The sequence below is a fragment of the Triplophysa dalaica genome, chromosome 13 (assembly GCF_015846415.1).
Source record: "Triplophysa dalaica isolate WHDGS20190420 chromosome 13, ASM1584641v1, whole genome shotgun sequence".
In the NCBI taxonomy this organism is placed as follows: domain Eukaryota; kingdom Metazoa; phylum Chordata; class Actinopteri; order Cypriniformes; family Nemacheilidae; genus Triplophysa; species Triplophysa dalaica.
The window spans coordinates 8,419,210-8,563,388 of NC_079554.1; the positions used below are offsets into that span (position 1 = coordinate 8,419,210).

At 40.1% G+C, this 144,179-nt stretch overlaps 5 protein-coding genes, 3 long non-coding RNA genes and 2 pseudogenes across 12 annotated transcripts in view; 8 read left to right on the top strand and 2 right to left on the bottom strand.

The window, feature by feature from the left end:
• The first annotated feature begins 7,445 nt into the window (after positions 1-7,445).
• LOC130434179 (uncharacterized) lies at positions 7,446-8,565 on the top strand. Its single transcript, XR_008908660.1, has 2 exons — positions 7,446-7,597; positions 7,762-8,565. It is a non-coding gene; the product is annotated as an uncharacterized LOC130434179 (long non-coding RNA).
• A 2,607-nt stretch (positions 8,566-11,172) lies between these two features.
• LOC130434583 (meprin A subunit beta-like) lies at positions 11,173-79,188 on the bottom strand. The gene is given in 13 exon segments (XM_056764808.1): positions 11,173-11,351; positions 11,552-11,797; positions 11,892-12,107; positions 75,893-75,985; positions 75,988-76,035; positions 76,173-76,412; positions 76,527-76,705; positions 77,383-77,500; positions 77,611-77,689; positions 77,839-77,882; positions 77,973-78,032; positions 78,151-78,169; positions 78,958-79,188. Coding segments are annotated over 13 exon segments (1,752 nt in total).
• LOC130434172 (regucalcin-like) lies at positions 31,137-33,371 on the top strand. The gene is made up of 4 exons (XM_056764161.1): positions 31,137-31,707; positions 31,849-32,230; positions 32,399-32,529; positions 32,609-33,371. Exons 2-4 carry the CDS (start codon positions 32,155-32,157, stop codon positions 32,645-32,647), a joined length of 246 nt encoding a protein of 81 aa, XP_056620139.1. The 5' UTR covers positions 31,137-31,707; positions 31,849-32,154; the 3' UTR covers positions 32,648-33,371.
• LOC130434173 (uncharacterized) lies at positions 40,681-43,746 on the top strand. 3 transcript variants are annotated; one of them, XR_008908650.1, is made up of 5 exons: positions 40,681-41,234; positions 41,697-42,043; positions 42,185-42,587; positions 42,756-42,911; positions 42,991-43,746. It is a non-coding gene; the product is annotated as an uncharacterized LOC130434173 (long non-coding RNA). The 3 variants fall into 3 exon arrangements; XR_008908651.1 differs by having other exon boundaries at positions 41,697-41,782; positions 41,864-42,587; XR_008908649.1 differs by having other exon boundaries at positions 41,697-42,587.
• LOC130434170 (regucalcin-like) lies at positions 52,391-54,400 on the top strand (annotated as a pseudogene).
• Positions 62,380-66,510, top strand: LOC130434168 (regucalcin-like; annotated as a pseudogene).
• Positions 70,917-73,840, top strand: LOC130434175 (uncharacterized). Of its 2 annotated transcripts, XR_008908656.1 has the most exons (5): positions 70,917-71,483; positions 71,948-72,292; positions 72,433-72,811; positions 72,974-73,129; positions 73,209-73,840. It is a non-coding gene; the product is annotated as an uncharacterized LOC130434175 (long non-coding RNA). The 2 variants fall into 2 exon arrangements; XR_008908655.1 differs by having other exon boundaries at positions 70,917-72,292.
• A 4,901-nt stretch (positions 79,189-84,089) lies between the features above and the next one.
• On the bottom strand, positions 84,090-87,805 carry LOC130434423 (uncharacterized). The gene is made up of 8 exons (XM_056764581.1): positions 87,652-87,805; positions 86,619-86,700; positions 86,441-86,538; positions 86,063-86,323; positions 85,923-85,979; positions 85,679-85,787; positions 85,364-85,471; positions 84,090-85,259 (listed from the first exon to the last, which is right to left on the bottom strand). The coding sequence occupies exons 1-8, from the start codon at positions 87,732-87,734 to the stop codon at positions 85,185-85,187; spliced, it is 873 nt and encodes a 290-aa protein (XP_056620559.1). The 5' UTR covers positions 87,735-87,805; the 3' UTR covers positions 84,090-85,184.
• Positions 87,806-89,157: 1,352 nt separating this feature from the next.
• Positions 89,158-135,854, top strand: trappc8 (trafficking protein particle complex subunit 8). Of its 2 annotated transcripts, XM_056764247.1 has the most exons (30): positions 89,158-89,459; positions 91,007-91,201; positions 92,817-92,900; positions 95,444-95,533; positions 96,514-96,688; positions 98,718-98,871; positions 98,989-99,073; positions 99,193-99,446; positions 100,455-100,570; positions 100,652-100,802; positions 100,929-101,029; positions 102,001-102,106; positions 103,015-103,146; positions 104,274-104,498; positions 106,879-106,987; positions 111,958-112,152; positions 113,302-113,468; positions 113,563-113,637; positions 113,853-113,946; positions 115,128-115,285; positions 116,186-116,619; positions 117,547-117,715; positions 119,404-119,500; positions 123,879-123,947; positions 124,248-124,297; positions 124,400-124,603; positions 125,915-126,016; positions 133,271-133,413; positions 134,495-134,584; positions 134,664-135,854. In XM_056764247.1, exons 1-30 carry the CDS (start codon positions 89,303-89,305, stop codon positions 134,896-134,898), a joined length of 4,416 nt encoding a protein of 1,471 aa, XP_056620225.1. In that variant the 5' UTR covers positions 89,158-89,302; the 3' UTR covers positions 134,899-135,854. The 2 variants fall into 2 exon arrangements, with proteins under 2 accessions (XP_056620225.1, XP_056620226.1); XM_056764248.1 differs by lacking the exon at positions 92,817-92,900.
• A 3,652-nt stretch (positions 135,855-139,506) lies between these two features.
• The window catches only part of opn7a (opsin 7, group member a), an 18,813-nt gene continuing 14,140 nt past the window's right edge, over positions 139,507-144,179 (top strand). Inside the window, exon 1 of the mRNA XM_056764981.1 lies at positions 139,507-139,728. Within this exon, the coding sequence (XP_056620959.1) occupies positions 139,726-139,728 (3 nt within the window). The 5' untranslated portion in view covers positions 139,507-139,725. The remainder of the gene's footprint in view (positions 139,729-144,179) is intronic.

The following is a 144,179-nucleotide window of genomic DNA, read 5'->3' on the forward strand; positions in this document are numbered from 1 at the left end:
GTCAATCATTCTAATAATTATGGAATGGTGACATTTTTACAGTCTCTTTGTGTGACGCCTTACAACATTCAAACATTTGTTTGCGCAGCACTTTTAACAAAGTGTTATTAATCAACGCAGTAAGTCGGTTAAATCTCTTTTTACACTGCATTTTATTTCCACGTAAACTGACCGATAATCTGATACTATGGGTGCTTCTCAATTCTTATTTGTGCGTCCTCGTTTCCTTTCCTCGCTTCCTTTCCTCGTGTCTTAGCTCCACCTCTTCAGGATGCGGGAGAAGGAAGCAAGGAAAAGACGCTAGGACGCAGGAATCGAAGCAAGTGAAATGATATATCCTCGCTCTTTAGCGTCACTTCAAAGCGTCGTCAACTAATGATGACTCTACACCGCTGGATTTAGCTTGAACATCGGGATTCTTGAACATAAGATATAATTATTTATATTGTATGCTTCTGCAAACATACATGGATAAGTTGTTTACAACGCTACTTGTTAGCCTAGTGATTCTTGTTGATTCCATTACATCATCATTGGACTTTAATAAGAGTCAGGTGTGTATTCTGTATATAAATCAATTTGGGTTAAACATTTCCATCTACAATTACGATGAAAACTATAGTAGGTATATCCTGTGCCCTATCATTACACCACATTCTTCACCAAATTGGACAACATGGACAGCGTCGTTCGAGCAGATGCAAAGCACGATTCCGTCATTGTGTCCTACTCCTAGCTAAGGTATTGTTAAAAATACTTTGAGCTCATACTGTATGTTTTGGTTTTATTTTTTTAATTCAGATTCACAGCACTCTACGTTGTTCTTAATTACAGGTTAAAATAACAGCTACTCCGAGTTATACTGAAATAAATGCCACCGTCCCACTGCTAAAATTATACTTGGTGGTAGGCAGAACCTCAAGGTGGACTTTCGACTCAACCGGGACTCTTGCTGCCACAAGATGAAGCACATGGATGGGGACATCTCATAACCACACTGATAACTGTGTACTGGCCAGCACATGGTCTGTCATACAGTGTGGTGTCCCGGGCCTTTCAGGTGACTGTATCGTCTGTTTGTAGGCTGGTTCACACAGGAACCATAAAGATTGCAGCCTTGCGCCAGCAGGTCATTCAGTTCCCAGATGCACAAGACCTTGATGAGGTTCTCCTTGGTTTTGAAAATTTGCCTAACAGCCCTATCTTCTCCAAGTGTGTGGGTGCTATAGATGGACGTCATGTCCGCATAAAAACCCCCGCTGGACCCACTGGCCAGGACTACATCAATAGAAAACTCTTCCCATCCATTCAGATGCAGGCAGTTTGTGATGGGAAGGGCCGGTTCCTTAATGTTTTTATGGGATATCCTGGTTCTGTCCACGACACTAGAGTCCTGAGAAACAGCAAGATGTAAAAGATGCATTGTATCCTCCACAAGGACACTTCCTTTTGGGGGATGGAGGCTACCCCTGCATCATTCATCCTGTGGCCATTATTACTCCATACTGGGAGCCAGTGCAAGGGAGAGTGCAGGCCCGCTTCAATCACTACCATGCCAAGACTCGCTCCATAATTGAGCGGGTGTTTGGAATGATGAAAACACGCTGGAGGTCCCTGCTTTTCAAGTCTCTTGAGGTGGACAACACCTTAACCCCAACAGTTATCATGGCGTGTGCAGTTCTGCATAACATTTGTCTGACAACAGGAGACATGATTGAAGCCCCTGAAGTGGTGGATGATGTTGGTTTACCTCCACCCTGTCCAGTGAGAGGGGTCTGTAGTGGGAATGTGTGGCGTGATAATCTGGCAGCAAAACTCTCAGCTCCTCAGGTGCATCTGGTAGAGTTAAATGAACATCATTATTTGTAGACACATAAAGACAAATTTTGCTCCACACGAGGTTAAGGTTCAGATTGTGTATGGAGGAAAAAAAATCCCTGTGTCTCTAGCCTCATGCATTACATTTTTTGCAATACCCACATCACCAATAGATACAATAGTTTAATGTAAATAAACATGTTTACCAATTACACCAGTAATTTTGTTTTTTTTACTCATGTGGCAACTGTGTTAACCATAAATTGTCTATTAAGGCACATAATGGAACACAAATGATCAAAGCAAAAACAAACAAACAAACAAACAAACAAACAAACAGAGATTGTGTTCAACTTTTTTTAATCAATTGTTCAAAAAGGTCAAGGAACCTATTTGAAGTAGATTGCATTAATTCGTGCGTGGCTTGAAAACGTTCCTCCTCTTTTTCTGTCTCCGTTTCTAGAAAATCTAGCACTCTGTTGGTTCTTTTCTTTTTAGGTGGCGGAGGACCCGAAGAAGTACAGGGTCTTTCCTTGTTAAAGTTGCCTGTGCCAGACACACGGAGGTTGTGGAGTCCTCCTCTCTTTCCTCCACAGATGCAGATGGTGACAAGCCAGGCTCATTGGACACAGCAGAACTGCCAGTGACTTCTGCGTCGCATGAGTCTATCAGAATGGGAGGCTCAATAGACGGCCTCCTCCCAATAGCCTCATGCATCGCAGAAAACCACGGCCATGTGGCTGCTGTGGCCTCCCCACTATCTGTTTCCGTTCCCGTAGGAGGACAGCGGAGCTCCTAAAATAAAATAAATATATTTTCTATTAAACTAGCAGGTAGAAAATTCACACAAAATGAAATAAATACATGCATTCAGTTTGTACCTTATATTTTCTTTTTAAATTGTCCCATTTTTTGGAAATTTGGTTTGGTGTTATAATTCCAAACCAATCCTCTGAAGAACTTTACTTACACAATAAAATTCAACAAATTCTTTACTCAAACAAAGACAAAGATAGTGTAATAATATTATGATAAATGTTATCTAAAACCTCACTGCGTTAATCAAACAAAGTGAAAACAAAATGATTTTCCATGCAGTCTGGTGGAACAGAACTCACATCCAGGCTTTTTTGGCACTGTTCCTCTTCCCAGTGAAGTCGGAATCCAGCTCCATCCTCAATTTAATTAACTGTTCAGTCTCCTCATCAGTCCCTGTAAGAAAGAATTTTACACCACAGTGAAGCAGTTCGAAATAATAATGTGTTGCATATTAACCGGCATAAACAAATATACAGTGTTATCAACACATTAAAACAAATTAACTACAGGCCTAAATCAAGATCATTCTCTATTCCCTATTTATCACATTTAATAGCAATAAGCCAGTAAAATCAAGAAACATAATAAAAATCATTAAAACTGTGCTGAAAAGTACACTTTATACATCGAAATTAAAAGCACCGTCAAAAAAAGAACGTACATTTACAATAACTTTATGCTTAATACTCACATTTATGTGTGTTTGAATGTTCTGCCATGGTAAGCACTTGGAGCAGATGTGAAGTGGGAGGAGAATTTATACGTGCGACACGTTTAGGCAATAAACAACTTCCGCATAGGATACACCCTTGTATCCTCGCTCATGACTCCTCAGGAAGCCTCCTCCCTCCTCGATCCTCGACTCCTCCGGGTGCAATTAGAAAATTGAGATGTCCTTCAATATGGCTGAGCTCGATCGGTTTCCGGGTCATAGGATGGAGGATAGAGGAGCGAGGAGACAAGGATGGATATTGAGAAGCACCCAATCTCGCTTCATTTCATTTTCCCTTTACCACCCTTCACCACTAGATGGCGCTGTTTCATACTTGTGTTTTTAGCTGGTAAATGAAGCTTATCTTTAGGTTCAAGCACACTGGCTGATCTCAGACCACATTTGCTTGGGGAGTGCCTTAAAAAACAGGTTTATTTTGCATTTGGCTTTGTCACTTAACTCTTGAAGTAGCTTCCATTAACTAATATGTGAATATGGCCTAATTTTTTAACAGAATATACATATGAAGAGACTGGTTCCAACACGAGATTACACCTCACGTTCATTTTTTATATTCCATTCCAATTCACATGCGTTAATGTGCTAAACTGAATTTCTTAGGGAGTGCCTTGAAGAAAGCTTATTTTTCACACACAGTTTTTCACTTAACTCTTGCAGTAACCTTCTTGAACTGATATATACCGTATGTAACGGAGGCCAGCTAGTGAAGGGAGGCGCAGTTGGTGTGGCGAAATCGATCATCAAATGTTGTGAGGAATCACGAAGACCAAGAAGCCAAGTTTCAAGGGTTTAAATCTTGAATTTGTTCGAACAAGTCAAAGTGAGATATACAGAGTTCATCTGAAGATGTCTGACCAGTGCATATCTGACTCCATCTTTTATACATTGTTCTCACGTTGTTCTCACCGTTTAGACCAGGTTTAAATCAGGTTTCACATGGCATCACCTATTTTTGTTAGTCCATCCTTTTCTGACCTTCCACAGTTACATGTCAAGCTCCAAATATCAGTATTTAACTGTGGCAAAACCTTTTAAAAGCTTAAAAAAGAAATGCACATACATCCATCTTAAAACGAAAGGCACATTGTTGCACGTTGTCATTTACTATACCTGGCATAGTGTTTAGTGTATTTAAGGGGTAAACATGTGCTTAAATCAATACAATAGCGTATACTGTGTTCGTCTGTGAATGGTACCAACTAGTGTCTTCAAAAGCATGTGTGTGTGTTTGATGCTAAGCAGATGTTAGGTCCATATCTGCTTGATGCCCGTCCTATGAGGCCTATAGCCTTTGTTAAAATCAGAGAGGTACATGAACCTCTATAACTATAATATATATCTTAAATGTATGCTTTTATATAAGAACAAAATGGAATATATTTAGAAACTTTAAATGTAGTACAATAAAATGCACCCAAAACATCATGACAAACACGATTTTGGATATCTTTTAAAGAACCGAGTCTCATTTTGGAACCAAACTCTTTGTTTGTATACTGCATTAAGGCACTGATTGATGTAAATAAACGGAAATTAAGCAAGGCACGGGAAGAAAGGCAATAAAGGAGCAATAAGAATGACAAATATTCTCAGGAAATAGATAAAATGAAATGCACGAGAAGGACATTTTATGAGTAGGGCTCTCCTCCTCAATGCTCATTCAGTAAACCAGATTCTCTTATTTCTTACAGTCATATGGCTTAAATCAAAACAAACCAACTGCAGTTTGATTGATATTAATCTGAACGCACAAGAAGAAAAACTTGATGTGATAACTCATTTTGATACCAATCTCTTCATATGTTCCTACGTTTTGTTCCAAAACACAAGCCGCATACGTAACCTGTTCTGCGCGGGCCTCGAACCGACAGACATCCGGACGGGAGACGGGCGGAAACTCTAACGAGGAGGCGAAAGACCGCAGCCTCAAGAGCGTCTCGGTTGGTGGGTCAGAGAGAGAGGTTTACATACTGCGTGGCGTTTTTTCTAAGTTTATTGCCTTGTTCCTTTAAATTGCTGAGTTTTCTTATATAAATGACTACAGCAGGGGACTCGACTTACTTCCGGTGGGACGGCTTCACTTCTTGCCGTTGAATAGGTTAAATAAAGTATAGGTTAAACAATAACCTGTGACTTTTATACACTTGCAAGAAGCAAAACCTGATGCCCATCGGCGTACCGACGGCACCAGGGGCTGGGTCAGAGGTGCAATAGCGCGCCACTCAGCTAGCGACTCTAGTAGCATGTTGGCTTGGCCGAGGCGACGCTCTCTGGCCCAGCCGATATAGCAGTTCGCGCGCCTGCTATTTATACCTCCCATCGGCACTGCTACTTTCGACGACGGTAGGGGGCGAACTTCAATGAACGTCCAACGTTGTGAACACGATGCCGACAGAGCCCTTATCATACACCCTATTGTTCAAAACGCAACTCGAAACACAATGATATTTATAGACGAAAATCGTTAAAGAACAACTGTGACAGACCTCCCTCATTAATTATTCAAACCAACAGCCAATGGCAACGCTCCAACTGCAGACCAAGCAGTGCTTTAACAAAGTATAGATTGATCGTGGTAAATACACCGTGTTGTGTTTGTCTTATGACCAGTTGACGTCGTTGGAAGCCCTCACACACACATGGATTCACACGTAAGGCTTTAAAGCCAACTCTGATACAACGGCAACGAGCCGAAGCACGTCACGTCACGTCACCTAACGTACTGGACGGACGTAAGGTCAAAGATCAGACATAACACAATGGAAGCAATCATTTGTTTTTATTTGTACAGGTCGTAGTGTCAAATGTTCATAGACTAACGTTATCAACACTTGACATATTTCAGTGCTGTACATATTTGTTTCTCTACATAATAGACGGGATACAGCCACCTCCACTGGGCACGCGCACTTCAAAACCGTATAATTTGCGTCACTCTAAAAACAGTTGATTTATAATTTGTATTATTGTAAGGTTAGGTTTAGGGTTTGGGTAGGCGTAGGGGTTAGCTAATGTAATTTATTGGAATTCTATGGCGAGATGTTGCACCACTTCCTGGCCGTAGCTGCATCCCTTCTAGCTACAACCTATCTGCGAAGAAGAAGAAGAAGAAGAAGAAGAAGAAGACAGAGCGCAATGCACGACGTAGAAATGGCTAAACAACATTACAGTTCGAACGGCGGGCACTTTTGAGCGAAAGGATCCACCGATGCAAACCACAAAACACCGCTGTAGATGAAAAATCTGTCATTTCTCGTGTAACGGAGGCCAGCTGTTAGAGGGAGAGCTGTGTGTGCACGCAGAGGCTGCGAGCTCGTCTCTCCCTCGCCGGACCGATGGCGGTTTCGAGGCTAGGAGGGGTTGTAAGTAAGACCCGTCATCAAACGTGAGATTCTGTTCGCAATAACGTCAGCAGTGTGCCGACGAGACAATAACGGAGCCGTTTTTGGGCTTGTATTATTAAGGATAAGATTAGTCACAAATGTGTGCTTATTGTTAATGGTGACCGAGTCAATTCACTTGTCTAAGAAAAATGATGAAATAAATCATTCACGGTAAACTGTGGCTTTCAACGTCTGTGTATACGTGGTGGTAGATCAATGAAAATAAAACACAATACACCATACACAAACACTTTATTTGTCAATGTCTTTATTCCTTTAACTTCCTCTTTTTGACAAGATCTCCCGAGCGTTTACAACCTTTAAAAGTCCATGTCTGGTATGTGCTCAAAATGGAAAGAGACAGTTAACCTAATATAAATCTGTTGTGTAACTGTTTGACAAACACACTTCTAATGCACACTCTTTTTTTTTAAGTCATTCCCGCATCCCTGAGAACACCCCCCAGGAAAGAATGAATTCGGCGAGAGTCCCGTCTGGTCGTGAGGAGAGTATCACTACAGGTGAGGCATCAGAAAGTTTGTCAGTATTTTTTGAGATCCAAGCGCCTGTGAGAAGGGCGTTGTGTGTTATTACTGTCCCGGAAAAACCTGTAGGCTCTTTGGTGCGAAAAGCAGTCGGTTACGTACTGTATTTATTTTTCAGGGTGTGGGTGTGTGTGTGTGTGTGTTTGTGTGTGTGTGTGTTTAATTAAGCTGACCACAGAGGGGTTTCCTGGACAGAGCCCGATGAAGACATACCAGACGGTATGTGTATGGACCCAGAGGGTGTCAGTGGGTCGCCTGCTACCATGGCGGAAGAGATTTGTGCATTGACCCACAAACAGGTGTGTGAGTTTCTCAATCTATTTGCCATTTGTGTTTGTGTTGCCGGAGGAAAATGAACCCCACTAAAATTGCATTTTGAGACCATTTGATGGACCATTTTAAAGCGGCCGTCTTTATCGAAATGACTTTTGGCCAATACGTAAAGTTAACGGACTTCTTTCAGGCACCCGACTGCAGACTGTGAAACTGGTAGGAGAAGACCACCTCGTGTTGTGCTGGTGGAAAGGATCACGCTGATCTGTACATCACCATCATGCCGTTTAAAGACATGGATGGAAATTCACTGGCCATACAGCCTTCGACACATAACATCCTTTATTCTCACCGCAGGTCACGGGTGTGGGAGTGACAGCCATTCCATTGTTCTCGTGTACTGGATAAAAACCAAGAAGACAGCGATGATGCTTGTTGATACGTTACCATTTTTTCTGATGAATCAGTATTGATTATTTGATTATACCGTTGTAACCGTGCAACCGTCGCTTTAATGCAGGATAACGTGGGACGGATGAAAATCTTTGTTTCGTGGTATTACACACAGGAAAATATTTGCCTTAAACTGATTTGATAGACCCGATCAGTGCATATAAAATAAAATTATTCACAAATCCACTTTTTAGACGTGACCTCACAAAAGTAAAACAATTGTAAACGTTTTCTAATCCTGCTTACATTAACCCAACTCTGTGAACAAAAGTATTCATGAATGATTTCCAGGGATGGATTTGATAGCGATCCTGATTCCACATTTGCCATGTTTATTATTGATCATCTCAACGTGGGGCAAAAGGTGGACTTCATGTTTGTGTGAATCTTAAACATTCCCCTAGAAAGTGAAGAAAACGCTGGATTGACATTTTTGGTAATCTGCTGTATTTAAATGAGTTTGAATCCCAGTGATGTTTTAAAAGGCTGTAGCGCTTTAATCACGAAAGCGCACGCCTCCATATAAAGATATTTTCTTGTATACGGGTGTGTTGGTATTCTTTTCACCACCTAACCGATGAAATCAACAGCACCTGGATGTACACGTACTGAAAAAGCAAACTCTCTGTTCATTGTGAACATGGCCTGCGACTTCTAGCGAAGCTAGAACATTGATTACAAATCCCGTTTAGAAGCTACAGTATGCCTGTTTCACTCTTTCACAGATGCAACACGTGTTGGGGGTCATCCGAAAAGGTTTACTGAATCCTCACTGTCTTCAATTGCCTCAAGATAACTGCATTTTGACTTTTCTTCGAACAAACGGGTGGCTTTTACCACCAGGTGACCTCTACCACTGGAGTTCATCATCGCGTCAATCATTATATTAAGTGACGTTTGAGCCTTGGCCCTCTGCTCACGCGCAACCCGAACCCCCCTTCGAACCCATACACTTGACCTTATTTTACTGTGCTTCCCTATAGAAGTGCGTATACAAATTTTTACCATCACACTTACCACATGATACATTTGCAATACTAATTTAGACTTGAAACGCAACAAGCCAAACAGCACAGGAAGACCGTTATCGCCAAAATAACACGCAATACAAATCATTTTTACAAATGTGCATTATGATCGGTGTGCCGCGTGTATGTGCTCTTCAACAGAATAATGGACAGAGTTGCACACACCCATGACCGACACTGCCTCCCATTCTGATCATAAAACCAACACAAACAATAGTACAGAACACCAGTTTAAAAAGCGACAGTGCTCTCAGCAAAGAAAAACCTACACTAGCGGAGAGTAAACAGATATTCACCAGCGATTTAACTATGATTAAAATAAATCTTAATATTAAACTGGTAACGTTACAGTGAACTAAACGTTTGGAAAATAATGCAGTAAATTTAGCATTTATCTGATAAGATGTTACTGTTATACACAATATGTAAAATTTAAGACTTACAAATCAAAATCACCCGTCTCGAATTAAGCTCACATCGGCAGCCAGAATGAATTGAAGCTCGGCGGCCTATTAAATCATAAATAACTAACAATTTGATTACCAAATTACTTGATAACCAATGGTCCTGGGGACCATGAGGGTTCGCTACTGTTAAAAATACATATATCATAAATTCTGCCCATTCCTGCCTAGGGAGATGCAGTTCGCTTTTTTTAAAATGGTAACCTGTGAAATCTTCCAGAACCGATCCTGCATAGCCGATACTACAATACACGTTTGGCTCTGTTATGTATCTGAATTAAGCATAATTTGATGTTGTAGATTCTGGAGAAAGAGAAAAAAATGTATGTTTTCCAAAGCCAAGACAGAAAAACAGAAAGTCAAAGAAATCTAAGCTCTGTGAAATGTTGTAACGAGGACTCGGACACATAAGCTTGAGGATCCATACGCAGTTTTAATGGAAGCAAAGGGTTAAACAATATAAAGGTCAGGGCAGGCAGATAACGTTCAGGAGTATATGAACAGGTGGGGGTTAGGGAGGTAGCCAAAGTTCTAAGTCCAAGTCACGATCCAAACAAAGTAATCCAAAAGCGCTCATGAATTTCAACCGGGGCAAAACAAGACTGCACACAAATGTGACTCAACCACAGGGAATATAATGCAAAGTCTGGATTATTAGCAATAGGTGCAGGTGTAATCAGTGGTGCTAGAGTTACTGGAAAAAGGAGTCTAGTTAGAACTCTGGGGACAACGCCCTCTGCTGGAGAATTGGAGACTCTGAGGTAACCATATTCGTAGCAAATGTAGTGGTGTATCATAATTTGATAATATATGACCACCTTTACCATTTCTACCTTGGCAGCTCAGTCTAATCAGAAGAGCAAGCCAGCATCTCAGAGGAATGAAGGTGACATCAGCTCAGACAGGTATATCAGTATCCCCTTCACTTTCCCTGTCATATACTGTAACCTCGGCCAATATTGTCCTCAAACAGTTCTGAAATAATAGTTTTTTATGACTTTACAGAATGAAAGTGTTTAAGACTGCTCTGCTGAAAGCCTTTAAAGTGACCAGGTCTCTGTCTGTGGCCGAGCCTGAGCTTCTGACTCGCATTAATAAAGGCCAGGAAGAGGAGATTGACCAGGAGAAGGTTAATCTACTGCTTGAATGCATGCAGGATGACAACTGGGTCATGGTATCAGATAATGTGGTTTTCCTCATCTGAGGGAAGACGAGGTGCATTGGGAAATGGTATTTTTCATTTATTTGAAGAATAACTTGTGATATTACAACCCCTCGTTGTTACACACTCAGACAAATAAACCGTGAGCATCAAAGATTGTTATTTATTTTTGAAAGTTATTTATTTTTGTCAAAATGAAAATTTCTTTCAATTGTTGATGTTTCCGATAATCTGCTGCCCTCTGACAGGTTCCAGGGCAATTTATTCACATTTCTTTTCGTTATTGTATTTAACAATTTTTGTCTTTTGCAATGAGATCGCGTAGTTTAATGTTTAGTACACATCCTTGTGTATTTTGGGCTATGTTTAGGATTCTGTTAAAAAAACAGAATCAATTGGAGTAAGTATACCATTAATTAAAATATAAGATGTATATCCAAAGTATAATGTTACACTTGTCATAATATTGGGAGAGAATCAAACCGGATCATTTGCTATACATGTGGACACTCACAGCCATCGGTCTTCTCTGGTTCACCCTCTCCATCTCTTTCCATCTGTCTTTTCCGAACTCTCTGCACATAGTACAGTGCGCCAAGGGCGACAGCCATAAACATGGCAGCTGCCACAAAGACGCTTATCGCCAACGTTGCTGTTGAACTGCCGTTGGAAGCTGTAACAGAATCGTCATTTGCTTGTTTCAGATCTCTGATATCTGGATCCCAAAGTCTGCAAGCTGCTGCCTCAAAAGTCCAGTTGCATCTATTGAAAACTATCAAATGTTAACCACGGTTCACCTACCTGTGTGGTATGTACTTTGCGTGTTGTGGGAAAACATTTTTTGGTTTTCTAATAAAACATCTTAAAGCAAACCTTCAAGAGACAGGACAAAGATCACGTCATTTCCTTTAATAAAGCTCTTGAAGTGTTCGAGAAGGCTGGAAAAGTCACTAATTCGCCAAGTGTGGTGAGGACACTGTGTCTCATAGAGGTTGATGTCATCCAGAGACAGACCCCCTTTTGATGCATGACGTCCTTTTACCCCCTCGAACACCACCCTGAATTTTTGAGAGACCTGTAGGCTCACATGGTACAGCTCCCAGGAGTTTATAGGACCCCCTAAATAGTAAAATACAGATCATTGCTCATAATTCAAAGATATATTCATTATATCAAAACTTAACAGTTTTATTGGATATTTAAGATTTATTACCACTTATCGCCTCAACCAATCTCAGGTCTCCTTTGGATTCGTCGTCGGTGTACACACGCACCCAAATGTTTAGTTGATCATCATCGCCCCCGCTGTTGTAATGATAGAATTGCAGGCACTGAAAGCCTCTGGTGGGGTAAAAGAGACGACTCTCCAGGTACGCCTTGTCTCCGTGATTTCCTGTCAATGTGCTGAAATGCATGAAGTACCCGAAACCTGGCAAGTGAAAACTTTTATCCGACAATGCAAAGCCAAACTTCAGTTTTGCCAGATCTCCATCTCATTATGAAAGTTATGAAAGTCATATTATGCTGCTTTGAAAAAAAGAAGCTACCACAGGGCAAAAATGAATAATAGTTTCTTTATGGCGCTCTATGGTATCAATAAACTTATTATCATGAAGACCAAAGTGCCCCCATAACAACATTATAAAACAAATCACTGTTAAGTAAATACAGCAACTTACAAGCCAAGCAGTTTGTGATGCCAAAAGTAATGATAGAAGTGCATTAAGAGTTATGGATCATGAATAAAGCGCTTTTTAATGTTAATGTACAGAGTAAAACTTGAGCCACAGAAAAAAATGAAGATAACTCTTCAAAATTATTTTCTGTTTTTCTGATTTACTTTCTATAGGTAAGTGTTGAGGCAAAATGGTGATTTTAGTTTCATAATGTAATTCAGTGACACTATTTCTCCCAAGTTTAAATGCAAATATATGCATTTATTTTCAGAAACAACCAAACTGTTCAAAATATGTAAAAGATGCAATATTGGCAGATGTTTAGGAAACAAGTTTATCTCATCACTGTCCTTTTGAAACCTCACATGTCCAAATTCGCTGTTTTTCATAATATGGAAGAAACACTGTAGTTTGAAAACACTTTTTATTGCTGTATATTGGTTTAGATATTTGCAAAACCCAGTGACAAACATAAAGGGTGGCTGATAATAATCAATTATGGCACAACAATTAAAATCACAGAATATGGAGATTGGAGATAGAAGAACAGAATAGGTGTTGTACACTAACAGTGTTGCCAGTATTTTACTGTAACTGAGACTTTACGGTGACTAACTGGCAACAGTTTTGTTAGTATTTTACTGTAAATCAAGAATAATAGCTAATAACTGGCAAGAGTAGTGATAGTTATTTACTGTAATCCAATGCAATCACAGTAGAATACTACATATACATTCTGTGTCTTAATGTTATTAGCCATTCTGCTCCATCAAAAATGCTGCAAACGTCATTTATTACTTTATTACTTTATTACAAAACATGCACACAAAACAGAAGAAAATTCATAGTTACATGCGACAATTAAACAAATTACATAATTCAACAAAACTGAATGTTATTCTGAAATAAAACATCCACTGCTAGTGTACAGCAATGTATAAATAAGTATAAATAAAATTAAAGGAAAATATAGAAAATAATAACACTGTATTGTAGATATGGTGTGTATATAGACATGTATGGCAAAGACCAGTCAAAATGTTAACCAAATACATTCTATTTTCTTTTACAATATAAAAATATATAAATAAACAACATTTCTTTTTCACATATTAATTCATTAAACATATTTTCAACACAACTTTGCACATTAAATAGTAGTCACAAAAATACATGTTACCAAAAAACTAAAATATTCACTTACTTTTTTACACAAGAAACTCAAATACATAGAAAATAGGAAAATCTTAAATATAATAAAAAGTATTAAAAAAACATAAATAATCAAAACAAAAACAATACCAATCATTTGTAGATTTGGTTTAGCATGTTGTTCCAAACTGGTTGTAACTCAGCACAAATTAAATGACCTCTTTATGCGTTCCAATAATTGTATTAATAAATATTGCTTGCACTAACTTAATTACATGTTTTCCACTCAAATACGGTGAGCCGCTGCAAAAATGTATGAACATGCGGGTTTGAACATTTCTTCTTACAGATGAGCCAGTTTTGCGGCTGGTTCAAGTTTTTGCAACACATTTTGTCCCCTCAGGATTAATCTCACAAAGAATCTGAAAATTAAATGATTTTTATCAGTTAGTAACAAATCAAACACAGAATCATAAAAAAAACACTAACAACAACAAATACAGCCATGATAGAATATAATAAAAATCATTACTGTGCAAGTAATGTCTCTTTTAACACTTACCTTTGAATGAGCTCTAGTGTGGCACTGGCTGACTCTTGGAACTCAATATTAAAAACATAAAAGCAAGCAAAAAGAACAGAGAGTGCTGCAGCAAAATCTAGCTCCTCATCAATGCAATGTGTCACTTTCCCCTCAATGCTGATCATCCACTTTGATGAAGTAAGAAGTGTATCTCCTGAAATATGAGGCTCACCATCAAAACCATCCAATAAAGTGACCAATTCGTCAGGTATGTTGACCCATACTCAAAATGTGACCTCTGCATTTAACCCATCCAGTGATTAGTGAGCACAAACACAGCAAGTGGTGAACACACGTACACCCGGAGCAGTGGGCAGCTATCACTGCAGCGCCCGGGGAACATGTAGGGGTTAGGTGCCTTGCTCAAGGGTACCGCAATCGTTACCCGCCGGCCCTGAGGATCGAGCCGGCAACGAGTCCGACTCTCTAACCATTAGGGCACGATTGCCCCATAACATCTTAACACGCTATAGCTCATTTTCCACTGACATCTTTTTGGAAGTTTTCTTAGACATTTGTAGTGGTGCAATAATAGTAATGGATTACCGAAGTGTTCCTAATTCTTAAAACCTGAGGTTGTTTCTTTAAATTAAATTCATATTCAAGCCTTATTTATAATCCCAGTCTAAAATACGTTTAAAAGCTTAAATGCCCAATAGTTTAACTGATTAAACTCCTGTTAAACTCCTGGTTTAATTTTCATCCATATCTGTGAAACTTACTTACTTGACTTAGATGCTAGTTTGCATCTGTACATTGTGGGTAATGTGACTACACATTAAAAAATAAGCAGGTTAAATAAAGAAACAAGCGGTGGGGTCAGCTGCTGATAAAAAATAATGTTCAACACTATGGGATACAGAAAGTTGTGAGATCCTAAAAGCTAGCTAACAGGTAGCTTTTTGGAACTAAAAGATACAGAGCACATAATACGAAATGATAAACTTTACCTACATTTGCAGTATATTTAAAAAAAACTTTTAAATATTTGAAAATCCAGTTACTAAGATAATTAACACAGCACAAGCAAAAGAACATAAACTCAGAGATCACACACACCTGGTTGCCCTTAAAGGGGCAAGACCTTTGTGTTAAGAATTAAGCAGCCAGTGCACATACGTGTGTGTTAATGCATAAATCTTTGTTTTCTGACTGAAAATCTTACTCTTGGCAAAAAATAGTGCTGCAATTAGTGACAATGTAGTAAAAAAGTCAGTATTTTACAGCTGAATAATACAGCTGTTATCTGTAATCTGTTTATATAGTAATTAACTGTAAAATATTATTTGCGCTACAGAAATGCATCTCATGTTTCAGTAAAATACTGATTCCCAATGTTACTGCTAAACACTGCCTATTTTAAAGCTATTAGCCCTGTAATTTACAGCAAGGTTTAACAGTGTACATAAAAATGGCTTATGGACAAAGCTTACTGCCTTTAACATTTTAAGACCAAATACATTAATATTTTCTGTAACATATGAGACATATTTTAGTTTAATGTTCGAACAATGTAGCTAACAATGTAGACAGAAAAAAAACATTAGTACAAATTGGCTAATTTCAACTCTACCAAGAAAAGCAGTATTTTGCCATTACACTTTGTCTTGAAGCAACCTATTGCGCAATCCATAAACATTTTCAGAACAACTGACACTGCCAATACCCTTGAAAACTTTTTGTATCTCCGCGATTGTGTACTTAAGTCTCTTGGGATTGTATATAAGTCAACACAGTAAAGAAGACCCATTAGGGTAGTCGTCCAGGTTGTGTTAGATGATCTGCTCCTCTAGAAACACTGAAACATTCACAATCTCATTTGACAGCAATGCTTGGCTATTTCCTTCAGTGATAATGAGAATGCAAACGTCAATTTATTTTGTAGCATCAAATGAACAAAGATATAAGTACTTAAATGTACAATTCCAAATTTAATGTGCTATTGTTAAAGAAAGGACAAATGCAACACTGAAGATTTCCAGTGTATTTGAAATTAATCCAAACAACAATTCCAAATTAATTTCAAAACTTCACAATCTATGCATCGTAAAAAATTATGTATCAGTTTCCCAGCGCAGGGTTTTTCTCTCTCTCAGTCACGATGCTGTGAGCGGTAGGGAGAAATGGCACATTAAATTCATTGTGTGGCAGCCAACACATGAATAATAGAGTAAAAATAAAAGAAAGTTTCCAAAACCTGTCAATGTTATGCAATAAATAATTATGAACAAAGTTCATCTGTAAATAGCCGGATAGAGGCTGTGCCCTATGAGAAAGAAAGCTAAATGGTGACCAGCACTTCAAAATATCGCACACAAACACACATCCACGCACGCTCACACACACTTTAATGTGAGTCCCACTAAGTCCCGCTGCAAGATTTGTTGATGCTTTCAGACAAAATATTACTACTACTACCTCTGTGACAGTAAACGTTACAATTCATTTTGTAGCTGAACATTGGCAAAGAGGTTTACTATAGCATGCAGAGACACTTGATCTTTTAGAAACTTGATGTTTGTTGTCCTCCGGGTACTCCGGTTTCCTCCCCTGGTCCAAAGACATGCATGGTAGGTTGATTGGCATCTCTGGAAAAATTGTCCGTAGGGTGTGAGTCCGTGAGTGAATGAGTGAGTGTGTGTGCCCTGCGATGGGTTGGCACTCCATCCAGGGTGTATCCTGCCTTGATGCCCGATGACTCCTGAGATAGGCGCAGGCTCCCCGTGACCCGAGGTAGTTCGGATAAGCGGTAGAAAATGGATGGATGGATGGATGTTTGTTGTTTTATTATTTGTTTTATTGTCATTTACAAATAAATGAAGAATTTGGTTACAACTAGAGATAACTGTTTTTTATTATGTTAACATGTTTTTATTATTTATTATTAACTGCAGTTTGATTGATATTATTGGAATGCACAATAAAAAACATGAGTTATCTCATTTTGGAACCAAACTCTTCAAATTATTATTCCCACTTTCTTTCTATCTAATGGGAGGGTCAAATTTGTTTGTAAGCATATTTTGGCATCTTTGCACAGTTTTACCAACCTTTTTGTTTTGTTTTTATTCCACAATTTTTACTTTGAAAAAAAATCTAAATAAATGCATATCTTAAAAGATTTAACATTAAACAAACAAACAAAAACGTTGTTTTTGAGAGAAGGGCACACCCACGCGTCAACCAGTGTATGCTCCCACTGCACTGCACTCCTCCAGGAGATCGACTGTTTTCAGAAATAACCGGATGCTTTATCTGTCTTGAATAGTTGTGATCAAACTAAATACTCTTTAAAGATATGAAGTAAGCCATACTACTTTGTACTCAAGATTAATATTAGATTGGCAGAAACTGCTTGTGTTTGCTCCACTTTTAATAACTTTCTATACCACCAAGGTGAGTAATGCATCTAACACACAGCAGTTATTCGAAACGTTCAACTCTCCTCTATTCCCTCCACCCACTTCCTCTTTTACAGCTAAGAATCATTCATCAGCAAACTATTTTCAACCTAACTAACCTCCAAACACACAACCCTCACATCCAACATCAAATTCTCCTCTTTCTTTGCTATGACCGACACTGAAGTTTTTAAACTTGTCTCCAGCCACCCCCTACCTGTTCCCTCTCGACCCAGTCCCCTCCAATCTCTTAGCGGCCATATCAAACACACTCATACCAGCACTCACAGATATCATTAGCACCTTCATGCTCACTGGCACTTTTCCATCCACATTTAAGCAGAACCAGGGCATGCCCCCACTCAAAACAATCACAATGAATAATTCTCTCAGACCTGTTTTGCTTCTCCAATTTATTGCAGAAATACTTGATTGGGATTTTCTCATCCATGGTTTTTCTCCCTATCTCCCTACGCATTAAGACTTCAAAAGCAATCGCTCACCCGAGATGGCACTGCTATCCGTCATGGAAGCAATCCAACTCTTCTGTCCTGATTCTGCTAGCATTATCTGCAGCCTTTGATACAGTACAGTGAATCATCAGATCCTGCTAGGAACCTTATCAATGCAAGGGATCCCAGGTACTCCTCTCATCTGTTTCAAATTCTACCTCTGGTGTCATGCCTTCAGGGTGTTATGGAGGGGTGACGAGAGAGGACCAGGCCTGGACTTTACGTTAGGTTTATTATGCTTGTGTGGGCGGCATTCGACAGTGAGGGAGCTGTCAGCTGTTTTTTTTCTTTTGTTTATTTTAATAAGAGTTGTTAAATGTTTGCTGGTTCCCAGCTCCTTCTTACTTGGAATCTTGCTACACTCCTGTTGCTCGTCCTTTTAAGCTTCAGATCTCCTCCGTGAGAGATGCGAGACCGGTGCAACATGCAGCCTCACCGGGGTCGCGTCATTCCCTCACGGCTCTTGTCCCGCCTTGCTCGTTACAAGCACTTATTGTATTATTTCCTCCTTATATCAAATCGCTTTACTGTTTCTCATTTCTTTGTAAGTCGCTTTGGATAAAAGTGTCTGCTAAATTTCAAAATATAAATGCAAGTTAAAAAGGTAGATCTTGTACACATTAAAACATAGCATTCAAACATTTATTACAGAAGTTAAAATACATTACATATACAGTTTTTGAAAAAAAAAACTGGGCAGTTATTTTAATCTTTTCAATCACAGCTTCTATTTATTACAAAATGGCTTTTGTAATTTCACCTTTTAAGCATTGCATGTTTTTGCATATTTTTTGTGCAGTAAAATACATTTCTGTATTTAATATAACAAAGCCTTTATCTTAAAAATAATTTCAACTTCAGATTTGTATCAGAAAATCTTTTTGCCAATTAGGCTTTTATAAGGATATTTGTGCATAGTCAAATATGGCAGTTGTCGTGAATTGTGAGGAAGAACCCAATTGCAGGCAGTGTTGGACAACAGACAAAACAAACACAAAACAAAGGCCCACGAGGGGGTGAAACAATAATGACAAAGGGAATAATCAAGTAGACAACAGGAACACAGACTAACTAGACTAGATGAATACAACACTGGACAAATAACTACACTGACTGGACTTGACTTGACTTACTTGACTCTTGGTAAAGATCACAGGCATAAACAATACTCTCATCAGAGATATGTCACAAAATGAACTGGCACAGGACAATAAACATGAGGACTGTTTAAAGGTGAACTAACACAGGATAATTAACCATAACACGTGTGTGTCATGAAACACTTAACAATGTAACTTGGCTTCCCGTAGTCGCTCGCATCAAATTTAAGTCTCTGCTCCTGGCCTACAAGACCACTACTGGTTCGGCACCACCTTATCTTAAATCGCTAATGCAGACATATGTACCCGCCAGATCCCTACGCTCTGCAAACGAACGACGTCTTGTGGTGCCATCCCATAAAGGTAAAAAATCTCTCTCGCGCACCTTCTCCGGATCTGTTCCACCTATGTGGAATGATCTGCCCACTGCTACAAGATCTGCAGATTCTGTAGCCATCTTTAAGAAACGCCTGAAAACACATCTATTCCGCCAACATCTGACTGATCTGTTCTGACTCTTTTCTTCTCTACTCTTTTCTTCTCTACTCTAAAGAAAAGAAAAAAAAAAGGAATGAATGAATGAATGAATGGATGAATGGTTCCGAATACTGTGTTAGGCTATATGAGACTAGTCTTCTTTTTGATTGCACTTATGCTTTTGTTGTACTTATGCTGTCCTAATTGCTTCCATTATCTACCCCACTTGTAAGTCGCTTTGGATAAAAGCGTCTGCTAAATGACTAAATGTAAATGTAATGACTAAATGTAACTAAGGAGACGAAAGGGCGGTAACAGAGACAAGACCTGGAGAAAGCGTATGGAAGGCCAATAGCGCCAAAAGCCGTTCTCCACATGAAACAAGGGGTCCTGCTATGATTCTGCCCCAGGACCAAGAAAGACAAGACATGATGAGGCAGAATCACGACAGGCAGTATTGGTTTCCAAAACATCTTCCATGACTGTAGGTTGGATAAATCATCAGAATCTATAGATCTAAACTGCATGTGCTAAATAGTGCAAATGCATCATCCAAGGATGATGGAGATGATTAAACTTTAGGTAAAATAAATCAAATGCTAAAGATACATCAGATATTTATAAAGTTTGACAAGACTCAGTAAAAACAATCGGTTACTCAAACAATTAAACGCTTGGTTCTGATTAAGATCTTGTTGATTAACATCCCAATGAAATCAAAACGAAAGGCTTTAAGGATGAATACGTTTATATCTATCTAACCAGTGTGCTCCAAAACATTGAAAAAATATATTTATGACATCATACTGCATCAATTAAAGTAAAAGCTATCTAGAAATCTAGTGCCCACCCTCACTATTGACAATTCAAAATATTTCCCTAATGTCAAATAGTAATCAATACACCAAAACGTCTCGGGTTACGTCTGTAACCCTTGTTCCCTGAGAAGGGAACGAGACACTGCGTCGCCATGGCAACGCTTTGGGGAACGCCTCAGCGTGACCAGCTCTGAGCACGTGTGTCAACATCGTCCAGTAGTGGAACGCTACGTCATAGATGACGTATGGACCAGGAGGTATAAAACGACATCCGAAATAGTGAACTTCAGCTCGAAAAACTTCGAAGCAAAAGGCTTACAGGGATGTAGGGAGTATGGCAAGGTGACGCAGTGTCTCGTTCCCTTCTCAGGGAACAAGGGTTACAGACGTAACCCGAGACGTTCCCTTTCGAGGGAACTCGCACTGCGTCGCCATGGCAACGCTTTGGGGAACGAAATACCCAAACCGCCATACGCCCAAATGCCTGTCTGTGTGTACAAAAATGTCACGTGGAAGACACAAGCACCTGGGCTCCCGGGGTGAGATTCATGTCCAAACTATAGAATCTCACGAATGTGAGCGGAGAGGACCAGCCTGCCGCATCACACACGTCCCGCATAGACGCCCCCGACCTTAAGGCTACGGAGGCCGCCATACCCCTAGTAGAATGAGCTCTGACATCCAAAGGCGATGGTCTGCCAGAGGCCTCATAGGCCAGAGAGATAGTCTCAACTATCCATCTGTTGATGGTTTGCTTGGTTGCCGACAGACCTTTCTTCGGTGAACCAAAACATACGAAGAGCTGCTGCGCTTTCCTCCAAGCCGCAGTTCTGTGTACATACGAGTCCAGTGCTCGCACTGGACACGACAAATTTAACCTTTCCTGGTCCTTGCTCCTGAAAGGTGGAGGACAGAATGCTTGCAAGGTAATGGGTCTCGGTACATCATCCATAACCTTAGGCACGTATCCTGCCCGGGGGAAAAGGAACGCCTTAACCAAACCAGGAGCAAATTCAAGGCACGTAGGGGAAACCGACAGGGCCTGAAGATCTCCCACTCTCTTGAGAGAAGTAATAGCCATCAGGGAGACTGTCTTAAGAGTAAGAAACTTAAGAGCGACTGAATGGATGAAAATTCCCGGACAAGCGTTTAGTCTTTGTGTAATTCCCTGTCTAACTTGTTCAAACATAGCTCTTTTAAAATTTGCTTTTAATTTAGCAGAGCTGTGATTGATATTTCTTTCTCTACCGTTCTCTTCCCAGGTAGGTACCCTAGTGTAGCTCACAGGCCTCAACCTGCGAGCACCATGAAGAAACTGTAGAACCAAGGGGTCTCTACCACAGGTATGCCCCCTAGCCGAACATGAAAGGCAGAAATGGCTGCCATATACACCTATAAAGTAGATGGGGATAAGTCCGCAGCAAAGGGATCTTGTAAGAACTCAAGCACTGTAGAAACTGGGCAGTTACAGGGTCCAAACGGTGAGCTGAACACCAAGTAGTGACGACTCCCCACTTCAAGGCATAAAGCTTCCTTGTAGAAGGAGCTCTGGAATTAAGTATGGTCTCCACAGCCTCAGCTGAGAGACCAGTGTCTAGAAGGCTAGCCCTCTCAGAGGCCAAACCCATAGTTTCCATAACTCCGGGCGTGGGTAATGTATCTGACCCTCCGCTTGAGAAAGGAGGTACCTCCTCAAAGGAATCTCCCATGGAGAGTTCTCCAACAGGTCTAAGATGTCTGAGAACCACACCCAGGCCGGTCAGAACGGGGCTACCAACAGTAGGTGAACTCCGTCTCTGCGCACCCTTTCCAGAACTCCCGGGAGTAGAGCGATCGGGGGAAAGGCGTACAGGTGAAACCTCGGCCACACCTGTGCCATACTTACCTGAGTCGCGAACAGATTTACCTCTGCCCAGCAAAACCTCATCCAAATCTGCTCCACCACCTTAGGTGGAGTCTCCATTCCCCCGGCCTCAGCCCCTGCCTCGACAGGATGTCTGCTCCTCGGTTCAGGTGACAGGGGATATAAACTGCCCTCAAGGAGAGCAGCTCCCCCTGAGACCAAAGGAGGATCTGAGGTGCCAACTTGTATAGTTGCCGTGACCGCAGACCCCCCTGGTGATTTATGTATGAGACCACAGCTGTGTTGTCTGTCCGACAAGCGCATGTTGGTCTCTGAGTTGTGGGAGAAAGTGTGTCAACGCCAGAGACACTGCCATCATCTCTAGGCAATTTATGTGCCAAGATCGAAATTGGCTCTCCCATCGGTTTTGGCCCCATTGGCCTTCCACAACAGCTCCCAAACCTGTGAGTGAAGCATCGGTTGTCAGTGCAACGCGCCGACAACTGCTTCCCAACACTGGTCCTTGGGAAACGAACCAAGGTTCTTTCCACATTCTCAACGTGTGCAGGCATCTGCGTGTCACTTTGATAATGCGCAACTGGTTGCCCCTCGGGGAAAACCCTTTGGTTTTGAGCCAACACTGTAGAGGTCTCATATACAGCAGGCCGACAGGAATGATGTTGGACGCAGCTGCCATGAGTCCCAACAGCCTCTGAAAAAGCTTTACCGTCAGTGATTGGCCTAGCTTTATTCTGCAAACGGCTGACAGGATTGCAACAATACGAGCAGGCGTGAGCCGCGCCTGCATTGTGATGGAATCCCATATTACTCCTAAAAAATGGTTCTCTGTACTGGAGAAAGCACACTTTTCTTGGTATTCAGCCTCAGCCCTAGCTCCTCCATATGTGCGAGAACAACATCTCGATGTTGAACCGACAGATGCGATTTTGCTAGAACTTCTTGTTCCATCACCAGAGTCTACTCAGGGCACACCTCGGTGTACAAAACCCTGTTGAAGCGGGGTGGGCGGATTTGAAATTGGATCCGGTAACCCTGCTCTACCGTGCGCAGGACCCATTGTGACACATTTGGTAGACTTTTCCAGGCTGCCAAATGGTCAATTAAGGGGACTAGCCTCTTGGGGCCAGCCTCTGGTGATATTATTACGGGAACCGCAACGGCTCGGCAAACCTCGATTGGCAGAGCCGGCTGAACCCTCTGGGGACACCGAGGAGGAACGGGCACGTATAATGAGGTGCGAGCGCACGCTCCTCGGGGGGAAATGGCTGTCAGGACTTTTACTTGTTTTCCCCTTTCCTCGCCTGGATGACTGCCCTCAGGTCAGTCCTAGGTTTGTAAGGCTGCGGGTGAAATTTTCTTCCGGAACCCCCATCCTTCTGGGGTGGGGCTCGGGAAGCAACACTCCGCTTCTGACGCTCACGATAGCTAGTGGACGCCTGTGGCTGTTCTCGCCCCGCCGCCTGGGGAGTTTGTCCGCGGCGGGGGAGATAAAGTTTAAATGCCGCAGCCTGTTTCTTAGCCTCCTCGAACCTTTCAACAACGGTATCTACAGCGTTGCCGAAAAGGCCCGTAGGGGACAATGGGGCATCCAGAAGAAATGCTTTGTCAGATGGTTTCATGTCTGAGAGGTTCAACCATAAATGCCTCTCAGTGGCTACCATAGCGCCCATGGAACGGCCTAAAGAACGAGCAGTCTCCCGAGTAGCACGGAGAGAAACATCCAAAGCATGACGGACGGGTTGTAAAACATCCGCCAGTCCCGTGTCGACCAATTCACGTAGCGCATCTGCTTGATACGCCTGAAGTAGTGCCACAGAGTGTAAGCAAGCCCCGGACTGCCCTGCTGCCGCATATGCCTTGCCAATCAAAGTCGATGTCACCCTGCATGGCTTTGATGGCAAGGTAGGGGCTTTTAGGGACGAAGCCGTGGATGGAGACAGATAGCTCGCAAGCGTCTGTTCTATTCTCGGCATCGCCCCGTAACCTCTTTCTTTATAGCCCTGAACATTAGAATAAATGCAAGTCTGTGGCGTGAATACTCGTGCGGTATATGGATGCTGCCACGACTTACACACCTCCTGATGTAGGTCAGAAAAGAAAGGGAGTTTGCGTCGTGAGTGTTGTGTGTTATGCTTGAGACATCGCTCGTCCATCTTATTCTCAGGGCGAGCGTTAGGTTTATCTTGCGGCCAGTCTATTGTTAGTTGGGCTACCGCAGCTGTCATGACTTCCACCAGATCGGCGTGAACCGAAGCAGCAAGAGGGGGAACACAATCTAACTCTCCTGCTTCGATACCAGTTATGTCTACATCCTCAGATGCAGAACTTTGCCGAACCGGACTCCCTCTCTGAGCGGGAGAAACCGCAGTGCGTGCTCCCGACTCAGCAGAGAGAGAGGTGGAAGCTACGGAGGGTAAAGAGAAGCCGGAGCATGTCTCTTCAGCCTCCCTGACGTCCATCTGCGAGCCCCACGAGCGAAGATTCCGCTCTGCCTCGGCAAAAGCGGGACCATCACCACGCGGAGCTCGCACCTGGCCGTGCTTATCAAATAGTGCTGAACGGGAACGGAGCGTACGCTGTGGTAAAAGTCCACAGGCTTCACAGTCAGCTCCCTCGAGCGCTGACTGTGCATGCTCCGCTCCCAGACAGACTACACAGAGATCATGCGTATCATTGCTCGTGATAAAACGCGAACAAGGAGGAGCACAATGTCTGAAACTTTTCTCTGACATGTTAGCAAACTGGCTAACCAAACACACTTCTTTTACAGAACACACTCACGCTTCTTTTAACTATACAAACACACACTACACACAGAGCCGTTGCTGAGAAAAAAAGAGCTGAAGTTCACTATTTCGGATGTCGTTTTATACCTCCTGGTCCATACGTCATCTATGACGTAGCGTTCCACTACTGGACGATGTTGACACACGTGCTCAGAGCTGGTCACGCTGAGGCGTTCCCCAAAGCGTTGCCATGGCGACGCAGTGCGAGTTCCCTCGAAAGGGAACCATGCTTACTTCACTTTTTAAAATGATTCATTAAATGACTCCATGAGGGCACACTGAAAGTTGACTTCATCATTCTGGTGGATGTTATTTCAATCAGAAAAAATAGAGTATTATAGTTAAAAAACTGTCAGGGTCTGAAAAAAACAGTTTTTTAGAAAACGTTGATTTGTATGTTTTATAACTTACAGTTATATCCTCAATGTGTCGCAGATTAAGATGGCCGATAAAATTGCGGCTGTAGTACTGTGGGTCACCATGAGGCAAAACAACACACACAGGACAAACCTAAAGGGTGCCAGAGAGAAAGTGAGTGCTTTGAGTGTATGGAGCCACAAAGATGTCAAACACTTTATGATAATTGAACATTCTATTTTGAGAAATGTTTAAGAAGATAGACATCAGTGGATTAGTGTGCATTAATGAGCTGAAGTGTCAGTCGACACACAAGATATTGGACTGACATTTGATCCTGACTCACCACACGTGTGCTGTCATAGGCAAGTTGGGCATTGCAGTGATCCCGCAGTTCCTTAGCATCCAGCCCACCCATCTGACAGTAAGGGCACACCAATGTTCTCAGAGTAGAGCTGAAAAAATAAAAAAAATCAACAAAGTAAATGAAGAATTATCAGTTTATTCAAAATCCCTTTAGTGCAACGTCTCCTATATGCTGTTTTAGTCATACAAGACCAAGTCCTGGTGACACAATAGTTACAGTACCCCTGTATTTGCTCCTGCTGCCTCATTCCTATTTCATTGATCTCAGTTTGAAGCAGACTGTGAATTAAACAGTACATTGTCAAACCAGTCATTCAAACCAAACCATATTGTACAAAATTATTTCTTTAGATAGGACACACCAGTCATCAAACTCATCATCCAGGGTTTGGTATAGTGGTGCTGGTGAAGCTGGAGGTGCTGGGACAGCAATAACAGTTGCACGTTGTATGGTTGTGATGGTATGTGCAGGTTGAGACATGGCCCTTCGAGCAGGAACAGGGGGAGTAGTGGCAACAGAAGCAGTTGAAAGGGGATGGGCATGACGTTGCGTCTTGACGTCCCCTTAATTAAGTTGCGGGTAAACTTAATTACTTACAAAGCCTTAAGCGGTTTAGCCCCTACTTACTTAACTGAGCTTTTATCACATAACAACCCATCACGCTCTCTAAGATCTCAAAACTCTTTTGATGGACTTTTGATGACATCTAGAATAACTAAATCCACCAAAGGGGGTCGAGCTTTCTCATACGTAGCACCTAAACTCTGGAATAGCCTTCCTAATACTATTCGAGGGTCAGACACACTCTCCCAATTTAAATCTAGATTAAAGACACATCTTTTCAGCCAAGCTTTCACTTAATGCATAGTTAATGAACAGCAGCTACGCTAATTAATCTCCTTCTGCCTCCGCCTCGGGATGCCCACCCCGAGGTAGTGAGAAATTCCGCCAGGTCCAGATGATTGACATATGCCCATCCCCAACTAGAGATTAGGCCAGCTACAGCTGCAGACTGACTGACCATCATCAGCTCCATCTAAGGTAATTCCACCACCACCAAAGAAAAATACAACCATCTGAACATCCCAGCTCAGACCACTCCATCCCCAACCAAGAGCAAAGACAACTTGTCACAATAATGCTGAAGTTACAATACTTGGTATTTAATGCTAAATTTACATCACATGTCAGCAGTTTGAAGTTATAGCTGCATTCAGTGGCCCTGATTGGAGGTTCCTGGGTGGGTGTTTGTGGGGGGGGCTCGTTGGTTGTGGTTGGGGGGATTCATTTGCTGGGGCTGTGTGGGTCCAGTTTGGCCTTGTTTTGTGGTCGATGTCGGACAACAGAGGAACAAAGTTACAACATGCCATTGCTATTTTCCCTGGTTGTTCCTCTGTTTTCTGGTGTCGATCGTGGAGTGGGACCCGGTTGAACCTGTACGGTTTTCGGAGAGTGGGCTCTCCCTCTTCCTCGTGGATATTTGCTCGGTGGCTTTTGGTCGGGGTCACTGAGTGCAGCTATGACTCGTCAGAGGGGATCTGGCCCTCCCTGCTGAGCCTGGTTTCTCCCAAGGTTTTTTCTCCATTAATCAATCATTGGAGTTTGGGTTCCTCGCCACAGCAGGGCAGTGTTTGATCAACGGGAGACTGGATTCATTTATTTATTAATTAGATATTATTTATTAGAATGATCTTGCTCGTTCTATAAATACCATGCACTTTTCTGTATTTTCCTTTTTATGTTTTTCCTGTTTGCCCCTGTAAAGCTGCTTTGGAAAAAAATTGTCAAACAATTACCCTAGGCTACTAACCCCAAAATTTAACAAATTATAGCAATTTTTGCAAAAGACGATGGAAATGGAAGTCTGGAAGTTTCGTACCTTGACCAACTTTCTTCCATATGGATCTGTTGAATGTTTTCAAGTCTGGGCAAACTACTGAGTTGGCACCAATCAGAAGTCGCATTTTTATGTCATCATGTAGAGTTCTTACAATCAACCCTATTAAATGGATAATTATATAATGGTGGCATTTTTACAGTCTGTTTATATGACGGCAAACAACATTCGTTGAGATTTGTTTGAGCAGCACTTTTAACAATGTGTTTTTAAACAATGCAAGAAGTAGTTTAAATCTCTTTTAACAATGGCTTTTACTTTCCCATAAAGTAACCGATAATCTGATACAATTTCGCTTCATTTTAATTTTCCCTTTACCGCCCTTCACCACCAGATGGCACTGTTTCATACTTGTGTTTTTAGCTGGTGAATGAAGCTTATCTTTAGGTTCAAGCACACTGGCTGATCTCAGACCACATTTGCTTGGTGAGTGCCTTAAAAAACAGGTTTATTTTGCATTCTGGCTTTGTCACTTAACTCTTGAAGTATCTTCCATTAACTAATATGTGAATATAGCCTATACTTTTTAACAGAATATACATATGAAGAGACTGGTTCCAACACGAGATAATACGTCACGTTCATTTTTTATATTCAATTCCGATTCACATGCGTTAATGTGCTAAGCTGAATTTCTTAGGGAGTGCCTTGAAGAAAGCTTATTTTTCACAGATATATACCGTATTCAACGGAGGCCAGCTAGTGAAGGGAGGCGCAGTTGTTGTGGAGAAATCGATCATCAAATGTTGAGCGAAATCACGAAGACCAAGAAGCCAAGTTTCAATCTTTAATTTGTTCGAACAAGTTAAAGCGAGACATACAGAGTTCATCTGAAGATGTCTGACCAATACATATCTGACTCCATCTTTTATACATTGTTCTCGCGTTGTTCTCACCGTTTAGAATCAGGTTTAAATCAGGTTTCACATGGCATCACCTATTTTTGTTAGTCCATCCTTTTCTGACCTTCCACAGTTACATGTCAAGCTCCATATATCAGTATTTAACTGTGGCAAAACCTTTTAAAAGCTTAAAAAAGAAATGCACATACATCCATCTTAAAAAGAAAAGCACGTTGTCATTTACTACACCTGGCATAGTGTTTAGTGTATTTAAAGGGTAAACATGTGCTTAAATCAATACTATAGCGTATACTGTGTTCGTCTGTGACTGGTACCAACTAGTGTTTTCAAAAGCATTGTGTGTGTGTAATGCTAAGCAGATGTGAGGTCCATAGCTGCTTGGTGCCCGTCCTATGAGGCCTATAGCCTTTGTTCAAATCAGAGAGGTACATGAACCTCTATAACTATCTTAAATGTATGCTTTTTTATAAGAACAAAATGGAATATATTTAGAAACTTTAAATGTAGTACAATAAAACGCACCCAAAACATCATGACAAACACGATTTTAGAAATCTTTTAAAGAACCGAGTGATCTCATTTTGGAACCAAACTCTTTGTTTGTATACTGCATTAAGGCAGTGATTGATGTAAATAAACGGAAATTAAGCAAGGCACGGGAAGAAAGGCAATAAAGAAGCAATAAGAATGACAAATATTCTGAGGAAATAGAGAAAAAAGAAATGCACGAGAAGGACATTTTATGAGTAGGGCTCTCCTCCTCAATGCTCATTCAGTAAACCAGATTCTCTTATTTCTTAAAGTCATATGGCTTAAATCAAAACAAACCAACTGCAGTTTGATTGATATTAATCAGAACGCACAAGAAGAAAAACTTGACGTGATAACTCATTTTGATACAAATCTCTTCATATGTTCCTACGTTTTGTTCCAAAACAAAAGTTGCATACGTAACCTGTCCTGCGCGGGCCTTGAACCGACGTCGGTCCGGACGGGAGACGGGCGGAAACTCTAACGAGGAGGCGAAAGACCGCAGCCTCAAGTGCGTCTCGGTTGGTGGGTCAGAGAGTGAGGTTTACACACTGCGTGGCGTTTTTTCTAAGATTATTGCCGAGTTCCTTTACATTGCTGAGTTTTCTTATATAAATGACTAGAGCAGGGGACTCGACTTACTTCCGGTGGGACGGCTTCACTTCTTGCCGTTGAAAAGGTTAAATAAAGTATAGGTTAAACAATAACCTGTGACTTTTACTGACTTGGCAAGAAGCAAAACCTGATGCCCATCGGCGTACCGACGGCACCAGGGGCTGGGTCAGAGGTGCAATAGCGCGCCACTCAGCTAGCGACTCTAGTAGCATGTTGGCTTGGCCGAGGCGACGCTCTCTGGCCCAGCCGATATAGCAGCTTCGCGCGCCTGCTATTTATACCTCCCATCGGCACTGCTACTTTCGACGACGGTAGGGGGCGAACTTCAATGAACGTCCAACGTTGTGAACACGATCCCGACAGAGCCCTTATCATACACCCTATTGTTCAAAACGCAACTCGAAACACAATGATATTTATAGACGAAAATCGTTAAAGAACGACTGTGACAGACCTCCCTCATTAATTATTCAAACCAACAGCCAATGGCAACGCTCCAACTGCAGACCAAGCAGTGCTTTAACAAAGTATAGATTGATCGTGGTAAATACACCGTGTTGTGTTTGTCTTATGACCTGTTGACGTCGTTGGAAGCCCTCACACACAAATGGATTCACACGTAAGGCTTTAAAGCCAACTCTGATACAACGGCAACGAGCCGAAGCACGTCACGTCACGTCACCTAACGTACTGGACGGACGTAAGGTCAAAGATCAGACGTAACACAATGGAAGCAATCATTTGTTTTTATTTGTACAGGTCGTAGTGTCAAATGTTCATAGACTAACGTTATCAACACGTTACATATTTCAGTACATAAACAGTTGATTTATATTTTGTATTATTGTAAGTTAGGTTTAGGGTTTGAGTAGGCGTAGAGGTTAGCTAATGTAATTTATTGGAATTCTATGGCGAGATGTTGCACCACTTCCGGCCGTAGCTGCATCCCTTCTAGCTACAACCTATCTGCGAAGAAGAAGAAGAAGAAGAAGACAGAGCGCAATGCACGACGTAGAAATGGCTAAACAACATTACAGTTCGAACGGCGGGCACTTTTGAGCGAAAGGATCCACCGATGCAAACCACAAAACACCGCTGTAGATGAAAAATCTGTCATTTCTCGTGTAACGGAGGCCAGCTGTTAGAGGGAGAGCTGTGTGTGCACGCAGAGGCTGCGAGCTCGTCTCTTCCTCGCCGGACCGATGGCGGTTTCGAGGCTAGGAGGGGTTGTAAGTAAGACCCGTCATCTCACGTGTGATTCTGTTCGCAATAACGTCAGCAGTGTGCCGACGAGACAATAACTGAGCCGTTTTTGGGCTTGTATTATTAAGGATAAGATTAGGCACAAATGTGTGCTTATTGTGAATGGTGACCGATTCAATTCACTTGTCTAAGAAAAATTATGAAATAAATCATTCACGGTAAACTGTGTGGCTTCAACGTCTGTTTATACGTGGTGGTAGATCAATGAAAATAAAACTAAAAAACACAATACACCATACACAAACACTTTATTTGTCAGTGTCTTTATTCCTTTAACTTCCTCTTTTTGACAAGATCTCCCGAGCGTTTACAACCTTTAAAAGTCCATGTCTGGTATGTGCTCAAAATGGAAAGAGACAGTTAACCTAATATAAATCTGTTGTGTAACTGTTTGACAAACACACTTCTAGTGCACACTCTTTTTTTTAAGACATTCCCCCATCCCTGAGAACACCCCCCAGGAAAGAATGAATTCGGCGAGAGTCCCGTCTGGTCGTGAGGAGAGTATCACTACAGGTGAGGCATCAGAAAGTTTGTCAGTATTTTATGAGATCCAAGCGCCTGTGAGAAGGGCGTTGTGTGTTTTTACTGTCCCGGAAAAACCTGTAGGCTCTTTGGTGCGAAAAGCAGGCGGTGACGTCATCTCGGGGGGAATGCGCTTTGCGGTTGTTCAACGGGTCATGCACTCCGTTACAGCAGCTGGACAAGGAAAAACCCAACGCTCGCTTCAGTGATGGAAAGTAGATAAGCAGGGAGGTACTTTGCAGGTATATACACGAAAAAAGTACCATTTATGTGGGAGACTCTACACTAGAAGAGTGCATTAGGTTTTGCTGTATGCTAAGTGTATAGTGATGTAAAAGTGTAATGTATTGCAGTTCATTTTATTATACCCACGTTTCCCCCAGCCTGTCCGTGTACCATGGTAATGGAACTGCCGCCGGCCGTGATGGAGAGGAAACAGGGGTCTCTGTACACACTTTATCCTGACCGTTCTTCATCACTCAGACCAGGTGGACATCTCCAACACTTTGGACGGGTCACTGGATCACCGCTTCTTTCACCACATCCACAGCCAGACTGGATGTCCGTACTGTATTTATTTTTCAGGGTGTGTTTGTGTGTGTGTGTGTGCGCGTGTGTGTGTGCGCCTTAATTAAGTTGACCTCAGGGTTTTCCTGGGCAGAGCCCGATGAAGACGTACCAGACGGTATATGTATGGACCCATAGGGTGTCAGTGGGTCGCCTGCTACCATGGAGGAAGAGATTTGCGCATCGACCCACAAACAGGTGTGTGAGTGTCTCAATCTATTTGCCATTTGTGTTTGTGTTGCCGGAGGAAAATGAACCCCACTAAAATTGTATTTTGAGACCATTTAATGGAGTAATGTCTTACAAGCGGCCGTCTTTATTGAAATGGCTTTTGGCCAATACCTAAAGTTAACGGACTTCTTTCAGGCACCAGACTGCAGACGGTGAAAGTGGCAGGTGGAAAGGATCGCGCTGATCTGTACGTCACCATCACGCCGTTTAAAGACATGGATGGAGATTCACTGGCCATACAGCCATCGGCTGGCTGCCTATTTAAGGTGACATAACACATACTGTAAGGTGACATCACGGGTTGACATTATGACTGACTCATAACATCCTTTATTCTCACCGCAGGTCACGGGTGTGGGAGTGACGGCCATTCCATCGTTCTAGTGTACTGGATAAAAACCAAGAAGACAGCGATGATGCTTGTTGATCCGTTACCATTTTTTCTGATGAAACAGCTGTAGTGACTGGATCATTGAGAGAAAAGCCTCACTCCCTTTTGTCCTGGTTTCTAGATACCATCATCAAAAGACCATAGCAAGCATGGCTCCATGGGTCTGGTTTTGGTCTTTTGAACTCTCACAGTAAGTGTGATGACCATTTGGTTCCTCTGTAGGATATTTAAGACTCCTTAGCTTCAAAGTATTGGTGATAAGTCTCTGTCTCATCTCTTACTTAACATCTGAGGCTAAGCAGAGAACTTCTCTGACAAATAGGAACTTTATTTGATTTATTAAACTATCCTTTTCTGTAAATGTATCTAAATGTCTAGGTTGTGGATTGGCGCACATGCCATTTTAAGTACTCTGTAACTGTTGAATATACAAGTTTTGATTTAGGGTTCATTTGATGTATTCATACATTGGAATGATTCACAGTTCAATGCCTTTCATGTTTCATATGTAACTACAACTCTCCGAATTCCCTATATGATGAGCTATGTTATAAAACCATAGCATACCTCATACTATGTCCATAACTAAGTTAAGGTATTAAATGCAAACTGACCATTTTGTCAGAGCCGAGCTCTGCGCTTCCGAGCGCGGTTGTGTTTCATGTATTTGTTTGTTGTCATTATGTTTACCATGTAGAGTAGAGTTTAATAAAACCATAAAGGCATTTGTGATGTGTTCTCTGTGTTCACGCTCACAAACTGGTCACTTAAACTGTGTTTCCATCTATGCTACCATTGCTCTTAATTCTGTTTGGTAAAGTCACGTTACTTATGGTCATGAGATAATGTTAGTGTATAAATCATCAATGCATTTGCTGGACGAATACATATAGGATTTATATCACTATACTGCTAATTAGAATTGTAAAATATGTATGTGTAATGGCCTTGATGCCCGATGACTCCTGAGATAGGCGCAGGCGCTCCGTGCCCCGAGGAAGTTTGGATAAGCGGTAGAAAATGGAATGGAATGGAATGGTATGTGTAATGACGATTATTATACGTATTTTCCTTTGAGCTAAAATAATTTCTTGACTGAAATTGACGTTTTAAATAACTCATTTCATGTATTTGATCTTGATAGATCTGGTGGAGAATCTTATTTTGGTGAGTTAAACTCATCCTTATTTTAACTTGCAACTAAAATCGCTACACGGCATTGATTATTTAACCAACGTTGGAATTACCACCGTCGCATTAATGCAGGATAACGTAGGACGGATGAAAATCTTTGTTTTCTGGTATTACACACAGGAAAATATTTGCCTTAAACGGATTTGATAGACCTGATCAGTGCATATAAAATGCAACTATTCACAAATCCACTTTTTAGACGTGACCTCACAAAAGTAAAACAATTGTAAACGTTTTCTAATCCTGCTTACATTAACCCAACTCTGTGAACAAAAGTATTGATTCATGAATGATTTCCAGGGATGGATTTGATAGCGATCCTGATTCCACAATTGCCATGTTTATTATTGATCATCTCAACGTGCTGCTGGCAAACAGAGGTGTCGAAGTGAGCCCATCAGTCACTGTTATATGGTTTAATAATGCAATGACAACGATGGCTTACTACAGATGCTGTTTTTCATTGTTGATGTCTTGTTAAAATCAAAATGAGACCTATTTTTAAGTAAAAAAAGATCTTCTTAATGCAGGGAGACTTCCCATTAGCAGTTTTGGAAAAGCAAAAGTGGAAGTCACGTCCCAGGGTTGAGACATAAAGGGTTCATGAATGATATGACGGATGGCTTCGTGAAATCTAAATAAAATAGGTAATCCTATTTTAAACAAACGATCGTTTGAAAGAACGCGAACCGTGCACGATAGTACCAGGAATGCGCATTATAACGGGGATGCGTGTTGATTTGAAAACCTATCTATGATTTTAAAGATGCTCTGTGACACCGGCTTTGGGGGAAAAGGTGGACTTCATGTTTGTGTGAATCTTCAACATTCCCTGAGAAAGTGAAGAAAACGCTGGATTGACATTTTTGGTAATCTGCTGTATTTAATGAGTTTGAATCCCAGTGATGTTTTCATAGGATGTAGCGTTTTAATAACGAAAGCGCACGCCTCCAAATAAAGATATTTTCTTGTATACGGGTGTGTTGGTATTCTTTTCACCACCTTACCGATGAAATCAACAGCACCTGGATGTACACGTACTGAAAAAGCAAACTCTCTGTTCATTGTGAACATGGCCTGCGACTTCTAGCGAAGCTAGAACATGGATTACAAATCACGTTTAGAAGCTACAGCCTGTTTCACTCTTTCACAGATGCAACACGTGTTGGGGGTCATCCGAAAAGGTTTACTGAATCCTCACTGTCTTCAATTGCCTCAAGATAACTTCATTTTGACTTTTTATTGGAACAAACGGGTGACTTTTACCACCAGGTGACCTCTACCACTGGAGTTCATCATCGCGTCAATCATTCTAATAAGTATGGAATGGTGACATTTTTACAGTCTCTTTGTGTGACGCCTAACAACATTCAATGACATTTGTTTGCGCAGCACTTTTAACAAAGTGTTATTAATCAACGCAGTAAATCGTTTAAATCTCTTTTTACACTGCATTTTACTTCCACGTAAACTGACCGATAATCTGATACAATGTCGCTTCATTTCATTTACCCTTTACCGCCCTTCAGCACTAGATGGCGCTGTTTCATACTTGTGTTTTTAGCTGGTGAATGAAGCTTATCTTTAGGTTCAAGCACACTGGCTGATCTCTGACCACATTTGCTTGGTGAGTGCCTTAAAAAACAGGTTTATTTTGCATTCTGGCTTTGTCACTTAACTTCAAGAAGCTCCATTAACTAATATGTGAATATAGCCTATATTTTCATAACAGAATATACATATGAAGAGACTGGTTCCAACACGAGATAACATGTCACGTTTAATTCAATTCAATTCAAGTTTATTTATATAGCGCTTTTCACAATGTGTATTGTTTCAAAGCAGCTTTACAGGGGCAAACAGGAAAAACAGAAAAGTTAAAACACAGCACATGGTATTTATACAACGAGTAAGTTCATTCTAATAAATAACATCTAATTTCTAAATAAATAAATAAATGAATGCAGTCTCCCGGTGAGCAGGCCAACACTGCCCTGCTGTGGCGAGGAACCCAAACTCCAATGATTGATTAATGGAGAAAAAAACCTCGGGAGAAACCAGGCTCAACCGGGAGGGCCAAATCCACTCTGACGTGTCACTCAGACTGCTGACGTGTGGTTTAGGTTTAGCATTTAATATCAAATATTGTAACTTCAGCATTAATAAGACAAATAGTTCGTCTTTGCTCTTGGTTGGGGATGGAGTGGTCTGAGCTGGGATGGTCCGATGGTCATATTTCTCTTGGCAGCTGGTGGAATTGCCTTAGATGGAGCTGGGATGGTCAGTCAGTCTGCAGCTGTATCTGGTGTAATCTCAAATTGGGGATGGGCATCTGTCGGTCGTCTGGACATGGTGGAACTTCTTCCTACCTCGGGATGGGCATCCCGAGGCATCGGCGGAAAGAGAATAAAGAGAATAATTAGCGTAGCTGCTGTTCATTAACTATGCATTAAGTGAAAGCTTGGCTGAAAAGATGTGTCTTTAATCTAGATTTAAATTGGGAGAGTGTGTCTGACCCTCGAATAGTATCAGGAAGGCTATTCCAGAGTTTAGGTGCTACGTATGAGAAAGCTCGTCCACCTTTGGTGGATTTTGTTATTCTAGGTGTTGTAAAAGTCCCAAGTTTTGAGATCTCAGCGAGCGTGATGGGTTGTAACGTGATAAAAGCTTGGTTAAGTAAGTAGGGGCTAAACCGTTCAGGGCTTTGTAAGTAATTAAAATAATTTTAAAATCAATGCGATACTTAATGGGTAGCCAGTGAAGCGATGATAAAACTGGGGTTATGTGATCGTATTTTCTTGACCTAGTAAGAACTCTGGCAGCTGCATTCTGAACTAACTGTAGTTTGTTTATCGATGATACAGGACAACCACTAAGTAGAGCATTACAATAGTCAAGCCGTGAGGTCACAAATGCATGAATAAGCTTTTCTGCGTCAGCAACACATAAACTATTTCTTAATTTGGCAACATTTCTAAGGTGGAAGAAGGCTGTTTTTGTGATATTTGAGATGTAAATTTTTAAATGACAGATTGCCGTCTAATATAACGCCTAGGTCTTTAACTGTATTTGTTGGAGTAACAGTGCAGCTTTTCCAAGTTCATTTGGGTCTAAATTTGTTTTTTTGATAAGAGGCTTAATTACAGCCAGTTTAAAGGGTCCTGGGACATGTCCTAGATTAATAGACGAGTTGATTATTTTACAAATGGGCTCAATTACAGCAGGTAGTAACTCTTTTAATAAAGTAGTCGGAATGGGGTCTAATAAGCATGTCGTCAGTTTGGATGTTGCAATAATTTTAATTAAGTCTTCCTGATTTATAGGAGAAAAACACTCTAGCTTTTCTTTTTGGGTGACGGTTGAAACTAATTCTTCTGACAAACTTGGAGGTTTGGTTTTAGCTATGTTGTCTCGTATTATTTCGATTTTCTCGGTAAAAAAATTCATGAATTCATTGCTACCAAGGTGCGGCGGAATACCCAGGTCAGGTGGAGTCTGTTTGTTTGTTAATTTAGCAATTGTACTAAATAAAAACCTTGGATTGTTTTTGTTATTTTCTATGAGGTTACGGAAGTGCTCGGCTTTTGCTGCTTTTAGTGCCTTTTTGTAACAGCTTGCACTCTCTTTCCATGCAATTTTAAAGACCTCTAATTGGGTTTGTTTCCATTTTCGCTCCAGTTTACGCGTTTCTCTTTTTAGGGCGCGAGTGGTGTTATTATACCATGGTGCTGTGTTCTTTTCATTAATCTTTTTTGACTTCATAGGTGCGACCGCTTCTAATGTATTAGAGAAAATAGTGCCCATGTTGCTGGTCATGTCATCGAGCAATTTTATATTCGTTGGAAAGGTTATTAGAGAAGTCAGATCTGGCAAGTTCTTTACGAAACTATCTTTAGTAGTTGAGGTGATTGTTCTACCCTGTCGATAACGAGATATACAATTGATTTCTGCAGTGCGCAGTGTACATGTTGTAAGATGGTGATCGGAAACATCGTCGCTTTGAGGTATAATATCGATATTGGTTAGATCGGCTCCGTGAGATATAATCAAGTCTAGTGTATGATTAAGGCGATGAGTAGGTCTATTGATGTATTGTGTTACACCACAAGAGTCTAGTAGTTCTTTAAACGCCACAGCTAATGGATCGTTAGCACTGTCTACGTGGATATTAACAACAATCAGTACTTTATCGACGTTAACCAATAGAGCCGATAAGAAGTCTGCGAACTCTATCAGAAAATTAGTGTAAGGCCCAGGGGGTCTATACACAGTAACCAATGTAAGAGAGACCAATGATTTTTTACTTTTGTTTGGAACTGTTATGTTCAACGCAAGCATTTCAAATGATTTAAATGTATCCATTGTTCTCCGAGTAACGGTAAGAAAGTCTCTAAAGATTGTTGCGACAACACCACCTCGACCAACCGGACGTGGCTCATGAATATAACCGTAGCTTGGAGGAGAAGACTCATTTAGACCAAAATAATCATTTGGCTTAAGCCAGGTTTCAGTGAGGCAAAGTATATCAAAACTGTTGTCTGTGATCATTTCATTTACAATAACTGCTTTTTGACTGCTTTCGTTTATTTTTTATATTCCTTTCCGATTCACATGCATTAATATGCTAAGATGAATTTCTTAGGGAGTGCCTTGAAGAAAGCTTATTTTTTACACACAGTTTTTCACTTAACTCTTGCAGTAACTTTCTTGAACTGATATATACCGTATGTAACGGAGGCCAGCTAGTGAAGGGAGGCGCAGTTGTTGTGGCGAAATCGATCATCAAATGTCGAGAGGAATCACGAAGACCAAGAAGCCAAGTTTCAAGGGTTTAAATCTTGAATTTGTTCGAACAAGTCAAAGTGAGATATACTGAGTTCATCTGAAGATGTCTGACCAGTAGATATCTGACTCCATCTTTTATACATTGTTCTCGCGTTGTTCTCACCGTTTAGACCAGGTTTAAATCAGGTTTCACATGGCATCACCTATTTTTGTAAGTCCATCCTTTTCTGACCTTCCACAGTTACATGTCAAGCTCCATATATCAGTATTTAACTGTGGGAAAACCTTTTAAAAGCTTAAATAAGAAATGCACATACATCCATCTTAAAAAGAAAAGCACGTTGTTGCACGTTGTCATTTACTACACCTGGCATAGTGTTTAGTGTATTTAAAGGGTAAACATGTGCTTAAATCAATACAATAGCGTGTACTGTGTTCGTCTGTGACTGGTACCTACTAGTGTCTTCAAAAGCGTGTGTGTGTGATGCTAAGCAGATGTGAGGTCCATATCTGCTTGGTGCCCGTCCTATGAGGCCTATAGCCTTTGTTCAAATCAGAGAGGTACATGAACCTCTATAACTATCTTAAATGTATGCTTTTCTATAAGAACAAAATGTCATATATTTAGAAACTTTAAATGTAGTTCAAGAAAAAACACCCAAAACATCATGACAAACACGATTTTGGAAATCTTTTAAAGAACCGAGTGATCTCATTTTGGAACCAAACTCTGTGTTTGTATACTGCATTAAGGCACTGATTGATGTAAAGAAACGGAAATTAAGCAAGGCACGGGAAGAAAGGCAATAAAGGAGCAATAAGAATGACAAACATTCTGAGGAAATAGAGAAAAAATGTATGCACAAGAAGGACATTTTATGAGTAGGGCTCTCCTCCTCAATGCTCATTCATTAAACCAGATTCTCTTATTTCTTGAAGTCATATGGCTTAAATCAAAACAAACCAACCGCAGTTTGATTGACATTAATCGGAACATACAAAAAAAAAACTTGATGTGATAACTCATTTTGATACCAATCTCTTCATATGTTCCTCCGTCTTTTTTTTCCAAAACACAAGCTGTGTACGTAACCTGTTCTGCGCGGGCCTCGAACCGACGTCGGTCCGGACGGGAGACGGGCCGGAACTCTAACGAGGAGGCAAAAGACCGCAGCCTCAAGAGCGTCTCGGTTGATGGGTCAGAGAGGGAGGTTTACACACTGCGTGGCGTTTTTTCTAAGATTATTGCCGAGTTCCTTTATATTGCTGAGTTTTCTTATATAAATGACTACAGCAGGGGACTCGACTTACTTCCGCTGGGACGGCTTCACTTCTTGCCGTTGAATAGGTTAAATAAAGTATAGGTTAAACAATAACCTATACTTTATACTTTTATACACTTGCAAGAAGCAAAACCTGATGCCCATCGGCGTACCGACGGCACCAGGGGCTGGGTCAGAGGTGCAATAGCGCGCCACTCAGCTAGCGACTCTAGTAGCATGTTGGCTTGGCCGAGGCGACGCTCTCTGGCCCAGCCGATTCATCACTTCGCGCGCCTGCTATTTATACCTCCCATCGGCACTGCTACTTTCGACGACGGTAGGGGGCGAACTTCAATGAACGTTTAACGTTGTGAACACGATCCCGACAGAGCCCTTATCATACACCCTATTGTTCAAAACGCAACTCGAAACACAATGATATTTATAGACGAAAATCGTTAAAGAACGACTGTGACAGACATCCCTCATTAATTATTCAAACCAACAGCCAATGGCAACGCTCCAACTGCAGACCAAGCAGTGCTTTAACAAAGTATAGATTGATCGTGGTAAATACACCGTGTTGTGTTTGTCTTATGACCAGTTGATGTCGTTGGAAGCCCTCACACACAAATGGATTCACACGTAAGGCTTTAAAGCCGACTCTGATACAACGGCAACGAGCCGAAGCACGTCACTTCACGTCACGTCACGTCACCTAACGTACTGGACGGACGTAAGGTCAAAGATCAGACGTAACACAATGGAAGCAATCATTTGTTTTTATTTGTACAGGTCGTAGTGTCAAATGTCCATAGACTAACGTTATCAACACGTTACATATTTGTTTCTCTACATAATAGACGGGATACAGCCACCTCCACTGGGCACGCGCACTTCAAAACCGTATAATTTGCGTCACTCTAAAAACAGTTGATTTATAATTTGTATTATTGTAAGGTTAGGTTTAGGGTTTGGGTAGGCGTAGGGGTTAGCTTATGTAATTTATTGGAATTCTATGGCGAGATGTTGCACCACTTCCGGCCGTAGCTGCATCCCTTCTAGCTACAACCTATCTGCGAAGAAGAAGAAGAAGAAGAAGACAGAGCGCAATGCACGACGTAGAAATGGCTAAACAACATTACAGTTCGAACGGCGGGCACTTTTGAGCGAAAGGATCCACCGATGCAAACCACAAAACACCGCTGTAGATGAAAAATCTGTCATTTCTCGTGTAACGGAGGCCAGCTGTTAGAGGGAGAGCTGTGTGTGCACGCAGAGGCTGCGAGCTCGTCTCTCCCTCGCCGGACCGATGGCGGTTTCGAGGCTAGGAGGGGTTGTAAGTAAGACCCGTCATCACACGTGTGATTCTGTTCGCAATAACGTCAGCAGTGTGCCGACGAGACAATAACAGAGCCGTTTTTGGGCTTGTATTATTAAGGATAAGATTAGGCACAAATGTGTGCTTATTGTGAATGGTGACCGAGTCAATTCACTTGTCTAAGAAAAATGATGAAATAAATCATTCACGGTAAACTGTGTGGCTTTCAACGTCTGTTTATACGTGGTGGTAGATCAATGAAAATAAAACAAAACACAATACATCATACACAAACACTTTATTTGTCAGTGTCTTTATTCCTTTAACTTCCTCTTTTTGACAAGATCTCCCGAGCGTTTACAACCTTTAAAAGTCCATGTCTGGTATGTGCTCAAAATGGAAAGAGACAGTTAACCTAATATAAATCTGTTGTGTAACTGTTTGATAAACACACTTCTAATGCACACTCGTTTTTTCAAGACATTCCCGCATCCCTGAGAACACCCCCCAGGAAAGAATGAATTCGGCGAGAGTCCCGTCTGGTCGTGAGTAGAGTATCACTACAGGTGAGGCATCAGAAAGTTTGTCAGTATTTTATGAGATCCAAGCGCCTGTGAGAAGGGCGTTGTGTGTTTTTACTGTCCCAGAGAAACCTGTAGGCTCTTTGTTGCGAAAAGCAGGCGGTTACGTCATCTCGGGGGGAATGCGCCCTGCGGTTGTTCAACAGGTCATGCACTCCATTACAACAGGTGCCCAGCTGGACAAAAAACCCAACCCAACGCTCGCTTCAGTGATGGAAAGTAGATAAGCAGGGAGGTACTTTGCAGGTATATACTCGAAAAAAGTACCATTTATGTGGGAGACTCTACACTAGAAGAGTGCATTAGGTTTTGCTGTATGCTAAGTGTATAGTGATGTAAAAGTGTAATGTATTGCAGTTCATTTTATTATACCCACGTTACCCCCAGCCTGTCCGTTTACCATGGGAATGGAACTCCCGCCGGCCGTGATGGAGAGGAAACAGGGGTCTCTGTACACACTTTATCCTGACCGTTCTTCATCACTCAGACCAGGTGGACATCTCCAACACTTTGGACGGGTCACTGGATCACCGCTTCTTTCACCACATCCACAGCCAGACTGGATGTCCGTACTGTATTTATTTTTCAGGGTGTGTTTGTGTGTGTGTGTGTGCGTGTATGTGTGTGCGCGTGCGCGCGCACGTGTGTGTGTTTAATTAAGTTGACCACAGGGTTTTCCTGGGCAGAGCCCGATGAAGACGTACCAGACGGTATGTGTATGGACCCATAGGGTGTCAGTGGGTCGCCTGCTACCATGGAGGAAGAGATTTGCGCATCGACCCACAAACAGGTGTGTGAGTGTCTCAATCTATTTGCCATTTGTGTTTGTGTTGCCGGAGGAAAATGAACCCCACTAAAATTTTATTTTGAGACCATTTTATGGAGTAACGTCTTTAAAGCGGCCGTTTTTATTGAAATGGCTTTTGGCCAATACCTAAAGTTAACGGACTTCTTTCAGGCACCAGACTGCAGACGGTGAAACTGGCAGGAGAAGACCACCTTGTGTTGTGCAGGTGGAAAGGATCGCGCTGATCTGTACGTCACCATCACGCCGTTTAAAGACATGGATGGAGATTCACTGGCCATACAGCCTTCGGCTGGCTGCCTATTTAAGGTGACATAACACATACTGTAAGGTGACATCACGGGTTGACATTATGACTGACTCATAACATCCTTTATTCTCACCGCAGGTCACAGGTGTGGGAGTTCCATCGTTCTCGTGTACTGGATAAAAACCAAGAAGACAGCGATGATGCTTGTTGATCCGTTACCATTTTTTCTGATGAAACAGCTGTAGTGACTGGATCATTGAGAGAAAAACCTCACTCCCTTTTGTCCTGGTTTCTAGATACCATCATCAAAAGACCATAGCAAGCATGGCTCCATGGGTCTGGTTTTGGTCTTTTGAACTCTCACAGTGAGTGTGATGACCATTTGGTTCCTCTGTAGGATATTTAAGACTCCTTAGCTTCAAAGCATTGGTGATAAGTCTCTGTCTCATCTCTTACTTAACATCTGAGGCTAAGCAGAAAACTTCTCTGACAAATAGGAACTTTATTTGATTTATTAAACTATCCTTTTCTGTAAATGTATCTAAATGTCTAGGTTGTGTGTTGGCGCACATGCCATTTTAAGTACTCTGTAACTGTTGAATATACAAGTTTTGATTTAGGGTTGATTTGATGTATTCATACATTGGAATGATTCACAGTTCAATGCCTTGCATGTTTCATATGTAACTACAACTCTCTGAATTCCCTATATGATGAGCTATGTTCTAAAACCATAGCATACCTCATACTATGTCCATGACTAAGTTTAGGTATTAAATGCAAACTGACCATTTTGTCAGAGCCGAGCTCTGCGCTTACGAGCGCGGTTGTGTTTCATGTATTTGTTTGTTGTCATTATGTGTAGATTAGAGTTTAATAAAAACCATAAAGGCATTTGTGATGTGTTCTCTGTGTTCACGCTCACAAACTGGTCACTTAAACTGTGTTTCCATCTATGCTACCATTGCTCTTAATTCTGTTTGGTAAAGTCACGTTACTTATGGTCATGAGATAATGTTAGTGTATAAATCATCAATGCATTTGCTGGACGAATACATATAGGATTTATATCACTATACTGCTAATTAGAATTGTAAAATATGTATGTGTAATGGCCTTGATGCCCGATGACTCCTGAGATAGGCGCAGGCTCTCCGTGCCCCGAGGAAGTTTGGATAAGCGGTAGAAAATGGAATGGAATGGAATGGTATGTGTAATGACGATTATTATACGTATTTTCCTTTGAGCTAAAATAATTCCTTGACTGAAATTGACGTTTTAAATAACTCATTTCATGTATTTGATCTTGATAGATCTGGTGGAGAATCTTATTTTGGTGAGTTAAACTCATCCTTATTTTAACTTGCAGCTAAAATCGCTTCACGGCATTGATTATTTAACCAACGTTGGAATTACCACCGTCGCATTAATGCAGGATAACGTAGGACGGATGAAAATCTTTGTTTTCTGGTATTACACACAGGAAAATATTTGCCTTAAACGGATTTGATAGACCTGATCAGTGCATATAAAATGCAACTATTCACAAATCCACTTTTTAGACGTGACCTCACTAAAGTAAAACAATTGTAAACGTTTTCTAATCCTGCTTACATGAACCCAACTCTGTGAACAAAAGTATTGATTGATGAATGATTTTCAGGGATGGATTTGATAGCGATCCTGATTCCACATTTGCCATGTTTATTATTGATGATCTCAACGTGCTGCTGGCAAACAGAGGTGTCGAAGTGAGCCCATCAGTCACTGTTATATGGTTTAATAATGCAATGACAACGATGGCTTACTACAGATGCTGTTTTCCATTGTTGATGTCTTGTTAAAATCAAAATGAGACCTATTTTTAAGTAAAAAAGATCTTCTTAATGCAGGCTGAGACTTCACATTAGCAGTTTTGGAAAAGAAAAAGTAGAAGTCACGTCCCAGGGTTGAGACATAAAGGGTTCATAAATGATATGACGGATGGCTTCGTGAAATCTAAATAAAATAGGTAATCCTATTTTAAACAAACGATCGTTTGAAAGAACGCGAACCGTGCACGATAGTACCAGGAATGCGCATTATAACGGGGATGCGTGTTGATTTGAAAACCTATCTATGATTTTAAAGATGCTCTGTGACACCGGGTTTGGGGGAAAAGGTGGACTTCATGTTTGTGTGAATCTTCAACATTCCCCGAGAAAGTGAAGAAAACGCTGGATTGACATTTTCGGTAATCTGCTGTATTTAATGAGTTTGAATCCCAGTGACGTTTTCATAGGCCGTAGCGCTTTAATAACGAAAGCGCACGCCTCCAAATAAAGATATTTTCTTGTATACAGGTGTGTTGGTATTCTTTTCACCACCTAACCGATGAAATCAATAGCACATGGATGTACACGTACTGAAAAAGAAAACGCTCTGTTCATTGTGAACATGGCCTGCGACTTCTAGCGAAGCTAGAACATGGATTACAAATCACATTTAGAAGCTACAGTATGCCCGTTTTACTCTTTCAAAGATGCAACACGTGTTGGGGGTCATCCGAAAAGGTTTACTGAATCCTCACTTTAGCAGTAAGTCGTTTAAATCTCTTTTTACACTGCCTTTTATTTCCACGTAAACTGACCGATAATCTGATACTATGGGTGCTTCTCAATTCTTATTTGTGCGTCCTCGTTTCCTTTCCTCGCTTCCTTTCCTCGTGTCTTAGCTCCACCTCTTCAGGATGCGAGAGAAGGAAGCAAGGAAAAGACGCTAGGACGCAGGAATCGAAGCAAGTGAAATGATATATCCTCGCTCTTTAGCGTCACTTCAAAGCGTCGTCAACTAATGATGACTCTACACCGCTGGATTTAGCTTGAACATCGGGATTCTTGAACATAAGATATAATTATTTATATTGTATGCTTCTGCAAACATACATGGATAAGTTGTTTACAACGCTACTTGTTAGCCTAGTGATTCTTGTTGATTCCATTACATCATCATTGGACTTTAATAAGAGTCAGGTGTGTATTCTGTATATAAATCAATTTGGGTTAAACATTTCCATCTACAATTACGATGAAAACGATAGTAGGTATATCCTGTGCCCTATCATTACACCACATTCTTCACCAAATTGGACAACATGGACAGCGTCGTTCGAGCAGATGCAAAGCACGATTCCGTCATTGTGTCCTACTCCTAGCTAAGGTATTGTTAAAAATACTTTGAGCTCATACTGTATGTTTTGGTTTTATTTTTTTAATTCAGATTCACAGCACTCTACGTTGTTCTTAATTACAGGTTAAAATAACAGCTACTCCGAGTTATACTGAAATAAATGCCACCGTCCCACTGCTAAAATTATACTTGGTGGTAGGCAGAACCTCAAGGTGGACTTTCGACTCAACCGGGACTCTTGCTGCCACAAGATGAAGCACATGGATGGGGACATCTCATAACCACACTGATAACTGTGTACTGGCCAGCACATGGTCTGTCATACAGTGTGGTGTCCCGGGCCTTTCAGGTGACTGTATCTTCTGTTTGTAGGCTGGTTCACACAGGAACCATAAAGATTGCAGCCTTGCGCCAGCAGGTCATTCAGTTCCCAGATGCACAAGACCTTGATGAGGTTGTCCTTGGTTTTGAAAATTTGCCTAACAGCCCTATCTTCTCCAAGTGTGTGGGTGCTATAGATGGACTTCATGTCCGCATAAAAACCCCCGCTGGACCCACTGGCCAGGACTACATCAATAGAAAACTCTTCCCATCCATTCAGATGCAGGCAGTTTGTGATGGGAAGGGCCGGTTCCTTAATGTTTTTGTGGGATATCCTGGTTCTGTCCACGACACTAGAGTCCTGAGAAACAGCAAGATGTATAAAGATGCATTGTATCCTCCACAAGGACACTTCCTTTTGGGGGATGGAGGCTACCCCTGCATCATTCATCCTGTGGCCATTATTACTCCATACTGGGAGCCAGTGCAAGGGAGAGTGCAGGCCCGCTTCAATCACTACCATGCCAAGACTCGCTCCATAATTGAGCGGGTGTTTGGAATGATGAAAACACGCTGGAGGTCCCTGCTTTTCAAGTCTCTTGAGGTGGACAACACCTTAACCCCAACAGTTATCATGGCGTGTGCAGTTCTGCATAACATTTGTCTGACAACAGGAGACATGATTGAAGCCCCTTAAGTGGTGGATGATGTTGGTTTACCTCCACCCTGTCCAGTGAGAGGGGTCTGTAGTGGGAATGTGTGGCGTGATAATCTGGCAGCAAAACTCTCAGCTCCTCAGGTGCATCCGGTAGAGTTAAATGAACATCATTATTTGTAGACACATAAAGACAAATTTTGCTCCACACGAGGTTAAGGTTCAGATTGTGTATGGAGGAAAAAAAATCCCTGTGTCTCTAGCCTCATGCATTACATTTTTTGCAATACCCACATCACCAATAGATACAATAGTTTAATGTAAATAAACATGTTTACCAATTACACCAGTAATTTTGTTTTTTTTACTCATGTGGCAACTGTGTTTACCATAAATTGTCTATTAAGGCACATAATGGAACACAAATGATCAAAGCAAAAACAAACAAACAAACAAACAAACAAACAGAGATTGTGTTCAACTTTTTTTAATCAATTGTTCAAAAAGGTCAAGGAACCTATTTGAAGTAGATTGCATTAATTCGTGCGTGGCTTGAAAACGTTCCTCCTCTTTTTCTGTCTCCGTTTCTAGAAAATCTAGCACTCTGTTGGTTCTTTTCTTTTAGGGTGGCGGAGGACCCGTAGAAGTACAGGGTCTTTCCTTGTTAAAGTTGCCTGTGCCAGACAGCGCGGAGGTTGTGGAGTCCTCCTCTCTTTCCTCCACAGATGCAGATGGTGACAAGCCAGGCTCATTGGACACAGCAGAACTGCCAGTGACTTCTGCGTCGCATGAGTCTATCAGAATGGGAGGCTCAATAGACGGCCTCCTCCCAATAGCCTCATGCATCGCAGAAAACCACGGCCATGTGGCTGCTGTGGCCTCCCCACTATCTGTTTCCGTTCCCGTAGGAGGACAGCGGAGCTCCTAAAATAAAATAAATATATTTTCTATTAAACTAGCAGGTAGAAAATTCACACAAAATGAAATAAATACATGCATTCAGTTTGTACCTTATATTTTCTTTTTAAATTGTCCCATTTTTTGGAAATTTGGTTTGGTGTTATAATTCCAAACCAATCCTCTGAAGAACTTTACTTACACAATAAAATTCAACAAATTCTTTAGTGTTTAATAGTGTAATAATATTATGATAAATATTATCTAAAACCTCACTGCGTTAATCAAACAAAGTGAAAACAAAATGATTTTCCATGCAGTCTGGTGGAACAGAACTCACATCCAGGCTTTTTTGGCACTGTTCCTCTTCCCAGTGAAGTCGGAATCCAGCTCCATCCTCAATTTAATTAACTGTTCAGTCTCCTCATCAGTCCCTGTAAGAAAGAATTTTACACCACAGTGAAGCAGTTCGAAATAATAATGTGTTGCATATTAACCGGCATAAACAAATATACAGTGTTATCAACACATTAAAACAAATTAACTACAGGCCTAAATCAAGATCATTCTCTATTCCCTATTTATCACATTTAATAGCAATAAGCCAGTAAAATCAAGAAACATAATAAAAATCATTAAAACTGTGCTGAAAAGTACACTTTATACATCGAAATTAAAAGCACCGTCAAAAAAAGAACGTACATTTACAATAACTTTATGCTTAATACTCACATTTATGTGTGTTTGAATGTTCTGCCATGGTAAGCACTTGGAGCAGATGTGAAGTGGGAGGAGAATTTATACGTGCGACACGTTTAGGCAATAAACAACTTCCGCATAGGATACACCCTTGTATCCTCGCTCATGACTCCTCAGGAAGCCTCCTCCCTCCTCGATCCTCGACTCCTCCGGGTGCAATTAGAGAATTGAGATGTCCTTCAATATGGCTGAGCTCGATCGGTTTCCGGGTCATAGGATGGAGGATAGAGGAGCGAGGAGACAAGGATGGATATTGAGAAGCACCCAATCTCGCTTCATTTCATTTTCCCTTTACCACCCTTCACCACTAGATGGCGCTGTTTCATACTTGTGTTTTTAGCTGGTAAATGAAGCTTATCTTTAGGTTCAAGCACACTGGCTGATCTCAGACCACATTTGCTTGGGGAGTGCCTTAAAAAACAGGTTTATTTTGCATTTGGCTTTGTCACTTAACTCTTGAAGTAGCTTCCATTAACTAATATGTGAATATGGCCTAATTTTTTAACAGAATATACATATGAAGAGACTGGTTCCAACACGAGATTACACCTCACGTTCATTTTTTATATTCCATTCCAATTCACATGCGTTAATGTGCTAAACTGAATTTCTTAGGGAGTGCCTTGAAGAAAGCTTATTTTTCACACACAGTTTTTCACTTAACTCTTGCAGTAACCTTCTTGAACTGATATATACCGTATGTAACGGAGGCCAGCTAGTGAAGGGAGGTGCAGTTGTTGTGGCGAAATCGATCATCAAATGTTGTGAGGAATCACAAAGACCAAGAAGCCAAGTTTCAAGGGTTTAAATCTTGAATTTGTTCGAACAAGTCAAAGTGAGATATACAGAGTTCATCTGAAGATGTCTGACCAGTGCATATCTAACTCCATCTTTTATACATTGTTCTCACGTTGTTCTCACCGTTTAGACCAGGTTTAAATCAGGTTTCACATGGCATCACCTATTTTTGTTAGTCCATCCTTTTCTGACCTTCCACAATTACACGTCAAGCTCCAAATATCAGTATTTAACTGTGGCAAAACCTTTTAAAAGCTTAAAAAAGAAATGCACATACAACCATCTTAAAACGAAAGGCACATTGTTGCACGTTGTCATTTACTATACCTGGCATAGTGTTTAGTGTATTTAAGGGGTAAACATGTGCTTAAATCAATACAATAGCGTATACTGTGTTCGTCTGTGAATGGTACCAACTAGTGTTTTCAAAAGTGTGTGTGTGTGTTTAATGCTAAGCAGATGTGAGGTCCATATCTGCTTGGTGCCCGTCCTATGAGGCCTATTGCCTTTGTTCAAATCAGAGAGGTACATGAACCTCTATAACTATCTTAAATGTATGCTTTTTTATAAGAACAAAATGGAATATATTTAGAAACTTTAAATGTAGTTCAATAAAAAACACCCAAAACATCATGACAAACACGATTTTAGAAATCTTTTAAAGAACCGAGTGATCTCATTTTGGAACCAAACTCTTTGTTTGTATACCGCATTAAGGCAGTGATTGATGTAAATAAACGGAAATTAAGCAAGGCACGGGAAGAAAGGCAATAAAGAAGCAATAAGAATGACAAATATTCTGAGGAAATAGAGAAAAAAGAAATGCACGAGAAGGACATTTTATGAGTAGGGCTCTCCTCCTCAATGCTCATTCAGTAAACCAGATTCTCTTATTTCTTAAAGTCATATGGCTTAAATCAAAACAAACCAACTGCAGTTTGATTGATATTAATCAGAACGCACAAGAAGAAAAACTTGATGTGATAACTCATTTTAATACCAATCTCTTCATATGTTTCTACGTTTTGTTCCAAAAACACAAGCTGCATACGTAACCTGTTCTGCGCGGGCCTCGAACCGACGTCGGTCCGGACGGGAGACGGGCGGAAACTCTAACGAGGAGGCGAAAGACCGCAGCCTCAAGAGCGTCTCGGTTGGTGGGTCAGAGAGAGAGGTTTACACACTGCGTGGCGTTTTTTCTAAGATTATTGCCGAGTTCCTTTATATTGCTGAGTTTTCTTATATAAATGACTACAGCAGGGGACTCGACTTACTTCCGGTGGGACGGCTTCACTTCTTGCCGTTGAATAGGTTAAATAAAGTATAGGTTAAACAATAACCTGTGACTTTTATACACTTGCAAGAAGCAAAACCTGATGCCCATCGGCGTACCGACGGCACCAGGGGCTGGGTCAGAGGTGCAATAGCGCGCCACTCAGCTAGCGACTCTAGTAGCATGTTGGCTTGGCCGAGGCGACACTCTCTGGCCCAGCCGATATAGCAGTGCGCGCGCCTGCTATTTATACCTCCCATCGGCACTGCTACTTTCGACGACGGTAGGGGGCGAACTTCAATGAACGTCCAACGTTGTGAACACGATCCCGACAGAGCCCTTATCATACACCCTATTGTTCAAAACGCAACTCGAAACACAATGATATTTATAGACGAAAATCGTTAAAGAACAACTGTGACAGACCTCCCTCATTAATTATTCAAACCAACAGCCAATGGCAACGCTCCAACTGCAGACCAAGCAGTGCTTTAACAAAGTATAGATTGATCGTGGTAAATACACCGTGTTGTGTTTGTCTTATGACCAGTTGACGTCGTTGGAAGCCCTCACACACAAATGGATTCACACGTAAGGCTTTAAAGCCAACTCTGATACAACGGCAACGAGCCGAAGCACGTCACGTCACGTCACCTAACGTACTGGACGGACGTAAGGTCAAAGATCAGACGTAACACAATGGAAGCAATCATTTGTTTTTATTTGTACAGGTCGTAGTGTCAAATGTTCATAGACTAACGTTATCAACACGTTACATATTTCAGTACATAAACAGTTGATTTATATTTTGTATTATTGTAAGGTTAGGTTTAGGGTTTGAGTAGGCGTAGAGGTTAGCTAATGTAATTTATTGGAATTCTATGGCGAGATGTTGCACCACTTCCGGCCGTAGCTGCATCCCTTCTAGCTACAACCTATCTGCGAAGAAGAAGAAGAAGAAGACAGAGCGCAATGCACAACGTAGAAATGGCTAAACAACATTACAGTTCGAACGGCGGGCACTTTTGAGCGAAAGGATCCACCGATGCAAACCACAAAGCACCGCTGTAGATGAAAAATCTGTCATTTCTCGTGTAACGGAGGCCAGCTGTTAGAGGGAGAGCTGTGTGTGCACGCAGAGGCCGCGAGCTCGTCTCTCCCTCGCCGGACCGATGGCGGTTTCGAGGCTAGGAGGGGTTGTAAGTAAGACCCGTCATCACACGTGTGATTCTGTTCGCAATAACGTCAGCAGTGTGCCGACGAGACAATAACGGAGCCGTTTTTGGGCTTGTATTATTAAGGATAAGATTAGGCACAAATGTGTGCTTATTGTGAATGGTGACCGATTCAATTCACTTGTCTAAGAAAAATGATGAAATAAATCATTCACGGTAAACTGTGTGGCTTCAACGTCTGTTTATACGTGGTGGTAGATCAATGAAAATAAAACACAATACACCATACACAAACACTTTATTTGTCAGTGTCTTTATTCCTTTAACTTCCTCTTTTTGACAAGATCTCCCAAGCGTTTACAACCTTTAAAAGTCCATGTCTGGTATGTGCTCAAAATGGAAAGGGACAGTTAACCTAATATAAATCTGTTGTGTAACTGTTTGACAAACACACTTCTAGTGCACACTCTTTTTTTTAAGACATTCCCCCATCCCTGAGAACACCCCCCAGGAAAGAATGAATTTGGCGAGAGTCCCGTCTGGTCTTGAGGAGAGTATCACTACAGGTGAGGCATCAGAAAGTTTGTCAGTATTTTATGAGATCCAAGCGCCTGTGAGAAGGGCGTTGTGTGTTTTTACTGTCCCGGAAAAACCTGTAGGCTCTTTGGTGCGAAAAGCAGTCGGTTACGTCATCTCGGGGGGAATGCGCTTTGCGGTTGTTCAACGGGTCATGCACTCCGTTACAACAGCTGGACAAGGAAAAACCCAACGCTCGCTTCAGTGATGGAAAGTAGATAAGCAGGGAGGTACTTTGCAGGTATATACTCGAAAAGAGTACCGTTTATGTGGGAGACTCTACACTAGAACAGTGCATTAGGTTTTGCTGTATGCTAAGTGTATAGTGATGTAAAAGTGTAATGTATTGCAGTTCATTTTATTATACCCACGTTTCCCCCAGCCTGTCCGTGTACCATGGTAATGGAACTGCCGCCGGCCGTGATGGAGAGGAAACAGGGGTCTCTGTACACACTTTATCCTGACCGTTCTTCATCACTCAGACCAGGTGGACATCTCCAACACTTTGGACGGGTAACTGGATCACCGCTTCTTTCACCACATCCACAGCCAGACTGGATGTCCGTACTGTATTTATTTTTCAGGGTGTGTTTGTGTGTGTGTGTGTGCGCGTGTGTGTGTGCGCGTGCGCGCGCACGTGTGTGTGTTTAATTAAGTTGACCTCAGGGTTTTCCTGGGCAGAGCCCGATGAAGACGTTCCAGACGGTATATGTATGGACCCATAGGGTGTCAGTGGGTCGCCTGCTACCATGGAGGAAGAGATTTGCGCATCGACCCACAAACAGGTGTGTGAGTGTCTCAATCTATTTGCCATTTGTGTTTGTGTTGCCGGAGGAAAATGAACCCCACTAAAATTGTATTTTGAGACCATTTAATGGAGTAATGTCTTACAAGCGGCCGTCTTTATTGAAATGGCTTTTGGCCAATACCTAAAGTTAACGGACTTCTTTCAGGCACCAGACTGCAGACGGTGAAAGTGGCAGGTGGAAAGGATCGCGCTGATCTGTACGTCACCATCACGCCGTTTAAAGACATGGATGGAGATTCACTGGCCATACAGCCATCGGCTGGCTGCCTATTTAAGGTGACATAACACATACTGTAAGGTGACATCACGGGTTGACATTATGACTGACTCATAACATCCTTTATTCTCACCGCAGGTCACGGGTGTGGGAGTGACGGCCATTCCATCGTTCTAGTGTACTGGATAAAAACCAAGAAGACAGCGATGATGCTTGTTGATCCGTTACCATTTTTTCTGATGAAACAGCTGTAGTGACTGGATCATTGAGAGAAAAGCCTCACTCCCTTTTGTCCTGGTTTCTAGATACCATCATCAAAAGACCATAGCAAGCATGGCTCCATGGGTCTGGTTTTGGTCTTTTGAACTCTCACAGTGAGTGTGATGACCATTTGGTTCCTCTGTAGGATATTTAAGACTCCTTAGCTTCAAAGTATTGGTGATAAGTCTCTGTCTCATCTCTTACTTAACATCTGAGGCTAAGCAGAGAACTTCTCTGACAAATAGGAACTTTATTTGATTTATTAAACTATCCTTTTCTGTAAATGTATCTAAATGTCTAGGTTGTGGATTGGCGCACATGCCATTTTAAGTACTCTGTAACTGTTGAATATACAAGTTTTGATTTAGGGTTCATTTGATGTATTCATACATTGGAATGATTCACAGTTCAATGCCTTTCATGTTTCATATGTAACTACAACTCTCCGAATTCCCTATATGATGAGCTATGTTATAAAACCATAGCATACCTCATACTATGTCCATAACTAAGTTAAGGTATTAAATGCAAACTGACCATTTTGTCAGAGCCGAGCTCTGCGCTTCCGAGCGCGGTTGTGTTTCATGTATTTGTTTGTTGTCATTATGTTTACCATGTAGAGTAGAGTTTAATAAAACCATAAAGGCATTTGTGATGTGTTCTCTGTGTTCACGCTCACAAACTGGTCACTTAAACTGTGTTTCCATCTATGCTACCATTGCTCTTAATTCTGTTTGGTAAAGTCACGTTACTTATGGTCATGAGATAATGTTAGTGTATAAATCATCAATGCATTTGCTGGACGAATACATATAGGATTTATATCACTATACTGCTAATTAGAATTGTAAAATATGTATGTGTAATGGCCTTGATGCCCGATGACTCCTGAGATAGGCGCAGGCTCTCCGTGCCCCGAGGAAGTTTGGATAAGCGGTAGAAAATGGAATGGAATGGAATGGTATGTGTAATGACGATTATTATACGTATTTTCCTTTGAGCTAAAATAATTTCTTGACTGAAATTGACGTTTTAAATAACTCATTTCATGTATTTGATCTTGATAGATCTGGTGGAGAATCTTATTTTGGTGAGTTAAACTCATCCTTATTTTAACTTGCAACTAAAATCGCTACACGGCATTGATTATTTAACCAACGTTGGAATTACCACCGTCGCATTAATGCAGGATAACGTAGGACGGATGAAAATCTTTGTTTTCTGGTATTACACACAGGAAAATATTTGCCTTAAACGGATTTGATAGACCTGATCAGTGCATATAAAATGCAACTATTCACAAATCCACTTTTTAGACGTGACCTCACAAAAGTAAAACAATTGTAAACGTTTTCTAATCCTGCTTACATTAACCCAACTCTGTGAACAAAAGTATTGATTCATGAATGATTTCCAGGGATGGATTTGATAGCGATCCTGATTCCACAATTGCCATGTTTATTATTGATCATCTCAACGTGCTGCTGGCAAACAGAGGTGTCGAAGTGAGCCCATCAGTCACTGTTATATGGTTTAATAATGCAATGACAACGATGGCTTACTACAGATGCTGTTTTTCATTGTTGATGTCTTGTTAAAATCAAAATGAGACCTATTTTTAAGTAAAAAAAGATCTTCTTAATGCAGGGAGACTTCCCATTAGCAGTTTTGGAAAAGCAAAAGTGGAAGTCACGTCCCAGGGTTGAGACATAAAGGGTTCATGAATGATATGACGGATGGCTTCGTGAAATCTAAATAAAATAGGTAATCCTATTTTAAACAAACGATCGTTTGAAAGAACGCGAACCGTGCACGATAGTACCAGGAATGCGCATTATAACGGGGATGCGTGTTGATTTGAAAACCTATCTATGATTTTAAAGATGCTCTGTGACACCGGCTTTGGGGGAAAAGGTGGACTTCATGTTTGTGTGAATCTTCAACATTCCCTGAGAAAGTGAAGAAAACGCTGGATTGACATTTTTGGTAATCTGCTGTATTTAATGAGTTTGAATCCCAGTGATGTTTTCATAGGATGTAGCGTTTTAATAACGAAAGCGCACACCTCCAAATAAAGATATTTTCTTGTATACGGGTGTGTTGGTATTCTTTTCACCACCTTACCGATGAAATCAACAGCACCTGGATGTACACGTACTGAAAAAGCAAACTCTCTGTTCATTGTGAACATGGCCTGCGACTTCTAGCGAAGCTAGAACATGGATTACAAATCACGTTTAGAAGCTACAGTATGCCTGTTTCACTCTTTCACAGATGCAACACGTGTTGGGGGTCATCCGAAAAGGTTTACTGAATCCTCACTGTCTTCAATTGCCTCAAGATAACTTCATTTTGACTTTTTATTGGAACAAACGGGTGACTTTTACCACCAGGTGACCTCTACCACTGGAGTTCATCATCGCGTCAATCATTCTAATAAGTATGGAATGGTGACATTTTTACAGTCTCTTTGTGTGACGCCTAACAACATTCAATGACATTTGTTTGCGCAGCACTTTTAACAAAGTGTTATTAATCAACGCAGTAAATCGTTTAAATCTCTTTTTACACTGCATTTTACTTCCACGTAAACTGACCGATAATCTGATACAATGTCGCTTCATTTCATTTACCCTTTACCGCCCTTCAGCACTAGATGGCGCTGTTTCTTACTTTTGTTTTTAGCTGGTGAATGAAGCTTATCTTTAGGTTCAAGCACACTGGCTGATCTCTGACCACATTTGCTTGGTGAGTGCCTTAAAAAACAGGTTTATTTTGCATTCTGGCTTTGTCACTTAACTTCAAGAAGCTCCATTAACTAATATGTGAATATAGCCTATATTTTCTTAACAGAATATACATATGAAGAGACTGGTTCAACACGAGATAACATGTCACGTTTAATTCAATTCAATTCAAGTTTATTTATATAGCGCTTTTCACAATGTGTATTGTTTCAAAGCAGCTTTACAGGGGCAAACAGGAAAAACAGAAAAGTTAAAACACAGCACATGGTATTTATACAACGAGTAAGTTCATTCTAATAAATAACATCTAATTTCTAAATAAATAAATGAATGAATGCAGTCTCCCGGTGAGCAGGCCAACACTGCCCTGCTGTGGCGAGGAACCCAAACTCCAATGATTGATTAATGGAGAAAAAAACCTCGGGAGAAACCAGGCTCAACCGGGAGGGCCAAATCCACTCTGACGTGTCACTCAGACTGCTGACGTGTGGTTTAGGTTTAGCATTTAATATCAAATATTGTAACTTCAGCATTAATAAGACAAATAGTTCGTCTTTGCTCTTGGTTGGGGATGGAGTGGTCTGAGCTGGGATGGTCCGATGGTCATATTTCTCTTGGCAGCTGGTGGAATTGCCTTAGATGGAGCTGGGATGGTCAGTCAGTCTGCAGCTGTATCTGGTGTAATCTCAAATTGGGGATGGGCATCTGTCGGTCGTCTGGACATGGTGGAACTTCTTCCTACCTCGGGATGGGCATCCCGAGGCATCGGCGGAAAGAGAATAAAGAGAATAATTAGCGTAGCTGCTGTTCATTAACTATGCATTAAGTGAAAGCTTGGCTGAAAAGATGTGTCTTTAATCTAGATTTAAATTGGGAGAGTGTGTCTGACCCTCGAATAGTATCAGGAAGGCTATTCCAGAGTTTAGGTGCTACGTATGAGAAAGCTCGTCCACCTTTGGTGGATTTTGTTATTCTAGGTGTTGTAAAAGTCCCAAGTTTTGAGATCTCAGCGAGCGTGATGGGTTGTAACGTGATAAAAGCTTGGTTAAGTAAGTAGGGGCTAAACCGTTCAGGGCTTTGTAAGTAATTAAAATAATTTTAAAATCAATGCGATACTTAATGGGTAGCCAGTGAAGCGATGATAAAACTGGGGTTATGTGATCGTATTTTCTTGACCTAGTAAGAACTCTGGCAGCTGCATTCTGAACTAACTGTAGTTTGTTTATCGATGATACAGGACAACCACTAAGTAGAGCATTACAATAGTCAAGCCGTGAGGTCACAAATGCATGAATAAGCTTTTCTGCGTCAGCAACACATAAACTATTTCTTAATTTGGCAACATTTCTAAGGTGGAAGAAGGCTGTTTTTGTGATATTTGAGATGTAAATTTTTAAATGACAGATTGCCGTCTAATATAACGCCTAGGTCTTTAACTGTATTTGTTGGAGTAACAGTGCAGCTTTCAATTTGCAGGCTGTAATCGGAGATACTCTGTTTACTTGGTTTTGGTGCTATAAGTAATATTTCTGTTTTGCTAGAGTTTAAAAGGAGGAAATTACTAGTCATCCAATGTTTTATGTCCTCGATGCACTCTGCCAGTTTGGATAGCTTAAAGGAATCATCTGGTCTTGATGAGATATATAGCTGAGTATCATCTGCATAACAGTGGAAGCTAATTCCATGTTTTCTAATAATGTTGCCGAGGGGCAGCATGTATATGGAGAAAAGCAAGGGTCGTAAAACCGATCCCTGAGGTAATCCATAATTGACTTGCGTGAGATTTGACGATTTCCCATTTAAATGGACGTATTGATATCGGTCTGTTAAGTAAGATCTGAACCATTGCAGTGCCTGTCCCTGAATACCGATATAATGGTGTAAGCGATCTAGTAGTATTTTATGGTCTACAGTATCGAAAGCAGCACTAAGGTCAAGCAGGACTAATAGTGAGATGTTACCTTTATCTGAAGCAATAAGAAGGTCATTTGTAATTCTAACGAGCGCAGTTTCAGTGCTGTGATTCGGTCTAAAGCAAGACTGAAACTTTTCGTGCATGTCATAATTTTGTAGGAAGGTACACAGTTGAGTTGACACTTCTTTTTCTAGTATTTTAGACAAGTACGGGAGATTTGAAATCGGTCTATAGCTTCCAAGTTCATTTGGGTCTAAATTTGTTTTTTTGATAAGAGGCTTAATTACAGCCAGTCTTAAAGGGTCCTGGGACATGTCCTAGATTAATAGACGAGTTGATTATTTTACAAATGGGCTCAATTACAGCAGGTAGTAACTCTTTTAATAAAGTAGTCGGAATGGGGTCTAATAAGCATGTCGTCAGTTTGGATGTTGCAATAATTTTAATTAAGTCTTCCTGATTTATAGGAGAAAAACACTCTAGCTTTTCTTTTTGGGTGACGGTTGAAACTAATTCTTCTGACAAACTTGGAGGTTTGGTTTTAGCTATGTTGTCTCGTATTATTTCGATTTTCTCGGTAAAAAAATTCATGAATTCATTGCTACCAAGGTGCGGCGGAATACCCAGGTCAGGTGGAGTCTGTTTGTTTGTTAATTTAGCAATTGTACTAAATAAAAACCTTGGATTGTTTTTGTTATTTTCTATGAGGTTACGGAAGTGCTCGGCTTTTGCTGCTTTTAGTGCCTTTTTGTAACAGCTTGCACTCTCTTTCCATGCAATTTTAAAGACCTCTAATTGGGTTTGTTTCCATTTTCGCTCCAGTTTACGCGTTTCTCTTTTTAGGGCGCGAGTGGTGTTATTATACCATGGTGCTGTGTTCTTTTCATTAATCTTTTTTGACTTCATAGGTGCGACCGCTTCTAATGTATTAGAGAAAATAGTGCCCATGTTGCTGGTCATGTCATCGAGCAATTTTATATTCGTTGGAAAGGTTATTAGAGAAGTCAGATCTGGCAAGTTCTTTACGAAACTATCTTTAGTAGTTGAGGTGATTGTTCTACCTTGTCGATAACGAGATATACAATTGATTTCTGCAGTGCGCAGTGTACATGTTGTAAGATGGTGATCGGAAACATCGTCGCTTTGAGGTATAATATCGATATTGGTTAGATCGGCTCCGTGAGATATAATCAAGTCTAGTGTATGATTAAGGCGATGAGTAGGTCTATTGATGTATTGTGTTACACCACAAGAGTCTAGTAGTTCTTTAAACGCCACAGCTAATGGATCGTTAGCACTGTCTACGTGGATATTAACAACAATCAGTACTTTATCGACGTTAACCAATAGATCCGATAAGAAGTCTGCGAACTCTATCAGAAAATTAGTGTAAGGCCCAGGGGGTCTATACACAGTAACCAATGTAAGAGAGACCAATGATTTTTTACTTTTGTTTGGAACTGTTATGTTCAACGCAAGCATTTCAAATGATTTAAATGTATGCATTGTTCTCCGAGTAACGGTAAGAAAGTCTCTAAAGATTGTTGCGACAACACCACCTCGACCAACCGGACGTGGCTCATGAATATAACCGTAGCTTGGAGGAGAAGACTCATTTAGACCAAAATAATCATTTGGCTTAAGCCAGGTTTCAGTGAGGCAAAGTATATCAAAACTGTTGTCTGTGATCATTTCATTTACAATAACTGCTTTTTGACTGCTTTCGTTTATTTTTTATATTCCTTTCCGATTCACATGCATTAATATGCTAAGATGAATTTCTTAGGGAGTGCCTTGAAGAAAGCTTATTTTTTACACACAGTTTTTCACTTAACTCTTGCAGTAACTTTCTTGAACTGATATATACCGTATGTAACGGAGGCCAGCTAGTGAAGGGAGGCGCAGTTGTTGTGGCGAAATCGATCATCAAATGTCGAGAGGAATCACGAAGACCAAGAAGCCAAGTTTCAAGGGTTTAAATCTTGAATTTGTTCGAACAAGTCAAAGTGAGATATACTGAGTTCATCTGAAGATGTCTGACCAGTAGATATCTGACTCCATCTTTTATACATTGTTCTCGCGTTGTTCTCACCGTTTAGACCAGGTTTAAATCAGGTTTCACATGGCATCACCTATTTTTGTAAGTCCATCCTTTTCTGACCTTCCACAGTTACATGTCAAGCTCCATATATCAGTATTTAACTGTGGGAAAACCTTTTAAAAGCTTAAAAAAGAAATGCACATACATCCATCTTAAAAAGAAAAGCACGTTGTTGCACGTTGTCATTTACTACACCTGGCATAGTGTTTAGTGTATTTAAAGGGTAAACATGTGCTTAAATCAATACAATAGCGTGTACTGTGTTCGTCTGTGACTGGTACCTACTAGTGTCTTCAAAAGCGTGTGTGTGTGATGCTAAGCAGATGTGAGGTCCATATCTGCTTGGTGCCCGTCCTATGAGGCCTATAGCCTTTGTTCAAATCAGAGAGGTACATGAACCTCTATAACTATCTTAAATGTATGCTTTTCTATAAGAACAAAATGTCATATATTTAGAAACTTTAAATGTAGTTCAAGAAAAAACACCCAAAACATCATGACAAACACGATTTTGGAAATCTTTTAAAGAACCGAGTGATCTCATTTTGGAACCAAACTCTGTGTTTGTATACTGCATTAAGGCACTGATTGATGTAAAGAAACGGAAATTAAGCAAGGCACGGGAAGAAAGGCAATAAAGGAGCAATAAGAATGACAAACATTCTGAGGAAATTGAGAAAAAATGTATGCACAAGAAGGACATTTTATGAGTAGGGCTCTCCTCCTCAATGCTCATTCATTAAACCAGATTCTCTTATTTCTTGAAGTCATATGGCTTAAATCAAAACAAACCAACTGCAGTTTGATTGATATTAATCAGAACGCACAAGAAGAAAAACTTGATGTGATGATTAATTTGGATACAAATCTCTTCATATGTTCCTAAGTTTTGTTCCAAAACAAAAGTTGTATACGTAACCTGTCCTGCGCGGGCCTCGAACCAACGTCGGTCCGGACGGGGACGTGCGGGAACTCTAACGAGGAGGCGAAAGACCGCAGCCTCAAGAGCGTCTCGGTTGGTGGGTCAGAGAGGGAGGTTTACACACTGCGTGGCGTTTTTTCTAAGATTATTGCCGAGTTCCTTTATATTGCGTTGTTTTCTTATATAAATGACTACAGCAGGGGACTCGACTTACTTCCGGTGGGACGGCTTCACTTCTTGCCGTTGAACAGGTTAAATAAAGTATAGGTTAAACAATAACCTGTGACTTTTACAGACTTGGAAGAAGCAAAACCTGATGCCCATCGGCGTACCGACGGCACCAGGGGCTGGGTCAGAGGAGCAATAGCGCGCCACTCAGCTAGCGACTCTAGTAGCATGTTGGCTTGGCCGAGGCGACGCTCTCTGGCCCAGCCGATATAGTAGTTCGCGCGCCTGCTATTTATACCTCCCATCGGCACTGCTACTTTCGACGACGGTAGGGGGCGAACTTCAATGAACGTCCAACGTTGTGAACACGATGCCGACAGAGCCCTTATCATACACCCTATTGTTCAAAACGCAACTCGAAACACAATGATATTTATAGACGAAAATCGTTAAAGAACAACTGTGACAGACCTCCCTCATTAATTATTCAAACCAACAGCCAATGGCAACGCTCCAACTGCAGACCAAGCAGTGCTTTAACAAAGTATAGATTGATCGTGGTAAATACACCGTGTTGTGTTTGTCTTATGACCTGTTGACGTCGTTGGAAGCCCTCACACACACATGGATTCACACGTAAGGCTTTAAAGCCAACTCTGATACAACGGTACGAGCCGAAGCACGTCACGTCACGTCACGTCACCTAACGTACTGGACGGACGTAAGGTCAAAGATCAGACGTAACACAATGGAAGCAATCATTTGTTTTTATTTGTACAGGTCGTAGTGTCAAATGTTCATAGACTAACGTTATCAACACGTTACATATTTCAGTACATAAACAGTTGATTTATAATTTGTATTATTGTAAGGTTAAGTTTAGGGTTTGGGTAGGCGTAGGGGTTTGCTAATGTAATTTATTGGAAATCTATGGCGAGATGTTGCACCACTTCCGGCCGTAGCTGCATCCCTTCTAGCTACAACCTATCTGCGAAGAAGAAGAAGACAGAGCGCAATGCACGACGTAGAAATGGCTAAACAACATTACTGTTCGAACCGCGGTCACTTTTGAGCGAAAGGATCCACCGATGCAAACCACAAAACACCGCTGTAGATGAAAAATCTGTCATTTCTCGTGTAACGGAGGCCAGCTGTTAGAGGGAGAGCTGTGTGTGCACGCAGAGGCCGCGAGCTCGTCTCTCCCTCGCCGGACCGATGGCGGTTTCGAGGCTAGGAGGGGTTGTAAGTAAGACCCGTCATCACACGTGTGATTCTGTTCGCAATAACGTCAGCAGTGTGCCGACGAGACAATAACGGAGCCGTTTTTGGGCTTGTATTATTAAGGATAAGATTAGGCACAAATGTGTGCTTATTGTGAATGGTGACCGAGTCAATTCACTTGTCTAAGAAAAATGATGAAATAAATCATTCACGGTAAACTGTGTGGCTTTCAACGTCTGTTAATACGTGGTGGTAGATCAATGAAAATAAAACACAATACACCATAAACAAACACTTTATTTGTCAGTGTCTTTATTCCTTTAACTTCCTCTTTTTGACAAGATCTCCCGAGCGTTTACAACCTTTAAAAGTCCATGTCTGGTATGTGCTAGAAATGGAAAGAGACAGTTAACCTAATATAAATCTGTTGTGTAACTGTTTGACAAACACACTTCTAATGCACACTCGTTTTTTTAAGACATCCCGCATCCCTGAGAACACCCCCCAGGAAAGAATGAATTCGGCGAGAGTCCCGTCTGGTCGTGAGGAGAGTATCACTACAGGTGAGACATCAGAAAGTTTGTCAGTATTTTATGAGATCCAAGCGCCTGTGGGAAGGGGGTTGTGTGTTTTTACTGTCCCGGAGAAACCTGTAGGCTCTTTGGTGCGAAAAGCAGGCGGTTACGTCATCTCGGGGGAATGCGCTTTGCGGTTGTTCAATGGGTCATGCACTCCATTACAACAGATGCCCAGCTGGACAAAAAACCCAACGCTCGCTTCAGTGATGGAAAAGTAGATAAGCAGGGAGGTACTTTGCAGGTATATACTCGAAAAAAGTTCAATTTATGTGGGAGACTCTACACTAGAACAGTGCATTAGGTTTTGCTGTATGCTAAGTGTATAGTGATGTAAAAGTGTAATGTATTGCAGTTCATTTTATTATACCCACGTTTCCCCCAGCCTGTCCGTTTACCATGGGAATGGAACTGCCGCCGGCCGTGATGGAGAGGAAACAGGGGTCTCTGTACACACTTTATCCTGACCGTTCTTCATCACTCAGACCAGGTGGACATCTCCAACACTTTGGACGGGTCGCTGGATAACCGCTTCTTTCACCACATCCACAGCCAGACTGGATGTCCGTACTGTATTTATTTTTCAGGGCGCGTGTGTGTGTGTGTTTGTGTGTTTAATTAAGCTGACCACAGAGGGGTTTCCTGGGCAGAGCCCGATGAAGACATACCAGACGGTATGTGTATGGACCCAGAGGGTGTCAGTGGGTCGCCTGCTACCATGGAGGAAGAGATTTGCGCATTGACCCACAAACAGGTGTTTGAGTTTCTCAATCCCTTTGCCATTTGTGTGGCCGGAGGAAAATGAACCCCACTAAAATTGCATTTTGAGACCATTTATTGGAGTAACGGCTTTATAGCGGCCGTCTTTATCGAAATGGCTTTTTGCCAATACCTAAAGTCAACGGACTTCTTTCAGGCACCCGACTGCAGACGGTTAAACTGGTAGGAGAAGACCAACTCGTGTTGTGCTGGTGGAAAGGATCACGCTGATCTGTACGTTACCAACAGGCCCTTTAAAGACATGGATGGAGATTCACTGGCCATACAGCCTTCGGCTGGCTGCCTATTTAAGGTGACATAACACATACTGTAAGGTGACATCACGGGTTGACATCATGACTGACACATAACATCCTTTATTCTCACTGCAGGTCACGGGTGTGGGAGTTCCATCGTTCTCGTGTACTGGATAAGAACCAAGAAGACAGCGATGATGCTTTTTGATCCGTTACCATTTTTTCTGATGAAACAGCTGTAGTGACTGGATCATTGAGAGAAAAACCTCACTCCCTTTTGTCCTGGTTTCTAGATACCATCATCAAAAGACCATAGCAAGCATGGCTCCATGGGTCTGGTTTTGGTCTTTTTATCTCTCACAGAGAGTGTGATGACCATTTGGTTCCTCTGTAGGATATTTAAGACTCCTTAGCTTCAAAGCATTGGTGATAAGTCTCTGTCTCATCTCTTACTCAACATCTGAGGCTAAGCAGAGAACTTCTCTGACAAATAGGAACTTTATTTGATTTATTAAACTATCCTTTTCTGTAAATGTATCTAAATGTCTTGGTTGTGTGTTGGCGCACATGCCATTTTAAGTACTCTGTAACTGTTGAATATACAAGTTTTGATTTAGGGTTAATTTTATGTATTCATACATTGGAATGATTCACAGTTCAATGCCTTGCATGTTTCATATGTAACTACAACTCTCCGAATTCCCTATATGATGAGCTATGTTATAAAACCATAGCATACCTCATACTATGTCCATAACTAAGTTTAGGTATTAAATGCAAACTGACCATACTGTCAGAGCCATGCAAATGAAGCGCCATGAGAAACAAAGGAACTTTCTTTGGCCCCTTTATCACTTTCATGCCATTGGCCTGCAGACCATCTGGGTGCAGGGCAGGTATGCATTTAAAACACCATCACCTAGGGATGCACCGAATATTCGGCCACCGAAATTTTTTGAAATTTCTTTTTTGAAAAGCCCAAAAGTGCATTTTCGGTTTTCGGCCGAAATACTTTTATCACCGAAACAATACGGCCAAAATGTTATGATGACACAAACAGATACCGCTCCTTTGATGCATCTGTAGCGGACGTTATTCCTTTAATCGCAGCACTAAAGTGTCTCCTAAATTGCATCCACCCTCAGGGCTCTAGAATGCGACCAATATTCCTTTACGTGTGTGAACCAGAGGTCGCGTAATCCGTAAGGTTCTTTGTCATTGACCCGCTTTTTTACCAGTGACGGAAAAATCTGAAGGCCGCCCGTCATTCTGGCAGATAACAATGAGGGCAATTTGTAAACACCCGTTTCCCTTCAGCGGGATATGCTCGCGAAGTGATCTGGCTGTCGTTGTCTTCGACTGACTAGACATGTGATGCGATTTGGGAAAACCCGTCGGATGTCGCGCTGGGACACGGGAAAGACAGTTCACCTATCAAAGTAAACCACATAACATGAAGAATGAAAAAGTATTAATGCACATTTCCTGCCAGTCCTGTGTAAACTATGGCATGCAAAGTTGTTTTATACATTGTTTTCGCGAGATGACAGAGCCCCCCATATACAGCACCAGGAGTTATGCCCGCTCCACTGCTCACGCGAGCCTGCGATCGCAAAACATACAAGTGATGATCAAAAGTCCATACACTATGCACATGATGAACAGAGTAAAACTTGCTTCACTGCTTATTAGTTGTTGTCCGTATTGTTTCCTCGTGTTGTCAATCTAACGGACACCCCAGCTTGGGCCTCCCCCCTGGGGGCCATGGAACTTCGGACTCAGAACCTAAACTCATCGTTTCAACAGGACTGCATTCTGAATCCATTCAAGATTTCCATACACGCGCATACGGATATTGGTCCAACACCGAGATTGCAAGTATCCGTCCCTTAATATAGAGTAGCTGCGTTAAGAGCGTGCCTCTTTGTTAAAGATGAATTTATTTGTTTTCAGACATGATTTACCTGCCTCGCGGACATGCCCTCTCACTCTCTCATTCTCACTCTCCCTCTCTCTCTGCGCTTCCCAGCGCGGTTGTGTTTCATGTATTTGTTTGTTGTCATTATGTTTACCATGTAGAGTAGAGTTTAATAAAAAACCATAAAGGCATTTGTGATGGGTTCTCTGTGTTCACGCTCACAAAATGGTCACTTAAACTGTGTTTCCATCTATGCTACCATTGCTCTTAATTCTGTTTGGTAAAGTCACGTTACTTATGGTCATGAGATAACGTTAGTGTATAAATCATCAATGCCTTTTGCTGGACGAATACATATAGGATTTATATCACTGTACTGCTAATTAGAATTGTAAAATATATATGTGTAATGACGATTATTATGCGTATTTTCCTTTGAACTAAACTAATTCCTTGACTGAAATTGACATTTTAAATAACTCATTTCATGTATTTGATCTTGATAGATCTGGTGGAGAATCTTATTTTGGTGAGTTAAACTCATCCTTATTTTAACATGCAGCTAAAATCGCTACACGGCATTGATTATTTAACCAACGTTGGAATTACCACCGTCGCATTAATGCAGGATAACGTAGGACGGATGAAAATCTTTGTTTCGTGGTGTTACACACAGGAAAATATTTGCCTTAAACGGATTTGATTGACCTGATCAGTGCATATAAAATGCAACTATTCACAAATCCACTTTTTAGACGTGACCTCACAAAAGTAAAACAATTGTAAACATTTTCTAATCCTGCTTACATTAACCCAACTCTGTGAAACAAAAGTATTCATGAACGATTTCCAGGGATGGATTTGATAGCGATCCTGATTCCACATTTGCCATGTTTATTATTGATGATCTCAACGTGCTGCTGGCAAACAGAGGTGTCGAAGTGAGCACATCAGTCACTGTTATATGGTTTAATAATGCAATGACAATGATGGCTTACTACAGATGCTGTTTTCCATTGTTGATGTCTTGTTAAAATCAAAATGAGACCTATTTTTAAGTTAAAAAGATCTTCTTAATGCAGGGTGAGACTTCCCATTAGCAGTTTTGGAAAAGAAAAAGTAGAAGTCACGTCCCAGGGTTGAGACATAAAGGGTTCATAAATGATGTGACGGATGGCTTCGTGAAATCTAAATAAAATAGGTAATCCTATTTTAAACAAACGATCGTTTGAAAGAACGCGAACCGTGCACGATAGTACCAGGAATGCGCATTATAACGGGGATGCGTGTTGATTTGAAAACCTATCTATGATTTTAAAGATGCTCTGTGACACCGGGTTTGGGGGAAAAGGTGGACTTCATGTTTTTGTGAATCTTCAACATTCCCCTAGAAAGTGAAGAAAACACAAATTGACATTTTTGGTAATCTGCTGTATTTAATGAGATTGAATCCCAGTGACGTAATCATAGGCCGTAGCGCTTTAATAACGAAAGCGCACGCCTCCAAATAAAGATATTTTCTTGTATACGGGTGTGTTGGTATTCTTTTCACCACCTAATCGATGAAATCAACAGCACCTGGATGTACACGTACTGAAAAAGCAAACTCTCTGTTCATTGTGAACATGGCCTGCGACTTCTAGCGAAGCTAGAACATGGATTACAAATCACGTTTAGAAGCTACAGTATGCCTGTTTCACTCTTTCACAGATGCAACACGTGTTGGGGGTCATCCGAAAAGGTTTACTGAATCCTCACTTTCTTCAATTGCCTCAAGATAACTTCATTTTGACTTTTTATTGGAACAAACGGGTGACTTTTACCACCAGGTGACCTCTACCGCTGGAGGTCGTCATCGCGTCAATCATTCTAATAATTATGGTGACATTTTTACAGTCTCTTTGTGTGACGCCTTACAACATTCAATGACATTTGTTTGCGCAGCACTTTTAACAAAGTGTTATTAAACAACGCAGTAAATCGTTTAAATCTCTTTTTACACTGCCTTTTACTTCCACGTAAACTGACCAATAATCTGATACAATTTCGCTTCATTTTTTATTTTCCCTTTACCGCCCTTCACCACTAGATGGCGCTGTTTCATACTTGTGTTTTTAGCTGGTGAATGAAGCTTATCTTTCGGTTCTAGCACACTGGCTGATCTCAGACCACATTTGCTTGGTGAGTGCCTTAAAAAACAGGTTTATTTTGCATGCTGGCTTTGTCACTTAACTCTTGAAGTAGCTTCCATTAACTAATATGTGAATATAGCCTAAGTTTTTTTGACAGAATATACATATGAAGAGACTGGTTCCAACACGAGATAACACGTCACGTTCATTTTTTATATTCCATTCTGATTTACATGCGTTAATGTGCTAAGCTGAATTTCTTAGGGAGTGCCTTGAAGAAAGCTTATTTTTCACACACAGTTTTTCACTTAACTCTTGCAGTAACTTTCTTGAACTGATATATACCGTATGTAACGGAGGCCAGCTAGTGAAGGGAGGCGCAGTTGGTGTGGCGAAATTGATCATCAAATGTTGTGAGGAATCACGAAGACCAAGAAGATCAAGTTTCAAGGGTTTAAATCTTGAATTTGTTCGAACAAGTCAAAGTGAGATATACTGAGTTCATCTGAAGATGTCTGACCAGTACATATCTGAATCCATCTTTTATACATTGTTCTCACGTTGTTCTCACTGTTTAGACCAGGTTTAAATCAGGTTTTACATGGCATCACCTATTTTTGTAAGTCCATCCTTTTCTGACCTTCCACAGTTACATGTCAAGCTCCATATATCAGTATTTAACTGTGGCAAAACCTTTTAAAAGCTTAAAAAGAAATGCACATACATCCATCTTAAAATGAAAGGCACATTGTTGCACGTTGTCATTTACTACATCTGGCATAGTGTTTTGTGTATTTAAGGGGTAAACATGTGCTTAAATCAATACAATAGCGTATACTGTGTTCGTCTGTGACTGGTACCAACTAGTGTCTTCAAAAGCATGTGTGTGTGTTTGATGCTAAGCAGATGTGAGGTCCATATCTGCTTGATGCCCGTCCTATGAGGCCTATAGCCTTTGTTAAAATCAGAGAGGTACATGAACCTCTATAACTATCTTAAATGTATGCTTTTATATAAGAACAAAATGGAATATATTTAGAAACTTTAAATGTAGTACAATAAAATGCACCCAAAACATCATGACAAACACGATTTTGGATATCTTTTAAAGAACCGAGTGATCTCATTTTGGAACCAAACTCTTTGTTTGTATACTGCATTAAGGCACTGATTGATGTAAATAAACGGAAATTAAGCAAGGCACGGGAAGAAAGGCAATAAAGGAGCAATAAGAATGACAAATATTCTCAGGAAATAGAGAAAATGAAATGCACGAGAAGGACATTTTATGAGTAGGGCTCTCCTCCTCAATGCTCATTCAGTAAACCAGATTCTCTTATTTCTTACAGTCATATGGCTTAAATCAAAACAAACCAACTGCAGTTTGATTGATATTAATCTGAACGCACAAGAAGAAAAACTTGATGTGATAACTCATTTTGATACAAATCTCTTCATATGTTCCTACGTTTTGTTCCAAAACACAAGCTGTGTACGTAACCTGTTCTGCGCGGGCCTCGAACCGACAGACATCCGGACGGGAGACGGGCGGAAACTCTAACGAGGAGGCGAAAGACCGCAGCCTCAAGAGCGTCTCGGTTGGTGGGTCAGAGAGAGAGGTTTACATACTGCGTGGCGTTTTTTCTAAGATTATTGCCTTGTTCCTTTATATTGCTGAGTTTTCTTATATAAATGACTACAGCAGGGGACTCGACTTACTTCCGGTGGGACGGCTTCACTTCTTGCCGTTGAACAGGTTAAATAAAGTATAGGTTAAACAATAACCTGTGACTTTTATACACTTGCAAGAAGCAAAACCTGATGCCCATCGGCGTACCGACGGCACCAGGGGCTGGGTCAGAGGTGCAATAGCGCGCCACTCAGCTAGCGACTCTAGTAGCATGTTGGCTTGGCCGAGGCGACGCTCTCTGCCCAACCGATACAACAACTTGCGCGCCTGCTATTTATACCTCCCATCGGCACTGCTACTTTCGACGACGGTAGGGGGCGAACTTCAATGAACGTCCAACGTTGTGAACACGATCCCGACAGAGCCCTTATCATACACCCTATTGTTCAAAACGCAACTCGAAACACAATGATATTTATAGACGAAAATCGTTAAAGAACGACTTTGACAGACCTCCCTCATTAATTATTCAAACCAACAGCCAATGGCAACGCTCCAACTGCAGACCAAGCAGTGCTTTAACAAAGTATAGATTGATCGTGGTAAATACACCGTGTTGTGTTTGTCTTATGACCAGTTGACGTCGTTGGAAGCCCTCACACACAAATGGATTCACACGTAAGGCTTTAAAGCCAACTCTGATACAACGGCAACGAGCCGAAGCACGTCACGTCACGTCACGTCACCTAACGTACTGGACGGACGTAAGGTCAAAGATCAGACGTAACACAATAGATGCAATCATTTGTTTTTATTTGTACAGGTCGTAGTGTCAAATGTTCATAGACTAACGTTATCAACACGTGACATATTTCAGTGCTGTACATATTTGTTTCTCTACATAATAGACGGGATACAGCCACCTCCACTGGGCACGCGCACTTCAAAACCGTATAATTTGCGTCACTCTAAAAACAGTTGATTTATAATTTGTATAATTGTAAGGTTAGGTTTAGGGTTTGGGTAGGCGTAGGGGTTAGCTAATGTAATTTATTGGAATTCTATGGCGAGATGTTGCACCACTTCCGGCCGTAGCTGCATCCCTTCTAGCTACAACCTATCTGCAAAGAAGAAGAAGAAGACAGAGCGCAATGCACGACGTAGAAATGGCTAAACAACATTAAAGTTCGAACCGCGGTCACTTTTGAGCGAAAGGATCCACCGATGCAAACCACAAAACACCGCTGTAGATGAAAAATCTGTCATTTCTCGTGTAACGGAGGCCAGCTGTTAGAGGGAGAGCTGTGTGTGCACGCAGAGGCCGCGAGCTCGTCTCTCCCTCGCCGGACCGATGGCGGTTTCGAGGCTAGGAGGGGTTGTAAGTAAGACCCGTCATCACACGTGTGATTCTGTTCGCAATAACGTCAGCAGTGTGCCGACGAGACAATAACGGAGCCGTTTTTGGGCTTGTATTATTAAGGATAAGATTAGGCACAAATGTGTGCTTATTGTGAATGGTGACCGAGTCAATTCACTTGTCTAAGAAAAATGATGAAATAAATCCTTCACGGTAAACTGTTTGGCTTTCAACGTCTGTTAATACGTGGTGGTAGATCAATGAAAATAAAACTAAAAACACAATACACCATACACAAACACTTTATTTGTCAGTGTCTTTATTCCTTTAACTTCCTCTTTTTGACAAGATCTCCCGAGCGTTTACAACCTTTAAAAGTCCATGTCTGGTATGTGCTCAAAATGGAAAGAGACAGTTAACCTAATATAAATCTGTTGTGTAACTGTTTGACAAACACACTTCTAATGCACACTCTTTTTTTAAAGACATTCCCGCATCCCTGAGAACACCCCCCAGGAAAGAATGAATTCGGCGAGAGTCCCGTCTGGTCGTGAGGAGAGTATCACTACAGGTGAGTCATCAGAAAGTTTGTCAGTATTTTATGAGATCCAAGCGCCTGTGAGAAGGGCGTTGTGTGTTTTTACTGTCCCGGAAAAACCTGTAGGCTCTTTGGTGCGAAAAGCAGGCGGTTACGTCATCTCGGGGGAATGCGCTTTGCGGTTGTTCAACGGGTCATGCACTCCATAACAACAGCTGCCCAGCTGGACAAGGAAAAACCCAACGCTCGCTTCAGTGATGGAAAAGTAGATAAGCAGGGAGGTACTTTGCAGGTATATACTCGAAAAGAGTACCATTTATGTGGGAGACTCTACACTAGAAGAGTGCATTAGGTTTTGCTGTATGCTAAGTGTATAGTGATGTAAAAGTGTAATGTATTGCAGTTCATTTTATTATACCCACGTTTCCCCAGCCTGTCCGTTTACCATGGGAATGGAACTGCCGCCGGTGGAGAGGAAACAGGGGTCTCTGTACACACTTTATCCTGACCGTTCTTCATCACTCAGACCAGGTGGACATCTCCAACACTTTGGACGGGTCGCTGGATCACCGCTTCTTTCACCACATCCACAGCCAGACTGGATGTCCGTACTGTATTTATTTTTCAGGGCATGTGTGTGTGTTTGTGTGTGTGCGTGTGTGCGTGCGTGTTTATTTAAGCTGACCGCAGAGGGGTTTCCTGGGCAGAGCCCGATGAAGACATACCAGACGGTATGTGTATGGACCCAGAGGGTGTCAGTGGGTCGCCTGCTACCATGGAGGAAGAGATTTGCGCATTGACCCACAAACAGGTGTGTGAGTTTCTCAATCCCTTTGCCATTTGTGTTGCCGGAGGAAAATGAACCCCACTAAAATTGCATTTTGAGACCATTTATTGGAGTAACGGCTTTATAGCGGCCGTCTTTATCGAAATGACTTTTGGCCAATACCTAAAGTTAACGGACTTCTTTCAGGCACCCGACTGCAGACGGTGAAACTGGTAGGAGGAGACCACCTCGTGTTGTGCTGGTGGAAAAGATCACGGTGATCTGTACATCACCAACAGGCCGTTTAAAGACATGGATGGAGATTCACTGGCCATACAGCCTTTGGCTGGCTGCCTATTTAAGGTGACATAACACATACTGTAAGGTGACATCACGGGTTGACATCATGACTGACACATAACATCCTTTATTCTCACCGCAGGTCACGGATGTGGGAGTGACAGCCATTTCATCGTTCTCGTGTACTGGATAAAAACTAAGAAGACAGCGATGATGTTTGTTGATACGTTACCATTTTTTCTGATGAATCAGCATTGATTATTTGACCACCGTTGTAACCGTGCAACCGTCGCTTTAATGCAGGATAACGTGGGACAGATGAAAATCTTTGTTTCGTGGTATTACACACAGGAAAATATTTGCCTTAAACTGATTTGATAGACCCGATCAGTGGATATAAAATGCAATTATTCACAAATCCACTTTTTAGACGTGACCTCACAAAAGTAGAACAATTGTAAACGTTTTCTAATCCTGCTTACATTAACCAACTCTGTGAACAAAAGTATTCATGAATGATTTCCAGGGATGGATTTGATAGCGATCCTGATTCCACATTTGCCATGTTTATTATTGATCATCTCAACGTGGGGGAAAAGGTGGACTTCATGTTTGTGTGAATCTTAAACATTCCCCTAGAAAGTGAAGTAAACACAAATTGACATTTTTGGTAATCTGCTGTATTTAAATGAGTTTGAATCCCAGTGATGTTTTAAAGGCTGTAGCGCTTTAATCACGAAAGCGCACGCCTCCAAATAAAGATATTTTCTTGTATACGGGTGTGTTGGTATTCTTTTCACCACCTAACCAATGAAATCAACAGCACCTGGATGTACACGTACTGAAAAAGCAAACTCTCTGTTCATTGTGAACATGGCCTGCGACTTCTAGCGAAGCTAGAACATGGATAACAAATCACGTTTAGAAGCTACAGTATGCCCGTTTTACTCTTTCACAGATGCAACACGTGTTGGGGGTCATCCGAAAAGGTTTACTGAATCCTCACTGTCTTCAATTGCCTCAAGATAACTGCATTTTGAATTTTATTGAAACAAACGGGTGGCTTTTACCACCAGGTGACCTCTACCACTGGAGTTCATCATCGCGTCAATCATTATATTAAGTGACGTTTGAGCCTTGGCCCTCTGCTCACGCGCAACCCGAACCCCCCTTGGAACCCATACACTTGACCTTATTTTACTTTACTGTGCTTCCCTATAGAAGTGCGTATACAAAATTTACCATCACACTTACCACATGATACATTTGCAATACTACTTTAGACTTGAAACGCAACAAGCCAAACAGCACAGGAAGAAAGTTATCGCCAAAATAACACGCAATACAAATCATTTTTACAAATGTGCATTATGATCGGTGTGCCGCGTGTATGTGCTCTTCAACAGAATAATGGACAGAGTTGCACACACCCATGACTGACACTGCCTCCCATTCTGATCATAAAACCAACACAAACAATAGTACAGAACACCAGTTTAAAAAGCGACAGTGCTCCCAGCAAAGAAAAACCTACACTAGCGGAGAGTAAACAGTTATTCACCAGCGATTTAACTATGATTAAAATAAATCTTAATATTAAACTGGTAGCGTTACAGTGAACTAAACGTTTGGAAAATAATGCAGTAAATTTACCATTTACCTGATAAGATGTCACTGTTATGCACAATATGTAAAATGTAAGACTGACAAATCAAAATCACCCGTCTCGAATTAAGCTCACATCGGCAGCCAGAATGAATTGAAGCACGGCGGCCTATTAAATCATAAATAACTAACAATTTGATGACCAAATTACTTGATAACCAATGGCCCTGGGGACTATGAGGGTTCGCTACTGTTAAAAATACATGTATCATAAATTCTGCCCATTCCTGCCTAGGGAGATGCAGTTCGCTTTTTTTAAAATGGTAACCTGTGAAATCTTCCAGAACCGATCCTGCATAGCCAATACTACAATACACGTTTGGCTCTGTTATGTATCTGAATTAAGGGTAATTTGATGTTGTAGATTCTGGAGAAAGAGAAAAAGATGTATGTTTTCCAAAGCCAAGACAGAAAAACAGAAAATCAAAGAAATCTAAGGTCTGTGAAATGTTGTAACGAGGACTCGGACACAGAAGCTTGAGGATCCATACGCAGTTTTAATGGAAGCAAAGGGTTAAACGATGTAAAGGTCAGGGCAGGCAGATGACGTTCAGGAGTATATATACAGGTGGGGGTTAGGGAGGTAGCCAAAGTTCTAAGTCCAAGTCACGATCCAAACAAAGTAATCCAAAAGCGCTCATAAATGTCAACCGGGGCAAAACAAAACTGCGCACAAATGTGACTCAACCACAGGGAATATAAAGCAAAGTCTGGATTATTAGCAATAGGTGCAGGTGTAATCAGTGGTGCTAGAGTTACTGGAAAAAGGAGTCTAGTTAGAACTCTGGGGACAACGCCCTCTGCTGGAGAATTGGAGTCTCTGAGGCAACCATATTCGTAGCAAATGTAGTGGTGTATCATAATTTGATAATATATGACCAGCTTTACCATTTCTTCAATGGCAGATCAATCTAGTCAGAAGAGCAAGCCAGCATCTCAGAGGAATGAAGGTGACATCAGCTCAGACAGGTATATCAGTATCCCCTTCACTTTCCCTGTCATATACTGTAACCTCGGCCAATATTGTCCTCAAACAGTTCTGAAATAATAGTTTTTATGACTATACAGAATGAAAGTGTTTAAGACTGCTCTGTCTGTGGCCGTGACTGAGCTTCTGACTCTCATTAATAAAGGCCAGGAAGAGGAGATTTCTATCCATACCTTGACATTGCCCCAGAACGGAAAAGTCTGTTTTTGGACCGCCCTCTGCCGATTGTACTCGAGTCCACTTGGAATTCCCACCCTCACCCTGGAGATGTTCGGCTGTTCAAACTGGCATGAGTCCAGGAATGTTAAGCCAGCACCTGAAATAATTATTGGAGGAAAAGAGTTATAAGGGAGGTGGAGATGTTGACCATAATTATAGATAATTATTCAACTGTTTTATCTTATAAATCAGCTAATCATCTGCAGAACTCAAACTCCAAACAAAGTACAATACGAGTTAGAATCATAAATGTATTGCAGTTATATAGCCTGTTGAGCTTGAGCAGGTCACTCTCACTAAACTCCGTCCGCTGGCCGATCACATCCATGAACTCTGGTATCTTTGTGACGATTGTTGGCTCTTTGTCTTTGTTGAAGGATGTCTTACTGTAGTGCAGAACAGAATTGTAGTCATACGGCACACCAAGAGAGGTTGACACCATGTCACTGTGTATCTCAAAGTTGTGTGCGTGACCTATGTAACAGACAGACAATATTGAAAGTTATATTGGGAAACATTATTAAAGGAAAAGATTAAGCTATAGATTGGTTTAATTAACATTCTGAAGTTATAACACAGAATTATTACCTTCTTCAATCTGATCCCACATTATGACAACATAATCATCTCTGTCGTATCTGGATTGCTCATGCCAGAAACCCAAACCATGAAGAAACTCATGCTCCACAGTTCCCAAACGAGCACAGTTTGCACCAATTGACAATTCCTGCTTTCCAACTTGTCGGTTCCCAATCGAAGAATGACATCTGATGGAACAGAATTACAATCTTGACGTCACATTTCTGAAAAACACTGATATTCAGCACAGTGCAACATGGATCAGTTTACCTTTTGTCATTTCAAGCCTTTATGACTTTTTTCTTTAGCATGACACAAAAGAAGATATTTTGAAGAATGAGCGGTACCCATTGACTTCTATTGTATGGACACAAAACCAGTGCAGTTCAATAAGTACCTCAATTGTTGACGACAGATATGTAAATGAGTAAGTGATGAAATCATTTTGGTTAACCTTCCCTTTAAATATAGAAAACTTATGAAAATGAGCAAAGTACACGGAAAAGAAATCCTTACAAAATGGTAATATTTGGCAGCTGGGGTCCCAGAAAATGTTTTGTAAATGAAGTAAAAGTGAATGTTTTTCGTATTAATTTACACCTGACTTGTAAAAGTGCAGTCTATTTCTTTATATCAACATTATTTACTGTATTTAAAAAACATGTAAAAAATAAAAAAAAAGATCTAAAACTCAAAAAAAATTGTTTAACAGTTGCAAAAGTGAAATTGTTGGTAGTACTGTAGAAAGTGTCCAGTATCAGTTATTCCACAAAAATGTGTGCTGAATAGTCTTAAAGCATATTGGGTTAGTTACAACATGATGGTTACATAAAATATCATGTTTCTGTTGGGTTGGTTTTCTCACCCACTGCCTTTATATACAGAAATGTAGTTTGGTTCTCCGCTCCACTCCTTGAAGTCAATACACGTCTTGAGTCTGTATTGTTCAAATGCTTTCAGGATCACACCTTTGGCATTAATCTCTGTTTAAATTTACAGAAAGACAAGGAGTGAGCAAAATATAAGGAGAGGCTAGTCAGGAACATGTGAATGTAAATTTATCCTGATTTATTCTGTTGTTGTCGAGATTCACCTAGGGACTTATCCAAGAAGTACGGCACGGTGGTAGGCCAGCGATATTTTTCTCCCAAAATAGCATTTTTGCTTTGTGTCTGAAAACCACAAACCCAACATGAATAACCAACAGAACAAACATTATTTAGGATTCACATATTGCCCTGAAATATATTTTTTATATTTGTGTGATGATAGAAGTGTTCTTTATTATAACATGTAAAGCAGAATGAAATAAAGCACTGACCTCATCAATCACTATATCTCCCTCCACCAAATGAAGGCCTGTCTCTGTTGAACACGACACCAGTACCAGAAGTGCAACAACAGTAGTTTTAAACAATAATACTGCAGATTTAACACATTGATGTTTGCAAAAACCTTTATTTATGTCAAAGATGTCGTTGTCTTTCCCATTATCAACATCAATTCCTGTGTTGCCTGTAATTTACAAAAAATTAAGAAAATATACTGAATAAAACCCTCCACTTCGGTGCATTGTGCAAATGGTGTAGAACATTGTATTAAGAAGTAAATATAACTAAATGTAAATTTCCACCTGAGAGAGAGGATGTTGGCTGTAAAAAAGGCAAATAATGTGTGTCAAAGTAGATGATATTATTATTACACAAAAAAAGAATAAAAAGCAACTTCTAAATTATATTGTCAATATGGACCAATATGAACCAAAACTTTATTCTTATTATCCTGTTGGCGCCAGGGCGCGGAGCCCCAGGGGGCTTGACAGGGGTAGTCCTGGTGGGAACTGTCCTAGTCCCCTGCAGGACTGCTGGGCTGGACCCCGGCTGGAATGCCAGCTGGACAGGGCTTGACGCCGGCCGATGGATCGGCTGGAAATGGCTTGACGCCGGCCGATGGACCGGCTGGAAATGGTTTGACGCCGGCCGATGGACCGGCTGGACATGGCTTGACGCCGGCCGATGGACCGGCTGGACATGGCTTGATGCCGGCCGATGGGTCGGCTGGACATGGCTTGACGCCGGCCGATGGATCGGCTTGACAGGGCTTGACGCCGGCCGCTGGGCCTGGTGCCGGTTGCTGGACCGGGCTTGGTGCCGGTTGCTGGACCGGGCTTGGTGCCGGTTGCTGGTGCCGGTTGCTTGACCGGGCTTGGTGCCGGTTGCTGGACCGGGCTTGGTGCCGGTTGCTGGACCGGGCTTGGTGCCGGAAGTTGGGGAGAATCCGCGGCCGGGCTGGCCGCTCGGACCGTCACATCCCCACGGCGCCCCCCCAAAAAATATTTGGGGCTTGACACCTCCGGACTCGGGACCACAGGACTCGGGACCACAGGACTCGGGACCACAGGACTCGGGACCACAGGACTCGGGACCACAGGACTCGGGACCACAGGACTCGGGGCTGTCCTCTGTTGCCTCCTCTTTCTCCCCCGCTTGCCAACAGAGCTGGTGGGCGGTGGAGTGGCTACAGGAGGCGAGGAGAGACCTACGAAACCGATCTGCAGGGCACGACCCTCGGGAATCGAGGCTAGCCCAGATGGAGAATCCAGTCTGGACCACTCACGATCCAGCAGGGTCTGGACTGTGTCCGCGAAGCCCTTGGACTTCAACTGGCGCATTTCAGCGGGTCCTAGAGGCTCATCGAGGCAACTATTAAAAATAGCTTTTAACTCCGCCTCGTTGAACCCCGAAGACCGCGCCGCGGTCAGGAAGTCAAAGTCCTTCAAGAACCTTCCCCGCTGCCAGAGGCCAAACAAAACGTGGGCTTGGTGGCCTCTTGTGGCAGCGCTCTCTGACGGCGGCTGCTGGGCAGCGCTCTCTGACGGCGGCTGCTGGGCAGCGCTTGGTTCCAGCTCCTGAGAGGAATCCGCGGCCGGGCCGGCCGCTCGGGCCGTCACCTCCCCAAGCCGCCCCAAAAAATATTTGGGACTGGATAGCTCCGGACTGGATAGCTCCGGACTGGATAGCTCCGGACTGGATAGCTCCGGACTGGATAGCTCCGGAATGGTAGCTCCTCTACCCTGCCTCCTCCTCCGGAAAAATCGGACCCTTGGCTGGGCCCGTGGAGGACAGAGGGGTTTCTGGGACAGAGGAGTCTATAGGTGGCATCCCCGAGTCCCTCCTCCCCCACTCATCTCGGACTCCACCAGCGGGACCGGCGACCATGGAGCTCCAGCCAGCAGGTACCGAGTCCCCCAGGGCTGCGGCGGCCAGGACGAGATCCCTCGGAGCGCTCAACCGCGAGGTAGAAGTCCCAAGTGGAACCCCGCCTCCGGGATCGCTCCGGTTGCTCACGAACCTGACCATGTCCGCAAACCCCAGGGGAGCCAGCAGCCTCCTCTCTGACGCCGTGAGGCACCGAGTGAGACAGCAGTTGAAGATTGTTTTCAGCTCTTCCTCTCCAAACTCGGTCATCACCGCCGCCGTCGAGAAAAGCTCGGTCACCGACACTCCCCTGGCGGAGTCCAAGCATTAAGTGGGCCTGGAGAGACCGCGGAAATGTCACCGTACCGTCCATGCTGCCTGCTGGGTTCGGACGTTGCGCGTTCATTCTGTTATGAAACTCAAACGGGAACCCAATTGCAAGGCAGTTAAGACGACCGGAGGTGAAGGGGTTTTAACAGATTTATTTATATATATATGACACTAGACAAAATGACAAAACAAAAACCCACGAGGGGGAAAACAGGACAAGAATAATATATAAACTATAACAACGTACAAGGAATCTGACTCACTAAACTAATAAAACAAACACTTGAAACAAAACACTAACACTGACTGAACTACACTTACTTTGACAGAGAACAGGAACAAGAACAACAGGTACAGCATAAGAACACGAACAGTATACGGAACAGGTAAGACTTGCACGGACGAGGGACTTCATACAATGAACGCGCAACGAGACAAAGAAACATGAGGACTCTTTATAGGGAAGGTAATTAACACAAACTAGGAAACAGGAGGGTAGGGCAATGACGCGACTTGAGGAGAGTATAGAAGACCGCAAGGGTCAAAAATGTCTCTCCCCACATGAAACAGAGGATTCTGTATGATTCCACCTCTAAACCAAGAAATACCTGACAAGGAGAGGTGGAACCATGACAGTGCCCTGTGAGAAAGAAAGCTAAATGGTGACCAGCACTTCAAAATATCGCACACACACACCCATGCACGCACGCTCACACACACACTTTAATGTGAGTCCCACTTAGTCCCGCTGCAAGATTTGTTGACGCTTTCAGACAAAATATTACTACTATAGAATACGTGTTTGTGGCATAAGGGACACAACGTCTCGTTCCCTCCATCAGGGAACTGAGGTTACATTCGAAACCAAGACGTTCCCTTTCTGTCGGTCTCTCGACGTTGTTTCGATAACGACAGATAGGGTTGCCTATGGAAAACGCCACAACGCTGTATCGCGTCACAATCTCTAGCGAAGCGACGGTAACAAGCCTGGGCATGTCAGCTCGATGCTTTCGCGAAGCTGTAACCTTCCAGTGTGATGGTCGGGGGGTTCCAGAGCTTTCTTGGAGAAAGATGGCGACAGCCCTAACCGGTAACCTTTCACGGACGGGGCCTTAGCTCTCTACTGGCGAGAGGCCATTCGGCTCGGGTTTACACCGGGTGAGTGCAACTCTTAATCAGAGAAGCGCTGCAGAGGCCACCTCTTACCCGTGGGGAGGAATATGATGGATATAGGTATGGTCTCGTCCTTGGAGGAGAACACATGGAACGTGCAGACTTGGTAGTTAACCGCGAGGTGGAGGTCCACCTGGGGAAGCTCATGGGTTACCAGGACTGGGAACCATTCTCATGAGGATACATCAGACGGAACAGCCCATGGAGGGGGTGTTACAGACGTCCGGTAGCACTAGGTACGGTTAGAGCTATCTGTGATATTTCACATGGTATCCCGGCCTAAGGGGGAAGGCTGCTCTGCCCAGCCAGCCCCCCAGGGGGTGCTTGCTTAGTGATGGATGGAATGCCTATTCTTAACCAGTGTCTGGGTATGAAGGGAGGCTGGTGAGGTAGGCCAGTCGCTGAGATAGTTTAGTACCCGCTCGCCTTCCTCCCCTCAGGGAGAAAGGGCGGTTTCCACAATCTTCGTGAAGACCTTGGAGACAGGGACAGACCGAAAGGGAGGACTCTGTACTGATATGCCCGCCTCTCGCACGCCAACCGTGGGAACGGCCGGTGTCGAGGAGGATCGAGACAAGGAAAGTAAGCATATTTTGGCATCTTTGCACAGTTTTTATCAGTTTTATCCAACCTTTATGTTTTTTTTTAATTCCACAATTTTTACTTGTGATCAAATCTTTTCAGTCAAAATGGTTATTGTACATTCAAATGAATGGAATTAATGTTGTCAAATCAATAAATGAATGCATAACGTCAAGTTTTAACATTAAACAAATAAACAAAAAATAGTGTTCTGACATTAATGTTGAATATCAATGGAATCACAAAGTGCCCAACTTTATCCACTAACAGCAAATTTGTGCATTTGTAATTAATAGCACTTGAGGGTTAACACAGCTTAAAGGTGGGGTAACAAACAAGCTTTTTCATGCATACTTCTTTACACTGATAAATGTGCAGGCTTCTCATGCTTTACATGGTCAACTTGTCAAAAAACGAGTTGGACAAGTGTGCACCGCAGGCGCCCGTTCCAACCGGGGGATCTCGACGTAGCCTTTGGCTGCCCCACCAACGAGGGCAGTAAGGGAGCAGTCCGTGAGTGGAGCGTTCCAAGTTTTACACAGCTCCTCATGCACCTCCGGGAAAAACATGGCACCCGGGGTGGGCACGGTTTGCACCGCGCTCCGACCTTAGGAACCACGCATCCCCGGGTTAGCATGGATGACATCACTTCTGCTTCCTTCTGAACTCGACCGCTGTGGGTGGAGCTCGGATTCGTCAGAGTCGGATGCCAGTCTCCCTCCGAGCGACATCTCATCTACGTCACACATTGTTTTCGAGTGTGTGAGAATCCGGACGGTATGCCACCGCCGGTTAGGGAACATTCAGAAGAGCGAATCGGGGTGCGATCGGCCCATGAGCACTTGGCTGGCGGGTTTACGTTCGCAGAGTTCCCCATATCACTAACGCTGCTAACGTGGGTGGTCATCGGGACGTAGCCACAGATGTCACAGCCCAGGTAGCAGACGAAATGGTTGCTCGTCCCGTAGGAAGACAGCCACCCGTGACCGCAACTTCTGAATGACAATCGGGCAGATGTGTCAACGAACGCTGCTTCAGCGTGCTTGAGGAGTGTTGAGTATTTTTGCCCTAGATACACTCTGCCAGGGTTTGTAAACATTTCTTAATTTTTTTTTCTTACAGAAATTCCTATTTCGTAACAAGGGTTCTTGGTCCCTTATTCGACAATTCTCCTGGACAAGCACGCCCACATGTCAACCATCGAGAACGAGAGAAAGGGCACACCCACGTGTTTACAGTTAAGAATCATTCATCAGCAATGTCTTTTCAACCTCACAAATCTCCAAACACACAACCTTCACACCCAACATCAAATTCTCCTCTTTCTATGCAATGACCGACACTGAAGTTTTTAAACTTGTCTCCAGCCACCCCCTACCTGTTCCCTCTCGACCCAATCCCTCCAATCTTTTACCGGCCATATCAAACACACTCATACCAGCACTCACAGATATCATTATCACCTTCATGCTCACTGGCACTTTTCCATCCACATTTAAGCAGAACTAGAGCATGCCCCCACTCAAAACAATCACAATGATAATTCTCTCAGACCTGTTTTGCTTATTATTGCAGAAATACTTGATTGGGATTTTCTCATCCATGGTTTTTCTCCCTATCTTCCTAAGCATTAAGACTTCAAAAGCAACCGCTCACCCGAGATGGCACTGCTATCCGTCATGGAAGTATTCCAACTCTTCTGTCCTGATTCTGCTAGACTTATCTGCAGCCTTTGATACAGTACAGTGAATCATCAGATCCTGCTAGGAACCTTATCAATGCTAGGGATCACAGGTACTCCTCTCCTCTGGTTCAAATTCTACCTCTGGTGTCATGCCTTCAGGGTGTTATGGAGGGGCGACGAGAGAGGACCAGGCCTGGACTTTACGTTAGGTTTATTATGCTTGTGTGGGCGGCATTCGACAGTGAGGGAGCTGTCAGCTGTTTATTTTTCTTTTGTTTATTTTAATAAGAGTTGTTAAATGTTTGCTGGATCCCGGCTCCTTCTTACTTGGAATCTTGCTACACTCCTGTTGCGCGTCCTTTTAAGCTTCAGATCTCCTCCGTGAGAGATGCAAGACCGGTGCAACGTGCAGCGTCACCGGGCTCGCGTCATTCCCTCACGGCTCTTGTCCCCCCTTGCTCGTTACAATCACTTATTGTATTATTTCCTCCTTATATCAAATCGCTTCATTGTTTTCCATTTCTTTGTAAGTCGCTTTGGATAAAAGTGTCTGCTAAATTTCAAAATATAAATGCAAGTTAAAAAGGTAGATCTTGTACACATTAAAACATAGCATTCAAACATTTATTACAGAAGTTAAAATACATTACATATACAGTTTTTGAAATAAAACTTTTTTTATTAGTTATTTTAATCTTTTCAATCACAGCTTCTATTTATTACAAAATGTCTTTTGAAATTTAAACTTTTATGCATTGCATGTTTTTGCATATTTTTTGTGCCGTAAAATACATTTCTATATTGAATATAACAGTGTTGGACAACAGACAAAACAAACACAAAACAAAGACCCACGAGGGGGTGAAACAATAATGACAAAGGGAATAATCAAGTAGACAACAGGAACACAGACTAACTAGACTAGATGAATACAACACTGGACAAATAACTACACTGACTGGACTTGACTTGACTTACTTGACTCTTGGTAAAGATCACAGGCATAAACAATACTCTCATCAGAGATATGTCACAAAATGAAGTGGCACAGGACAATAGACATGAGGACTGCTCAAAGGTGAACTAACACAGGATAATTAACCATAACACATGTGGGTCATGAAACACTTAACAATGTTACTAAAGAGACGAAAGGGCGGGAACAGAGACGAGACCTGGAGAGAGCATATGGAAGGCCAGTAGCGCCAAAAGCCGTTCTCCAAAACATCTTCCATGACTGTATATTGGATAAATCATCAGAATCTATGATCTAAAGTGCATGTGCTAAATAGTGCAAATGGATCATCCAAGGATGATGGAGATGATTAAACTTTAGGTAAAATAAATCAAATGCTGAGATACATCAGATATTTATAAAGTTTGATAAGACTCAGTAAAAACAGTCGGTTACTCAAACAATTAAACGCTTGGTTCTGATTAAGATCTTGTTGATTAACATCCCCATGAAATCAAAACGAAAGACTTTAAGTATGAATACGTTTATATCTATCTAACCAGTGTGCTCCAAAACATTGAAAAAATATATTAATGACATCATACTGCATCAATTAAAGTAAAAGCTATCTAGAAATAAGAGAATCTAGTGCCAACCCTCACTATTGACAATTCAAAATATTTCCCTAATGTCAAATAGTAATCAATACACCAAAACCATGGTTACTTCACTTTTTAAAATGATGGTTACATCGGGACGTTTTCATTATATGACTCCATGAGGGCACACTGAAAGTTGACTTCATCATTCTGGTGGATGTTCTTTCAATCAGAAAAAATAGAGTATTATAATTAAAAAACTGTCAGGGTGAAAAAAAAACTGAAAGTTTTTTAGAAAACGTTGATTTGTATGTTTTATAACTTACAGTTATATCCTCAATGTTGTAGCAGTGTCGCAGGTTAAGATGGCCAATAAAATTGCGGCTGTAGTACTGTGGATCACCATGAGGCAAAACAACACACACAGGACAAACCTAAAGGGTGCCAGAGAGCAAAAAAGTGAGTGCTTTGAGTGTATGGAGCCACAAAGATGTCAAACACTTTATGATAATTGAACATTCTATTTTGAGACATGTTTAAGAAGATAGACATCAGTGGATTATTGTGCATTAATGAGCTGAAGTGTCAGTCGACTCAACACACAAGATATTGGAATGAATTGACATCTGATCCTGACTCACCACACGTGTGCTGTCATAGGCATGTTGGGCATTGCAGTGATCCCGCAGTTCCTTAGCATCCAGACCACCCATCTGACAGTAAGGGCACACCAATGTTCTCAGAGTGGAGCTGAAAAAATCAAAGTAAATGAAGAATTATCAGTTTAATCAAAATCCCTTTAGGGGAAACACATTAGTGCAACGTCTCCTATATGCTGTTTAAGTCATACAAGACCAAGTCCTGGTGACACAATAGTTACAGTACCCCTGTATTTGCTCCTGCTGCCTCATTCCTATTTCATTGATCTCAGTTTGAAGCAGACTGTGAATTAAACAGTACATTGTCAAACCAGTCATTCAAACCAAACCATATCGTACTAAATTATTTCTTTAGATAGGACACACCAGTCATCAAACTCATCATCCAGGGTTTGGTATAGTGGTGCTGGTGAAGTTGGAGGTGCTGGGACAGCAATAGCAGTTGCACGTTGTATGGTTGTGATGGTATGTGCAGGTTGAGACATGGCCCTTCGAGCAGGAACAGGGGGAGTAGTGGCAACAGAAGCAGTTGAAAGTGGATGGGCTTGACGTTGCGGGACAGGTGCCGGGACAATATTGGCAGCGTTTGGCAGTGCTGCTTGAGCAGCTCGAAGTTGGAGAAGGCGACTGTTGGTGTTTTAAAAAGTCATAATAGTCATATTTAGATTAAAAATGCAATTTGTGGAAAACATTCATGACATGGCTAATATGACTGGTTCGATGTTGAATTTGACTGAGACTTACTTTTGTATGTTTGAGCCAACTGTTCTTTGTAGATTGAATGTTTCATCATTCCCGATCAGGATAGGCAGCCGAATTCCCCGTCTATGAGTGGCAGGACGCTGAAATAAGTACAGGACAGTGTTCATCATCTCACTGTCTTTGATCAACCAGCAGGTGATACACAACAGTGTTCCCTTACCGATGCATTTGCTACTGGAGTTCTGCAGTGTGGACAATGAGCTCTGAATTGTAAAGACTGACTCAGGCAACTCTGGCAAATTCTAAAAATACAGAAAGAGACAATCATTAAAAGCATATAATATTATTATTATTATTAAGCTCAGCTTTTAGTTCAATAGAATACAGAAAAAAAGGTTCATGAGACAATCTGAACCCTATTGAAAATGAAATTAAAATGTCACATTTATTTAATAAACAATAACATTTTCAATAACTTTCTTACTGTAACTAAAAACAGACAATATTCAATGTTTAATTGAACCTTCTGTATGTTAATTATAAAATTAAAAGAAGAATAGAAAATAAGAAATAAGAAATAATCGGTCACTTGAAATAAAACTGTATTTTAACATAAAATAAAGCTAAACCCTAGTGACCTTTTTAGTAAAAGCACAATGTAAAATAATGATAATAAACATTTTATGGTGACAGGTACAGTATCATGTGTTGGCAGCAAACAGACATCATAATGTACACACAAATTGCCATACCGCTAACATAGACATCTTTCTTTTTTTTGTATTGTGACAGGTTATATTTATACACCCCGTATCTCAACAGACTTGACTGTGAGTTAAGTGATGGAATTTCCCTGCAGAAAATAACTTTCGCTTTCACTGCTGGAAACTGCTGGTGTTTACAAGAAGACATATTCATTATTATGGAGGAGGGTAACTTCAAAACAAAGATACAAAACAAAGTAAAAGAAGATTTAATTGATTCAAATTATGCAAATATTTCAGCAAAAGTGGAAAGCTTATCAGATCCTCCTACTGTACTTTTCCTACAACAAACATATTTGTTAATACAAAAGCTCTTTCGAAATTATGTATGAATTATTTTCAGTGATATCAGTATAACATAAAATCTATAATTAGCTTCAGAGAAAGATAGAGATTTCATATCTTCCACCAAACGTCGACTGTATGTTGGTTTGTAGAGTGTTTACATTTGACAAGAAAAACATCATAACATGTGATTCACACACTTACATTTTTTGACAGCATGAAGAAGGCTGAGACGGATTTCTTATTCTGTCCTTACAAACTGGACACTCTTCTTGTGAAGTGTCCATGACTAAATCCGCTGCTGTCCAACACGTCTGTTACTGCTGGTGTCGTCTCTCCTTAGCTTTACTTTCACATTGCACATGTTAAAAAAACATCCAACTTCCTTATGCTCTGTGACAGGGTACTTTCCTCCAATGACAGTAAACATAAATCTGGCTTGTCCTGAAAGCTGCACATCATTTTATATTTATATATAAGTCTTGCTGCTGGTAAATTGAATTTGCTAGATGGAATTTCTTATTTTTGTTTTTAGTTTATGTGACAAAAGTCACATAAACTCAAAGTAACTGTGAGATTTTGAATTATGATGTCTGTTGTACTGTATACATCAGGCTTTTATATTTCAAAACCATTGTTTATGCATCCATAATGTGCATGTTATTAATGTAGGAAAGCAACAAGGTATGGTTTATAGGCTAAACCATGTTTCTTGATGGACATTTAAAATAGTTTCAAACAGTATCACAAGCAAAATTCCTGGGACTTTTCGGCGCAACCTACCAACTTCTGTTTAATGTGGACTACTGAGGTGACATCAAACGTTTCAGTAGGCTATAAAAATACAAAAGCTTTACAGGGAAAAAAAATTCAACATTTCATTAAGTTTTATTGCTGGCACATGTAAGAATGTCAGTGTGTACTCATATCTATATCACTGAAAACAACAGCCTTAGACCACTTCAGAAGACATAAACGACCAGGGTTCTTAGTCCACAACCTTTTTTTTCCAGTTTTAAAACAAACGTTTGAACAAAATGAAATCAACAGACGCCGAAAAGCATAATGTTAAACAAATAACTTTAAGATTTAACTATGTGTGTGAGATTAAAAAAAATCCCTTCTAAAAAAATGGACAGGCTGTCACCCACCTGTGAAAACCAGCTAAACACCAGCTTGACCAGGCTGGAAGACCAGCTCCAGATACTTTCACATTAAACCAGCAAATTTCCAGTCTGACCAGCTGAAACCAGCCTGACCAGTCTCTAAAATAAACAGGTTAATCAGTTAAAACCAGACTGGGATATCACCTTAAACCAGCTAACCAGCTGGTTTAAGCTGGTTTTTCAGAAGGCCTACCTAAAAAATATGAAAGTGCAAGAGCTTCTGGACCAGTTTTTTCATCTTGCAAAGTAGTCTATAGTTTATATTTCTAATATCTATGCATCTGGCAAAATAGTCCATATAGTAGTTTATATTTCTAATGTATTATATCAATGCTCAAACGTGGTTTCAGAGTGAATGGATGAATGAAACCGGCTCCTTTTGATTCAAAACACTCATCGATATCTTTTTGTTTTTATACACCCAACAAAAACATTTTGAGAAACAATAAAGTTTCCGTTTATCGGGGCAGTAGGAACTCGGGCTTTTATTATGGAAGTGAGTCCGGGCTTTTATTTTTTTGCGGAAGAGAGATCACCTGATCGCCGCAAAGCATCTTGGGAAAAAATCGATCAGCAGGCAGCAATAGATTTCAACATGTCTGCCTTCGGCTGTCGATAAAGGAGTTGTTTGTTTCGGCTCAGCAGTAAACCCGTGAGCTCGGTGAAGAAACAAACGACAGCAGGTGCTCATGGCTCAGTGCGTGCAGTCTGTGCAGGAGTTCATCCAGGACTCGTTCGTGCCGATGGTGGCCGTCCTGTGCAGCGAAGATGCGGAACGAGTGACCCGCAAAAACAACCTGAGTTTTCCCGAGCTGCTGCGGCCTTTCTGCCGCCTGACGTCCGAGGGTAAGAGACCTCTAATGATTTGACATTAAACCACAGCGGTACATGACAGATCACTCGAGAGGACCGATGTAAGCAATCAACACAGCAGTTCCTTTACATACACACAGACGGTGTCAAACCCTACTAAGGTCCCTATCTTGACAGCATTCCTGGGCATTGCGAGACTGCTTCCAGGGCACAACCCGAACACTCTCGCACGCGCCTTTGCTGAAGATGTTGTCAAGGTAGTAAGCGCGCTAGGTTTTGAGAAACATCCTCGGTCAAATGACAGGAAGAGTAACGCAGCTTCATCTCATCTCCCTCACCCTGTCCGTGAAATGTGATCTGATTTATCTGTTACAGATCACAGGTTGGCTTAACGTTACTCATATAAATGCGATCACGTTACCATTGAAAGGTCTTCATCTGATGGTTTAACTGACTGTACTACTAGATGCCTTTATTGGGCCTGTGCTGGTAATAGGCATCTTAGTAAACCAGTAGTAAAGTATTCTGGATCATCTTAAGCAATCAGATCTACTGGCTCATCTTACAATGACTCGTGTTGTTTACAGTCGTGCTCTAGACCGAGTAACAAGAATAGATCTGTTTATGTAAGAGCCTATAGCTTCAATAACTTTTGCATCTTACATTAGAGTGCAAACAAATATAATTGCATTATTGGTAGACTTATATATACACTTATAGCATAAACGTTGTGCATTTGAGTTCCACTGAACAGATATACTGATAAATTAATAAATGTATACTAAGACTGCATTGTATGTCACTTTTGACAAGTGTCTGTCTAATGCCTTAATATAATGTAAATAGTAATTTAAGCAGAATTTGAACACGCAACCTCTGGCAAGAAATTCTTCAGAGTCTGCTGAGCATCTGAATCACATGGTTATAGTTATTATCAATGACATGAAGCCATTCTAAAACCATGCTGTTGTCATAAGCATTGTTGTCATAAGTTGTTGGTTGAGTTTCGCTGCTTATAGTCAGCTGTGTTTTTAGATAAAGTGAGACACTGAGACGTTTTTCAGATAATGAGAAAACATGCTGTGTTACAGATTCTTAGAATAATGGTGACACAGATTCTAGTAATTGGTATGAGCGGACTGAATACAGAGCTCTCTGTTTGTGTGTATGTAACTTTGGTCATGAGGAGAGTCTCGTCTCGTCGATTTTTTTTATTTGAAGAGATTCATTTCCATCATTCTTCACTCTAATTTCTCTAATAACTGGTGTGAATTTTTTTCTTTAGAACATACAAAAAGATGAATATTAACACATTAAGTGCATTGTCCGTGTTAAAATTTCTCATTCTATGACCGAACGAGATAATCAAAGTGGCCGAACTGACTTATTTTATGACCGCGACTCTTGTCCTGTGCAGTAAAAAGTAAAATTATGTATATGCATTGTTTAACCTGAGCAACAAATAAAAACCACTTATCGGCTATGATATTATGAATTTAAAAAAATCTATTAACCAATTCAGTTTACACACCCTCTTACTTTATTTCTTATTTTGGTCATGTAATGTTGCCATTCTGCAGGTCACCTGCGTGACCCCAATAACCAGGTGGTTGTGGTGAAGGGGCTCCGGATCAGTGTGACGGGGATCAACACGAAGCCTCCCCAGACCCCAGAACTGCAGAGACTCCTGAGTCAGGCGGTCTCTGTTTGCCAGCCCCCTGAGGGATCACCCTCCAATGTCATCACGGCTGGAGATTACGACCTCAACATAAGCGGTAAGTCCTTGAATAAACGTTCTCTGTTCATCTTATTTTAAGGCAGTCTATTTATGGCACGATTATGTAAAAAAAAAGCTTGAAAAACACAAAGTGAATACAAACAGGAACTGTGGAGGAGACCAAACTTTTACAACCAATAAAGCACTTCTATTATGTATTTGTACACATTGAATATAACTTTACATTATAAATATTCTCAGTTGAACTCTCAGAGTCTAAAAATGCGTAATGTTTTTAGAGTTCAGCCAAATTTTCTGTTTGCTGTTTAAATATATTTAATCTCTGTAAAGTGGTTTAAGTGAAGCATTGAATTAAAAATGTACATGAATTAGCTTTTTTGTTGTCTAGTTGGTCCATCTTTTGCTTTAATGCACTCCATCTGACACAAAACCAAAGTATTCACGTTATCCCTGTATGCCTGGAGAAAAGCATTTCATGTGCTTCAAATCAATGCAACAAATTTGCTTTACTTTTTTCTATATTCCTTTTTTTAGGTTAAAACTTCCTTTCCAGGTTTATGTAATACACTGGCTTTTAAACCACACAGTATAACTGTTTATTCTACCACTGTTTACTTTCTTACCACATAATTTTTAAAACCAAGTTCTTTAAATGTTTAAAATGAGATAAGATTTTAATTTTCTTTCATCTCTCCAACTGATGAGGGCAGTAGTGCCCTTGAGAAGCAGCAATGCAATTGAATCCTATAAATGTCCATGAAATGACCACAAATATTTATCATCATCTTGTTTTTCATTTTTCTAATTTTCTTTCTCCCCCAAACTTGACCTGTGGATGAATTCTTGGTAAGAGCTCTGACCCTCATACACACCCTTTTCTTTGGTGTGTATGTGAGGTCACGGACACGTGTGCTTTACTGTGCTGTTAACCCTTCTAAGAGTGTTTGGTCACCATGTCTGTTCACAGAGCTCAAGAACCCTTAAGTAATAGCACTGCTATGTACCTTACTTTGGTCAGGCTAAACAAACAGCAGCACCATATGCACAGGATTGTGGGATATCAGTGTCACTGTAGGATACATCTGTGCTGTCTGAATCTGACCAAATGAAGGTGTCTTCGTTGACAGGATGTGACACAAACACTGGATTTCATTGAGGCCATCCTGTCTTTGTGTACTTCCTGCAGAATCAGCAGCATTTAGACTTTGTACTCCATTTTACTCAGGAATGTGTCACATGGCATATTTTCATTTTTGTAAAATAATGTAATTTTTATTTATTTATTGTACTTTAATGTATATTTTTAATACAGACCCCTACAGTGTTTTCTTGCAATGTGAAGGGGTTGAAATAAATATGTACATTATGCCCTAAAATAGTCATTACAGTTATACAGTATTTTAAGATTAATTTCAATCCGTGTCTAAACTAATTGACTAATTGAGACTGCTTTGTAAACCTGCATTCCTAGCTCTAGTTTAGGACTGTGTTTTTAAGAAGTTTACTTTTGCTGATTTAGAAAAGTCGGATATTCTACATACCAAGGTTTACTGCATTTTCACTTTTAAAATCCCTTTTGGCTGCGTTATGCTTCTGTGGTTCCTGTAAGTGGCTTTTAACCAGACCGGCTCTCCTTTGCCTTCTTCTCTCAGACCGCACGGTCAAAGCGAGCGTTCCCTGGTACTCTGACTGGAAAGAAACAATCACCCAGCTGAGCTCATCCAAGTACTATACAGGTATTCCCTTCCTAACCTGTGCTGAGAGCGTGTCACTCTCAAGCCCAGCTCCATCAGTCGCAGAACCGTCGCTAAACCTTCTTTCATTTCCAATCCAGCTTTCTCCACTTTCTAGAGATGTTGGTGGTGGTCCGTTAGCTTGATGTGTGTGTGTGTGTGTGTGTGTGTGTTTGTGCGTGTGGCCTTGTTTATATCTCTGTGGGGACCTAAACCTGAATGCACATTAACTCATGGGGACACGTGGGGACCAAAAATGAGGTCCCAATGGGCAAAAAAAGCTTACAAATTGTACAGAACAATAATTTGTATTGTTTTATTTATCTAAAAATGCACAAAAGTTTTATATGATCTTTAGGTTTAGGGATAAAATATTAATTTTTGTACTTCTAAAAATCATTACTCCTATGGACCGTCCCCACAGAGATAATAAACCAGATGTGTGTGTATGTGTGTGAGAGAGATTAAGATAAAATGACTCGTTGGACTGAAGCTCACACGTTTATGTTGGCATTTGAAGATCCGGCCATTTTTGTGACAAATTGAATTTTGTAAAGAGCTGTAGCGAATCAAACAATTGTTTTGTCTAAAGTTGTTTGAATATGTGGGTGAGCTTTTTACTTCAGCTAGTCATTTGACCTCAAATATGTTCTTCCCTTATAGACTTTAGTGTCCTTCCTCTCAGTAGACTAGCTGTTCCTTATTCTATGAAGTACACATCAATTAACTTGCATTCTGTATATAAATCATCTCAAATCCAAGAAGTCCTGAAGCATATTTCTGAAATATAATTTTTACACCTCAAGCATCAACGGACGGAATGGAAAATGATTGCTTAAAAGGAGATTCATAAATATCGTCCCTGTCTGCTATTGGTCAGGCTAACAGATAGTCCATATTCCATTTTTGCTCAAACAAACAGCAATGTTTTGATCGTCTATACATTTTTCAGATATGCAAAAAAATGTCTCGCTTAAAGTTGTCTGCATATTAAGCTGGCAAATTGATTGTAGTTATCATTGTTTACTCACCCTCATATAATTTCAGTACTGTATAGCTTTCTTCTGGAGAACACAAAATAACATAATTTTAAACGTTTGTAACCAAACATTGGACCCAATTGACTTCCATTTATGGACACAAAACCACTTAAGCATTTCTCAAAATGTCTCTTGAGGTTCCACACAAGTTTTAAACAACATGAGTGTGAATAAATGATGATAGAATTTTTATTTTTGAGTGATCTCTATAAACGTAACAACATTACACACATAACCTTTAACTCGGTTAGTCAGTTTGATTTAATGTATTGATTTTTTTCAGTATTAATATATGAATGCGTTCTGGAAAATTGTTTTAAACTTTTAGCTGTCAGATTTCTGTTTACTTTCTTTATTAAAGATACAAATAGTTTGTGGAATGGCCTAGTAGTGAATTCATAAAAAAGGCGCTGTGCACTGTATTTATACTGATTTAGGGTTGTCCTTGAGACTTTAAGCAGATGCATTTATTAGCAGTATGTGAAGTTATAATGTGTTGAGGAATGGGTGTTATTACTTATTGGAAGTATAGTACACCCAAAAATAAAATTCTGTCATCAGTTACTCTTGTCATTTCAAACCTATATGACTTATTTCCCTAAGAACACAAAAGAAGATATTTTGAAGAATGTTATTAACTGGCCCCCATTCACTTATATTGGATTTGTGTCCATACAATAGAAGTGAAAAGTTGCCAGTGCTGTTCGGTTGCCAACTTTTTTCAAAATATGAAATAAAGTCATAATGGTTTTAAATGACAAGAGGGTTGGTAAGCGATGAGTGATTTTATTTTTAGGTAAACTATCACATTATTGCGGCTGCAGATTTGACTCTGTCTTCAAACTTCACATTGCTCATCACACATTCTCTATGAAGATTCACATTAAATTTAATGAAAAACTGCCAGAGTGAAGTAATTCATGCCTTGACCTTGTTTTCGTGAATTAATCTGTCACACCAATTGATTGAGATGAAATGTCAAGGAGCTAATGAATCTTCAGGGTGAAAATTAACCCATAATTTATTTCTACATCGATTGAAATGGTGAGTTTGGCTGAGAATGAAGATTTGTGTACAACGCTCCTACACATTCTGCTGGATCCATAACTCTTGTAGAAATGTATGGTTGAATTTTAAAAAGATTTTGACCTTATTGCAGCACAATGTGATGTTCATTTATATTTTTTCTGACTGTGAAAATTTAACTAGATACAATGGTGGGAAATCAAAAGTAAATTGGTTTTTTTTTTTCTGTCAAATATGTATGTCTTTGCACACAGTTTTTTATTCTTCCTTCTATTTTACAAATCACCAGATCTGTTTTGTATTGTCCTACAGTGAAACGTTTCCAGTGTTAATTTAATCTGTTGTAGTTTGTATGTTTTTCTTCTTGGCTTTCGTATTATGTTCCTCTTCTCTTCCGCCCACAAGGCTGGTTACGCAGCCTTTAATAATTATGTCTCTGAAACAAGACAATATATCTTTGTGTGTGTGTTTATCTTGTAGCAACAACACCATGGTTTGAGACCTACAGGGAAAACTTTTTCCAGTCCATGCCTGCCTCCGAGCACGAGTTCCTCAGCCACTACCTGGCCTGTATCCTTCAAAACACAAAGAAAGAACTCTCTTGTGTCCTCTCGCGTCCTCTCTTGCTCTCGTTCTTTCTCATAATTGTTCTGTTGCTCTCTCCTGTCTTCTTTTTACTTCTTTAACACTAAGGATGCACCACATTTTCAACATACATTTTTTTAAGAAGTCAAAATATATAAATACTAAAACTCGACAAATATAGAATTTCTGGCCTATATTGTACCAGTAAGCTAATAATGAATGTTTGTCATGGTGATTGACAGTAGACAGTTTTTTATAGACCGGTATATCTAGAATATCGTATATATGTGTCATTCACCATTTAGGACATAATACATGTGCAAACAAGTGGCTGATATGCTCAGGCGCATTTGATTGGACAATACCTTTGTTGAGAGGGTGAAGTAGGGCTGAAAAAAGTTTGTGTTTACATGATATGTCTGTACTGTGCATATAAATTTTGTATTTGATAAAGACATACATGTATACATATTTAGGAAATATTTACATGTAATAATTAAAGTTAAGTAAATGATTATTACTTATATTTACTTATTACTTATATTTTTCTGAGATAAATGCATGTATGTGTAAGTGTTTATAAACACAAAATTCATGTCCACAATACATAGACATATATTCTGTAAACATGAACTTTTATTCTGGATGCGATTAATCGCGATTAATCGTTTGACAGCCCTAGGTTGAAGTGTAGCCAGATGTCGTAGACTTTCTAGTTTTGTTTTTATTGAGCACACTTGTAAGAATGTCAGTTTTGAACGCCTGTATTTTCTAAATGGGGATTTTGTCAGCGCTTAGGAGCATATCAGTATTATATTTTAAATAAAAGGAAAAACTGATTTCAGTGCAAAACGTTCCCCGTGGCTGTAGGTCTCAATCTCTTTCTTGCTCCATCACTGTTTCTCTCTCAGTCTCACTGTAAGTTTTTCCATGTTGTGAGTGAGATTTCCTGAACCGAGCTGCAGGTATGCTGGTGGTGTCGTCGTGTGAGGCGGTGCCCACAGAACAGTTCCTCAAACTCTCGCAGGAGCAGCACAGAATCCAGCACAGTGGAGAATACACCTTCCCCAAATGGTTCATCCCCAACACGCTCAAATATTACGTCCTGCTCCACGACATCAGCGAAGGAGACGAGCAGAGGTGTGTGTGTGTTCATGTACATGTCTCTGTCTGATCGCAAGTGTTACTTACGGTCGTGGCACTAGCTCAACAGACCCATTCCATAATCTAGCTTTGTACTTGAACATTACTGTGCTCTCATTTGTTAAATTAATTTGAAACATCTCGTATAAACTCTGATGTGTAGGTCACACTTAAAAGCTTTCTTTATTGTGTTCAGGCAAATTGTGTCTGTTTTCATGTTTCATTTTGTCACAAATAATTACATATACACATATTACATAAATATTTGTGAGGGGTGTACTCAATGCTGCTGAGATACTGAACATAATTATGTTTTCAGAGGTGTATGAGCTGGAATGAGCTATTTCTGTCTACATACACCACGTCTCCCTTTGCATGGATTTCCTTATTTCTACAGTAACCCTAAACTGATAAGCTGAGAGAAATCTAGAGAACCTAAATTCAAACATTCCTTCAGCAAAGAAGTGAAGCCACCATGGTGCTTTGAAAGGAAATGGTGTAGTGAGGAGTTGGTTGCAATTTGCAACTTCACCACTAGATGCCGCTCAACTTCATTCGCTTGACCTTTAATCTTAATGTCAGGGTGTGATATTACTTCAGGTTATGCCAAAGACATAAATAATACCTCAAATCCATATAAACCATATCAACTTTGATAAACTTTTATCAAAGGCAACCACCCATCAGACAGGGACAGTCTTGCATGTCTGCTCGACCTTATTGACTTCTGCCATTATTACCTTGAATACTTTGATTACTGAAGTGGTGCAGAAAGTTATTTTGTTTGAAAGCATTCGGTAAAAAAAAACATTCTTCTTTAGAGTAACTGATGAATCATCCAAAAATAAAATTCTGTTTTATTACGGAAATAATTGCTCCCCCTCAAGTTCTTCAAAACCCAGGATTTTTTTGCCCTGGAAAACAAAAGTAGATGTAAGGCGAAATGTTGGTGACTGACATTCCCTATTCACTTTCATTGTATACTTAAAGGTGGCATGCAAAGGTGTTTCATGCATTCTGACTTACTTACAATTTTAAACGTGCTGTCTTCTCATGGTTGACATGCTCAACTTGTCTAAAAATGAGCTGTACGTATGACATAGTATTTCTGTGATCGATACACTCCCCCAGCATTTGTGTAGGTTTTGGAAAGGTTTTTCCAAACATGAAAATCCAATTTATCTTAGTCCTTTATTGATAAATTCCCGGCAAGGTGAAAGAAATAGCCCACCCACGCGTCAACCGACGAGCGAGACCCACTTACCATCAAGATTGGCTGCGCTGCGTCAGGATTGGCTGCGCTGATTCAGGATTGGCTGCGCTGCGTCAGGATTGGCTGCGCTGCGTCAGGATTGGCTGCGCTGTCAGGATTGGCTGCGCTGTAGGCCTTCACCCTGTTACTCTTAGGTGTGTGTTTGTGAACATTTTATTGATGGGTGTTACATAAACGGTGTATATAATGCTGGATTAGAGATCGTTTGAAACTGATGGATGGCGCTGTCCCAGCGCTTAAAGATGCCGGACATGAATCGCACGCATTAAGTGAAACTTAGTCATATGTCTGTGTTTTGTTGGCAATGGGTGCGCATGTGCTTTAGTTACAACCCACCCATCCCCCCCGCACGCGTCGTCGTATGTTTTCGGAAATAATCCTACAGCTGTATCTGTCTTTTATAAATGTGATCAAACTAAAGACTCTATTCTATAAGGACTCTAGATTAACATGAGATATGCAGAAACCTGTGTCAGTTATGGCCATATAGGAGCAGGGTTAATGTTTTCACTCTCTCTGAAAAAGAATTTAAGACTTATTCCAGTCAGCTGAGTGAATGCATTCAAATATAGAATATTGCTGTCAGGTTATTTATTCTCCACCTCCTTCTCCTGAGATTTTGGCATCTAGATAAATTGCCAGTCACTTAATTTGTATTCTGCATGGAGCTCTGAGGTCTGATGATAGAAGACGATCATATATATTTATGATATGTGTATAGAACAACTACTGATGTCAGTGTGTCTTTGTCAGGGCGGACTCTGTGTATGAAGATATGAAACAGCGATATGGTCCTCAGGGCTGCTATCTGCTGAAGATAAACTCCCGGAGTGATGCCACGGGTGCGGATGAACAAATGCCAGACCCCTGGAGTCAGTACTTGCACAAGACCAGCATACACAACCCTGTGAGTACCACATCCCAGTGTAGGGTCAGAAAGTACAAACACTGGTCGACCATCAGATTGGAGCTCGGAGTTTCTAGAGCTTTTTTTCAAAACAAATGTGTGCATGGTGTATTTCAGGAGCTCTACGAAGAGTCTGCAGTAAACAACGTTGTTGAAAATAATGTTGGCGCTGTGGAAGATGGTCTCGATTTGGCTGCAAAAGGTTTGTGCAGCCTTGTGTGAACTCCATTATCAGGGATTTTATCTGTAAAGCTCGGATTAATATGACTATTCCGTAAAGGTTCACCTAATGTTAATTGAATGTCCCGCTGGTGTTTACAGACATCTCCAAGTCGCATCCTCTGCAGCTGGACCAGCCCACTGATACTTGTTACCCTGGCAACAACCGCAGTCAATCCGCTAACAGCGTGGATATGACAAGACCACAAAAACAGAGCAGCGTGACCCCTGTGACCCCTCGCGGGACCTGCCTGACCCTAAATGACCACGACCGCATCCGGCAGTTTCTCCAGGAGTTCACCTTTAGAGGGTTACTGCCACACATCGAGAAAAATATACGGCAGCTAAATGACCAGGTGCACACACATCTCTAGTTCATCCCGCATGCATTTTTTGACTTTCTTCTTTATTCAGTAAGTCATTAAAGTAGTTCTTGTCTGGCTTGCCATATTTACTATTAAAGGGATACTTCACCCAAAAATGTAAGTCATGTCATCATTAAATCACAAACCTGTATACATTTCTTTGTTATGTTGAACACAAAGGAAGATATTTGGAAGAATGTCAGTTACCAAACAAATCTCATCCCCCATTGACTCCCATAGTATTTATTTACCCTACTGAATTAGATTTGTATGATTACTGACATTCTTCCAAATATCTTCCTTTGTGGTCAGCAGAACACAGAAATTTATACAGGTTTGGAACAACATGAGGGGGAGTAAATGATGGCATATTTTTTGTTTTTGGGTGAACTATCCCTTTAAACCACCTTTTAAAGCTTTGTTACAGTACTTACATCACATCCATGGTTGGTTGGATATTAACTGAAGGGACATTGGTCCCAAAAGCCTGTGATTGGATAAATATATGTGTAGTTTAAGATATTCAGGGTCCTAAAATTTGCGGTCAGTTTTCGAACAGCAGAATAACTTGAAAATGTATGTACATTATCTGTATTTGCTAAAAGTTACACTTGCAATTAAGATGGCCTCAGAACCGTGGTTGGCTTCTTACATTATACATATTTAATTCTGGGTGTCTGTACGATGATAATTCAATCCACCCTCTTTTTCTATGGTTTAATATGCACTTCTTGGCATTCTTGCATTAGTTTTGTCTACACCATAGAACAGTTCTGTTCGGTTAGCAACTTTCTTCAAAATATCTTCTTTTGTGTTCTGTGGAAGAAAATTAGTCATACAGGTTTGACAAGAGGGTGAGTAAATGATGACAGGATTTATCACTTTTGAGTGAACTATCACTTTAATTGTTTTCACTTCCAAAACTTATGCATTATTTCTGCAATATCCGCACAACACCTATGTGTTCCTTAATTTATTTCCTTTACATCTTTTTTTTAGCTCGTGTCAAGAAAAGGTCTGAGTAGATCTCTTTTCTCTGCAACTAAAAAGTTGTTTGGTGGAGGGAAGGTTCCAGAAAAGAGTATTGCTGATTTAAAGAACACCGCAGGGCTGCTGTAAGTGACCAGAGTACAGATTTAGACTTATGTATTCCCGTTTTATATGACTCATCTGATTTTTGACCTCTGTGATGTCAGATATCCCTCAGAGGCTCCTGAACTTCAGATCAGAAAGATGGCGGACCTCTGCTTCCTGGTTCAACACTATGAGCTGGCCTACAACTGCTACCACACTGCCAAGAAAGACTTCCTCTCTGACCAAGCCATGCTGTACGCTGCTGGATCACTGGTGAGATCAGTAACCCTTGCTGCATGGCTCCTGTTTCTGCTGACGCTGCTTCTGTGGGTTATCAGATTTATTCTGTCTGAACTCTGTACCCATTTATGACGGTTTGCCTGGTATCCATCTCTACAGGAGATGGCTGCAGTTTCGGCCTTTCTCCAGAGCGGGGCGCCCAGGCCGTTCCCGGCACACTACATGGAAACGGCCATACAGACCTATAGAGATGTGTGCAAGTAAGAACATGCATTTAGTTTTATAGCCTTTTCTTTGACATGAAAAATGTCACTGCAATGCTAAAAGAGTGGAAGACTTTGCAATGCTTATGGCCGATAATTTACATTAAGGACAGTCTACTGAATCCAAAAAATAAAATTCTGTCCTCATTTTGTCAAGCCATATGACATCCCCATTTAAATGGACAAATTGATATCTGTATCTAAGTAAGATCTGAACCATTGTAGTGCCTGTCCCTGAATACCTGTATAATTGTGTAAGTGATCTGAAAGTGTCTTATGGTCTCAGTTTCGAACGCAGCAATAAAGTCTAACAGGACTAGATGTGGACCTTTATCTTATGCTATAGACAGGTCATTTGTCATTAAAACGAGTGCAGTTTCAGTGCTATGAATTGTGTATGTCATAGGGTTGTTCTGATTGACGATACTATTGTGTATCGATGATAGTCAGACATTTAGGCGATAGCTGATTCCTTAGACGATAGTTGGTTGTTTGCCAATAAATGTAAAAAAGTAATATTACCAACGTGTATTGCACATTTCTTCGTTCAAGAGAGCTTGCAATGCACACTGCTCTGGCTTTTCCTCGCACTAGAGAGAGTTTATATTGTGCAGGGTTTGAGTTATCAGCGAATGAGAGCTTGTAATGTGCCCAGGAATTGCTATTCGCGTGAGGGTTTAATATGTTCCAGTTAGTAACAATAAAAGCCTTTTTAAAAAACTTTGTTTTATTATCTTATATTCGGTTGATTGAATTTAAGGCTGTCAAACGATTAATCTTACATAATATATGTCTGTGTACTGTGCAATTAATTAAGTATTAATCACGATTAATCATTTGACAGCCCCATTTAAATTAAAGTTTAACAAATAAATAATACAAAAAATGAGCAGGTGTTTCTAAACTTTTGACTTGTAAGGTGTGTTTGTATTGTCTATGACATTGATTTATGTGTGTTTGTGTCACAGAAACATGCTCCTGGCTGAGCGGTGTTGTCTTTTAAGTGCTGAGATATCAAAGAGTCAAGCCAAATATTCGGAGGCTGCCACACTCCTCATCAAGATGACCAGTGAGGTGAGCACAAATCCCTCAAAGCTCACATCTAAACAGTGAACAAGAATTTCTAAATCCAATATTTTTGTAGCTCTTGCATCACCAAACAGAACTGCAAAAATAGTGATAATTCCTAAATCTTTTTACCAAAACTTGGCACTGCATCATTTTATGAACCAATAGTTTGGGGCACTAATGGTTGGCATCTAGAGTTTTGTGGAACTATGTTAAAGAAGAAATTCCCTGCGTTAAAAAGGTCTTGCTTCACACCAGTTCTTTTTATGTATAATATAGTATACATTCAAGTCACTTTACATTCCCCATGTGACTTGCATGTTTGTTGACATATGATACATTAACAACCGCAAAAATTATTTACTCAGATGTAATAAATTATTGTAAGAACAGTATAACCACGGTGATAAAGACATTTATAAGTAGGGATGTAACAATTCACTCAGCTCACGATACGATTCACGATTCTGATCTCATGATGCAACATTTTTTTACAGAATGAGTTGAGCCAAATTATAAATGAACAACTGCCTTTTTTATTATTTCTCAAATGCTAAACATTTCTTTGTAAAAAAACATTTATTTTGTCAAATAATAAAAAAAGCTTTTTTATAACAAATTCCAAATTATATAAAAATGAAAAAACGAATAATTTAAACAAACTAAGACTGTCTGTGCTTTTCCTAACTTTAACTGTAAGAAATATCAGCATATCCAAGTTTGCAGGAAACACAGCGACCCCTGATGTTCAAATCATGTATTGCGATTCATTTTACATCTCAACCGACTTGAATTGTCACATATTATATTTGATTTTTAACCAGCTCACGGTGAATCTTTATTATTTTATTATAATTGTTTTGCTTGGTGATGCTACTTCATCCTGCATATGTATATGTTGTCCTCTCTGACAGGACTGTGACCTGCGAAGTGCGCTACTATTGGAGCAGGCAGCTCACTGCTTTATCAATATGCGCACCCCCATGGTGAGGAAATTCGCCTTCCACATGATACTGGCTGGTCATCGTTTCAGCAAAGCTGGACAGGTACAATCACGCACGGGAACAAACACTCCTGAAAATGAAACATTTCTCCTCATCTCCATGGTTACCTTAAAGAGATCATGGAAGTGTAAACGTACTTTATCTTTGACTCTGTCTATCTAATTATATTTAATTATGGCGCCTCAAAGCAGCTAAACCTGCAATTATGCATTTTTTCCTTAGACATAATGGTAAATGCTGTCTTAGTTGCAAGACACTTCGGATATAACCGTCATTGCAGCAAATCATCTTGGCCATTACTTTCACATGGTCAGCCTTTGAGTGATCACATGGTCAAGACAACTGTCACAGTGACTTATAGATCAGTATATTACTCATACTGTACATTTCTTTCTATAATACTCACTTTTATTGTGTTTCTTTAAATTATAAACCTACTGTTTTGAGTTTATGCCAAAATATTTAATGAAAATGCAAACAGTGCACCTTCAATCCTGCAATGCAGAGATCATGGGTTCCTTTCAAAAAGAATTCATAGCTAATAAGAAAATATATATTTTGAATGCAATATAAGTCGCTGGGGATACAAGCATCTCCCGAATACATAAATCTAAAAACCTTCTTATCCATATTGGATATGAGCAAGCGTTTATTGCATTCATCCATTCTTCTGCCATTATTCCAGGCATGAGTGTCGGCCCGTAACATCCCACTGGAAATGAGAGAGCTATTGGCTCCTTTGTGTTTGTTGCTTATGGCCATGAATAAAACAAAAGCTGACCGGATCTGAGAGAAAGTATGTTTAGCTGGGATCATCGTGGTCGCACCGTCATTGTTCACCTGGAAGCTGATGATATTTTAACAGCTATGTTTGCAATGGACCGTCACAACATAAAAACTGCAACCAGGGACAGAAGCAGATTTTTTCTATAGGGACAATATTGTGCGATTTAAGGTCCATTTATGATGTTCTTTAGGGAAATTAATTTGACCTTTAATCTTAAAGAGACACATTTTGGTTACTTTGCCATTAAGACACATATTTAGAAGTACTTGAATGTCCATTCGTGTCTGTCTGTAGCAACCTTTTTGTAAAACCTGCATTACATTGCAACAAGTGTTTGAAACGGGGAATTACCATTATGTGTCAATCTCTCTCTTTCTAATAGAAGAGGCATGCACTGAGATGTTATTGCCAAGCGCTGCAGGTTTATAAAGGGAAATGCTGGACACTAGCTGAGGATCACATTAACTTCACCATCGGTCGACAGTCCTTCACTCTCCGGCAGCCAGAGAACGCAGTGGCCGCCTTCCGGCACATTCTCATCAATGACAGCAAACAGTCGGCTGTACAGCAGGCGGCTTTCCTCAGGGAATACCTCTATGTGTACAAGGTCAGCAATGCACACATCTGCAGGTGTTGCTTTTGGTATTTCAACACGAAATGAAATTTATTTATATATGTATTTTATTATTTTAATACGTGATCACTGCCGTTCTAGTGTAACAGTGGACAACTTATCAGTAGGGATGTAACGCTTCACCATGAGCTGGTTGAAAAATCGATTATGTGAGGATTCATATCGTTTGAGATTTTAAATGAATCGCGATACATGTTTTGAACAGCAGGGGACACTGTATTTACTGCAACTTTGGGAAACGTGGATATGCTTATATTTCTTTAAAAATATGTAGAAGCACTTCTAGTTTTTTGGGAATATGTTTTAAAATTGCAATATAGTTTTGTTTTTTTACATCAAATACATTTTTTATTTACCAAGAAATGCAATTTGAGAAATAATTAAAGGGCACTAGTTAATTTCTAAATTGTCTCAACTCATTTTGTAAAAAAATAATCGTGAATTAAATCACATCGTAAACTGAGTAAATCGTTGCATCCCTACTTATCGGTTACGTCAAGAGGAAGAAAGGGCTGTCCAAATATAGCATTTTAAAATTTCTGCACAAAGTTTATACAGTAATATAATGCTGGTGAACATTAATGTTTAAAAAGATTATGGCAAATAGAGCAAATAACATCTGTAAAAGTTATTATTATGAGATATTATTATATATAATAATGTTATTGTTGTTATAGTACGCCAACCAGAATTTAATACGCATTTATTTATTTGCAATTTTAGTTTCAATCTAAAATGTATAATATATCAAGGAAGCCATTTTCTTTAGGGGTGGAAGAACACGTCGACCCATAATTTATTGCCTTGACAGATGCAACGTGACATTTTAACATTTTAGAAAAGGTATATTTTCAATGTTATTTATAGTTTTGGTCCAAACGAGGTGTTCAGTGGATTCAAGGCTTTCTTTATAGTCTTCTATATTTGTCAGTTGTTTGGCATAATTGCAGTGCACTAAAAATGGTTGCTTGCCGAATATTGCCTGTGTTTTCAACGGTTGCTATAAGAATTCATTACGATCGACTAAACACTCAATTCTTAAAAGTTCATGGCATAAACTTAATAATTAATTGTTGTATCCTAACTTTTGATGCATTCGTGAATGTACATCGGTCTGTTACTGCAGGGACATTTTCATGCCTCTAAACATGACGCTTTACCGGTCATTTGTCGGTCATATGGCCTCTTGGGCGGACCTTTTCAAAGACAGCGGCGATAAGTTGCTACGCGAGACTAAGGTGCATGTGATGAGGAGAGTCTGCTTGTCACAGTGAATAAAGTAATATTTTCCCTATATATTTCATCATTGAGGATTTCTTAAAAAAAAGTTTAAAAATCTTGTCTCGTTCTCGTGAACCCAGTCACGTATCGTGACACAATGTCTCGTATTTGTTTTGTGGTTTGTTTATTTTTTATTTAAAGTTGTTGAACGCTCGCCAGTTCCCGCCTCCTTCTTCCCATTCCTTGAATTTGTTACAGCGTTCATCATGTGTCGCAAATGGAACGCCTACCAACATTGCTGGATTATGGTTTACAGGTTATATATTATAGATAGAGATGGCGGGATTTCACCTCACCAGTTTGAGCCCGAGTCTGACGAAGAAACATCTGAAGACGATAGTAGATATTAGATAGACGATAATAGATTGAACAGTTAAATTAGCTGGGTTCATAGATAGATGAACAAACAAACTGTAATACACCAGAAATAACGGTACCTATTAACGTTAGCGTTATATGCATTAGCTAAACACAGACATAAGGTACATAAATATTTCTTAAAGTTCAGACAAAAATCAAGTGTCACACTTACAGGTTGTGATTCGGTGGAGCTAACAGGTCCAAATAAGGTTGGTATATCCCCCTTTCAAGGATAGTCTTCTAACATATCCTGCAGAGAACGTGCCAAGATTATTGAAGCAATCTCCGGTGAATTAACACGCGCACAGTAAAACCCTGGGGTTATACTCATTTGGTGTCATTTGAATATGAATTGAAACCATTGTTTCCTCAGAAGTTCTTCCTTTGGTAGTTTAAATAAGACGCACTTAATTTCACAACGTGGAAAACAGGTTTTAGATGGCACTCGCATCACGAACGACAGTGTTTTGGGGGAGTAGAGAGTGAAGTTTTCGCGGCAGTCGCAGCAAAACATAGGCGGTTAGAGACACTTCCTTTTTTACAAGCCAATAACACTGTTATTTTATTCACCTTAGGACTTACATCTTGGAGACTGCTTACTTTCAAACACCGCAACATAACACAATACATGAAATGTAATTTTCATGATCTCATCCTACTTACTCTTTAAAGTGGCATTGAAGTTTATGACCTTTTGACCTTGTTTCCTCAGAGCATGAGTCAGTTATCCGGCGAGGCCTCTCTTCCTCAGCTGCCTCTGCCCTGCCTGCACAGCTCACAGACGCGTGTGTTCTTCGGCCATGAACGCAGACTCGCTGAGGGTAAGCATTTCCAAGTTATCATAAACATAGTATCCATCTCCTTTTACCTTTTTCTCTTTCAGACACACACACACACACACACACAAGTATTAAATGTATATTTTACCCAAAAAGAAGGATTCATGCATCCACATGTTCCAAAGTTGTATGTCTTTTCTCCCTGGAAAACCATTACAGGATGTCCTGTCCTTGGTAGTCCACATTGAAAGCATCACAACCAAACCATTAAACATGATTTGTGTGAAATATTTACATTAAAGACATTTTCACACATTGCTCTTTAAAAAAGTCATTGTGTTGCTTTAGGAGACTTCGACTTTTGCACACACACTGACATTTTGAGGCCAGAGATAATGACCTTTTTTCCATCATGCCTCTACTGAAATGAAGATGAACACAGGACCATTTAGGTACACAGAAAGTAATTTCCAGAGAGAACTTCAAATGACAATCAAGAGATGAGCAGTTTCGAGGAGCTGCTCTTTAAATGGCAGAATAAATTACATTTAAAATAAGAGGGAGAAAATGGACTTCCGCATTTTGATATTTGCAACAAGCCCTGCTTCAATTAAAAACAGGCAAACAGAAAAGCCTCCAATTTCATGAATATCACTGAACTCGTGTAAAACGTGGGGAAATATGTGAATGGGGAGATGAAGCCTGCTGAGGTGTAAAAACCTTTTTAATTAAAGTCTTTGCACAGATCTCGCGCTTACACCAGAATGGTGTGCATTGAATGATAAAGAAGCGTACGTCTTGTCTATCCCAAAGCTCCGCTTGCTTTAGGGTCTGAATTCCTAATGTCCTCTGAGTGAATCGGCTGATTGGACGTAAGGGACCTTTTGTTGTGGATTTGTCGAGTTGTAATGAGCACGCGCGTGCATCCTTGATTCCCTGAATCTTCTCTTTTCCATTTTCCTGATTCTCAATAATTTGAGCTTTTCCTGCAGTCTTTCATATTTGTAATCTACATGTATTCCTGAGGGAAGTCATCACCGAGATGAATTTATTCGTTTTCATACCGGTTTTTAAGGGGAAATGGATACAACTGTGGCTAAAAGGAGACGTGCTCTGCTTTGATGTGCCTTACTCACCAATCATCAATTACAGACACGGCCTAGAGTTCAGCAAACATTCTCTGAAGCCTTGCTCTGTGGTGTACATATTAAAACAAAACAATTAAAACAAATATATAGGTATGTTAAGTGGATGGATGGCACAGTTTTACATTTTGATGTTTAAAGCAATTTCAAAGAGAATTTCTTAGATTTTTTTCTACAATATAATTACAGTATGCAATGCATGCACAAATCAAATGACTTTTATGACCTGCAAACTAGTTTTTCAGAGAGCGGGGATGATTTGGTGATTTATAAAATCCCCAGGTGCCATATTTGCAAATACAAAAGACACAAACAGGCAACTTCATAGAGTAGGGCTTAAAGTTTTCCTGGCACCGTCCCAGATCTCCGGCTTGCGGCATTTGACTGCGGAAAAAAAGATTTGTAAAATATAACATTTAAAAACAGTTCATAAGTTAGCCTACCAATGATATGAGAGGAACACGGCTATCGCTCTCAACCAAACCAGAGCCACCGAGAGAGAGAGTCGCGTCAACTCCGTTGACTCCAATGGAACAGTTTTTTCACAGCAATGGCGGTTCATGGAGGCTCTCAATAGTTCGAGAAAGTTACTAGTTACGGATTGAGCTCTGACTAAACAGACCAACCGAGGTAAACTTTTAACCTATTTAAAAACGAAACAAAAGTTAAAGAAATACAACATTTAAAGAAAAAACACAACTTCCTGGAACTATCTGAAGGCTCCATGAATCACGTGACGCTCCAGTGTTTTGGACTTCCGTTGGAAGAACGCTCTCTCTCTCAATTGCTCTGGAGCGTACATTAGCAAGCAAACAATCGGCAGGATAGAGAGTACGTTTATAAAGCCTAAACGGATGGCAGCTTTAAAGTCCATTATGACAAGCACAAATTGGAGACGGTGAAATAAAGATCGATAACTTTGTGTTGTTTCGGCAAATCATCTAATCAGATCTCCGCTTCCACTTCTGTGCATCAGTTACATGACATAAATCTGCCTCCACTAATCATTATAAAAAAAACAAGCTCAAAAAGGTGATAACTTTTGCTTTTCTGAGAGCTCATTTATGCATACCTGCTTTGACCAACTGTGATCTCATTACTATAGCTGTGTCTATACACTATGCACTTAAACAATGCACTATGCACTCAACCATCAAGTATATGAATTTCAGAAAAGAAGTATAGTCTTGAATACAATACCAAGCGGTTTTATACTAACCGAAAGTATATCGGTTTCCCAGAGGAGCGTCAAGGGCGTCAAACGCACACCACAATGCGTGTGAATACAAATATACTTGTGCATTGTTTATTTAATTTAGTTTTCATCTATTTTGCCCAGCACTACTTTAGTCATCATCAGAGTGTACCGTTATCACTCTGCAGGAGGGTTTTGCTTGAGCAGCATCTGATAGCCCTGCATCCCTTCCGCTACGTAAGCGAAACTGCGACCATTGAGTGCGTGAAGTGTCCATAGTTCCACACTTCCTATTTTTCGGTCGAAAAAGTGCATCATCTAGGTACTTACAGTGCACTTCTTTTTTGAGGATTTTCTATTTGAACAAACTACTCACACTATATATACTACAAAATAGCAAATAATACTACATAAGTGCACCATTTGGGACTCACTTTATGTGTTGTGGATGTGTCTCGTGCCATATCATCACCATTAATTACTATGAAACTAATTATTACTAATTTCTAATGATTAAATTACTACTAGAGCAAAAAATTGTTTGAGTACAAAATTCATCATAGATCCGGTCACTTTATTTTGCTTTCAAAATACCACCCTCGATAGGCCAAAAAATGTGAGCCTTAAATTCACTCCCCACATGCGGTTCATGTCCGGCATCCTTTAGCGTTGGATCGGCTCCATATATCAGTTTCAAACGATCTCCAAACCAGCATTATATCCACCGTTTATATAACATTCATCATCCAAATTCAGTGAACAAACAAACACCTGAACTTCACGAACGTATGCTCTCTTTCTCTCTCCTCCACACAAGTGAAAGTGACGTCTGCACATGTTGTTTGACAAATAATCTTGAGTATGTGTCTGCTCTCACAAGCCTGCAAAAAGTAAGTTCAGGCTAAGGATTTTTTTGCTTTAGCCCCTGTTAGCGTCATGAATTCAATCAGTCCCTTTTTGGCGCCCTAGAAAGGCACTGCTGAAGGGGATGCAATGCAAAGTGTCGTCGTTTTTATTACTCCGTTTGATCCAAACGGCTAATTATGAGATAACCAATTGCCAATCTCCCTTCAGAGTTCCCACTTCAAAAAACTGTAGATTACCGCTTATATTAAATAATTCTTGCACAGACCAATCGATTCGCTTCAAAAGACATTAAAGGGATACTTCTCCCAAGAAACAATTTCCCTATGAGAGAAGAATGTCATATTCACAGAGGATGCCTTGAGGGTGAGTAAAACATTGGGAAATTTTGTTTCTTGGGTGAAGTATCTCTTTTATATGGCATCAGAAGCCGTACGGTTTAGTTTGATGTTGATTGTTTGTGCTTTTTAAACTTTCAACGACATGGTACCTAAGAGGTTGATTGCCTCAGATCTCAAGATTGTCCGAAGGCGAGTTAATTAACAACAAATGTTCATTTTTACGTGAAACAACTAGGGATGGAAGTTAACGATTTCCGGTTTAATGGTTTTCTGTGATAATAACATCCCATGGTTAGTAGTACTGCGTCATATTTATATTACCGTTGGACTGTTCCAAGTGTTATTGATTGAAAAACCCTGTCCAGCATCAAACAAAGTTATCAAGAGTGTAACGTAGATGCAATATGAAACGTAACCTTAAGGCTGAGTTTAATCTGAACTAGGAAACTTTTATCTCATGCCCCCAACGTGCCATGACTATTATCCATGTTATTGATTCGATGAATGAACAAAAGTACATTTACAGCGAAACGTAATATTAATATTAAATTTTCTTTACTTTTTTGACATTTCCAGAACATGTGAAAAAAATGTGATGATATTGACAATCATGATAATGTTGTTTACTATAATCGTGATCTGACATTTTAACACCGTTACATCTCTAGAACCAAACCCCCCGTTTTAAAAGCGATGAAACTATCACTGTATTTTAATATATAATTGTGCTGACCATGGCTAGGTGTTGGGATCATTGTTGTTTGCTTGATATATAATAGTAGTAAAGCATTTTTTCTGAAGTTGTGTTTGAAAGTTGCGAAATAGCAATTTGGTGTTTAATATTTGCGTATGAGCTTCACTTTGGTCATACGTCATGTGATTAGCTGCTGCTACTGTAGATGTCATTTGGTGCACTTAGAAAGTTGTGCAGGCAAAACCATTTTGACCAGCAAATTGTGGCTGGTGAGAGTCAAAGTTTTTGTTAGTTGGAGCAAATATTGTATTTTTTCTTGTCAAAGTGCAACAGAATGCATAAATTGAATGTAAAAAAACATTTTCTAATATGAGAGGATGCCCCCAGACCACCCAACAGGGATTCAAATTGTATATACGTCAGCTTTTTCACCTCTTCAGATTCTGTTAAAACCTTTCATCTACTACAACAGACCGAAATTTACTCACCCATAATTCCATTTGACTGTCTTCAAACTTTTGTCAAGTTTTTTTTTCTCCAAAATTTCCTTAAAGCTGATCAATTTAAAATGAATATTAAAGGCCAAAATGCACTATTAAAAATTACATTTTAATTTTCTTTTCAAAGCTTTGTACCTGCCCAACCAGTGTATTTTTGCTCAAAAAGTTACGGATTGCAGCTATAACATAAATATTTTTTTTATTAAAATCTTACCTAAATTCTTTACTTTCTTGCACTCAGTGGAATATTTTCTATGGTTTTATGCGTTTCAGGTGAGAAGCAGGCCGCCACACACGTCACTTTGGACCAGGAGTATGACCGTGACCTCTCACAGCTGTGGAGGGAGTTGGAGGAACAGGTTGTCCCCGCGGCGAACAGAGGGACGGTGCCTGTCGCCTTCCAACCATCCCAGTGCTGCCTGAACAGCCAGACGGACAACCTCAGATATCCCCTGGCTGTTGTTGAGGGTACTGCTTTCGTGTCCTTCAACCACCCACACCTACTTTTTCCAATTTTTTATTAAAATTCCTATATTTCCACCTTCCCGTTTTCCAGATTTTGAGGCATCTATTCCCTCGACGGCCCCATTGACATAACCTTATGCTTTCTGTTGAGGTTTAAAGGGCTTCATTATTGTGTTTGATGTCTTGCTGAACTGTGCTTTCGGGTTTTGTGTATTTTTTAATTGGACCCGAATGAATTATTCACCGTTTGCTTTACTCTTTATTTAGTGAAAAATGGTAAAATAGTTCTCCCAAAGAGAGATCTAATGAAACTCAGCCGCCCTTATCTGGTTTTGAGTGCGTGTGTGTGTGTGCGTGCGCATGTGCAATTTAGTTCATTTAATACCTACTTGCTCGACTGTCTTCTCCTCGGTGGAATATTTATTGGTGCACGTGAGACTTTTATTGATCAGAAAAATGAATTTTAATTTCATTTTAATGGCTATAACGTTCACCTCCCAACAGCCCACAGCGATATGGGATAAGACAGGAGAACGGGAAAAACATACAAGACCCCCCTTCGGCTGAGTTTCTATACTCCTCCTCATTTATACATATTTAATCATAACTCCACATCTGATGAAACGCTTAACCTAATTGCAAGTGGCATCACTGACTACTTTTTGCTAGTTGGTTGTTGGATATACAGTATGCGGTCCAGCTTTCTGGAAAATTCAGGTTAAATTCAGGCCTAAGAGTTGCCCGTTGTGGGAAAGTGTGCACGGCCAGTTTAAAGGGATAGTTAACCCAAAATTAAAATTCTGTCATCATTTACTCACCCTCAAGTTGTTCCAAACCTGTTTAAATGTCTTTGTTCTGTTAAACACACCCAAATTATATGTTCAAGGGCATTATTGACTACCATAGTAGAAATTATTAGAATGGTTGTCAAAGGTGCCTCAGAATTGTTTGCTTTACTAAATTTATCAAGATATCTCATGTCGTGTTCAACTGAAAAAATATACAAAATTTGTGACCGTCTTGCATACCATAATTAAAAAAAAGATTTACAATATATTTAAGAAGAGCTACTACACTTTAAAATATGAATAAACAGTACTGTTGGTCAGGTGACTATTCCTTGACTCTCCACCTTTTATTTGTTCATGACAGAACCCATCATTGTGGAGCTGGTGTTCCGTAACCCCTTGAAGGTTCCTTTGGTGCTGTCGGCTCTTTCTCTGCTGTGGAAGTTTACTCTGAAAGACTTCTCTGGCCCTCAGGTAGGCACGATCGGAGAAACCATCACCAATGAAAAAGAGGCTGCGTCTTCAAAAGAAGTAAGACCCTTCATCATCCGTGGTCCGTTTGGCCTTTGGGGTTTGAGTTTTTCATCTGTGTTGGTTAACTTCTCTGCATTTGAATCTGTGCTAGAACGCAGCCCTCAATGACATCATGGACACGCAAGTCATTCCAGAGTTCACAGTGAGCCCAGAGGAGACCAAAGTGGTGAGTTTTTCTATCATCTTTGAAACAGAAGCGTGGTTTGATCTTCTGATCGGGATCATATAATATAGTGTCATTAATAATTTTTGTTTGTCAAATAGGAAAAAAATGCATTTGTAAAATATTTTGACTAAACACAACATTAAAATTAATTGTAGTATATAAAAATAATTAGAATTTGTTTCTGATTTCTTTTCGTGCCTTTCTTAACTTTTCAGGCCCGCTTGAGGTTGTTACCTCGAAAGACCGGAGAGCTGCATGTTCTCGGGGTGGTTTACAACCTGGACACTACAGATGTGGGCAGCAGTGAAGGTGCGACTCAGCTTTGAACACTGAAGCTTTGAACACCGTAGCCAACAATTTGTTCTTATACCTGCAAACTAGTCGCTTTACGGCGAAATTTGACGTATTGAATCAAAAATATTTCATTTATGTTAATCGTGGAAATCTGAAGAGTTTTTTCTGTGGGTGGGGGTCTTAGGCATCTACTCTCGAGTGTCTTCAGTCCAGCACCTGGATTCGTTTGGCCAACCAGAATCAAGATAGAAGCTAACCACGTCGTCTTTTTTGATCCTTGGGCCAACCAGAATTGCGTTCTAAACGTCATGTTAGCGCCCGTGCTGAATGGAACGACTGCGAAGTGTCTGTCAAAGAGAAAACAGCGTTGATATTTATTATTCAAGTCACCAGTGTGATGGGAACAGCTATGTTATGAGAGACAGTTGCTAGTCTCCTTTTCAAAGTGAGTTAGGCACTTGGGTGCGATTGATATACGTCCGAAGTTTCAGTCGCTGAAACTGTAGTTTACAGATGATATTTAATAATTATTTTAGAGACCGATCAATTCGCTTCATAATACGTTAATATGTGATCAGGAGCCGCTGGGACTACTTTTGTATTGCTTGTATCTGCTTTTTGACCTTTCTTTTTTATGAAAGTTCTTATAACTCGCATCAATCAGGTCCTGCACTTTATATCTGGTAATAACTCTCTTAACATTAGTCCCGCACTTTGTTTTGTTCAATCCTGCATGTTTTAAAACCGAAACAAAAACCCCAGACGCGCAAACGCTTTGGTTCTGATGGACAGGCATCCAGTTTGTATTAGGAAAGGTGCACCTCTTAGAAAACTTAATCAAATGAAGATCATTTTAGATGTTTAATTATGGCTTGGAGCATTGGGATCATGAGACGAGGGCAACGTATTTAGATTAATGAAAATCTCAAATTGGAACCTAATCCATATTTCTCCTGTTGCTCAAAATTTTTGTCATGTGATTAGCTGCGGCTCCATTGGTGTCATGTTTTGCACTTAAAAAACTTGTGCAGGCCAAAAGCCTGAAGAAAATGACAATACAACACCCTTATATCTACCACCTAAACCAAACCCCCCCCCCTCCCCGGAATGGGTGTCACCTTTTTCACGTCTTTCGAGTTTGCAGGTGTTCTATTGTTGTATAAGATAAATGCTGAGTTGATTGATTTGTGACACAGACTCACCACCCAGTGAACTGATGTGTGTGCGTGGACAACAGAATCTGGAGATTCAGGGGCCCAGGCTCAACATGACCAAAGAAGAAAAGACCTCAGTGAGCTATGGACCAGACCGCCGCCTAGATCCCATCATCACGCCCCCTATGCCTTTACTGGAGGTGCGTTTGAATAAATCAAACCTTGATTTTAAGCACTCGAAATACATTTTTGCATATTGTCAGTTATGAACTGAAGTGATGGACTAATATATGTGGTTGGGAAAAGAAAATCAATTCCAATTTGGAATCGGAATCGAGAGGCTAGAAATCGGATTGGAAACAAAAAGAAATAGGAGTTGGATACTTGAGATTAAAAGATTAAAATTGAATTCCTGTTATCAATTCCTTTGTGCAAATTTTCAGAAAAGTACACGCGTGTTCGATCTGTTGATATCTAAATAAAAGCCTTAAAGAAAATTAACAAAATTTGTACTATAAAAAAACTAGAAAATTTGTACTATAGTAAGCATAGTTTAACTATAGTATTTGCATTAAAAAGCACAGGAACCACAAATTTACCATAGTTTCATTATAGTTACCACAGTTTAAACATGATGTAGTTCAGCTATGGTTATACAATAAATCAGAAAAACATGCTAAATGAGTAAACAGGTTATTATCTAAATGTTTTGCATCAACTGTAGAATCGAAACTGGGTGATAATCTATTAAAAATAATGCATCTGAAAATGTTCATTTTCTTACGTTTTATAATATTTAATGGACAATAAATGTAAATAGAACTATTTAATAATATAATTTTATCACCAATTGTCTACTCTATATATCATTTACTGTAATTACATTTGTTATATCGGCCCCTTGTTTTTATTAGTACGGTTATCGCCATCAAGCATTAAAAACCCATAATAAATGAAAATACAGATTGTGTTTATTGACATTCCATAAAGCTGGAAATAATGCTAACCAGGGCTGGATGATGTATGCTTAAATAATCTAAAGGTGGACCAAATACCACTCTCTCAATTTATTTCTTATTTTCTTTTCCCGGTTTACACAGGTGTTTTTCATTAACTTTCCGACTGGTTTACTGTGCGGTGAGATTCGAAAAGCGTGGGTAGAATTTGTCAATGTTAGCGCAGTCCCGCTCACCGGCCTGCGGGTGGCGTCAACTCACCCAGAGTTCTTTACATTCGGGAGCGCGACCTCTGACCTCACCCCAGTGACCCCCACGGCAGCAGAGCACTGCTCCGCCTACAAAACTTTGGACACGCCCCCCTCAGTGGCAGCAGTGGCCCTTGTGTCGCCAGCAGCGTTCGGAGTCACCGGCGGTGACAGGCCGGCTGTGACAGAGATTCCCTTATCAAGAGGCGTGTTAGGACCGGGAGAGGCGTTACAGATTCCACTGTGGCTCAGGGGGCCTGACCGGGAGGGCGTCCATGAGATCAACTTCCTGTTTTATTATGAGAGCACAGAGAAGACTGCCAAACTCAGGTATTTAGTAACAGTATGCTTAATATTTGGTATGTCATAATTCTCTCAATTTGTTATCTTGGAAAGAAGTGCACTTGGACTCATAAATTTGAGTTTTTAATTTCTTGGACAGGTTTTGTCTGTCATGGTAAGGAGGATTCACACTGATCTGTGTGTAAAGCCAACAGACTTATTCAAAATCCATCATCAGTGTGAATTAGACTTTAGAAAATAATTTGCAACTATAATAGACTGTGCTTATGTAAAGTACTCACTTTTAAGCTTCTATTAAAAGCTTAACAAAGCTAAGATTGTTTAAAATCCATTTAACACTCACTCCAGAAACACTTGCTATTAATATTTCACCCCTTTCACAAGATTGAATTCCAGTGTTCTGTTTATTAAGCACATGATCATAAGAGGTAGTACCACAAGGACATAACTAATGTACTTAATAAATACTTTAGAGTAACCTCATTTTAAACATAGTATGAAACAGGTAGAACACCTTTTTTTAGATTGTTAAAGCGATAGTTCAGCCAAAAACTCCAATTTGCCATTTATTTACTCACCCTCAGGCCATCCGAGATGTAGGTGACATTTTGTCTTGAGAAGAACCATTGTTTGATAAATCCGCAGCCCTCTCTGCTTCTTATTATGGGAGTCTATGGGGTCCACCTATTTTAGAGTTCCTACAGCACATCATTCCAAAATGTGGCTCCTGTCAACATGTTGACGTTTCGTGAAGCGAATCATAAATAAACGGCAAATTTGAGTTTTTGGCTTAAATATCCCTTTAAGTGGCTGATCATAGATAAGTGTTTGTGCTTTCATGTAGAAACCACGTCATGTGCTGTTCGCCATTTAAATAGAGCTAGTAACACCATGAGTGTAAACATGACTTTGTGACTTAATATGACTTATCTCTGTTCTCTCTGTGAAACTTAGTCACCGGGTACTCCGTCATACGGCTTTCATCTGCGCTAGCCGCTCTTTGAGCGTCAGAGCCACGGCCAGCCGCAGCAACACGCTGCAGGATGGAGAAAGAGAGCAGAGAGGGACAGAGGAGAAAAACAGCAGCATGTTGGTCTTTGTAGACGTGGAGAACATCAACACGGTGAGAGCTTTCAGATTCACGGAGATCATGCAGACATCTCATTTTTTGGGGTTCAAATGTTCAGTATTGAAAATATTTGAGGATTCTTGGATACTGTAAGAAGAATCAAAGATGTCTTAAGTTTTCACCAGTACTCCGTTTCGTGAAAAACATGTCTTGTTTTTTACGTTAAACTGCCAAAATGTAAAAATGTGAAGTTCAATCACTTCTGTTTTGTGACTGGTGCTGTGTGACTGAGGAAAAGATTTTGTAGTGATGCAATGTCCTGCACTGTTTGCATGGAAGATGCAATAAACTGACTGCAAAATAAACCTACTGACAAACTGACAAAAATATACAACTTTTACATCAGTTGCACAAAGTTAAATTTGGTCTTTAGGCAAACCTATCATGCCTGGTGCTAGGCTGGCTGAACTATATTTTATACAATCATGTGTTTTGCTTGACTGGGAAACATTTCTTCTAGCAATATAATCAAAGTCCAATGCATGCATAAGTTTACACATTTTTCCGTGATTAAATTGACAGATCATTATGTAATAGATAATACAAATAAGATTTTTTAAAATTAGTTTTATTTGTCACTATTTTGGAGAGGCCCTAGGAAGATCTGGGGGGCACCCAGCCCCGGCTATGACCAATGTGGAAAACCTATGTTTGAACAAACTTTACACACACAACGTGAGCGCATAACTAGTATGCTGTGACAAGTTGATGCGTCTTTAGGCTGAAAAATCTGAGACGTTTAAATGAAAATAAAATAAAATAAATGCACTCCTGTCTCTTCCGAGGTGAGGACTCTGTGCAACGACTACATTGCATGTTGTCCACGAATTTTAGCCATAATGTCACGTACACCGTTGTCGCTTGCAACAACAATGATGGCAGCGCCAGGGGTGGAATTTTGTAGATTACGGGGTGGTAATATTATAACAAGAGCCTGTGTCTACAGTACGTCACATCAGTAGTGAAATCTGAACACATGTGATTTGTGGGTGGTGGTCCCACTAGTGGGTGCAGGACACTGTAGTTCACTTAAGTGAGGATGGGAAAATAAAGTAAACTGTGAAGTATTATACCCAAAGTTTCCTCATACAGCAAAATTGAAAAAACCTTTTACCTGACTAAGATTTGCTTCAGTGTCTTTTTTCTTTAATTGTTAATGCGACGTTTTCACACCACAGACTGAACAAAATGAAGAAATTATTGGTTATTAGTTGCCCTAAATTGATATTATTTAATTGTTTACTTAAATTTAACATCACATATCTTTCTATCAAAGTTATCTGACATTATCAAGATTAATTTGTTTGACACGGAGTTCTTGTCATATTTTATTACCATTTTGTAACCTACAGCTAATAAACTGTGATAATGTGAGAACTGCTGAAGGTCTCTGAATAATTTTTGGACTGTATATCATTAGTCTTTTGATATAACACACGCACAGTTCAGAGAGTGTAGCTGCAGTGATGCATCTGATTTGATTTGTCTGCAGAGATCACTTTAATCTCACATCTCTGAACCTCCACTGCATTACTTATATACAGATGATCATTTCTGTATATGAGCTGAAGCTCAAGATCATTTTCAATCAGTTTTTACACTGTTGTCAGATTTCTGCCAGAAATTATGTGTGTTGATTCTAAATGTCTATATCACTCTATCTCTCTCAATCTCTATCTCAGAGTGAAGCGGGTGTTCGTGAGTTCCATATAGTTCAGGTGTCCAGTAGCAGTCGGCAGTGGAAGCTTCACAAGTGCATCAACCCTGCTGGAGATAAAGGTATGAATCACATGTTTAGTCACTTTGATGACAGTTTCATCCAAAGTTATTTATTTTTTTATAACTGAAGCATTTGGTGTTTTTTATCCTCTTGGAATTACAAATTATTAACTTTTAAATTCAAGGTTGCGTTTATTTATAAAGCACACTTAAAAGCAACAATCATTGTACCAAAGTGCTGTACAAAGTATAAGCATTATTTATTATTTAAGAATAAAAACATAATAGTAAAAAAAATGGATAGTAGCTTTAAAAAAATACAAATTATCAACTATACGGCCCCAATGTTTTCAAGCAAAGCCATTGACTGAAGAGAATAAATGAGTCTTCAATCTAGATTTAAAAATGGCAACTGGTAGTGCATTCCATTGTTTGGGTGCTACTACTTCAAACCCTCTATCGCCCTTAGTCTTTAAGTACATAAATATATTTTTTTATGATTTGTTGTCCATAATTTTATTTCTTTATTTACTACAAGGGTTACATGTCTTAAACGGGTCATATGACACGTCTTAGACAAATATTATTGTTTGTTTTAGATGTTATGCAATGTGTATACACGATTTAAGGTTCAAAAATGCTGTACTTCCACATTCCTGAAATGTTTGTATCTCCTCTTTGTCCCACCTCTCTGAAACGCGTGGATTTTTTAAAGAGCCGATCGCTCTGAAAAGCAAGGTTTGCTATGATTGCCAGACCGGTGAAGCCAATTTCATAGCACGTAAAATAAATGTCTCTCCAATTTTGCGCCATCTGATCGGCTTTTCTGGATCGGCCTTTTAGAGACCGCCGATCATACTTCCTTAAGTGATTATCGGCCAATTATGAACTGCGACCGATCAATCGGAGCACCTCTAGTCAAATTATACCACGAACTGACGTAGATTTGTGGGGGTGTGGTTACACGAGGCGTTTCAGGCAGTTCTGGGTGAGCATTCGCTTTTAGATGGAATTCATCTTTTGTTCCGACTCTTAATGTTTTTTGCAAGTTTTCATGTCTGATGTTTGATACTGTAGTACTCTTCGGTGTAATTCCACGGTCAGACTAGACTTTAAGAATGCAAAATTTGTACAGGCGGTGCTGCGAAATTGTGAAAAATCTTTTTCATGTCAGTACCTAGAGGTCACGGTGTGATGTTTTCAACTTTAATCGGTCTCACACTTTCACGTGACGTGGATTCGCAATTCAGAGTTCACCAAACATGAACTTTGCTGTGCAGCAAAATATCTTTGAACGGGCTTGCGTTTACGGTCTGGCGCGTTCGCATGCATATGAATGTAAACCAATGGAACGACAAGTCAAAGAGGACCGCGGCCATACACACATCCATTTATTTGCATATGTGATGTGTGTATGTGTAGGGTAGATGAATGATGAGTTGGAGATGTTTAAACGCCTGGGAGATGGGAGCAGGCAAATAAAAAAAAAATGAAGTGAAATAGGGAATTGCAAATATACCTCTTATTGGCTCGAACATGGTTAATGTCAACAGTAAAGTGTGTGAGTAGGTTGGCCTAGTCATCGACTTGCTGTAGAGACAAAATGGCATGTATAGTCAAGTTTGGTATGTTTTGTTTATTCAAAGAAGTAAACAAGATTTGGCTTATTGACATGTTTGACGAAAGTATAGACAACAGAAGGAAACCCATAAAAAAAGCTCAACTTACATTTATATTTTGTAATGTATAATATTCACCAAATCATGCAGTCTTGTAATTGGGGGCCTTTTCAATGTGTTTCAGCTTTATCTTTATAGTTATTATACAGTTAAAAGTATATCCAGCAGTTGTCGTTATATTAACACTATTATCATAATGTGATCATTATGTTAAGATAGAAGTTTAATATAGGAAAACTTATGATCGGTGTCTTGTGGAGCCAAATTATAGAGCGGTCCTTCAACCGTACCTTAACACCCATTGATTTAATTTTGAATGTTTTCTGTTCTTTTGAAACAACACACAGATCCCTCAGTGTCGTGGAAAAGAAAGATCTGCTTACACTAATCTATAAATTCAAGTTGCTCCAGCTAACTACTGACCTGTACTAATGACAGTTTGAAAGGATGAAATGTACCTGCGGCTGGGGGCACAGGAGGAAATCCACCCAGATATAACACATCTCGGTTGCCAGGCCCTAAGTGCCTTATTGAAATTGGGTCACATTGAATTTATGTTGAGTCATCTGCACAGTTACACTGATGTTGTGAAAGTGAAACTTGTGCTCATGCCCGCACAGAATGATGAGGCTGCCCAGAGCTTCCGATATGAAATTAGGTCACTTTGAGATTGTGCCGAGTGTCTTAAACGCGTAGGCACAAGCACATAAATTTAGTGCCTTGCTGAAGTGAGAATTAAGTCACATGCATGCATTTATTCAATAGCTTCAAGTCAGGTTTTAGATGGAGTGAGCAAATGCAATGATATGGAAAATGTATGTATAGGAACTAATGAAAACAGTCTGTGTCGGTACATCAGTGTTTGCTTGTTAAAATTTTGAGAAGCCCGCTGGCTGGTTTTGTTTTACGTTTTGACAGTGACTTTAATTTATTGGTCTGAGCGTTCGATTGATTTTAACCTGAGGTGAGAAGAAATGGTGGAAGAAAGGCCCTGAAGCTACAAACAAATGAGGTCTTGTGAAGAAGATTGCAGCATTAGTCTTTGGATGCTTTCAATTTTGTTCAGGGAAAAAAATATTACAAATGTTTCTCTTCATTTCATTGGCTCCTGTTAACCTTGGCGTTAACCTGTCTAACATCTTCGGATACATTAGCATGTTTTAAGGAATAGTTCATGCAAAAAATTGGTTCCCTCATATTTTAATCACCCTTATATCATTCCATATGAATATGCTTTTACTTTTCGTTAAACGTAAAAAAATTAAGAAGCAATTTGGAGATTTTAGCGACATCTAGCGGTGAGTTTGTGAATAGCAACCAACAACTCAATCCTTTTCGTAGCACAACGGTGGCTGACACAGGACAAAGATTTCGTAACGTTTCTGCTTCTTTGACGAAGGAGATGACGTATTTGTGAAACGAGCTATGTAGATTAGTTTGTTCATTTAGGGCTACTGCAGAACAACATGCCGATTTCCATGCGAGAGGACCCGCGATGTATGTAGATAGACATAGCTCAATCTATGGTTGTAAGAACATAACACTTCATCATATAAGGTGTTTATACACGTCTGAGTCTGAAAACACAGTTACATATATTATATTGCGTTTCTGTCAAGAGATCTTCCAAAATATTACACACAACGCCTTTAAATCCAAGTTAATGCTGTAGGTCCAAAAAACACCACCATCCATCATTCAAGTAATCCATGTTATTCCAGTATTCACTTTGTCTTGTGAAGCAAAACGATATATTTGTGGGGGAAAAAATGTAAATGTAAATAAAAAAAATCTGATCTCAAATATGGATGAATGTATGTGATTTTCGGGCATTGACTACTTTAATTTGTGTCCCATTGTAGATTACACGATAAGATTATATAAAGTTATTCATTTGTCTTCAACTGAAAAAAGGAATTATCAGAGAATTTACAGTTCAGGGTAAACCATTCCTTTAAAGGGAAAGTTCATTCAAAAATTGCATGAAATTGAATGGACGATTTTGAATACTTCTCTAACAAGAGAGATGTAGTGGATGAATATGTTTTATTATATTTCACATTATATGTGAACATTTATTTAATTTATACCTAAAGTCCGGATAAAATGGAAGTTGAAGTTGTGTTTTCTTCTGAATTGTGACTTATTTCTAAGTGTAACAGTTTATGGAAATATGTAGGGTGGAGCTAGATCTCTGGAATTGCTTGAAATTGGGGACTTGGGCACTCATTGGTCCTGCCCTCAGACTGAGACATAACTGATGAGTAGATGAGATGTCATTTGGAGGGGAATTTTGTCTAAAGATTTTAAGGGCCTGCGGATTAAAAACGATTACACGCAGGGATAAATAATTCATAATAAACACTTCAATATTTAAAAAAATTGTCCACTTTGATTAGATTTGTAAGGCTTCTAATCAAAACAAACAAAAACGTAAAAGCATAAAATACAGATTCTTATAACATGGAGCAAAAATATCTTAACGTCAATTCTTACATGGTCTACTTTCATAATACCCAGAATTATAAATTCACTTTCTGACGGAGCTTGAAGAAGTTATTTGACATACAAAATTGTGTGAATGGAGATCTGTGTTCTTTAGATGAAGCCTCCCTCAGACTCCTTAAGAAAGTGTTTCATCTTCTTTAACAAGTCAAAGTGAAAACTGGCCTCACTAGTACCACAATGAGAGCTTTTCAGAAAATGTGTGAAAGAAGCCTCTTCTTCGTCCTTTACATTTTTTCATCTTGTGTTTGCAGACTCGAAGCTGGCCAGCAGGGAGAGAGGGAAGCTGTGCTTCAGAGCCATCAGATGCCGAACAGAGGAAGGTGGGGCTGGCGGTTCATACACATTCATAAACCCATTCAAAGCCCTGTCTGTTTCAAACCATATCTCACTTTGACACCCTCCTTCACAAATAGATGTCTTTATATCTGCTTTGTTTCTCAATGCATTGCATTGTGGTTTAATCTCGACCAATAAAAATGCAGCAAACTGTTTGCTTTCCTGTTTATATAAAACAGCATTTTAATCATGTTTTGTAGTAATAGTGGTAGTACTACAATTTATACGTTGTCAGCTACTCCCGTACTGATCATGTTTTCATCTTAATCCTTAAACTACCTCAGGTGCAGTAGAAAAATACACCTTTGCCGACCTTAACCTTGGCAATGATCAAGTAAGAAAGCCATTGTGATGTCACTTCTATTAAGCACAAAGTCCTTGATACCACGAAACAAACGTTGACTTTGGTCTTTTGTCATTGTTCTCTTTTCTTTAGATCGTCAGCTCTACCACTCCATGCGCTGACTTCTTTTTCCGAAGGAGTTTACCCCCTGAACCCAGGAGAGGGGGCGTGTCCACAGGCGGTGCCAATCAAATGCGGAGACATAGCCTCACGCCACAGAACACGAATGAGGACTGCATGACGAGTATCATCAAAAAATGCAGCGAAGTAGAGCTGGACATCATCGTCCTCTGGAAGGTAGACTAATGAAATGGTTGTGGCTTGAGCAATTTCATACCAGTAAAATCAATGTGATGTATTTTTTGGTTTAATATTTAGGGCTGTCAAATGATTAATCGTAATACATTGCATCCAGAATAAAAGTTTGTTCTGACATAATATATGTATATGAACTGTGCATATTAATTTGGTATTTATAAACACATACACATGCAATGCGTATATTTAAGAAACATATCAAAAGTAGCAAACATTTACACATCATTTAATTATTTCCTCAATATGTGTGTGTGTGTTTATAATCACTAAATGAATATGCAGAGTACATAGACATATATTATGTAATCACACATTTTTATTCAGAATGTATTCTAATTGTTTGATAGCCCTATTAAAGAAAAAAAACGTTAATATTTCAGATTTCAAGGGAATTTGTATGGTTTTAAGTAATATTAATGCAATAATTATTATAGTTTTTTTTTATTCGGTATACTGGCTTCATAAAATATTTTGTCCTTCATTCCCTTTGGCAGTCAGGAGTAAAAAGGACTTTTTAGGACCTCTTCAAATTTTGTCTCTACATAGCAAGTAAATTTTGAAATGTAGAATTTTTCGGTCAATGGTCAATGGTCAATAGCACCACAAGGTTAAACTTTGCCAGGCTTGTAAACACCGTGCTACAGCTTCCATTATATGATGAATTGAGAAAATGATTTTTACTTCTTATGATTTAATAAAATGAATCTTTTTGCCAAAGATTTGGATCTTTTTGACTCACAAATTGGCAGACATATCAGACCATTGTGTCATGTGGTAGTTTGTCCATTGTGAATCAGTTACTGTCACAGAAAGGCTGAAAACTTCTGTCATGCTTGTCATGATAATATTCTAGTGAAAGAAGAGGTAAGCTAGTGTAAGATTTAAATAATGCATTAAAACGCAATTAACATGATTACTCATTTGAATGTGCTTATTTTGTTGTTCGAGTTAAAGGGATACTTCGCCCAAAAAAGAAAATTCTGTCATCATTTACTCACCCTTAGATTGTTCCAAACCTGTATACATTTTATTGTTTTGCTGAACACACAGGAAGAAATTTGGAAGAATGTCAGATCTCACCCAACAGTTACTGCCATAGTAGAGAAAATAAATACTATAGGAGTCAATTGGGGACATTCTTCCAGAAATCTCCCTCTGTGTTCAGCAGAACACATTTATACAGGTTTGGAACAATCTGAGGGTGAGTAAATGATGAAAGAATTTTCATTTTTGGGTAATGTATCCCTTTAAGTGTTACCTTGTTTAAATCCCATGCTGCTTTTGTTGTAGGCATATGTTGTGGAGGATAACAAGCAGCTTATTTTAGAGGGACAGCTTCACGTTGCACTTCAAACCATTGGCAAAGAGGTCTGCTCGCTCTCACAGAAAGAGGTACAACACATACACAGTTGCTCTGTTCAAAAACTGCCTTAAAATCCTGACACTTTACAAATTATCCTGCGTCCAAACAAACCTAAACGCCAATCCCAACGCATTGCACATGCAAGACAAATGTAAATCATATAAACGTATCAATTATAAACATGTTTAAACTTGCTGTTTTTCAGAAAAAAAACCTTTTTTAAGTGATTACATAATGCACTGTCAAGGCTGACAAGAACTTATTAATACATTTTATTGGTTCGCTATGGGTGACTAATAATAATCATTTATGGCGTAAAATGCTAATTACAAAATATTTAGATATAATGTTTCAGAAGAACACCAGTGGTATGCACCATTGATTAGAATATAAAAAAGGGAAAAAAAGGAACAAAATGTTTATCTGTCATTAAACTAATCCATGTGCTTTCAGGCGGTCAATAAGCGTCTATTGAAGCGAAACAATACATTTTTGAGGACAAATGATTGATATTTTGAATGCAAGTAGGCTAGTTAGGTCATGTTTGACCTTGCATGTAAAGATGAATGATATAGATACACTATAGATACACTTTAGGTAGGCTATTTCTTCCATGATTCTTCATTTACTCACCCTCAAGTTGCTCCAAATCTGTATAAATGTCTTTGTTTTTATGAACAAAGAAAAATATATTTGGAAGAATGTAGGAAAGCAAACAGTTTTGCAGCACTTTTGATTACCATTGTCATATGTATATGTATATATGAATGGTAGTCAATAGTGACTTCAACTTGAGGGTGAGAAAATAAAGACAGAATTAAAATGTTTGTGTGAACTGTCCCAGAGCCGGCCCTCCCTTTAAGTGAACTAAACCGTCCTGCTACCACTAGGGGCACCCAATAGCACATGAAACTACAACTTTTTGTAATAAATTCACAACACGCTTCTATTTTCTTACGTCACGCTGTACCCACAATTTTTCATGTTTCGTTTGTCAAAAAAAATTAAATTACGGACTAAAAGCAATGTTATAATTTCAAAATAACTGAGGTGGCCAGTCAAATGAGAGAATGCGGGAGTTACTGGACATACTGTAAGCGACTAAAAACATTCAATATTTGACAACTGTTCAGTGTTTAAACATAGAATATTGAACATCCGACAGTATTCATTTATGCAAACGACCAAATGCTAATTTAGATGAAAAATATGTCATTTACGTGATTCAAGTCATTTATCTGTCAATTCAGGGTTTTATTTGGCATAAGATTAAGAATAATTATGTGCATATTGTAGCTAAATTTATTTGATGGTTATCAAGTAAATACACCAAGTAAAAACAAATTACGATTAAATCATCCTCAAGGGCTGTGTCGCTTTAAAAGGGTGTCTATAGGTTGTGGCTAAACATTTTTTTTTTAAATACATTTACAAATAGTTAAATGCATTGAACGATGGCGTGTGCTCAAGATTTAAAGGGACAGGTTACCTGAAATTGGATGTAAAGAAATGATCAAATGTTTTGACAATCTTAATACATTTGTTAGTTGTTTTTATCACATTCCTTCATCCCAAACACAGCTAATAGAATCAGGTGTGTTAGGTTTAAAGTGTGCTTGCAAATAATCTAACATTGACAATAGTCGATTGTAAGGGGGCCACGGGTATCCCCAAATACAATTCTGGTAAGGGCCCCATAAAGCCTTGGGCCGGCCCTGAACTGTCCTTTTAAGACCAATGTGAAACAGTCAGGTTTTAATGGAAGTCAATGTAAATCTCTCAGTGTAGCACTAATAAAGGACATAACACTTGAGAATTTTTGACCATATTCATTGCAAGTTGTTTCACATTCTTTGTGTCATCAGAACCTTGATTCTTTTGTAGCACTTTGAATGAAAACTGTGAACAATGGAATAATTTGGGTCTTCTGACCTTGCTTTGTTTGACATTTTCAAGAACGTTTGAAGGAATATTTTTTAGTGTATGCCAGGCAAGCAAGGATGAAAAGGAGATAAACCTTTCAGATGATTGGTAAGACTGGATGCCTTGATATGTTGTTAAAGCCTAAAAGCTAGCGAACTGCATTGTTGGAAATGTCTCTCACGCACGGCGATGAATGGCTGAATAATAGAGTTATTTTAAGGACAAAGGGAAGGCCATGTGTAAACATCTCAGTTTGTCATTTCTGCTGCATTTTTGGCAAAGCATTAGAAAAATTACCATTAAAATTGTTGCCACTTAAAACACTGCCAATGCAAGGGTCCTCTGGGTTGTTGCCAGGGCCTTGTTGTGCAGTTGCTTATGTGTTACGAGTTCTTGTTAGTGTATGATTGTGTGATATTTTATGGAGGTAATTGGTTGCACTCCCTTTCTATGTGCAGATGTTTCATTTTCCACTAGGTAACAAACTAGAAAGCAATAGAAATGAGGTGTGTGGTTTCAGTTTTTTGCACAACAAACTGAATTAAATATATACAGTGTGTTCTGTCATTTAGAACATGCAGTAATGAAATAATTCAATTAGTCACGAATGGATGTTTTCTGAGTGTACACAAACTCATTAGGCTCTGAAATGTTAAACAAAAACGGTGATATAAGCTTCTTCTTACTTTAAAGGTCCAGTTATTTTGGAGAGGATTTATTGACAGAAATGCAGTATATTATACATCTTCAGAGGTGTATAAAGACCATATTCTAATTTAATAAAAACATCACCCTAAATTATATAAGTTATTTCTATCTTCACACATCACCTTACATAGAATTCACCATGTTGTTTCTACAGTAGCCCTAAAAGGACAAACTGCTCTACAGAGCGCGTTTCATAAATACGTTATCTCCTTTGGCAAACAAGCGAAAATGTGACTACATCCTAGTGCTGGGTCAGCCATCGTATTGCTTGGAAAGGGAGGGTGGAGAGGTTGACTGTGCCAATAGTCTCTTTCACACACACACACACACACACACACACACACAGATCTTTACTGGTATAAATTGGCAACAGTTAACAGATTGTGTGAACGGAACCTTTCCGGTAAATCAGAATTCCCGATTTAGCAGTAATAGGAGTTACCAGCACATTACCAGGTCGAGACGCTGTGTGAATGAAGAATGAGGATTACCGGTAAGAGCACATACAACGTGTGATGCAGATGACGCTCTGTATCTCTTCACATTTCTGATCTGAAGTTGTTCAAAACAGTGCTTAACAATTTTTTCATGTGTTCGCCAAACTGCTCTCGTTCCTCGCGCACCTTCTGTGTATCTGTATGTATGAACATTACTGTTTCTGCCTTCAGTTTTTTTATCGCGTGTCTGCATTTGTCCTCATACAGTTCAGGTCAGTTTATAAGCTTTTAATCTCCCTATTGTTACACAAAGTTGGTATGCATAGAGAAAAAAGTAATAGAATTACCAGAAAAGAGGACTGACACAAAGCAAAAGCTGTTTTATTTCCCTCGTGTAGAATAAGAGTGCTTGAGCATCGTCACAGTCATCCGCATACAGGCAGATTTCGAACGACAAAACATAAAAGGTATCCAACTTCAGTCACAGAAACAAAACAAGAAGAATAAAGAATAGAAGCCAGCGGAGCAGTTCTTTCATCTCACTTTAGTTCTCCCCCTCTGTCTTCTTGTCACTCATGTGCAGATCTTTGTTACCGTAACTACACAAAGTGACCGTAAACTGTCTACATCTCCACCACACGTGAGCAGCAGGGTGCGGTGTACTTGGTTAAGAGCAAGTGTATGATCCAAGTGTCAACAAGACTGCGTTCGTTTGGATATAAAATCACACGTATTTTCAAACCTAAATCCGGTTGTATTGCAGTTATTTATAAAGAAACTATATTTTGAGTGCGTATTACTGTTGTTTTGAGACAGCTGTGGGAATGTTGACTTACTGGTAAATTGACAGAATTCCATCGAATTCAGTTATTTACCAAAATGACCTAACCAGTAATTTACCAGCATTGCTGTATGAAAAGGGCTATTGGTTGCAATTCGCAACCTCATCGCTATAACAAAACATTAGGTTGTATGACAAGCATCAGTTTTACAGTTATGTTCCCTGAACCCTGTGGTAAAAAAAAGTTCTTAAAGTCCTTGAATACAAACTAAAAAAACCTCAACACAATCATCTCTAAAGCCGTAAGTCTTTTCTTATTTTTTCTCTCTTTTCTCCAAATGAGACAGAGCAAAGAATAAAGTGACTTTATTCAGAAGCACTTTAAACGGTGAGAGAGCCAGATATCAATGAGGTAGGCTTTGACCTTCAGACGATTCATCTGCCAATTTATTTATCTGTAGATTGAAATAACTATACTTAATGTATTAACCTGTTATTTGTTTACTGTGGAACATTATTATTATATTCTTGCTGATGTACAGTAGCTCTGCGACGATGAATATAAGCCAACAAAGCAGGACTGTGTGGGAGTTTGTCTGTATGTGTGTGTGCTTGTGTGTGCGCTTGTGTGTGTGTTTCGCAAGGAATTAATATGGTCTGTTAGCAAGGTGAAGGAATCTGAGAGTTCTGTGTGGGTGTTCAGTGACTGTTCCCTGGTGATTTGGCAACTGTACATCTAAATGCGTATCTGTGGCACATGGATGCAAGTGTGTGTGTGTACACTTGTGTGACGCGAAACACAATATTGAGTATTAAAGTGAGCGTTCACCCCAAAATAAAAAAATCGGCGCCATGTCATTCCAAACGTTTTTAACTTTCTTTCTCTTGCAAAGCATTGGGAACCAAACGACATTGCACCCCTGGACGTCCATTGTATCAATACAAAACCACTGGGACCTTTCTCAAAATATCTTCTTTTGTGTTCCACAGCAGATTCATAGACCCTTCAGTGAATGGTGTCTTTAAAAATCAAATGTCTTTATTATTATTGTCTTTAAGTTCAACTGAATTTCATTATTTCTTGTTTAAATATACACGCATGCAAATGAGAACAATGAATGAATCAGTAAAAAAAAAAAAAAATTGTGTTTTAAGCAAGAAAGTCTTTTAGATTTGTAACAACGTGACATTGACTACGGTTATATTGACATCAGTAATCTAATTATTTGCCTTATTCTGAGTTAGACAATATTATGATTAAGGTGTTTACATGAGTGGCTTTAAGAATAGAACTTTCATGTTCCCGTTTTACATGTTTTGGTACACAGATCGATTATACGTTATTATACTGCATCCCCACAGGACTCTATCCAATGTTCCCTCCAGAACGCCAGTCCTGCTCTTACGCCCATTAAGGCACTTCATAATATCAATTTCTTTAATACTTGATAACATTATCCTCCTTTCCTCTTCGGAAAACAAGCTTTGAATCCAAGCTCTTTTGTGTGCCGTCAAACGGTTGACCACTGCCGTGTATGTATATCCTGACGCAAAGTGCCGGTAATATTGCGATTAAGATGTGACATGTGTATACTGAACTTCGACGATGCGACTGAAATAGGAGTACTCCACACGTCGTAATTCGATGTGTTTACTACGATTATGACTTTGGACGGATGAAGGTAATAAAAAAGATCTGTTAACATGGTACATTCTTATTCCGAGTCTTGTCTTAATCGTGTTAATATCGGAATATTGTTGTCCATATTAATGAAGTCATTGATTATGCTTAACTGATAACAAGTAAGGTCACGTAAACGTGTAAAATGGTTTTCTTTTATCGGGGAAAGCTCATAAACGGCGTAAGCAAAACCCGCTCATCAGTGTTAGTTTTTTGCCCATTACTCCGATTTTGTGCTGCATTTAAAAGCCATGTCTCCGTTTTGTTAATGTGCGCATGTCTCAAACGGAAGTAACAGTAAATGAATGCGTAAAAGTCCACTCTCGAATCATGAAGTTGACTTAGAAACGGCAAAATTAAGAAATATTATAGCATTTGCAGGTACTGCGGACATGAGAAGAGAGATTAAAAACAGCTTTTGACTGTTTTTCTCGAGGCATTCTTAATTTTAAGACCGACTATCGATGGTGTCACTGCATGCAAGAAACCTGGCAAGTCACAAACTTCCATGCAAATGCGGTTTTCTGTGTAGCTGATTTATTAATATGCATGTAAACACGTGAAAACAGGTTTCTTATAAGCTGAATTTTAATAGATATCCATTTATTTTTTGCATATAAACACACTCATTGAGTCTTTTTTGTGGACATTTCCTTAAAAAATCTGCATGTCTCTCCTGTCCTTCTGAAATCTTGTGTCTCAATTTTTTTTATTTTCATAAATCATTATTATTAATCACCCTTTATGTTTGTCACTGGGTTTCGCAAATATATTACCAATATAAAGTATTAAAAAGTACATTGGTTTTTCCATTTCCTGAAAAACAGCAAATTTAGACATATGTGACCCTGGACAACAAAACCAGTCTTTTGGGTACATTTTACGAAATCAATATTTGTACATATTTTGAAGCTGAACAATTAAGCTTTTTATTGATGTATAGGTTGTAAGGATATGATAATATCTGCCGGAGATATAACTGTTTAAATCTCTAGAATCTGAGGGTGCAAAGAATCAAAATATTGAGAAAATTGCCTTTGAAGTGGAAGATAAGAGGCACTGTTTCTGGTCATCCACTCACAAAAATAAAGTTTTGATATATTTAAGGCAGGAAATTTACAAAATATCTTAATGGAACATGACCTTTATTTAATATCCTTATGATTTTTGGCATAAAAGAAAAATTGATAATTTTGACCCATACAATGTATTTTTGGCTTTAACTTTAAATGTTCCCGTGCAACTTAAGACTGGTTTTTTGATCCAGGGTCACATATGAGGGTTAAAAGGACAGCGACGTAATTAAGACTTCTGGAATTCACCATTAAAGCTTCTTGGCGTTTATGCTCCTCATTCATTCTTTGCATTTGTTCTTTTGCTCTGTGATCTTTCATTCATTTTCCTCCTGACTCTCTTTGTTTTGGACTTGAATCCGGTCTGACATCTCTGTCTGCACGCCGTTGCATAGCAACACTCATTCACGCCAGAGAAAGTCCCACACGTGAGGGAATCGCATCACACGTTGATCTCAAAGTCTTTTTATAGAAAGCTCACGTGAGCACGTGCTTTTCTCCCTTTTGCATTCATTCTGTCACACCGTCTCCGTTCGGTCTTTAACCTGTGTGGGCACACTTAGTAACACTTCAATCCCCCTCACATCCCCCTGAATACAAGATTTCCTTACAAAGTTTTTGTTGAAACATTTCCCTGATGCTTTCAGATTGATTGTGACTGATTTTTATTTGTCAATTAGGAGACTCAGGAGATGGTGCTTTTGAAGTTCAAGCCAGACGTCCTGCCCCCTATAAGCAAGCCCTCGCTGGAGCAGCTTTCCCACCTCATAAAGACCTGTCTTCACTACCCCGAGTCTTATGATCATCCCTTTCCACAAAAGAGGTAAAGCACACAGCAAAAAAAAACCTGAAAGAAACAAATCGGTTAGCCAAAATCCACCAGCTGTGTTTCCGAGGCGATAAGACTCATATAGCCATGTTCTTATGCGACACAGGAACGCTCGTCTGGCCTAGTTTTGCAGTGATGCGGGGAAAGTAGGTGTGTTTGTGGGAAAGCGTGAAAGAGGGAGATAAACTGTATTAGTTGTATGAGATGTCTACTATTAAGTGCGCCATCACTCATTGTCTGGTGTTGGTGTGCGAACACAAATAACTTTGCTCATTTATTTTGCGTGGTTACAGACGCGAAACAAACTCAAAGTGGTGTTCAAGAGACTAACACGAACAAACTTTACCCTACAAAAGCTATAGCTTCAGAAAGGTTTAGAGGAAGGAGATGAGTGGAACGATTCTTAACAACAGCTTAAAGGGATAGGTCACGCTTAAATAAAAATTGCAACATTATTTACTCAATCTCTTGTCATTTTGAACCTGTATGTCCTTCTGTCTTCGGCAGAACACAAAAAATATATTTTTCCAGATTGTTGGAACCATGGCGGTTACCGTTGACCTGCATTGATTTTTTTATCTATGCAATAGGAGATAAGGGGTTACCGCCGTGGTTCTTCAAAATATCTTTCTTTTGTTTTCTGTCATACAGGTTTGAATTGACAAGAAGGTAAATGACAAAGTTTTCATTTTGGGGTAGACTGTCACTTTAAAAAATTGATAAGAAGTTAAACATATTGATGCGTAAAATGAACACTAAGACCCACAGGGGTATGGATTAACAAAAGTCTTAAGATCTGTTGATCTAAATAATATTCAGATGAAAGTAAAGACTGCTATATTCCACAATGCAAAGTTGTAATATCCATTTTGTCTGTTTAAAGACTTCAGAGGCGTTAGTTTGAAGTTCTGCATTATCCACCAGAAGAATAAAGTCTTTCGTTTTATTTGGTTTACTTCCGTGGAGGGCACAAAGCATCACGTACAGAAATGTCTCAAAATGTCAAGGCTTAGGTCTAGAATCCTAACTTAAGCGGCAAAGACTTTCTGTGCCTAAAATAATTTCTCTTCCACAGTTTATGTATGGTACCAGTTACCCTGACGTTGTCCAACTGTTCCTTGGCTCAGGTAGACGTCATCATTGATCTGCGACACAAAACCACCAGGTACATCTCTGGTTTGGACAAAATCTAAATTTATACTTAACTCTGCAGGCATGTTTACATCTGTTCTTGTCTTTCTCAGCCCAGAGTCGTTGGAGGTGCATGGTTCTTTCACCTGGCTTGGCCAAACCCAATATAAGTTACAACTGCAGGCACAAGAGGTGTACAGGCTTTCCTTGAAGGCATGCTTCTTCCAGGCTGGAGTTTATAACCTGGGCACGCCTCGTGTCTTCGCCAAGATGGCACAGACCAGCGCTATGTGTGAGACCAGCCAGCAGAGCGCCATGCCTGCCCTCATTATCATCAACAGCGTTTGAGTAACTCAACGTTTCTCTAACTTTGATCCAACATTTCCTTCTTTAAAGACTTGGCACAGCTAAATATCGAAAGCGGACTTCCAAGATTTTGTACTTCTTGCTAAAACTAATCTAAAATAATAAAAAAAATACACAAATATTTCAATTTAACACTGCATCTGATGTGCTCGTAAGACCTGCGATGGTGAGGTAAACACAAACAGACTCTTCTAGGTGTTTCGTCTTAATGCAACGAATTGTGCGTCTAAAGTGTGACTGGATCTTTTTTCCCCCATCTTAATTTATCTTCTTTTCAAACATGTATCATCTGAGGGTTTCTCTTTTATGTAACATTTCTGTTTTTAGAACTTGATGATTTGCCCACATATGTTGTAATGTACATTGAAATGGCTATGCATCTGCCTTATACTGCCCTGCTGTCTGTCTCACGGTTCTCTACTTTGCCCTGTTGCCACAGTAACAAAAAACATCTCTTCAGTTCCTTAATCTGGCAAAATTAAACGCCGCAACCTGATATCATCTCAGGTTCTTAAAGGACGAGGTATTGTGTGCTAATGAGGACTTAAGTGGAATTTCTGTGACCTTATGAGAAGTCAGTGGAATCGGTGTAGTTTGGTGAAGAGCCATCTTAATGTTCGTAACCCAATAAGAAAATGGCAGAATCTGTGTTGCCCTAACAGCATAGACTACGTAACTGTGACACCAAGAGGAGAAAAGTCACTGCCTGTGTGAGGGTACATTTTTGTTTGGGCATCTGTGTGTGAGTGGGCTGTGATGTGATGTTTTCACTGGACGAATTTAAATTTTCTACAACCAAACGTGTCCCACCACCTCAGTTCATCTCATCACTCCAATAATCTGTTATTTAAATGTATCTACATGACTGCTTTTCTGAGAAAATGATGTATTATATTTATAACAAATTACTGTACATAGAATAAAATGTAACCAATAACCAAGAACCTGACTGCCTGTTGCTATTTTATGTATTAATGTTTGGTTTATTTTTGGAAAAGTAATCTACTTTAGATAGTTTTGCTTAGTATACTGAGCAAAAGTTGCTTAGTTCTATTATGTAACTATTAACACAAGGATCATGGACTTTAGTCTTATTTATTAATGTATTTTATTTATTTATTCATTTCTTGTTATTTTTGAGAGATACAGTATTCAGTGTACCTGGTGTACCGTGCTTTTACTGTATGCAAGGTTTGGCTGCAAAACCATGACCACTTGGTCCGAAGTCTGTAAAATGTTGTAACCCTGAAACTCCAACCAAAACCCTTTGCCATTTGTGGTGAGTGATCTGCCGAGTTAGAAGCTTTATTGCACAAATCTTATTACACACAAGTTCTTGGAAAAGAAAGCTCCACTCTTCAGTCATCATTTGGTTGGCCTTGGCAGCTGAAACATCAAATGTTTTACACTTAAATCAGAATCAGAAAGCGCTTTATAGTCAAGTGTGCTTGGACACACGAGGAATTTGTCTTAGTGACCGAAGCTTCAAGTCCATATACAGGTTAAAAGAGTGACAACCCACAGGTAACAAAACCTAGAAAATCAATATGTGAGAGACAATACACATTTGACAAAAGGACAATAGGCAGTATATTGTATTTACAGTTGTGCTATATACAAATTATACTGTATTATATACAAGTTATGCAGGCGAAGTTGGATAGCTGAATATTATTTCAACAACCTATATAATAGATACGAGTTGTGTATTGCACGTGTTTTTATTGCACAGTAGAACATTTAACTGTTCATGAGGTAGATGGCCTGAGGGAAGAAACTTTTCCTATGTCTTGTGGTTTTGGTGCACAGTGCTCTGTGGCGCCGACCAGATGGCAGCAGTTCAAAGAGAAAGTGAGGGTGTGAGGGGTCCAGAGGGATTTTGAGAGTTCTTTTACTCGGTCTGGATGACTTCTTGTACATTGGGGAGGGTTGTGCCAGTAATTCGCACAGCAGTCCAGACTATCCGTTGTAGTCATTGGAGGTCAGTTTTTGCAGCTGAGCTGCAGAGGACGGATTCAATGACAGCTGAGTAGACCTACAAGAGCAGCTCCTGTAGTTGAACTTCCTTTGCTGGCGAAGTAGCCTCTGCCGGCCTTTTTTGACAATAGAGACAATGTGAATCTCCCACTTCAGGTCCATTGAGATGGTGTTGCCCACGAATCTGGATGACTCTACTGCGGCCACAGTGCTGTTTATGATGTTGAGTGCCGGGGTGTTTCTCCTAACGTCCACTATTTTGAAGGTGTTTAGCTCCAGGTTGTTAAACATTAACATTTACGCAACTTACATAGCATTGTATTATGCATTTGTTCCTGACCATGTGCAATTCCCTTGGATTGAACCCATGACCTTGGCATTGCTAGTGCCATGCTCTAACCACTGAGACACAGAAAAGCTGTGCACAGCTCCAGTTATGACTGCACCTGACGGGAGGCTGCTCAACCTCACGTCTGCAGGCAGACTCGTCATGAGACGATGACACTCGTCAATAACTGTAGTCTCATCTGCATACTTCAAGGGGCTTGACAGAAGGGTCAGTAGAGTTGCAGTCATTGGTGTTAGGGGAGAAGAGCAGTGGGTAGAGCACACATCCCTGGGGAACAACCAGTGCAGATGGTACGGCTCTTGGATGTGAATTTACCTATTGTCACTAGATGTTGCCTGTCTGTCAGAAAGCTGGTGATCCATTGACAGACAGAGCTAGGAACAGAGAGCTGGTTTAGTTTGGTCTGGAGGAGTCTTGAGATGATGGTGTTAAAGGCTGAACTGAAGTCCACAAACAGGATCCTTGCACATTTCCCTGGTCTGTCCAGATGTTGTAAGGTATAATGCACTCCCATGTTGACAGCATCATCCATAGACCTGTTTGCTCTGTAAGCAAACTGCAGGGGGTCCAGTAAAGGTCCCGTGATGTCTTTCAGGTAAGCCAACACCAGTCTTTCAAGTGACATCATGGCCACAGATGTTAAGGCAGCGGTTCGGTAATCATTAAATCCTGTGATTTTGGATTGCTTAGGGATGGGAGTAATGATGGAGCGTTTGAAGCAAGAAGGGACTTTGCACAGCTCCAGCGATCTGTTAAAGATCTGTGAAACAATGGAGGGCTGCTGGTCAACACAGGATTTCAGATAGGCTGGTGAAATACTGTCTAGGCCTCTATGCTTTCCTTCACTTTTGTTTCCTGAAGTCCGGACATACATTATCTTCACTGATCTGAAGTGAAGAAGGTGAGGAGAGGGATGTAGCAGGAGGTGTTGATGGCTGTGTAGAGAGGTGGTCAGTGTGGGATGAGAGACCAAGGGTTTGAAATCTGTAGTAAAGCTCATTCAGGTCATCAGCAAGCTGTTGATTTGCCTCAGTGCTAGGGGATGGTGTCTTGTAGTTTGTAATAACTTTCAGGGCTTTCCACATCGAGACCGGGTCGTTTCCTGAAAACTGGTTTTCCAGCATTTTAGTTTAGCTCTTCTTTGCAACTCTAATTTCCTTTGTTTTGTGTTCTTGGCCCGATTGTACTAGATTCTTTGTCCAATGTCTTTGTCATTGTCAGCCCAATGATTTGATATGAGTTATACTGTCTATTTGGTTTCCTACATTTATGCACTGGATAGGCACATTTATCAACAGCAATTTACAGTGCGAGCTGTACATTTTATCAGTTTGTGTGTAGCCTTGGACTGAAACTCATGACCTTGATGAGCTACAGTAAAATATACAGAAACCGGATTGAGTCAAATTTTTTCCCGTGCATCCAAATCACTTTTCCTTTTCACTCTGGTGTTTATCTCGGGCACTATCCTTTAACTAAATGCAGTATTGCATGGTTGCGCTCAACTTAATGTTTTGTAACAGCTGCCATCTTCTGGATGTGTCTGTCCGCGCGCCTCGGGATAAAAGCTCGTTCCTAAACTAGCAGTTTTTTGTACGCGCACCCGTGAGTTTGCGCAGCTAAACAGAGGTACATTTTCTAAGGCATTTCCCTTTTTGAAAGAATGTAGAATTTTATTGTGGTCATTGTAGATTTTTTTAAAATATAATTTAGATGTCAGTTTTATAGATCACCCCCTTAAAGTAGCTGCCTAGAAGCAACCAATGTACACAATAGAAAAATATGACCTATCGCTTATTCTTTACATTTTCTGGCATTCTTAATGTCTTTCTTGACGTTAGTTTAAATATTTTTTGTTCTTATGTATCTTATGTATTTATAGGTTAAATGTTAAAAAGCAGATTTGCACATTACTTTTGTTATAAAGGGTTATTTGGGGCTTTTCAAAATACTGTTTTCATTATTATTAAATGCTAAAAGCTATTTTATCTCATGTTAAATAAGTGAAAATGTAGATAAAATCGTTGTAAAGGTGATCATGACAATTTTTTTCAAATATCCTCTCTACCCCCAAAAAAAGGTTTCATTAACATATCACGAAAGCTGAACTTTACCTAATAGAAATTCAGTTACTGTGCGCGTAAAGGTAGTAGAAGTCGTCAAAGCTCTGCTGGTTAACCAGGTTCAGGGATTTTGTACAACTGCTCCTTCACAGAAAGGGGAGTCATTCACAATTCGCTGTGCACCACTTTTAACACCCGGGATCACCTGCACGTTTTGGCACACCCCCGTGCGTAGAAAAACTCATTGCGCGTTGACGGATCAACTGTCTCCCTATCTCCCACGCGCATCCACTCGACTGCGCGTGCCACCGCGACGTGGGTCCGATCGGCCGAGCGTTGACAAATGAACCGCGGATACATTACGCAACAAGCGGAGGAATCCCTTTGGCTTCCGAAGGAGAGGCGAGGCTGGCGGGTTTAATGGTAAGGAGGAGAGTGATTTTGGGAGATGATGAGTAAACGTTGTGTGAACCCACTTTGCGTTGATGAAATTTCTCGGTAATCAAACAGTGATGCATGTGGATAAATAAGATGCGAAGCGGCAGGAATCCGAGAGTTTGGAGCTGTGACACTTGAGAGCTGTGGAACGGAGGAGATGCGCGGTTTGCGCTCCGCTGTTCGCCAGAAGTAATGGTTGTTGCGCTTTCAGTTTTGTACCCCATTGTGGATTTTGTCATGCTTCATACAGTATACTTGTTGTTTAGTTGTGATGGATTCCCGCAAACTCATGTGATACAAATGTCACAGGCTTCGGTCATTTTAGTGAATTAAAGAAACTGAAGACCCTTTTATGTGTTACGAATCTTTTTACATCCTTTTGTCGTTCACAATGCAAAAACAATTTTGTGTTTTAAAACAAACTAACCAAGATTTTTTTCTTTTTCTAGAAACCTCACGTCGTATAGAGTCGTCATACTATAAGCTAAAACTGCCGAAAACGTGTGTTTTTACTTTCCATATTCTTATTACACTTAACTTAAGTGTGGCATTAACTCAGCATCCATCCGTTTAGAGAGGGCTGGCATTTGAGTACAGAAATTTGTTTCCACTTCACTCGTTCCAGACTGGAGCCCCTACTTCAGTTTATTGGGCTAACGAACATAAATTGCTTAAACAGTGTATTACAAAATTACATTGATGTGCTTTAAGGCTATATATGGAACTCATCAAAATACAATTTAAAGCTTTTTAGACACTTAATTTAGGTCATTACATTCTGCTATGTTTATAATGTAATACCTCATATAACAACTTCTTTTAATAGCCTACCTGGTAAAACTGCTGTATTTACTTTGAGCTAGATGACGGAGATAATGATTGACACTTATAATAAGCACAGTATGTTGTTAATTGGGGTTTCAGCAGGTTACTCTATCATATTAATGAGTTAAGCGTGTTGATGGGAGGGGCAAAGATGTGCTCAGAAAGAGAATTATGATCCCCACTCCCCTCTTTTCCTTACAATAACGGACTAGATGGACTAGAACTGTCAATCTTTCAAAAAGGGGAAAGTGCAGATAACTCTATTATAGTAGAGTATCAGATGTTACGTTATAATATTTTATTAATACGTTTTCTAAAGTCATACAATAGTTTGGTGAAAAACAGGTTGAAAAAAAATCTGTTCTCATATATCTGAAAAATATTAGCATCTATAAAATATCTGTAATGCATTTTCTCAAATTTAACTCGCGGATCAAGAAAGAAGATGTTTGTTCGGCTTCAGAATACAGCAGATATAACACATGTAAGTAAATAGGAGTCTATATTTTATACTTCTTTATTATTGAAGAGATTAAAAGGACCGTTTACTCAATAATAATGCAATAAGCACCAAGAAGCAGTGGGTTACAGTGCATTTTATTACAGCTAAGCCTAAAAACCTCTGGCTGTTATAAAATGCTCTGTAACCCACTGCTTCGCTGGGCTTATTTCTTTTATAAAACGTTTATTCCATATGCGTAGCAAGGTTTCCAAAAATTATGTAAATAAAATTATATTTTGGCTATGTAATGCGGTCAGCCATAATAAATCGGGGTATTTTATAACGGCTTAGAACTCGGCTCAGCCAATCAGAATCAAGGACCAGAACTGACCATTTTATAATGCGATTTACTTACCCGTATGTCATTCCAAAATAACTTTATTTATTTTAAGAAGATAACCATTGGCCCCTGTTGACTCTTCATTCAACCTTTTTCAAATGATCTTCTTTTGTGTTCCACAGAAGAGTCACATACAGGTTTTAAACAACACAAGGGTGAAAAAATGATGACAGAATGTATATTTTGGTGTGAACTATCACTTTAATATGTTTAAGCTAAGAACCACCCATCTAATCTAATGCATCTTGCCGATGCACTCATTTTTGGTTGCTGTAATTGGTGTAGACTCAAAAAATGACATGACCGGGACCGTGTTTTGCTATCAGTGGAGATTTTCTGGATGGTACAGGCATATTCGAAGACAATGGTAGATTCATTGGACTCAAATTGTGAGTGGTTCAGGGAGTGTGAGTAATGAATTGTCTGACACAGAGTCCTGACCTTAAACACACTGAAAGTCTTAAAGATGTGCTGGAGAAGGATTTAGACGATGGTTTGACTCTCACAACATTAATAAAAAAAAGATCTCCACACAAAATAATTGTTACCCTGTATGGAAACAAAAGATGTTGTGACATTGCTGAAAGTTGTAGAAGCATTCAATGATGAGTGCACAAAGTATTCACAGCTAAATGCGATTCATTGCAATATAAGATGGTGCAACTTTCTTTAGTATATTCTTTAAAATGTTTATCTTCATGTAGAAGGTTTTATGCACTGTAAAAAAACGAAAAAATGCACTGGTTATCTTTTGTTCCATTAACTCACAACACGATACAGCAAATCTTTCAGTACAGGAGCAACAAATTAATATGGAAAATTCCTTCATATGAATACAGTTTACTGTGCCTTATTTTTAAGTGTACTAAATGTTTAAAGTAAGTATTAAAAATGATGACAGCATTTTTATTTTTGGGTATAGTGTCTCTTTAAAAATCATCTAATGAAAAACACATCGGTTGAACGATATGTACGTAAATGTTGATGGGACTGCATGTGTCTATGGTGATTGTATGCATTCCAGAGTTTCTATATTTGTATACAATACTGTTAACACACACACTTTTTATCTCCTTTTCAGTTGTCCTGTGGAGGGTTGCAAACACATTTAAAATTACATTTAGGCGTTTAACAGATGCTTTTATCTGAGGAAAACAGTGAAGCTATTTATCCTAAACAATATAAGAAGTGCTACACAATGTTATTGGAGACAATACCTGATGCAAGAAGGGAAAAGCAAGAAGAGAAAGAGGAGAAGAAGATTGATGTGTGAATGTATACCCGATAGGGATCTGGGGCAGGAAGATTTTACTCAATCTAACAAAGAGTGTGTTTAGGCTCTTTCTTATTAAATCAGTAATAACTAGACCAATCCCCTATAGACGTGTGTGTTAATGTAGAAAGGATGTGGTGTGGCTTTTTGTAGGAACTGCATCCATATGTTTATTTCTTTGTTCTTGAGTTTGTAATCAATGTATGACTGTTTGGTTGACTGATTCTCTTCATCTTCCTGCCGAGACTTTCACAGTTTAAGCTGGTGATAAAACTGCAAGTAAATTCTGGGATTTACCACTGTGCAGAGATGTATGTATCGAGACAAAGACTCCTCTGTTGCATATGTCAAATTGAATGGCATCATCAGCTCAACAGAACTGTCGGTGAAAGCTGTCAGTGCCAGTAAGCAGTGCTAGATTATTCATCAGTTTGCATCAGTCTGCTGTACCAATGTAAAATTTCACTGATAAATCCTGTGGAGATTACTGTATAGCTACTGACTGGAGAAACAGGTTAAAGATTGAAATCATTTGAAATGGGAAGGCTGATGCCAGTCATATGCCAGATGAGGTGAAAACTTTTGCGGTTGTAATTTGTCTGATCATATTTACCTTCAAAATCATTCTTGTTTTTATACATTCCACCTCAAAATGTAGAGAATTTCTTTATTTTATATATAATAAGAACAAAAAGCACATTTTATAGATAAATAAAGTGGCATATTCTGCATCTGTGGTTAAAATGATAAAAAATGTCCCCAACTTGAGTCCCCCCGTGAATCTCTGCCATTTCCAGCACTGTTTATTTATTTTAACCCCATATTTGTTTATGGATCATCTTGTCCCCGTTGAAAAAACAGCAAATGCTGGGTTGGTAATGTGTTGATGCTGGTTTGATCTGATTTAATGAGCTATGGACCAGCACATGACCAGTTAAGGAACAGCTTGTGCCAGCACATGACCAGCTTAAACCAGCAAACCAGCATCGAAACATACCAAACCATCAAATACTGGGTTAGATATGTTTTGATGCTGGTTTGACCTGCTTAAACCAGCTAAAGATCAGCTTTAACTAGCACACGACCAGCTTTAACCAGTACAAACCAGCAATCCAGAATAAAAACCAGCATATGCTGTTTGTTTCAAAAGGGGTAACGTCAGGATCAATGCCGATGTAGCTCCCATGCTAACACTTGCTAATGCAAAATTAGCAGTACAGAAAGTCTATATTTCTGGTAGGCTAAGTGTGATGAGTGCAGAGGAAATCATGGCACACACAGCTTCCGTTTTCATCAAATTTTATATATTCTCATTCTTTAAATTAATATTTTTCCACAATAACTGAAATCAGAACTATTGAATAATGTCGTGTTTTGGAGTTAGTGTTGTCACTCCCATAAACTTCCATTGGAAGGATTGAATGTGCTGTTGAACATTTCAGTGATTCTCAAAACACACTCGCTTCTAAGTTGATCTTCATGCATTGAAGTTCATT

Excerpts from the sequence above, each read along its gene's own strand:
- LOC130434172 (XM_056764161.1), top strand. The coding sequence starts at position 32,155 with ATGTATGGACCCATAGGGTGTCAGTGGGTCGCCTGCTACCATGGAGGA. Across the intron at positions 32,231-32,398 it reads GCGCATCGACCCACAAACAG|GCACCAGACTGCAGACGGTG; the intron begins GTGTGTGAGTGT and ends GACTTCTTTCAG. Across the intron at positions 32,530-32,608 it reads CGGCTGGCTGCCTATTTAAG|GTCACGGGTGTGGGAGTGAC; the intron begins GTGACATAACAC and ends TTCTCACCGCAG.
- LOC130434423 (XM_056764581.1), bottom strand. The coding sequence starts at position 87,734 with ATGGACACTTCACAAGAAGAGTGTCCAGTTTGTAAGGACAGAATAAGA. Across the intron at positions 86,539-86,618 it reads CTCCAGTAGCAAATGCATCG|CGTCCTGCCACTCATAGACG; the intron begins GTAAGGGAACAC and ends TACTTATTTCAG. Across the intron at positions 86,324-86,440 it reads GTTGGCTCAAACATACAAAA|TCGCCTTCTCCAACTTCGAG; the intron begins GTAAGTCTCAGT and ends AAACACCAACAG.
- trappc8 (XM_056764247.1), top strand. The coding sequence starts at position 89,303 with ATGGCTCAGTGCGTGCAGTCTGTGCAGGAGTTCATCCAGGACTCGTTC. Across the intron at positions 103,147-104,273 it reads GTTTCAGCAAAGCTGGACAG|AAGAGGCATGCACTGAGATG; the intron begins GTACAATCACGC and ends TCTTTCTAATAG. Across the intron at positions 134,585-134,663 it reads CTGCGACACAAAACCACCAG|CCCAGAGTCGTTGGAGGTGC; the intron begins GTACATCTCTGG and ends TGTCTTTCTCAG.